At 32.9% G+C, this 144,179-nt stretch overlaps 9 protein-coding genes across 14 annotated transcripts; 6 read left to right on the plus strand and 3 right to left on the minus strand.

Moving 5' to 3' along the window:
- Window positions 1-263: 263 nt before the first annotated feature.
- Window positions 264-16,186, plus strand: LOC148616177 (uncharacterized). Of its 3 annotated transcripts, XM_088582943.1 has the most exons (11): window positions 391-407; window positions 1,667-1,737; window positions 2,352-2,397; window positions 5,755-5,800; window positions 10,101-10,222; window positions 10,654-10,737; window positions 11,008-11,941; window positions 13,071-13,239; window positions 13,684-13,822; window positions 14,782-14,951; window positions 15,261-16,186. In XM_088582943.1, the coding sequence occupies exons 4-11, from the start codon at window positions 5,767-5,769 to the stop codon at window positions 16,021-16,023; spliced, it is 2,415 nt and encodes an 804-aa protein (XP_088439069.1). In that variant the 5' UTR covers window positions 391-407; window positions 1,667-1,737; window positions 2,352-2,397; window positions 5,755-5,766; the 3' UTR covers window positions 16,024-16,186. The 3 variants fall into 3 exon arrangements, with proteins under 3 accessions (XP_088439068.1, XP_088439070.1, XP_088439069.1); XM_088582942.1 differs by lacking the exons at window positions 391-407; window positions 1,667-1,737 and adding an exon at window positions 264-376; XM_088582944.1 differs by lacking the exon at window positions 1,667-1,737 and having other exon boundaries at window positions 376-407.
- Window positions 16,187-16,729: 543 nt separating this feature from the next.
- Window positions 16,730-33,230, plus strand: LOC148616178 (uncharacterized). Its single transcript, XM_088582949.1, has 3 exons — window positions 16,730-16,886; window positions 31,592-31,812; window positions 33,027-33,230. Exons 1-3 carry the CDS (start codon window positions 16,798-16,800, stop codon window positions 33,167-33,169), a joined length of 453 nt encoding a protein of 150 aa, XP_088439075.1. The 5' UTR covers window positions 16,730-16,797; the 3' UTR covers window positions 33,170-33,230.
- Window positions 33,231-34,186: 956 nt separating this feature from the next.
- LOC148616179 (heterochromatin-stabilizing protein CFDP1-like) lies at window positions 34,187-38,922 on the minus strand. Its single transcript, XM_088582948.1, has 8 exons — window positions 38,776-38,922; window positions 37,803-37,935; window positions 36,825-37,068; window positions 36,387-36,490; window positions 35,890-35,976; window positions 35,361-35,436; window positions 34,971-35,056; window positions 34,187-34,672 (listed from the first exon to the last, which is right to left on the minus strand). The coding sequence occupies exons 1-8, from the start codon at window positions 38,828-38,830 to the stop codon at window positions 34,579-34,581; spliced, it is 879 nt and encodes a 292-aa protein (XP_088439074.1). The 5' UTR covers window positions 38,831-38,922; the 3' UTR covers window positions 34,187-34,578.
- Window positions 38,923-38,996: 74 nt separating this feature from the next.
- On the plus strand, window positions 38,997-46,134 carry LOC148616180 (transmembrane protein 170B-like). Of its 3 annotated transcripts, XM_088582952.1 has the most exons (5): window positions 38,997-39,143; window positions 43,056-43,156; window positions 43,600-43,770; window positions 44,472-44,607; window positions 44,941-45,080. In XM_088582952.1, exons 2-4 carry the CDS (start codon window positions 43,063-43,065, stop codon window positions 44,573-44,575), a joined length of 369 nt encoding a protein of 122 aa, XP_088439078.1. In that variant the 5' UTR covers window positions 38,997-39,143; window positions 43,056-43,062; the 3' UTR covers window positions 44,576-44,607; window positions 44,941-45,080. The 3 variants fall into 3 exon arrangements, with proteins under 3 accessions (XP_088439078.1, XP_088439076.1, XP_088439077.1); XM_088582950.1 differs by lacking the exon at window positions 44,472-44,607 and having other exon boundaries at window positions 38,998-39,143; window positions 44,941-46,134; XM_088582951.1 differs by lacking the exons at window positions 38,997-39,143; window positions 44,472-44,607 and adding an exon at window positions 39,982-40,264 and having other exon boundaries at window positions 44,941-46,134.
- A 1,733-nt stretch (window positions 46,135-47,867) lies between these two features.
- On the minus strand, window positions 47,868-61,281 carry LOC148616181 (uncharacterized). Of its 2 annotated transcripts, none has more exons than XM_088582946.1 (7): window positions 61,263-61,281; window positions 59,715-59,789; window positions 55,813-55,956; window positions 55,304-55,414; window positions 53,474-53,524; window positions 51,719-53,015; window positions 47,868-51,255 (listed from the first exon to the last, which is right to left on the minus strand). In XM_088582946.1, the coding sequence occupies exons 1-7, from the start codon at window positions 61,276-61,278 to the stop codon at window positions 51,222-51,224; spliced, it is 1,728 nt and encodes a 575-aa protein (XP_088439072.1). In that variant the 5' UTR covers window positions 61,279-61,281; the 3' UTR covers window positions 47,868-51,221. The 2 variants fall into 2 exon arrangements, with proteins under 2 accessions (XP_088439072.1, XP_088439071.1); XM_088582945.1 differs by having other exon boundaries at window positions 53,447-53,524.
- Window positions 61,282-66,747: 5,466 nt separating this feature from the next.
- On the plus strand, window positions 66,748-79,124 carry LOC148616182 (uncharacterized). The gene is made up of 6 exons (XM_088581577.1): window positions 66,748-66,792; window positions 73,357-73,614; window positions 74,802-74,928; window positions 78,239-78,360; window positions 78,669-78,787; window positions 79,036-79,124. The coding sequence occupies exons 2-6, from the start codon at window positions 73,420-73,422 to the stop codon at window positions 79,106-79,108; spliced, it is 636 nt and encodes a 211-aa protein (XP_088437703.1). The 5' UTR covers window positions 66,748-66,792; window positions 73,357-73,419; the 3' UTR covers window positions 79,109-79,124.
- An 8,858-nt stretch (window positions 79,125-87,982) lies between these two features.
- On the plus strand, window positions 87,983-96,134 carry LOC148616183 (peptidase inhibitor 16-like). Its single transcript, XM_088581578.1, has 6 exons — window positions 87,983-88,158; window positions 88,888-89,086; window positions 89,529-89,652; window positions 93,695-93,813; window positions 95,568-95,686; window positions 95,888-96,134. The coding sequence occupies exons 2-6, from the start codon at window positions 88,895-88,897 to the stop codon at window positions 95,955-95,957; spliced, it is 624 nt and encodes a 207-aa protein (XP_088437704.1). The 5' UTR covers window positions 87,983-88,158; window positions 88,888-88,894; the 3' UTR covers window positions 95,958-96,134.
- A 25,875-nt stretch (window positions 96,135-122,009) lies between these two features.
- On the plus strand, window positions 122,010-122,876 carry LOC148616184 (uncharacterized). The gene is made up of 3 exons (XM_088581722.1): window positions 122,010-122,172; window positions 122,365-122,578; window positions 122,830-122,876. Exons 1-3 carry the CDS (start codon window positions 122,038-122,040, stop codon window positions 122,874-122,876), a joined length of 396 nt encoding a protein of 131 aa, XP_088437848.1. The 5' UTR covers window positions 122,010-122,037.
- Window positions 122,877-128,774: 5,898 nt separating this feature from the next.
- LOC148616185 (uncharacterized) lies at window positions 128,775-136,856 on the minus strand. The gene is made up of 4 exons (XM_088582953.1): window positions 136,428-136,856; window positions 133,481-133,586; window positions 132,724-133,008; window positions 128,775-132,347 (listed from the first exon to the last, which is right to left on the minus strand). Exons 1-4 carry the CDS (start codon window positions 136,452-136,454, stop codon window positions 131,095-131,097), a joined length of 1,671 nt encoding a protein of 556 aa, XP_088439079.1. The 5' UTR covers window positions 136,455-136,856; the 3' UTR covers window positions 128,775-131,094.
- Window positions 136,857-144,179: the final 7,323 nt, after the last annotated feature.

A 144,179-nucleotide genomic window follows, 5' to 3' on the forward strand; every position in this document is an offset into this window, starting at 1 on the left:
GTTATTTGTCGACCAGAAACTCCAACATTTTTAGAACATTAGCCTCGTAAGACTTCTTGTTAGATCAGTGTGTTTTTTTTTCAGTTCCCCGTTTTATATAAAAGATCACAAAGTGTTGGATATAATGTCAATTAACGAACAAAACTGTGCAACTATATCTCATTTCTCTTACTTCCCCTTTTTAATCACAATAAGAAACTCATCAGACAATCCCTGTCTGGGAAGACTTATGCCGCGACACGGAAGTGTCAATTAACGATCCAGACAATATATAGGTCAATTTTGGCAGCTAGCTTATAATTACAGAAATGTACAATGTCACCGAACACAGGTGGTGGTGGGGCCGACATGATGAAAATATGTTAAATTCAAAAAGGTAAGAGAAACTGAAGTGTCATATTTCAACGGTAAGTTTCTTGTAAATGGATCATATCATTCAAAATTAGTTATTACTATAACAAACTCCGGAGCATCGGTCTTACGTCTGTCATAAACTATCTAGAAAATGAGAACTTCTTTTAGAATGTCAACAGTTTAATGGATCTACAGAGTAGTCGATTTCTTCATAATTGCTTCCATAATTTGTATTCGTAGAGCTTTATTCACAGGGCGACCCCGGATTATTCGGATGACAATCAGTGACTTTTTATTAAATTGGTAATGGTCGGAAAAGAATTTGTTTTAAATGGGCAATTTCCAGCATTTTCTAATTAGTATTTGAGATTTAATGGCATTTTTTTTTATGACATTCTATATAAAATTCTGTACATAAATTCAATGACTTATGGCCGATGGCCTCTCTTCCCAACCCATGAGTGCCAATGATCACATTCCAACCATCTTGTTGTAAGAGTTCAAATTATCTGTTTTTTACAGAACTGTATTTATAACCCAGAATAAATCATATTTGATAATCAACATTAAAAGGGACTAAAAGAACCTTCAGTTGTCAGAGTCTTTTCTTGTACACATGCATAACCATGTGCCTGCCATGTACATATTCGGTTAGGGACCGGTCAAAATTTATCACCAAATAGGACCGGTGCAATAAAAAAGAGCCCAAATAAAAGTTGCAACGCTATGGCTATCTGACTTAAAAAAAATGATGTCTTATGCAATCCTATGGCTATCTGACTTGAAAAAAAAAATGATGTCTTGTGTCAACTTGGTAAGAAAAAAGTTGGTGTCCTATCATGGTTTTCTTATAAAGTGTAATTAAAAACAAGTATATACACCATTTTTTATAGTGACAATGAAAATATGTGATCAAAAGCATCAGATATAAATAAAAATAGTATAATAAGACAAATGGAAGTATCACTTTGGGACATTCCTGGAATATTGCCCCGTGGAGGTCCGGGTGACAAAAGAATTGGCCTGCAGCAGCGCTAAGCTTGTCGTAAAAGGCGACTAAATAGTGCTCAGAAACCTAGCCGGGGGCTTAATCCATCTTAATCCAATTATAAGCATAATAATCTTTTGCTGTTTCGTTTTGTCTTTTCTGAGTAGTTGCTATGGAACGTTTTTCTTTCAAGTTCAATGTTTCCATATGAGATATGTATTTTCTTGTTAATTCTTCAAAATTAATGAATTTATTACTAAAAGCAGTTATGGCATCATGATTATCACTTTCAATTTAACCTTGATTAAATAGTTTTTTTTTCAGAGTGGCTCTCGGCTGAAAATCTCCAGGTTCTCTAACCTTTTGGTCTACTACTATAGGAGTTTCAGCATGTGGTAAATAGTGTAACTTTGGTAATTTTGTATAGTCTGGATAAGGCCTGGGAACTTGACTGACTATGTTAGAGCCATACTGATCACAGACTTTTGAATTTGAACAAAAATCACAAGATTCTGAATTTTCTGTATTCAAGGGACAGTTCTCCAGTTTCGGTGTGTGTTTCGATGAAATCTGTGATGCATATAGTTGTGCCAGTTACAATGAATTATGTTAAATAGTTGCATTTTCTACTGCATTTACATGTTGTAGACTATTTTTCTTATAATAGTTTTTTTAAAGTTAATAAAAAAATTAGTTCAAAGTATTTGTTCGTAAAAAAATGTAACCTGAGGGTATTATAAGTAAAAAAGTGGTGTCCAAACAAAAGCATTACATCAAAAAAGTATCTGTCCTACTGCTATTTGCGCCGGTCCTATGTGACGATAAATTTTGACCGGTCCCTTATTGTAATATTTTCGAGTTGAGTAGATTCAACGAGCTTAAACCCTAACGATCGTGATGCCTGTATCATATTTTGTTTCATCGCCTGAATATAGCTGAAATATTGCTGCTGTTGAACCCCAACAACCAATCAATCAGTCAGTCAATATTTTGTTTTAATTTTGAACAGAGAAACAGAACTACCTACTTTTACGGAGTTGTACAAATCCATAAGGGTAAGTCATTTTAAAATTTTGCATACCTAGCATATTAGGCCTATATGTTTCAAATATTAAAAAAAGAGAAAAACAGTACGGATATCTCAAAAAAGTTGTTCTAAGTTTTTTCATGTGGCAAGATCTTGCTTAGCGTAATAGGACATAAATATCAACAAAAGCAGGGTCTGATGTTAAGATTGTTCCGGGACAAATGAAAAAATGACAACCAAATTTTATCAATTTTCAAAATGACAACCTAGTTTTCATTTTGGGCAAATTGAAAATCCGACGTTGAAAAGGCCGCTAGACTGACCGACTTGTAAGGTATTTCCTTTTCATCCGAAGGGTCATCGATTGTTATTTGTGACAGGTTATTCGTGCCAATAAGAAGTAAAATCGCCTAGACAGTTTTAAAATTCGTTTGTACATATATGTACATACAAGATACATGCATGGTATATAATACTTGAACCCAGAGATAACTTCTGAATTTTCTCAGATTTTGGTCAATGATCCATTCTTGTGACATGATATGGGTGATTTCAAGGGTTGCCCTTGGCTCCAAAAATTCTGTCGCCAGAAAAATCGCCAACTGCCAATTTTTGTCGCCAATTTTCAGAAAGCGGAGCCAACTTAGGTGTCAGAAAAAAAAACCTGTCCTGTCTTAAAGTGGATGTTCGAGTTACTATTATCAATATGTACACCCTAGAATATGTTTCTTTGGTTGTATGATATCTATTTTACATGTATGTAAAGTGTCAATAAAAACAAAAGTTTTCAATTATATAATTTATTACAATAAAATAAATCTATTTTATTTCATAACAACATAGTATAACATTTAGGTAGAACATTATAACATATATCAGCACCATAATATGAAACGATTACTATACAACATATATACACATGAGATTTAACACATATCATATTAATGTTCTTTTCACTTGAGAATTCTTCGACTCTTTGCTGATGCCCACTTGCTAAATGCTGCATCAAAGTTTAAGTCTTCTTAGTGCAAGCTGAGTCTAATGAGGTTCTGAAGAGATGTTATAGAAAGTTTATTTCTAAGGTCTGTCTTTATGATATTCATCTTAGAGAAACCTCTCTCGTCTACTGTGCTGACAGGTGAAACAAGGAGTCTTTCAGCAGCAATGGCAACAGCAGGGTAGGTTGACTTTAACCTCAATGCCAACTGAACCAAGTCCTTAGCACCTGAATACACATTGAGACTCCTACTGACCTGAACCATAGCAAATGCCTGAAAACTGACTAACTCAGAACCTCATTTGAAAAACACAATGGGTCTATAAGAGTAATCAAGAGAACAAAGTTTCAAGCGGAAATAAAATGAATTTAATCCAGAGACAAAGACCAAACATGGAAACAGACACACGCAACAAAGAACATAAAATAACGAAAAAAGTACATACAAAGTAACAAAGGTAAATAAGCAACTCGGACTCCACTGAAAACTGGAAAAAAATCGTCCTCTGCTTTTCTAGAAAAACCCACAGAGTTGCTAAAAAAAGTCAAGTCCAGGATAGACGAAAGAGGAAAAGATAATTTTGACACATTGAACATAACAGTTTTCATGGTGCAGATGGATTAGATACACCGTAACGCACCGGGACTACTCGACCATTTCCGCACTTTGGATGCAGAAAGCAGAATTTCTTCCTAAAAAATTGCCGGAATTGTAGTCTTACGCGACTTACAGTAGTTCTATCCACAGGTGGCGCTAAAAATTTTGGTTGGATAGCACTAGAAATGAAGAACAACAACTCATCCAAGAATTTTGGCGCGAAGCGAGGAGTTAAGAAAAAAGTAATAGTAAAACATTCAGCCAGTTTAAGTATAATTTTAGAAGATCCATCCGCCTGGTGCCTCCGAGGTTTTCCATTCATGTAACTAGAAAGGATGAGATAATCGGATTGCACCGTGACGATCCACGAGTTCATGATGACGACCATAAAACTTCGGTAGTTATGACTTCAACCTTTTAGAAACATATTAATCCTGTTTTCAGAAGGTTAATTGTGAGAAGTCTAGCGCGATACAAAAAGTCCACGTAGTTTCGGTAAACTCTGGCATAACGTATGGGTTGTGATATGAAAACTCCATACGCAGGTGCTGAAGGGATGTTGCCACAAATGAAAGGAAAGTTGACAATACAGAATGAAAAGTCATCGCATTTGTCGTATAGTTTGGTCAATAGTTTTTTTTACCATCGATCTCTTAGTGTAGACGTGAGGCTGACTTCACAGTGTCTGTAACATTTATCTCAAGTTCTTTGGGGGTAGGTGCGATGTATAAAATTCACGGAACTGGGATTGTTTCACGATAATACGTCATCTATATGGCGGAAACTGGCATTAATGGATTTAGCCAAACGATGTCCTTTCTTTTGATTAGATCAGCCATAAAGTCAGCCTCAAAAGAGTGAAAGAATAGGTCAATTAGTAGAGAAGCACAATTTGTTCCCACTGGAATGCCGACCGTTTGTTGAAAAATGAGTCCACCACACTGGGCAAATATGTTGTCCATAAAAAATTTCAGCATTCTGAAAATATCTTCGGTATACTAGTATTTGGAAGATGATTTGGTATTGTTTTAAGGAAGTATTAATAATCTCTACCAGGAACTATTTATTTGCATCTAGGTACCGTCTGAGTAACAACGAAGTATATTGACTTTGAGTCTGAATTTTAAAATATGGGAATAGAAGTATAAAGACTTGCCAAATATTCGGTTTTAATGCTATTGTATTTGAAAAATAATTTTGAATTGAGATTTTCCAGACAATTTTTCGAATTTTTCACGATCCAAATTGAATTAATACCATTGAATAACAAGTGTCGTGGTAGGTGTGGAGACCCTCTTTGACAGCTGCGGGTATAGAAGTTGAAAGTTTTGAAAGAGATTTAATCGCTGATATATTTTGCAGATCCAGCTATGTAGCGTTGTTTGTATGGATTCTTGTGGAATTTAGGAATCCAGTAGATCGTAATCATCGTCTTTGACAGACCAAAAGAGGATAGCATAGATTATGGTTTTTAACTATCTCTTCTGTAATCTAATTAACGCATTATTTTTACACGAAAAAAAGGGCTTTTTTGTGCATGCCTCCCTATTTTTTTTAGCAAGCATAAGATGTCTAGTTTACACAGATTTTCGTGTTCCGGGTTAGCTTTAAAATTATTGAAGAATGGAAGGTACTTCAGTTCAGAATCAGTTGTCATGTGATGTTGGTTTACGTGCCTTGAGAGTTTGATACTACGACCGATATTTGTGTACATTCGGCAAATCGATAATCGAGACAAAGTTCTATTCATTTTTTAATTGGGAAAAAGTATATATCTGCCTTCATTTCAGGCCAATAAAGACATGGATATGTCCTTGGATAGAACTTTTAGCTGTGGTAAGTGACATTAATTTTATCGGTTTTAAACCGTCTACCACGAGAAAGATTAGTATTTGCTGAATCTTCCAAGGTTATGTATTTGGGTGTTTGCATTCATGCAACTAGCCATTCAAATTCATATATTTATACTTTTTATTTACTAGTTTTCATTTTTTTCTAAATTTTTGTCCGTCGTGTTCAGAAGTTGTAAGCATTCTCGGGCTCACTGGAGATCAGGCTAGTATTTCCAAATCTGGATATAAATTGATAACTTTTGCAGATTCACATATATTCATAACCTTGCATTTTATATAGAACATTAGTCATGGGTTTGTGAATGGCCTATTACATTGACAAACCCACGACTTATATATTGTTTAAAGGTCCTTGTCCTAATATAAATACAACGTAGAAGGTTGGAATTCCGTTCCTCCATACCCCAACGATAGGATGGCACCAAGTAAGAAAATAGCTTGTCAGACAACCTCTAGCACTGCTGGAATACCTGTCCTAAGTGCTAATGATTGTGTAGGATAGGATACCACACCATACCATACCATATTATTTCTCATCTTCAATTAAGGTAGATTATACCTAATATTTCTAGTAGATAGATTTTTCTATTTTTTTTTCTCAAAGATGAGATCGAATGAACATATTATAAAATTTTAATGTATAAAACACAGGACATGTAGGGAACATTCTATATTTCGCCAACTACTAAAATTTGGTAGATACAATTTTTGTAAACATATATAAAGAACACAAAACTGACATTTTTTCATATTTCAAAAAAGAAACTTTTTTCTTATAACATAAATAAAACTAGAATTCCTTTAACATTTCTATAAAACAATTTCCTGCCAATTATCTCTCCTTTGAAAGAATTTTTCCGCCAGTTATTTGCCTTGTACAAATAATATTGGTAATTTTAATGACAAAATTCTTTTAAATTGAGTAGAATATATGATTTTCACATCATTTCAAGCACTGTTAGTAAATTGAAAAAATATATATCTTATGATTTTGCAAGATGACAGAAAAGAATGCTCTGTGAAAAAGTAATCATAAATTACAGTTTGAACATAAACGGTTTTCTCTCAGAATTTTTTAATTTTTAAATCTCCTATTTTCTTTAAGAATGGGATGGTTGCTTTTTTTGTTAAATTAGCAATTTAAAGCATTTTTATTTCATGTAAAATTCGTGATTATTGATCTAAATAAAAACAGTTTACAGTTTAAATCTATATCTATATTTTCTTTTGTTATATACCTATGTTGAAATTTGATTTTAGTGCTATTCTATGTAAGAATCAGGCAGTAGATGAATCATCGTGGGTAAAAAGGACAAATTTTTCCATATAATCTTGTTCAAACTGTTATCTGAAATGAAGAAACTGGTTAAGTGTCAGTAATTCAGGGTCTGCAAATTGCAATTTCCTCATCAAAGGGACATAAATCACTTTCCCCATGGTCTCACTTACCCCTCCCCCTAGGTTTATGCATTGTATGTGCATTATTTGTGTATATTCTGATCAAAAAGTCAAAATAAAGCTAAGATTGTGTACTTTTCATATCTTATTTGTAATTTACTACAAAGTTGCATGAATATTGTTTACAATTGTGAGTAATTTGCCTCCATGCATGTTGTTAGCAGAAAGGCAAAAATGTGGATATTCAGTAATATTTATTCAAGTAAGTTTTGTGAAGAATTTCTAAAATCATCATACCATTAGCATAATGATTTTGAAAGCCTTACTTTCCAATCTTGGCAATGGTATGCCACTTAAGATGTCATATGACCTGGAAATTCACAGTGAAACTTCGAAAATTATTTTTTTAACATGTAAAGTAATGGAAACGTTTGAAGAGATTAGTGAGACCAGAAGCTAAATTATGACACATTTCAGAGAAATACATAATTTGATGAAAATTGCCTTTCCTGGTTGTAATTTCCATTTCCCCATAAATTCAGTGTAGTGATATTGGTAATCTGGCTATATTTTAAGAGGTGCATCATGCAAAATATTGTGAAAAACAACATAGCAACAAAATTTTTATCAGTAAACTGACCCATGACTTGACGTCATCCCTGAAATACTTAATGTCACTGATTAGGAAAAGTACTCAAATGGTCATACAGCACAGACTTAGAATCACACAGTGATGAAATATATATGCTTTTAATTGTTGAAAATATTTTTTTTTCAAAATGATCAATGATATTAACTACTACAACTTCTTGAATTATCATAGATATCAAATTAGTCTGACAAATTAGCTAAAATTGTCATTTTAAATAATTTAGGGAAAACATCAATGAGGGGCATGACATAAAAATGACTATTTATTTTATTTGTAGTCCCATGTCTGATTATGCTAGTTTTGGTCTTATTAGACTTACAATACGGCAAGCTTTCATCAAATGTAAATAAAAGAAAAAAACATAAGACATCATAAATGTTTTTACCACATCAGGGTCAAGTGGCCACACCCATGTAATACCAAAATCACACTGAACTTAGATAAATGCATCGAAAGTGAAATGGATATCAGTCAAGCTGTTTAGGCGGTTTTTTTCTTAGAGATTAAAAGATTTAACTCAGTCTTGGTAAGACTACTATTAGGAGATGCAATTGTAAGATGAAAAATAGTAAGTTACACGGTTTTTAAACGACCGCAAATTATTTTTGTCCTATAATAGTATGGCCATGTGGTCTGCGTTGATGTCGTCCGTTAACGTTTATTTACGATGTTTTGAGTAAACATATCCGATCTCTTTGAAATTTCAATACATTGTTCCTAGGGACACGGTGGAAAGCCATATAGTTTTCGAGGTTTTTGTCCCACCCCATTTGAAAATAAGGTTAAAAGGGGAAAATGGATGTTCTCATCTTAATTGATAGAAAAGTTAATTTTGAATCCGATTTTGATGATTCGGATGTCAATGTCAATGAAATTCTGTTTTATAATCAGCTTTTTGTCTCCTTTCGGCAAATGCGGAAAGGAACTTAGATTTACACTCCGTCTGTCCGTCAGTTTGTCAGTCAGTCTGTCAGTCCGTCAGTCACACTTGGTTTTCCGGACTTTTTTTGTAATGCCTCATCCAATTGATTTCATATTTTGTATATAGTCTTATCATGACAAATTACAAGTTAAGTTCGAATGACATTATGGTTGAACGATTTTTACAGAAGTTATGGCCCTTGGACATAGAAAAATTCATAAAATTTTGTTTTTTTTTTGTTTTAGATTTTTCTTTGTAATGAATTGATTTCATATTTGTTAGCTAATCTTATCATGACAAGTTACAAATTAAATTTAAATATTATTGCGGCAAAATGGTTTATATGGAACTTATGGCCCTTTGACAGAGAAAATTACATAAAATTTTGTTTCATCATTTTGATGCAAATTGCTGCTGTCATTCTAGAGTTATTTGCCCTTTAATTCATAATAACGAAGTTTTTTTCAACTTTCCAGGCGATAGAAAGAGAATGTCTTTATGCAGCTTTCTGTAATGTATAAATGTTATTATCTACTGTAAAATGAAGATCAGGTTTGATTTTGGTGGAATTTGCTTTTGCTGTTCAAGAGTTATTTTCTCTTGAATGTTAAAAAATAACACCATCCTATATAAAAAAAAAAATCTCATAAAGGCAACGAGTTCAAAGGCCGAAAGGGGACACTGTATTGCATCAGCAATACTGTCAGAATGCTTGTTAATTTTTTGTCCGATTTTGTTAAATAAAAAATATTGGATTCCGTATGAAAATCCCTGTCAGCTGTAATGAATCAGATTTCAAATATATCTTATGGTTTGAGTTTTAAGGGCGCAAAGAGGTCTACGCCTAAAATGTACTTTTTTTAAATTTTTTGGTCCGATTTTTATATTAGATTCCGCATGAAAAGTCCTGTATGCGTTTTCAATCAGATTTCAGATACCTCTGGAACGGTTTTCGAGTTACAAATGTGTAAAGATCGAAAGAGGCCACGCCCCCAAAAAATCGACTTTCTAATTATTAGTCCGATTAATCCGACTTTTTTTATTTGATTCCTTATGAAAAATACTACCTGCGTTTTTCCATCAGATTTACATCTCTTACCATGCTGCGCTTCTCGAAGCTCTACATTGGCATATTTTTTAACCTTAGCAGGAAAGGACACGAATTGAGGTTTCAGTTGGTGGAATATGTTTTATGCTTGACATCAAATATTTATAAGGTGATATGAGTTTAGGCCCTTTAGAGCATCTGGTACTTTGTTGGACTAAGTTTAGTGAATTTTTCCATAAGTTTTTTTTTTCAATTTATTTCAGAATCTACTGATACAGCTTCGGAGATGATGTATGATTCATTTGACCAGGATAACTATCTATCAGAGTTAGAGGATGCCTGTTTCCTAGATGATATTACAGAGGATAATGACACAGCTAATCAGGTATGATTATGTGTTAAATGATTTTATCTTTGATAACAAGCTATAGATCGACTGTGCTATACGCCCTTTGGTAGTGTGAATGTCTGTTTGTGTATCTAAAAAGAAGATGCACTTCAAACACTTTTCAAATATAAACACTTAATCAAGAAACTCGATGGGAGACCGGTTTTTAAGATAGGCATATGCAATAATATATCTGAACCAAAATATAAAATTTAAAACTCGAAAAGACAGCTTCATTCCTTCAAGAAAAAACATTTTACTTTAAAATCACTTGAAGTTCGTATGGACGAACGTACAGACAGTGATTGACCTTAACGCGTCCGTCTTAACAGACGCCACTTCAAAATATCAATCAACAGATGAGGGCAGTACAGAAATACATAAATTTTTAAAGATGAACACCAAATACATGTTTATTACTTTTGCAGATGGGAGACTTCGAATATATCTTCTGGTTGAAGAAACTGGCTGATGTCATAGGATCTTGTTATGAGGGCGGTCTTCAAAGTGAGGTACATATGTATTATACTAATAATTGTTTTTTAAACTCATCTTGGAACATACAATGTTACATAATCAGTTATCAGCAGCTGCTAAACTCTCTATAGACAAAGTACCGATATCCATAATTCGGTTGGTGTATTTGAAAAACGTTTTAATGGTATAGAATTAAACCTTTCCTTATGTATTAGTGATATTTCAAAAGAATATAGCATCTGTATTTGGTCCAAAAATGTGCTCTTACAAATTGAACTAACTTGACATTTATAATTTTTATTTAGCTGTCAACTGTGACAGGAGCCATTGATTACATGAAGTACCTAATTTGGTATTTAGAAGAACGGACCAACACCAAAGCTTCTCCACAGAGTATCTGCAGTTTCTCCAGTATTGACCCAGATTTCTCTCCAGAATGCATTACTAACGGAGACTTAAATGCTTCATTCAGGAGGAAACTTAGTTTTGGGGATGATGATCATAACCTATACCATGATACCAAACAGGAGCTCGACTTAAAAGTTTTCAGCAAAGTATTTGATCCTCATGATGTACTGAGTCAACAGAACTGGAGATATGACGAAGACAGCAAAGATACTATAGTTCCCAATGAATTGAAAGAGTTTAAAGATGACAGAGGTGGTATTAGTGACATGAGTTTTGCAGAAGATGATAACGGGGCACATGAATGGGAAACAGAACATTCCATATTTCTTAAGGGGGAAGATGCCAACTGGGGTTTTGTTCAACAGGAAACACCGACCATGAATAATGAAATATACTCATCCTTACAACAAATGTGTCTGTCCTTTGAAAATGATAGTAATGATTCGTTTACTAAACATACCTTTGAATTGCCTGAAAGCGACGAACCTACAGATGAAGACATTTACCGTTACTATGTCAACCAGTTCCCAACACTGTCCGACATTCTGATGAATTACTGTAGTTCAGAAGAAAGTCCAAAGTCTGAGAAGAAAAAGACTCAGAGAAAACCAAAGTTAAAGAAAAAACTGAAAGCCAAACGGAAGCTTATTAGAAAAGCAAGTGATGGGTCTTCTATTAAAGTGTCGTGGTCATCCAAAAAGACCCCTGCAGAACCAGACACTTCAAAGACAAATTTCAAGTCTTCAAATCTAGATAACACACAAGTAGCTGAAGTAGATTCCACAACAATTTCACCAGAAAACAATAAGAAGACTATAAGAAAGTTGAAAAGTAGGTTAAAACATTAATCCTGATAGTTCATCACATTTTAATCAAATCTTTTAAGAATTTGACATGAAATGAAAATTACGATTGAATGCCAAAAAGAAGGATATATTAAGTTGAGTTTCATAATCTATATTATTGGTAAGTAACTCATTGAATTGGAAGGCACTAGTTATATGATTGAAACTAGTTTAGACTGACACTAAGTACCAGTCCATATAAAATTCAGACATTGTCAATGGTAAATTGATTCATGGTGTGGAAAAATCCGCAGATCAAACGATGGTTTTTCAGTCTACCTATGATATATGTTTACATAATAATCATTTCTGTATTCAGATCTGCACTTTTGAGAAAATCATACTTTCATCTCATTCTAAAATCATCAAAATGGAACAAACGAAGAACGGTAACTCTTGCAAAGTACAAATTTCAAGTACAATCTAAATAAATTTTTTTCTCAAAAGCGCAACAACCAAACGAAAATGTGATCAGTAACTGTTTCTGAACAAGAAATGAAACGAAAAAAAAAGAATTAGGTCGTTTTTTTTACATGCTTGAATCACCTTCTGTCTGATATAATTTATAAAGACTGCTACTTAGTAAAAATAATCTTCCTGGTTTATCAACCAAATCAAGAACGATAAATCTTGCGCAGTGCCAATTTCATATACGATTTACATATTTTTTATTATATCGAAGTGCAACAGTCGAATGTAACGAACTAAGAACCCACTACACCTCTCCATCCTCATATATCAGTATTTCTAGTAGGGATCTCTCTTTCGCCCCATCATTCTGGACTGTTACCTTCCCAGTAACAGCAACAAACCACACAACTGCAAATCCTCTGGCTAAGCATTATCTATGAACAATTTGTTTTATGAAAAATTTGATGCAGGATAATTTGCATGCAAATAAAATAATCTAATATGATAAATTAATATAATTTTTCATAGTTCTAGATAGTTTGAGAACAAAAAACTGAAATCTACGAATTGGTTAGGTTTTGGAACATACTTGATTTGAACCACCCACATTTTTATTGGTACAAACAACTACAAAATTCTTTTAATTTTGATGCTGTAAAAAAGAGAATAAATGACACATCATCGATTTTAATCGCTATTGTCAGTTAAGAAACCACCCGGCCCAAGGCGTCCGAAGAATGGTTTTATCAGATTTACCATCGACTACAGGAAAGTCATAGCAGAGAAACACCCAAGTCTAGACAACAGGGATGTATCTAAAATGTTAGGACAAAAATGGCGGAAGATGACAGCGGAGGAACGGAAACCATACGAGTTAGTATTAGATTGATAACTCGTATTAGATTGATTATTGATGTATGTGGTTAGATATTAAAGTTTTTCAAATCATAATTTCTTAGCAATCTTCTGCATTATTTGTTAACTGATTGACACACAACAGCATTATCATATATTGGGAAACTCCAATTTCTAAGTCCCATTCGATCAAGTTGATACAAATATCTGTAACAAGTACATATTAGAAATAAAATTTCATTTAGAAAGGCTCATTTTCTTCATATTTGATTCGTGTATCGCAGTAAAATTCTACAAGCAGAAAATTATTACTATAACACGTTTAGCTAAAGATTGAACCAATAATGAATACCCCTACCTTTATGCATTGAAAGCACTGTTGTTTGCATGTGACACTGGTGTAACACCATTTTTCTTACTACTGTATGTGCATTTTGCTGTTATTTGAAGTTCGTTTTACAGAGAACAATTTGCTCACGACCTTGAAGAAATGAAAAAGGAGAATCCTAACTGGAAATATGCAGCAGATAAAAAGTCCTCTCTGGATGAGGTCGAACCTCTACCTAGTCGGTTGAGACCACGTGATAAACTCAAGCGGAAGGTTTCAAGCAAAACTATTCATGATTTGATTCTTTTTATTTCAGTAATTCATTGAGTTGTAATGTTATTTAGATCTCCATTCCAATTTATGGGAAATAATGAACTACATTTTTTCCGGCAATATTTAACAAATAGAGCATGACGAGGAAATTTGACAATATACTAGTTTTTGGTTTGGAGTCCATTCATCCACATTCTGGTGGCATCAAATCATAAAATAATTTGTCAGTCAACCTCTAACATTCCTGGTGTGGATTCGTACCAATTAATTGAAAGGTCGATTTAAGAACCTTTCAAGGGCAAATATGTTCCTATACTCGAATGAAATTGTCCTGAATGTTTTTCAAAGTGAACTGTATGAAAAATTGTAAAATAACTGAAGGTAAGGTTGATCTGAAAGGTTTCCAATCAAATATATTTTTGACTTTAATATAAGGCAGCCTTGAAATCACTTGACTTGAGAAGTATTTATACGGAGATTTATTTTACTTACTGTGTTGTTCTGCATGCTTGTTTTGGTTACAATTGCATCAGTTGTATTGCATGCTTTAATTTTCCAGTTTATGTACCTAAATACATTCAGGTTGGACAAATTTCATGGTATGTTTGTACACTCGTGTTTTGCGAAAATTCGATCACTAAATTAATTATTTGCTGTTATAACTTATTTGGTGTCTCTGATTATCTGCTGGTATTATTTTGCAAATAAAGATGATGTCACCAATGTATTCATCAGCATGTTGCACCTATTAGTATTGTATCTAAATGTACATATTGAATTGCAAAGGATTTGAAATCCATCAGGCAAGTATCTTTTATTTTCAAGGATTATGCACTGAACACTAGGCTTGAAAATTATTTTGTTTTTCGTAGATCTTTTGATCAATGTGCAGCAGGTCATTAACATATTTGAAATATTCATATTTTAAGGGAATGACAGACCATTTTGTTTCTTTTCAGTTTTCGCCATATCTAATAAAAACATCATCAGCCAAGAAAAAACGCATTGACACGAAGGAGAAGTGTAGAACTAGGCGGAAGGGAGCCATCATGAAGTGTACAATCTGTTCGAGGTATCATCAGATATATGGTGTACCTAACAAGAATCTACAATCCTTACAGTCAATCTGGTATGTTCAGCACTTGTACTTGGAAAGTGTAATTACTAATTACGTTAAAGCGATTTTAGTCCTGATTTTATACAGAACCTGGCTAAGTACAATAGGACGCACTGTGGTAACAAATGTCTGTGTGTCCTGAGTAATCATGTTGAATCCTGTATTGAAAATACTTGGTGTGTTTGATTTTTTTTCTTCAATTCTGTGTGATATACTTCAATATTTAATGCAATTTTTATTTTTTTAGTAAAATATAGTTAAGTTTTCTAAGTCCATTAGAACTGATGGCAATCATTTGCTCTATTTTGTATGTTTAACTAGGTTTTGTGGGCTAAATCCGGACCCTAAATACAGCACGTGTATCCCTAAGAACGAACCGGAACCAGAAAAGAAAATGGTGACTCTATCACAAGCTGTTACCATAACAACAAGTGGACCCTTTACCTCAGTTGTATCTAGATCCTCCAACAGTACATCTAACAAATTGTCTGACAGACAATCAAACAGGCAATCAATGGTTCTTGGAACAAACACTAATAGTCACGTGTCTCGCACTAGTTTGTCGTCTCTTAGGACACAGATGACAATTTCTCACAGAATAGCTCCATTGAAAATGAATCACGTGGTTACATCTGGTTCAGAGAATTGTCCACGTACAACTTGTACAACAACTGTTTCTGCCAATAATGCTCTACAAGCCAATAACAGATCACTTATTACTTCAACTGCTAGCAGCGTCGCCGTGTCTCCTACCAAACTCTTGCTGCAAGCATCGTCGAAAATTCCGTTATCGGTGCCGGCAAGTTACCAACCTCCACCGTCGACTGTTGGTAACTTGATGGGGAATTGTCAAACACTGATATCTCTCTTCCCCGTTGCAACTCAGCTACCACATAATTATAATCTAGCAGAAATTACGGTTCAGAATAATACTGGTGTTACTAGTACCAGCTCAGCACGTACTTCAGCTGTTTCTCCGCACATTGCAACTACAGGATCAAATATACCTGTTACTACCGGTCAGGCATATATTACCGTCATCCCTAAAGCCATCTTTTATTCCTTGTCATTGAAGAAGTTGTAAAGACCTAAATGCATTATTGTTTCATGTAAATGACGTGTAGTGGGTTCATACTTGAAGGAAATTTGAGTGAAGCAATTATGTGCAAGAAATCGCTTATGTTACTTTTCATAGATAAAATATTTTGTAGAATTGAATTTTGGCTTAATAATAAAATTTGATTGATCATCGTATATTTTTTATACCCCAGCTCACCGAGGTGGTGGTATATTGGAATTACCTTAGCCGTAATTCCGTCCGTCCGTCTGAATTTCATAACAATTTTCACCGCTCCCAATGAATGGATTGATTTCTTCGGCGTGTGGCTTCATACAGATGGGGTGGTTATATGTTGTAAGAAATTTTGGTTGTTTTACGAGATCAACTTGCTGTACAAGTGGGGACATAAAGCACGACAACGAGTACAACCTCGTGTTTCTGCTAGACGAAGTAGTTGGTTTATGTATTTTACTCGATTATGAGCAGAAACCAATTATTCAAAAAAAGAAATAAGATATTGAAACAAAATGCACAAATATTTCATCAATTCATGGATTTCCGGAGATCAATTAAAAATTTGAGATATATATGTACTGCGATACACAAACTTTTACATCATTCTCCAACAAGACAACAAAGTTGTATGTCCTCTATTGTGATAACGAAACGTGCAAAGCAATTAAACTCTATGAGAAACAACCAAATGGTGCACACATGCAGGTCAAATATACAGGTTTATCTGCAAATATACGACCAAAGTGACTTGTACATTTTGGACTTCACTTACAATACATAGTAATGTTTGGTGTATATGTTTTTCTCTACTGCGTCGGGTTTCTAGGAACAGTGTACTCAGAAGTAGACCATTGTCAATCTTGGAGTAATGGGTACGTTGATCGAATATTGATAAATTGGTGTCACTTAACCGTAAATGTTTATTTAAAAAAAAAGTTTTCTAAACGAAATTCCAATCGATGGAGAATTCTGTTTTCATTTGCTGAAAAAAATACAAAAAGATCAAAATTAATTTGCGTCAAAAAGGTCATAAACTGAAGTCTTCTAAGTAGCTAATCGTCAAATATTCACCGTCACTGATTTTGGCATATTTTTAACATCCGAAATGGTACAAATTTCTAAATTTTCAAGTTGAAATTCAATTTAAAGATCTCCAGGTCGAAACTATCTGTGAAATCAATCAAACTTCAGCCTCAATCATTGAAATAAAGCATGCCCTTTGATACACGTCCATCTCAACTAGCTACATTTCTCAGTTGAAAAGCTATATAGCTCAAGTCCTACTAGTTATTGCATAAGACACCCGTGTGTCATGTAAAATTGCTTAGTTTCAGGGCACCTAGTTCCAGAGATACGTACATTTATATAAACGCCTAAGTCTTAGAATAAAATTTCTACAATTATATCTGGTGTAGTGAACACTGGCCATGCATTTTAAGGCCTTGAAACATCTCTACAACTCTATCATTAAAACACATAATTATAATAATATAATTATCATTACAAAAAGCAATATTACAAGATCCCAGACTGAAAAATCCATTTTCGAAATTCCTATCGTCTATAAACAAAGTTTCATTTTTATTTGTTATCTCCTGGCTTCCGATGTCACGAGGTGGTAACCGTAATAAAAATACACGATACAATGGGTGATAGATCGGGGTGGTTTCGGGGTTATGCTACCCTTTTGTTACAAGTTTAGCAAAAAGTGAGGGACAAATATTAGCCTGGAACAGGGAGTGTAGTCAATGCCTGGAACCTCTTTATGGTTTATTATGCGTCTAAGAATATTGCATTTGTAGGCAACTTAAATATATTGACATATTGAATATAATATAATGAACGATTGGTTTTTTCGAGTAAATGCATAGAAATAAACAGGTACCGGTAAGAGTTGAGAGGTCAACTATTTTTAATTGGATAGTTGTTAATACAAACCAAATTAATTAGCATGTTTAGTTCGCAGTAAAAGTTGTTTAATGGATTAGCATAGAATTAAATATGATACATTAAAAACACATATGAAGTAGACCTAATTATCTGCATTTAATGGGGTATGCCAGTGGGACTATTTTCCTGCGGTAGTGTAAGATAATTTCAGACGCTAACAGGTTTTACAAATCTGAAGGTTCTGGCGACTGCTACATCAATTCTGATCTTCGGTCTAAATTGATAAAAAGGTACGTTGTAGTGATCTTTGGGTCGCTTATTATATTGACCAGGGAACCAGTTTAGGAACCAGAAAAAGCAGCATATCAATATTCATAAATATCGGGGCATGCTAATGTATATGACCTATATAATCTTGTAACGAGTCTCAGTGCTTGAATTGGAAACTTGGTAATGTTCAAAGCTAACAGATCATTTCATATAAACTTCCCGTTCTCGTACATGCAAGATACACACGTAGAACACACGTGTATAATACTTAAGAGGTACATTTTTATCTCGTATGAAGATAGAACTATGACGCTATGGCGGTAAACACGGCGAGGATCTGCGGCATATAAGGGTGCACTATACAGTTACATTAAGGCTCACTGTTTCGCACACCAAGTTGACCTGGTCAAATTTTGTAAAACTTAAAATTAAAAGTTGAAATTTGGTGGATATATTGTTTAAATGTAGATAAGCATTCATACATAGACAGATGTAATATATGTTATGGTAAACAGGTGTAATTTAAATGAAGAATGGTATCCGGAACGTTTCAGTCCCCTGCCGTATTAGGTTCACGCCTCAGCATCAGATGGCTCATTTTCAAAATACCTTATTTCGCACGAACTTTTGGGATTAAAATTGTGAGAGAATGAATCGAAACGTGTCTTATTATTTTTACCCTTTTTCCACCTACTCCATGCATTCTTTCATCCTGTGGTAGTGTCTAAGTGTCTGATATTTTATAAAACAGTATTTGGCTGTTAGTTGTGGAAAAGCACCCATGAGTTGTACTAAAACTCAGTAATATTTTTTCAGTATGTTACCATGTCTACTGGATTTTATAAGAATAATCACTAAATTATTTATAAATGACTTGTACCTCCACACACCAAGGATTTAAAAAATATGCACTTTTTAATGACAAAACACTAGAAATTTCTGTGCGGACTGCCCAAAACAGCTTTATTTCATCAAAATGAGACCAAATTTTCAGAAATGACGTCACTGTATTGTACTACCTAACTACATATTTATGCAAATCATATGCGAATATTACGTACCGGAATTAAGAGTGCAAGAAGTCGCTAACAATATTAACGACTTAAAAACTACTGTCTTCCATAGCGTACATGTATGTGATTAAGGACTTGTTATAGACCAGTGATTTTCCAAGTAAATTCTCATTTTTAATGCACCCACCTAACATACTCCTATAAACGTGCTCCTATATCATAGGTCAGTCGAAAGCAAACGGATGTGTCGGTCGTATACAAAACACAATTTGGGTAGAATAAGTTTGGGTCAAAGGTCAAATTTACTGAACGGAAATTTTGCTGACTTTAAACTAATTTGATTTATTTCATCGACAGATCACAGAGCATTAAAATTTTCCTCACCATTTGGCATTTTTAAAATTCTTGCTATTCTTGTCACTGAAATTTGCAATTTTTACAAGTAAAAGCGAAATTTCATTATTGTACTTCAAATGCCTCAGCGCTTCGTATCATTGTTGATCTCATTTTTTGGTCATGTGGAATTAAAGAACAATTTATAAGGAAACTTTTGGTACCATACAATAGTAGAGACGAGATATAATTAAAATTGTGACCAGGCTCATAAAAGAGTAACTCTGCCACCTTTTCAGCTTAGAACGTATTAATCTCTATATTAGATTATTCCCGTTACAGGGCTCCGAGAATAACTATCTATCTTCCACCCAGAAAAAAATATGATGCCTATAATTTATGAATTATTCTGTAATGTTTTCTTTAAAATACATTGAGTGTTTTAAAGAGAGATGCGCTTGTTAGTTGTTGCACGTGAAAACCCTCAACTTAGATTTTTCTCCCATTCACAAAGCCGGTGATTAAAAATGCACGCAACTTCTAACTAAGTTTCTGCGAGAGTTTCCCCGCCATTTTACATTTCCCAGTGTTCTTGCAAGTTTCATGGGATACTTTTGGGGATTACAAGATTTCTTCACTCTCGATAGTTAAATTTTAGATTTAACCACTGAAGCTTGTGAATTTAACTTTCCAGAGTAGAGAAATCTTGTAACCCCCTAGATACTGAAGGAGAATCTATTTATCTCCACATGCATGCACTAACAATTTGTATTTCCTTTTGCACAACACAAAATCAGAAAAAAAAACACATTCAACGGAAAGCCTTTTTTTGAAAGAAATATGTCTTTCTCAGTTCTCATTATTGAGCTCTTAAATTCACCTCAATAGAAAAAGAAGCATGTATGGTGACACATAACAAATGATCCATCGTATAACCTTTCTAAGAATAGTAAAATAAAAATTAATTACAGATATCACCAACAAGTTTTCAATAAGTGTAAACACACCTTCAAGTAAGCACTGAAAGGCCCCGACAACAAAAGTAATAAACCTACGGTAACAGAACGATGACACCTCTTAAAATAAACTAAAAAGTCTAATAATGACATAAAAACATTGTCAAGCACTATTGACTTTAGTGCAAAATCAATCATTTCTAACCAAGTATAATGCTGCAAGCGCAACAAACAAATTGGAAACAGTGGACAAATATCTGAAATTGATAAAATTAAGGCAGCGAAAAATCACCATACAACATGCGCCATTCATCAATTATTTAAGGCCGTTTATAATTATGCATAAAATTTCGTGTAATATGCATACACTCACAATTAAAAAAAAAGAAAACAGCAAATATTCTTGTGATGTTAATAAATCAAAATAACTTATAGCCTTGTAGTACAATAAAATCCTTCAGAATATTGGGGGAAGCGTAAAAGAGGGGGACACAAGAAGAAATTAAGTGAAATAATCTATGCCGATGCTCTGAGAGTCCATCCTTTCCAAGTCATGGTTTTGAGTACATCTTCGCTCCGTTTGAGGGAGCGAAGGTGAACTCAAAACTCTGACTTGGGAGGATGTGAGAGTTAGGCACTTAGTCTATTAGATACGCATCGAACAGTGCACGTATGCTCACTTATCACACATTTACCTTAATTAGATAAAATAAAAGCTAATAAAATGTGGATTTTCATTAAAAACAAATATAAGGCGCCAGTTTCGACTTGAAACCAAGGAGAAACTCTGGCCTAAAAGGCATCATGAGCGATTTCTTTCTTAGTATCGATGGAATATGTGATCTAAGGGTTATGATAACAACAAAGATTTTGCAATAGTTACGCACGTAGATGAATAAAATTCATGATAAAAACCAAGCTTATTCGACAGTACTGTCATTTAAAAAAAACACTCATGATCCTCATGAAATGTCGATTTTACAAACTGACGGTTAATTATCATAGATTACATATACAAAAAAAAATCAACTGTATGTCAGGTGGGCGCAATAAAGTACAATCAAAGCACCGAAGGTGCTGAAACTCGGAAGTCGCTTGGCGTGTAACCTGCAAGATAGGTTCCTGAGGTTTATTTTTAAGCAATGTGCTAGAGTGTCATGACATGGACTAAGGTTTGAGAATGTTTTGGTGATGAACCCGTATTTACCTTGCAACCTGCACCAAAACAAACAAACAAACAAACAAACAAACAAACAAAGATGTACATAAATATCGTGAAATAAGATTATTGCATTTGTTTACGTTCTTGAGACCTTAAACATGAAAAAAGGCAGCTGATGATGTTGATTGTGACGCTTCTTGATAAAGTGATTTTGATTATAATACCATTCACGGGGCATAGTTAAAATCCAATATCCCCAAAGAGAGATAACTACAATTAAATTGTATTGGCTTTTAACTATCTTCTTTAAAATTACTACGCGGCCAAGCGCTAAAAATAGTTTAGCGTCTCTATTTACCAGTTCGACAATCTTTAGCTGAAAAATTAACACTTAAAATATTTGAAATATCATTCATTATGGATATCGGTGAAATATTTAAAGTTTAAAAGAGAATCGTGCATTAATTTGAAGAACGCATTTCCGTCCGTGAAGTTATCTGCCGGAAGCCTTTTGTCATTCTTATACTTACAATACAATAGTTTTCATTCCTATTGCAATACATGGAAACTTGAGGTCAGTGTCAAGAAACAAGTCATCCTATTTAGTATAAAAAAATCAAGAGAATGCAGTACTTACTTTATATGGAATATTTTTGAATATTGTAGTAACATGGTCATATTTTGGTGTGCATTTCAAGTAAAATGGTAATTATTTTTTACATGAAAAAGAGTTAATCGATCAATCTAAATGGTTCTTATTATATTGCGATAAGAACCATTCTAATAAAATTTTATTTGAACAAGTTTAGTGAAGTTTTTAACTTAGTCAGTTTTATGGTTTATATGAAAAATGATTTGGACTTGATAAATAGCAGAGTATGGATAACATATCAGAACATCAAATATTTTTTTTCAATAGAGACAGCAATATGGACAAATATTAATAGACTCGACAGAAAGTGTTCCTTTTGTTCAAACTATGTAGGATTATAAACAATTAAACTTTTTCTATGATCACAACAATGACTCCCTTTATGACGGTAACAATTAAACTTCTTCTATGACCACAGCAATGACACCTTTTATGACGGTAACAATAAAATTTCTTCTGTGATAACAACAATGACATCCTTTATGACGGTAACAATTAAACTTCTTCTATGATCACAACAATGACTCCCTTTATGACGGTAACAATTAAACTCCTTCTATGATCACAACAATGACATCCTTTATGACGGTAACAATTAAACTTCTTCTATGACCACAGCAATGACACCTTTTATGACGGTAACAATAAAATTTCTTCTGTGATAACAACAATGACATCCTTTATGACGGTAACAATTAAACTTCTTCTATGATCACAACAATGACTCCCTTTATGACGGTAACAATTAAACTCCTTCTATGATCACAACAATGACATCCTTTATGACGGTAACAATTAAACTTCTTCTATGACCACAGCAATGACACCTTTTATGACGGTAACAATAAAATTTCTTCTGTGATAACAACAATGACATCCTTTATGACGGTAACAATTTAACTTCTTCTATGACCACAGCAATGACACCTTTTATGACGGTAACAATAAAATTTCTTCTGTGATAACAACAATGACATCCTTTATGACGGTAACAATTAAACTTCTTCTATGATCACAACAATGACTCCCTTTATGACGGTAACAATTAAACTCCTTCTATGATCACAACAATGACATCCTTTATGACGGTAACAATTAAACTTCTTCTATGATCACAACAATGACTCCCTTTATGACGGTAACAATTAAACTCCTTCTATGATCACCACAATGACATCCTTTATGACGGTAACAATTATACTTCTTTTATGATCACAACAATGACTCCCTTTATGACGGTAACAATTAAACTTCTATGAACACACCAATGACATACTTTATGACGGTAACAATTAAACTCCTTCTATGATCACAACAATGACTCCCTTTATGACGGTAACAATTAAACTTCTTCTATGATCACAACAATGACATCCTTTATGACGGTAACAATTAAACGTCCTCTATACACACAATAATGACTCCCTTTATGACGGTAACGATTAAACTTCCTCTATGATCACAAGAAGAAACAAATCATCCTATTTAGTTAAATAACACTATAACAACAAAGTTGAAAATGATAGCACTTTCCGTACATCCGTTACATCCTTCATTCAGTGCATTATAAAGATAGAACATCGTTGCTTCTAGGGGGTAATTCGACTGTCTTTGTGGATATAAACCACTAAAATCCCCAAAGATCTTTCGTAACACAGTGTAGCCAATCATTTACACGATATGAGTGACGCTGACAATCATCTGAATGTTCCTATACTTGGTTTAATTTTCGTTTTCGTGGTAACATATATACTCAATACTGATAGACCCGGTCTGCACTCATATGAGTAATACATGACGGACTGAGGTGTTTCTTAACGTTCTTGGCTATCGTATTGGGTCTCTCACGGACGATGTAATGTATCGAAGCGTTTACACAGTCCCCGGGCATGGTCAAACCCGTGAATGTGGGTCATTGTGCATTCATGGAAATTAGTTGTCATGTGACCACGTTCATTCATTTAATTCATTACATTCATGCATTATCACGTGCATGATTTAATGTCGATCGGTGACCTTGTGATTCAATTTGATTGATTGATTGATTAATTGTTGGGGTTTAACGCCCGGGCAGTAATATTTCAGCTATATTCAGGCGATGAACATGAAATGGATGATAAAATGAACATGAACGATGATGAAATGAAACAAAGGATGGGACACAAGGACAATTGGGTCGACAAATTTTGGTTGTCACTAGAAAAAGGGAGGGTTGGGTAGGGTCGGGCAATTTAGTCTCCTGTGGCAGAGCACAAAGGTCCCTACTTCTATCAAATACAACAGCAGGATTATTTAACGTGCGAGGAACGTGGCGTCTTTCCCAACACGGTGCACCACTATGGTTTGCGGTCAGGTTTTCTGTATTATAGCCTGACAATCCCAGCATGTAACACGCCAGGAGTACCCCATTCCACCACCTGGGGCACACATCTCAGTTGCTCTTTGGGCAGAGCGCCTAGCCCCTGGCTAGGTTTCTGAGCACTATTTAGTCGCCTTTTACGACAAGCTTAGCGCTGCTGCAGGCCTATTGTATTGACACCGGACCTGCACGGGGCTGATTCAATTTGTAATATGCACGCTTTATACAGCGGTGTATAGCCTAAAGCAGCATTTGCTAAATCTTTGACCTAGCAAAATACGTTTTTGGATAAAATTAACACTTTCCAGTGCCTGTAAGACAGGTATTGGTGCATGCCAGTCAGCTGATGAGAAATTTCCAAGGCCGAAAAAAATACTGGTTTTTTTTTCGAGCACTATTCTAAAATTTTGTAGGGTCGGTAGACCTGTAGGGATTTTTATTTCCATTTGATATATCTCAAGTGCCGAATTCCAAAAAGGGATTATCCACGACCAAGAGCACACTCATGGCATGTGTGTTTTCAATTATCTTCTTTTTTTCTGAAAGACAATCGGCTGAAGTTTTATAACGGTACCAATTAAATTCCGTCTATGGTCACAACAATGACACCCTTTATGACGGTAACAATTAAACTTCCTCTATGAACACAGCAATGAATCCATTATAACGGTAACAATTAAACTTCCTCTATGAACACAACAATGACATCCTTTTTGACGGTAACAATTAAACTCCTTCTATGATCACAACAAAGACACCCTTTTTGACGGTAACAATTAAACTTTCTCTATGAACACAACAATGACACCCTTTATGACAGAAGCTGAGATAGGAAAGGTTTTAAACACTTACACAACAATAAAGCCAGTGGGTATGACAACTTAATATAATTAAGTGATAATTGAAGCCCTAACTTATTCAAAATTTTTATTAATGATTTACCAGAAATTTTTGATAATAAATGTATCCCTATGATATTGAATACAACAGAGTTGAACTGTCTCATGTATGCAGATGATGTAATCCTTCTGTCTGAATCTGCTGAAGAACTTCAAAACTGTTTGTCTAGCTTGAATATATATTGTGATACATGGGGTTCGAGGTTAATACTAAAAAATCTAAATCCATGATTTTTAATAACACTGGTAGATTGGAACCCAATGTTTTTACATATAGTAATAAAAACTTGGAAAATGTAAAAAAAAGTACAACTATCTTGGTATTACTTTTAATAATAATGGTAGCTTCAGTGGACAAACAGAAATTTTACCAAAAGGGTCTCAAAGCATATGATATTTTAAATTTCGAAAATGCTTTGAAAATCATAAACCAACGATTAAAACTTGGATTCATGTTTATGACCATCCTATAAAACCTATTTTACTGTATGGTAGTGAAGTATGGGGTCTTCCTTCACCAAATATACTATCGAACAATTTTCTTAATAAACTGTGTAATGAATTGCCAGCAGAGAAAATACATGTTAAATTTTGTAATTCATTCTTTAAATGAGTCGTCGAGCCACTAATATAGCTGTCAGAGGAGAGTTGGGTAGACATCCACTATTTTTAGAAATAATTTTTGACATGATAAAATATTTAAGCTATCTGTCAAGTTCTGACTGACATTATATATGAGGCCTTCATTGAATCATAAAAACTTCCCTCTGAAAACAAGCCATGTTGGTACAGATGTGTGAGTGAAATTTTGCAGTTTTTCAATATTGATATGAACGACATAATATATAAATCTAAATATGTATTAAAGAAACGTGTATATCCATTAATTATTCAAAAATATAAGTATATCTGGGAGAATGACCTTTTCAGTGACAGCAGATCAGGAAATTCGGGTAATAAGTTAAGAACGTATAGGTTATTTAAGGATAAATTTGTTTATGAATTATATTTAAATTGGGTAACTTTAGGCAGAGGAGATTCATTACAAGATTTCGAATAAGCTGTCACAACCTAGAAATAGAAACTGGTAGATATAAAAATATTCCGGCTGATCAGAGGATATGTAAACTGTGTAATCAAAATGTAGAAGATGAAATTCATTTTCTGTTAGAATGCAACTCTTTGAGTCAAGTCAGAAAGCAAATACTTGATGACATCATTCCTAAGTACCCAAATCTGAACCAATTAAATAATAAACAGAAATTTGCATGGCTTTTATCTGCAGAGTAAAAAGTGTACATATATTGCTGCCTACTGTTAGACCTCTATATCCTGATTTCATATAAGAAGTATGTAATAAGGATATAATATGTTTATTAGAAACACACTCTTCATTAAGAGACTCCCTGAACATACCCAACTTCAGAAGCGTTTATTTAAATAGACAAAAACAAAAACAAAAAAGACAAAAAACAAACAAACAAACAAACAAAAACAAAAACAAAAACAAACAAAAAAACAAACAAACAAAAAAAAATAAATAAAAAAACAAAAAACATGAAAACAAACAAAATTTCTGAAGGAATATCTGTTACAGTATTAGTTCGATCTGAAATTCGACAAGGTATTGAGTTTCTTGGGCATTCTAGTAACGATTATATTTGGCTTCCACTTTGTAGTAAGTTCTTTGGTTGTGTTAAAGACATTTTAGATGTTTTTTTTTATAGAAAACTCGTCATATACTAAATCTTTGGATCTTGAACTGTTTGACCTTATAGAACAAGACATTCTCAAATTTTCCCTATCTGGACTAATTATAATTATGGGAGACATGAATGCAAGGACTGGTAACGACAATGATTTTATTATCAATGAAAGTTATGATAGGTATGTGCCCTTATTTAACAATTATTGTCCTGATGTAGATATTATTATTCGGCTTAGTAGAGACGATACAATTTTACCTAGGTGTAGAGAACTAAACGACGTGTGTATAAACAGGATTAAGAATATTAAATGGTAGATGCTGTGGCGATTACTGCGGCAATCTGACCAGTCACAATTATAACGGTAGTAGTGTAGTTGATTACGAGATCGTATCAGAATCTTTATTCAATCAAGTAGTTTTCTCTTCGGTACATAAATTTTTACCACTATACTCTAATCATTACCAATTTCAATTATGATTAAAGTGCATTGTAAATTAAATATAATAAATGAAAAGCTACAACCCACTCCAAAGCGATATAAATGGGAGACAATTATACCAAGAGGCCTTGTCCTCAAATAACTTACAGCAAAAGATCAAATATATTATTAATAATAAATATGAAAATTATGACAGTCTGGTAGATGACCTAAATTCTATACTATGTGAAGCTGCAGATATTGCACTTATTAAGTAGCTGTCTTTGTAAGAATCATGCAAAATCTGAAAAATGTAATACACCAAAAAAAAAGGCTACATATTTTTGTTTTTGTAATTAAGTTTTTTTATGGGTCTATACTATGAAATGTGTAATTATTCATTCAAATCTGCCTGCTCTTAGGAGATAATTGATATTGAAAATACAGTAGATTCTATTGCATTTGAGCGCCATTTACAGAGTTACCTCCCTTAATTTTGAAATCTATAGTGCATTCTATATAATTTTTTTCTCCTAAGAGCACGGGTTATATGAAAAACCACGTTTATTTCTGTTTACTATGACATTGCAAACAAAATATCAAAAATAAAAATATGTAGGATGTAAGCATGCATCACATTTTGCATGATCCTTAGCTGGAGTGTTACTTAAATCTTCAAAATCTAAGAAAATTAAAACTATTAAACATAAGCCAAAATGGCAGGTTCAACATCTCTTTTATATGAAAAGAGATTTAGAACAAAAGCAAAAGTTATTTCATAAAGATGATAAAGATCCTCATGTTAGAGGCTCTTTTTTCAGTGCATTGAAAAATTAAAGAAAAATTCGCCAGAAAAAAAAATTAGGCAGTATCACGGGTCGATTGTAGACCAGTTAGATACACTTCTAGAGGATAATCCTAAAAAATATTGTGACTTACTTGATAATTTGATTCAGAATAAATCTGAAAATACATGTGATATATCAGCAGCTCTTGGCTAGAGTATTTTGAAGATTTGAATTAAAAGCAAGTCAGAACTTTACAAGATATATATAACAGTGTGAAGAATCTTGAGGACACTAAAATATTCTCAGAACTTGATAATCTGATTTCTAAAAAAAGAAATTAATGATAATATAAGCTCCTTATTAATAACAAAGCAAGTAGTTACGATACAATATTAAATGAAATGCTTAAATATGGTCAAAATTTTATTATTGATATCTTGCATAAACTTTTTTTACTCTATCTTAAGTAGTGATAAATTTCCAAAAGCCTGGGTTAGAGGGATAGTAGTTCTAATATTTAAAAGTGGGATCCGTGATGATCCTGCGAAAAAGAAAGACGAATGACGGTAACAATGTTGAAAACAACAAAGACATCCTTTATGACGGTAACAATGAGACTTCTTTAATGAACACAACAATGACTTCCTTTCTTTCTGGTGTTAACTGATAAATTGTTCAAAGCTCGGTAATTCTTTATGTCAGTTAATGTTGAAACTAAAATGTTACTTCTATGAACACAACAATGACATCCTTTATGACAGTAACAATTAAACCTCTTCTATGAACACAACAATGACGGTTACAATTATAATCCTCCTATGAACACAACAATGACATCTTTTATGACGGTAACAATTAAACCCTTTCTCGAACACAGCAAGGACATCCTTTATGACGATAACAATTACACTCCTTCTATGAACACAACAGTGACATCTTTTATGACGGTAACAATTAAACCTATTCTATGAACACAACAATGACATCCTTTATGACGGTAACAATTAAACCCTTTCTCGAACACAGCAAAGACATCCTTTATGACGGTAACAATGAAACTCCTTCTACGAATACAACAATGAGATCCTTTATGACGGTAACAAACTTCTATGAACACAACAATGACATCTTTTATGACGGTGCCAAACTCCTTCTATGAACACAACAATGACATCCTTTATGACGGTGCCAAACTCCTTCTATGAACACAACAGTGACATCCTTTATGACGGCAACAAACTCCTATGAAGACAACAATGAGATCCTTTATGACGGTAACAAACTCCTATGAACACAACAATGACATCCTTTATGACGGTAACAAACTCCTTCTACGAACACAACAATGACATCCTTTATGACGGTGACAAACTCCTTCTATGAACACAACAATGACATCCTTTATGACGGTGACAAACTCCTTCTATGAACACAACAATGACATCCTTTATGACATATGACTATAAAATTTGAATTCTCAACTGAAATTTACTTGTACAACAATAATTATTCTATGACGAAACGAAAACATCCCTTATCAATTTTCTTGTCATATGTAGAATACATGTACAAGCAAAATACGCTAGTTAGTACCAGCAACACGATGGAAGGTGGTCCTTTTGAAACGCGAAAGATCCATGGATTTGGACGTGTCTAGAAAAGCAATATACACAACCAGTTCGGTATTTTATACGTTGTCTTTCGTTTTATGTGTTTACTTTGCCTATTTATGTAACTTTTTTTTTGTCAATTAAAATTCAAGAACACGATAGTAGATCTTTTGGAGACAATCAGTTCAAGACTATTATCAGAATATAATAGCATTAAAACCTATGCTTTTTCAACACTGTATACTTCTATTCCACACACTCAGTTAAAGTCACGACTTAAAAGCATTATATATCGTTGTTTTTCCAAAAAAAGATGGTACACCTAGATACAAATATATAGTTCTTGGTAGAGATTCCTCATACTTTGTGAGAAATAAGTCCCAATCATCTTCCAAATATACAAAAGAAGGTGTTTACAAAATGCTGGAATTTTTAATCAACAACATATTTGTCCAGTGTGGTGGACGTGTTTTTCAACAAACGGTCGGCATTCCAAATGGGAACAAATTGTGCTCCTCTACTTGCTGACCTATTCCTTCACTCTTATGAGGCTGACTTTATAGCTGATCCGATCCGAAAGAAAGAATATCGTTTAGCTAGATCCTTTAATCTCAGTTTCCGCGATATAGATGACGTTTTATCTTTAAACAATCCTAATTTTGGGGATTTTATACATCGCATCTATCCCAAAGAAGATAAACGATACTACAGCAACTGTAAAGTCAGCCTCATATCTTGACCTACACTTAGAAATCGATGGTAAAGGAAAACTATTGACCAAACTTTACGAAAAACGTGATGACTTTTCATTCAAAATTGTCAACTTTCCTTTGATCTGTGGCAACATCCCTTCAGCACCTGCGTATGGAATGTTCATATCACAACTCATACGTTATGCCAGAGCTTGCCGAAACTACACAGACTTTTAGTATCGAGCTAGAATTCTAACAAATAGGCTTCTGGGGCAGGGTTATGTTGCTATTAGATTGAAGTCATCGCTACAAAAGTTTTATGGCCGTCATTATGAACTCGTGGATCGTTACGGTGTATGAATCTGCGCCATGAAAACTGATTTGTTCAACGTGTCATAATTTTCCTTTTCTCTTTCGTCTACCTCAGACTTGACTTTTTATGAGCAATTCGGTGGGTGTTTCTAGAAAAGCAGAGGACGCTTACCCAACTGGTGCGCCTGGTCCATCCTCCCAGTTTTTAGTGGAGTTCTAGTTGCTCATTTGCTTTTGTTACTTTGTATGTATGATTTTAGTTACTCTGTGTTCTTTGTTGTGTATGTCGGTTTTCCATGTCTGGTCTTTATCCCTGGATTACATTCTTTTGATTACCGCTATACCCTTGGTTCCCTTGATTACTCTGTCAATTCAAACATAACTTGAAAATTAACTCAAATGAGATAAGATTTTCCTTTAAAATGGCCGAATAGCGTTTTATCCCCTTAAATACATTCAAAACAGGCGATAAATTTCAATACTCAGACTAATGAAAATTTATCCTACGTTGAAGGTTAACAAAAGACAAAGTTGGTAACACTGTGAACATTCACCCATGGAGGACGTGTGTTGATGGTACCATTCACTGGAAACATCCAAAAGATCTACTCAAAATTCACTTCACCGACAGTCATGTCAACTTTGAACTGTGTCTTACCAACAATAACAACAGTCATATCATGACCTTCACTGACGAAACTCGTCCTCATGTAAAACAACTCAATACACTGTCAGGTGATCATTGATATCTTTGAACAATTAAGTTTCTAACATACTTCCTGAATGAAAAAGACATATGTACATATGTATATCTAAAATAACATATACGGAAATTACTGCCACTTTCCCTGATGACTCAATAATAAGACACAGACAATTTTCTTCTAGGGAGGAGGGGCTGGGATTTTGTGTTTTGAGTTTGAAAATTTCGCGAAAATAATTTATTTATTTCAGCAGCAGCCGGAGTTCTAAAAATTGAAAATCTACATTGTTAAGTAATAGGGAAAAATTGGATCTTAACTTTTTTTCTGTACATGGCCCGAGTAAAAAAATAAATTCAATCCCCCAAAATTTGCTTGCTTTGTTCGGCTTTTAACATTGTTTAAAGCTCCCTCACCTCAAATCCTGTATCGGCACCTGATATTATTTTCATGTTTAACTTTGGTTAAACATTTATTCACTTACTAAGCCAAAGGAAATATAATTGTGCATGTACATAAAAATAATAATGTAAATTAATGCTCCACTTGGTGCAGCTTGATAAAACTGTAGATGTCAGACAGATGGGACCAGTATTGACACTATATTTAAGCTTGATACAACTCTGCAAGTTAATTGTAATCAAAGTTCAGGCACAGCTTAGATTTCTGACTCAAATTGAATGTGGTCATAGAACTTTAAATTTTGAAATTACACATTTACCTAATTTACCAAATATGGTCAAAAAGTTAAAATCTAACTACAAGGTTAGATTCAACCACTCAAAATTTGTTGAAATTTAACTAAGCTTAGTTTTAGACATTATGGATGTACCAAATTAGAAACTGTACACTGAATTAAGAAATGATTCAACAATATAAAAAATCACAGCAAATGATTTTAAACGAAATACGGTATTTTTTAAATGGACCAAAGTTGAACGAACTTGAAAGCTGCCCCCCTCCCACACACACACACACACACAAAAATAGAATCAGCATAATATATAAATCCAACCCCATTGAAATCGGGTGATGAAATAAGCAAGTAATGGTAAAGTCTTGCATTTGGCCTTACTTCCAATAGTATAAGTGTGGGTTGTTTAAAAAAAATAACGCTGCAAATGTTAAAATTATATTTATAAAAAGGGAAATAACCAAAAGAAGATAAGAGGTCTCAACCTGTTTATATAGGCTCTTGTGTAAAAATGAATGTCATTTACTAATAAATCTGTATCCATCCTATTTCAGATACTCCTCAATGTGTCCTGTCTAAGAATCACACAGTGGTGATAGTAGCTGAGGCCCCAGACTTTCTACATCCAATAGCCGAGTTTGATTATCATAAAAAGTATCTTGGTGATGGCACAACCATGACTCCAGTCGTTGGTTAATACATGATCCTTTTATCATAATAGTTGGTGTTACTTTCATTAAAAAGGCAAAAGTACTGTTTTAATGTATTGATTTTATGCTAAAACTAAAATATACATTTTAGAGACTTAACTTGAATAGTCTTATCAGACACTTTTCTAAAACAAAAAAATATAAAATCATGCCTGATCTCTTCCCTATCAATACATAACCATATATTTTGGTTGTATAATGATAAAATGCCTCCTGGAAAACAGCAGATATGCCCACAGCGGTTGAACCTTGAACAGATGGGACAAATATGGACACACAATTCAACCTTGATACAGCTCTGAATTTGATTGTAATTAAATATAATAAATACATAAAAATCAAAAAGGTTACATTATTAAAACTTAATTTGACTGAGTTTCATAAAAATTGCTTGGAGTACTTTGAAGTTGCTGTGCAATTATGCAAAATAATCCCTTTTTAATGAATGATGTCTAAAAACTCAGAAATTCGTAACCATTTTCCAAAGATTCATGAAAATGGGTGCAACAACCACTGAACTGTGTTTATGAAAAAAGTCTAATAAGGAAATTTATAAAAACCGAAAGGGAGCACACATCAATAGATAAAATCAATCAATAAAGTTTCACAATAATAAATTGCAGCATTTTCGAGTTATTGTGTGAAGTGTAAAAACAGACAGTATAATACCATAATATGTCCTGTGTAGACAGACTGGCATACTTAAACCTAACACAGTTCTAAACTGATGGACAGTGTAATACCATAATACGTCCCGTGTAGACAAACTGGCATACTTAAACCGTTCTAAACTGAATGTTTTTTATCTATCTATAATGATTTTCAAAATACCTTAGACTTTCAAATTTGGTTACAATTCACTCAATGATTTCAGGAGATTTTTTGAAAATTTGTATGGTAATGACAATTGCTAGCATGGAACTGAAGTGTTGGTAAAGAATAAAATGAAATTCTGAAGTAGCAGTTAAAGAACAAGCAGACCTTCATCACAACCAAGAAAAAAGTAATTTTGCCCATTCAAGTTTTTATTATCAATCATAACATGATCCTATTATACCTTACATATTTTTCTAAAAGTGATAAAATTCAGTCTAGTATAATATCTCTCACAAAATTCACCATGGACATGATAGTCAATCACATCTGCCATGATACAACATTAGCAACTACAACATTCATTCAGAATAAAAAATCTTGACAAAATGGTCATCCATCTTCAGCTAAAGCTACTCTTCCATTCCAATTGAGACTCCTGAAGAAACACTAATAATGAGATACTTTTTGTCAACAAATGATAAGTATGAAACCTTGGACAAAAACAAATATGAAAGACTTTGGTCTAGTTCTGATGACAGGAAATGACGAAGAATTCAAATGCATTATGGGTATGCTGACATCATCTTTTACTGCTCTGGCTCAACCTCATATCTCTTTCTTTCTCAAATTGTCTTTGTTCTGTTCTGTTTAAAAATGCAACTCTGTCCAAATATCTGAAATATATTAAATAATAAAAATATTCATATTTAGATGTAATCAAAACTATTGAGAACTTCAAAAATACATAAATATGTTGTTACTTTCAGATTATTACACGCAATTAGAGAACTAACCTTACTATACAATCAATGATTCATTGTCCTATATATCTATAAATATTCTTCACAAATAATAAAGTCTATCAACTTTTTATGAAACTAAAAATTGGCAATGAAAATATGGTTTAATTGAAAGAATCTTATGTGAGCAGCTACAAATCTACCTACCTCTCCAAATTTCTAACAAACTTACCCTGCTTTTCCTTTATTATGTGATTTTAGATCATCTTCTAACTTATATTCTTTCTTAAAGTTATCCCAATCTAATTTTGATTTACCCTATAACAAAATATACTGACTTCAGATACACAGTAATTTTTTAATCAGGAATTTGACGTGTAAATGTTAAATTCGAGTTCATTCTTAAGATAGGTTTTGAAAGTTAAGGCTTACAAAAATTTAAGGAACATATTTGTCTTAGCTGTACATAAAGCAAATAAGGTTTTATTTTTAAAATACAAGAGCACTCATTTTATAATTCTATGTATAAAGACACAATATCACAGTAATGCATATAAAAATGTATTCTCATTTTTTTAGAATGGAAAGAAATAAAAAAAAATAAGTTCCTAATACAACATACTAAAGTACTAATTTTCTGTTTTTTGTTGATTTTGTCTAACACACTACCTAATCCACCAACTGGTCGCTTTATACCACTGTAAAAAATAGATGTTATACATGTACAATGTATAAGTCATTACTTCATCATACAATACTATGAAGCCTTGTTTAGCTAGCTTATTTGCATATTGAAAATATCTGACTTACTATGAAAAAATTATATTGATTGAATGTTCAGTTGTGGAAAAATGTATTGCCTTTCAGGACAAGAAAATTTGACCAATTGAACAGACCCGGGTTTGTACTGGTCTGACATGCCGAGTAAAACTATTATTGTGCTAGCAAACAGGTAGGCATGACACCCCACTCAAACACATTTTACTGACTCCAAGCCAGCAAGTCATCAACTCCTACTAGAGAGACTAATTATTTTTAGAGTTACTCAGACAGGAAGGGAACCCACAACCTCCCACATCTAAGGCAAGCATAATACTACGAGACCACAATGGAATTCTGAATCTAAGAATTTATTTCATTGATGAACTTACACTCCAGGTAAACTAGAAGCCTGTTTACTGTCTTCTTTCTTTAATTGCTGAGCTTCTTTAGAGTTCTCATCTACTTCCTTAGTCACTCTAAAGAAAAGATAAAATGGTAGTCAGTACATTTGAGTGACTGGTATCAGTTATCACCTAAGAAATGAACCTTATATTACTGATATTTTAACATTTTTTGAGCCTTATATTACTGATATTTTTATTTTTTTAGCCTTATATTACCAATATTTTAACATTTTTTGTAATTTGTGCAACAAATTTAGCTTTTTTTTTTTGGACAAAGTTATGATTTTCACAACTTAAGTACCAGTATGTTTTTAATGAATAAACTCTTAATCTCAAATAAATCTTATTCAACTGATATGCATGATGTAGAAACAAAAGTCACAACATATTTAAACTTATTTATAAAATTGAACTTAAAAAATGGAAATGCATTTATCAATATTCAGTAACAGGTTAAAATGTTATATCTAGTTGTTACTAACTTGACAGTTTCTCCAGCGAAATCATACTCTTTAGTGATGGTAATCTTTTTACTGATAGTGGTACTGTCTGAAGGCTTCACCTGAGTAGACACAGGTGTCTGGGGCTGAAATAAAATAGGAGTTTTTTTTATAACATCAAATCTTGTAAAAATTTCAAAAGATGTAGATAAAATAAATTTTAAGAAAGTTTATCTTTATTGAAAAGTAATAACAGTAAACTCAGTATAGTTATGTAAACATACCTCACAGTGGAGATAATCCTCAATTTATATAAAGTACATGTATTATAAAAAGTCTTGTTTTTTGGTCCTGGTCTGCCCCTAATTCCTATACAATTAGGACCATATACTTGTAACTTCCAAAAACCATCCTTTTTATCATTTATCAATAAGTAAAGTTTTATATTTATGTTTAACAGTAGGATTCAATGTAACAAACCTTTGTAACTGTTGATGAGGTGTTCGATGTTACATTTAGTGATGCTTTGGGTTTTGGTTTGTGCCCAACATCAGCCATAAAACTAGACCACAAATCATCAGCTTTTTTCTTCTCTTGTTCTGCTTTTCTCTGATGCTGCTCTAATCTGATCTTTTCTTCTAGTTCTTTTCTGGCCTTTATTTCTTCTTCTGTTTCCTCTTTGTTGACTTCTTCTCCTTCAAGTTTGATTCCTCCTTTTCTCTTCCTGGACAAGTAATGATTATGAGATGTATATATACATTAACATTTGTTAGTGATGGAAATCAGATTTTTAGGATCTAAATATTTGGTGGATCAACATAACTGATATATGAATTCACATTTGTCATTTTGCTCCAAATGACCACAGATTTGTCAATGAAACAAATTAATTTTAAATTGTGACGTCATTAATCTTGAAATTGGAGGAAAATTCAGGACGAAAACAACTGGGAAATGTATTATTTTTGTCAATGGCTTCCACAATAGTAAATACATCTATTATCAAAGGTTGGTTAAGACTTGCATTTTTTTTTCAGATTGTCAAGTTCTAGTTTTCTTGTATGTAGACAAGGGAAATACCATTCGAATACAAAAAATGCTAATTCTAGTGTACTAAATTATCATTTTTCAAACAAATTATTTTTTTATTAGCTGAAGTTTTCTATGAAAAATGATGAATGGATTGAAAACCAGTCTATGTAAACTACACATTAGTGGTATAGATGAACCACCATCATTATGAAGAAAAGCTCAGATAAAAAAAATATGGTTGAAAAACACAGAATTCCTTATCAAATTAAAATTGTATTCAAAATGTGTTTGTCTAAATAAGTAGATTAATCATAATGCAAACACAATTACAAGCATAACTCAAGATATTTCAAATGGCACATTTTGGGTAAACATGAATATGCATTGAGGTGAATCAACATTAAAAAAACTTAATCAGACAAGTACCGCTGGGCAATGCTAGGCTTCTTTTGTCTTTTCCGTTTACCAATTGCTTTAATGTCATCTCCTCCTTCTTTCTTTAATAATTCTATATCCTCTTCATCTCCAGAACATTCTTCTTCACTCACTGCTTCACCATCTAATACAAATAGATGTACATTATTCAAATAAAGAAATGTAGACAGTTAAAGTTCAAGTAAACTTGAAAGGAAGCAAAAAACTGAAAGGTACATGTATCAAAATCTCATGTACATCTAGATCATGTTTTGAAAAATGCACAAGAAGAATGGAAAAAATAAATAATAACCTGTTAACATAAAGGAGTTTTGTGCATTTTATAGTTCCCAAAAACCAGGGGCCTAAGACTGCAAATGCTGAGAAAGATTTTAATTGACACAGTAACAACAATTTGATTGCAAAGCAACAGGAAGTCCGTTTTAATTGTCAATAAGGTTACTTATTCTTGAGGCTATTATGGCATGTACAGGTTAGTAATGTACATGCATATAAATGTAGTACATATATGTAGCAATGTATGTACCAGCCCTACACTGTACTTTTTATTTTTTGTATGGGTGTAGATTAATCCAGAGTATATGTGACTAGCATATTCCACTAATGGTCTTACAAGTGACCAATATGGAGTTTTTTTTAAAATTTTTGTTGAACTATGTTATTTTTTCTGTGAAATCATAATGTCTCATTTGCATAAAATACAGCCTGTAACTGTCTTTCCAGCTGTGATATTGGTAGTGGAGGTTGATATAAGTTTGTCTTTAAATAATTAAAAATGCTACAATAAACAACTGATTAACCAATCACGTCCCTACTAGACTAGAGTCATTCTCATTGTGTAAATGATTGAGAATGCAATGAGAGCAAAACCACAAAGGCAAAAAGCACTGGGAAGGGCCAGTACAAATACTGTCATAGTAATTGGCGTCTAATAAATAGTAACGATTTTGTACACAAAAGCTACCTGATGGAACATAATCTTCATCGCTGCCCTCGCTGTAATCCTCTTCATCAGACATGGTATGATAAAAAAATAACTAATTTGTGTTACCTGACCGGAAGTAATCGTGTTTCTACTTTGAAGTATCCATTTGACTCTATGGTATTTCTGCTCTAAAGACTCTAGTATGACATGTAGTCTCAGAATTCTTTTTATGGCAAAACTACATCGAACTTTGTTGTAAAATCTTCTGTTTTTTTTTAAGAAAAAGCAAGGCAATCGCAAAATCAATGATAATTACATTGTGTTTATTTTTGTTTATAATCAACACTATATACGAATTCACCAACTTGAGATGATTAAGATTTACTGGACTTTAAATGCATTAATGGGTAATTTTATATGATAGATGGCGTGAACAATGTTATAAATTTTAGATTAAAGTTTGTTCGAAATTAGGTATGAACAACCTAGAATTAGGAACTTCGGGGTTGCATATAATTTTTATAAACACAGAAATCAACTGTACAGTACATGTAAATACTATATACTCGGCGTCACATAAATAACATACTGTTAAAATTTGAATAAAAATATTTTCTACGACTTTATTGACACCAACCGTTGTTTAAATTGTCTTAAATGACTTGCTCATTCGTTTAGCCAAACAGCTTCTCAAAAACAAGTCGCTTATAAGCTTAAATCATGCGTAACAAATCCTTACGGGAAAATCCCATACTAATATCCGCCATGTTGGTTTTTACGGGACGATTTGTTTACAAACGAAGTTCGTAAGTTCCTGTCGAACTCCGGTGACAATCGTCTGCTTGATCAACTTCTCGGTATTGTACGTTGTTCGCGTAAAATAAATCCGAGATATCCGAAATAACGCCGAAGTGCATTCTGGGTTCTTTGGTTTTTGGACAAACCATTTAAACGTAAACAACATCTCCTAGCAACCCGATCACTGTAAACATGGCCGACTTTTTACAATGTAAATATTGGCACCCAGAATTAAAATCTGACCGGAATTTAACGATTCAATGTTTAGGGAGAAGCCGTTTGGCTAAACGAATGAGCAAGTCATTTAAGACAATTTAAACGACGGTAGGTGTCAATAAAGTCATAGAAAATATTTTTATTCAAATTTTAACAGTATGTTATTTATGTGACGCCGACTATAGTATACTCAAGCAACCTAATACATTGTACATTGCATGCATAATTCTGTGGTATTTTTTTTTTACAGATAGGATATTTTGTGGCTTAGTCCTTTGATACCATTACTACTGGTGTCAGGAGATAGATTTCTGTCAGCTGCATACGAAAAGTGAAAGTATTGCAGCCATGTTTGCATTTATGCAATTATGGAAAATTTCTGCCCTTTCATCTTTAAATAAACTACATTTATTGAGGAAAACAATGACAGAGCAAAAACCAAAGCTAGTACCAAAGACAGACCCATAGCAAAAATTAATAACAAAGACATCTAACAGTACTAATGTATATCAAGGTTAAATTTATATTTCTAATCTTTGTTGAATAAAGCTATGAAGGAAAATAAGGTTTGCAATACATTAAATTAACATAACTCTGCATTGTACTTGACCCTGAGATCAGTCATCAAGACAAATAAGTTCAAACTGACGAACTGTGCTGCACTTTCACCTTCAAACTCTGTACAGTCTTCTTTTATGTGTCAATTTCATCTTTCCAGTTGTGCTGGGAATTAAATCTAGTGTGTACATGTAACTTCAGTTCTATAACCATCAATCTTATAATACATTCATTCATGCCTGAAATTACAAATTACACAGCAGCAGAAATATGCAAATATGTTAACATACTCAATGTACATATAGACAAGAAATTTGTGGGGAAGAAAGAATGGGTTTTATCATTTTTGCAACTTTTATTGTAAAAGAAAATTGATTGCATACTTGTCTGATGGCAGGAAAAAAAGGGACCAGAAATTCTTTGACACATCCTTTATATACTGGAAAAGGGAGATAACTTGCATAGCCTTAAAGTTTTGTTTCATATGAATCATGAATGAGCAAATGCAGTAACAATAATGTTGTTTCATGATAAAACCGTCTACCCATTATTTGAATAGCAAAAAGATGTGAGTACTGTTAATTTCTGGTCAAATCTGCAAATAAGTCTTTAAAAACCCATAAGCTGCCGTTCTCAGATTAAATAAACTACATGTACATGTATTGTTAATTTCTGGCCAAATCTTTGCATACATGTATGTGTTATAAAATAAGTCTCTAAAAACCTATAAGCTGGCATTCTAAGATTGCATATTTCCACAACTGAAAGTACAAATGTAGTTTAAATGACCTACATGTACAATGTACATGTGTGTGTGTGCTGTCAGCAGTTTGTACAGTACGGTTTGTGACGATTATGTCCTATTCAAAATCTTTCGTCAGTGTTCCAGCTTGACTGTTTTCACAGGGTGGTCTTCCCACTTTTTTCCAAGTGACATTCTGTGCCCTTCCCTTTTTCAAAGTTAAAGGTTTTTTTTTTAAGGGAAACAAATCATTTATTCACTGTTCATAATGATTTGCCATTTTTGTAAACAACATGCATGCATCCTAATTAAATATTCTATTAAAACTCAATATAAGAACCATAAATCTTACCAGAAAAGGTGTTAATTGCTGTTTAAATAGATAAGGGAAAGTTTTATGATGACAGGTAAATAATCGCCAGGGAGCAATCAGCTGATCAGGATAATCAGAAACGATGTACAAGTGATGGATCCCAATTGGATCTACCACCATTTTATGGACAGGCAATCATTTGTTCATGACATATTTCTACTGAGAAATACTGTATCTAATGTTTATAGAAACAAGTTTTATAGAAAGGAGTTTAAATAAGTTTTACCGGTTTTTGATGGCCATCCATTATAAATCTTTGAAAGTCATTTATTCCTTGTTCATAATTTATTAAAGATCTTCACTGCAAAGCAGTTTCTCCTCTTTTCAATTAATGTGTCCTCAAAACAATAAAGTTGAAGAATTTAAACTTAAGTATTTCAATTAGGTTGGGAGGAAACCACTAGAAAAAGGGATTTACAAAACTCCATTGTTTTACATTCTGATATTGTCATGAAACACTACATGGCCAATTATCATTACCCTCCCTTTCCTTTTCTTCTGACCAACTAATTAAAAATAAAAGGCATATTGAAAGTACCATTATACATTAATTGAGTACAGCTACTATGTTGCTTCTTAGTTTAACAGATGTAGAGGTCTTTCCTCGGGTCAGAATGGTGAAATATGACTATATAATATATCATTGTAAACCTTATTCCACTCAATATGCCCTTTTTGAAAATCCAACAACGCACCGAAGTGCCCCTTTTCAGGTCATGCATCCTGCCGTTTTGAAATCCTAGCTGGAACAAAAGGTGTAGGAGATATAAGATATGAATATGGCCTAAAAATATCAACTTTGTTGTAATAACATAAAAGTTGTTTTTAATATTGTAAAATATATAAATATAAGGAAAAATGATATTTTGTGGCATTGGTTCATTGCAATGACCTCATGAAGGTACCACAATTTTACATCATTTAGCGAAACCTGCTGAAAATTGTAATTTTTATATATGTCCACACACAAGAAACAACTTTATATTTTCACATGTGATAAACTAAGTAATAATGAAGATATTCACTAAATATGAAGCTTCTTGGGTGTGGACACTATTTCGTTGCCAAACATTTGACCAGAAAGTTACCAAAAAGTACTAAATTTGGCAGAATATTAGAATATTGGTAAACTTCAAGCAGTTTTTCTGTTCTTTCAATGCAAGAATTATCGGTAGTGTATTATACTAGAAAACCTCTAGGACTTCCAGTATAGGAATGCAGACAAGATACTTTTTGTGGACACTGAATAGGAAAGTCTTTTTATAATGTTAAGGAGAATGACACAAGTGGGTACAATTTCCCCAAAATTGACTGAGTGGAGCAATCTGTTGGATCTTTAAATCAAGATTCAACAAAGACAATATATGAACAAAAACAAATTCATTGCATCTACATTACATCAAAATACTTCAAAATTTGATTCATTATATCAATTGTATTAAAATAATTATAAATTCATTGCTTTAGCTGCTGCTACTGCAGTGTATTTTTATGCTATTCTTCTACTACATGTACTTATAATTTAACTTGATTTTTAACAAGCTTTCTGAGTGATTGGTTGACATTAACTATATTTCTCTTAATAACAGCATTTCTCCACCTCAATCATAACAAATTTTTTGTTTATTGTAGAAAGAAAATGTCTTCAGGACCACAAGATGAGTTCACTCCACCATTTAATATTTTTGACATGCTGGGACTAACACCTGGAGAGTCTGCTAAGACCTTCGCTGGTAATATTATTTTGGAGGAACTTGTCAATGTGACTTTCCTACATGTACATCAACTTAAACATATCCATTTGTGTACATGTTTGTTTAAACATTTAGTTCCCTATCAATACCCATGTTTGAGAAAAATAATACATGTACATAAAAGAACTAAAGAAGACAGTTCAGTGATCCAGTTGAAGCTAGAACTGTTAGAACAGATGGACACAACCTTGGAAAGAGTAGAGATGTTCAAAAGTCATCTTTTGTTTGCCATAATTGATAAAAATGAAGAAAGGAAAATTTAGAATAATTGGAAGTAAGCATTCAGCTTAAAAACACAGTTATATTGGCCTACTAAGTTTTTTCAAACTCATATATGAAAATTGTGAAACCCATTTGTCAAAAAAAAAATCCTAGATGAAAAGAATGACTTCATGAATACCTGATATTTTTTTTTGTTTCAGAAATTTGGTACCAGGTATTTTTATGGGCTTTGTTTACATCTATCTTTGTCCATGCAATAGCAGCTGTGTTAGCATTTGTCAGACTTAGAAAACATAAAATTGGAAGATGGATGTCACTTATTATTATAGGAATGGGTTTATTATCTCCCCTTACCGGAGGTGTAATAACAAGTAAGTATACTAGGATTTCAGGCAGAAAAGTTGCTTTTTAGTATTTTTTTTGATCAAAAAAATTGTTTTGAAAGTATAAGGTATAAATTTGATAGAAATTTCAATGCTTATGTTTAACTTTGTTAATTTGGCTTAGGTCAAATGTGGAAAAAGTTTTAAAAAAAAATAGAAAGGCTTGTAACATATCGTATAAAAGGTTCTGTAGTATTGCCATCAGATTTTGTTTAATTGTAACAACAAGCAATTATTGTGTATTTTTGCACTAACCAAATAAAATCTTTAAAAAATTCAGGAAGATAATGTATAATTTTCTGCTATGAACATCCACAGTCTGTAATTATACACATATTGCCTGCAGTAGAGAGTGATATGCCAAAAAAAAAACACCCGAGGTAGATATGTCACCCAAGACGTATACAAGCGTGATATATATTTTCTGAGTGTATTACTTGGTGTATCACCTTCTGCTGCAGGCAATATGTGTTATATTATACTAAATACCCTTTTTAATACATCACACTTTATGTGCATGTGCGTAAACTTAAAGAAACTCAAGTGCAATTGTTGCAGTATCTGAGATACAGTAGATATCAAATATCTAATCAGAATGAAATTTACAAGTATTTTAACATTTTAATAAATCAACAATAGCCAAAGAACAAAAATGAACACTTTTTCACTTTTCATTTTTTTAATTAAAGTTATCTTAAATGAAAACGATAAGGATGCACATATGGACAAGAAAAGGCATTTGTGGTCAAGAGGAAGAGATATCGGGATGATATATCGTGGTGATATATCGTAACTACCAATCATTTTTTGGGAGGAAGCAAGAAAGTATTACACCAAAATAACACATAATGCTTATCCAATAGAAGTTTGTGATTTTTGTATGAAGTATAATACAACAAATTAGTTAATAATTTGTATAAGTAGATAACTTTTCAGTATAAGAAGAAAAATATATTTTAAATGGTCAAATTGGTGGTGTTGATGAATGATATTAATAAATCTTAAACAATCATTTGAATTGTTTGAAAACTCAAGGGAGGTAATTTTAAGTTTCTGTTGGGAACATTATGATGTGGTAAAGAATTCATATTAAAAAATGCTAATCAGCTAATGCAGCAGGAAAGGATATTCTAAATGTATAAATTGTTTACTTTTCAGGTGCAGCTATTGCTGGGTTCTACAGAGGTTCAGATTTTGAAATGAAGCCGTTTTATGCTTTACTCTGGGGACTTGGACAAACTGTGATAGTTATACTGGTGTCATTCAGTAGACTTCTGGCAACGTTGTAATACAAAACACATGGTGTCTGTAATATTGCCATTATCCTAACACCAAGAAGTTGATCAAAATTGAGTACATGTAAATGTATTCATATTTTTCAATTGAAGTGATCATTTTCCATCATTTAACATAGCTGTTGGACATTTTGGAGCCTCATTGTATATTATTACCATCCAAAGGTGAAGTCTGAAAACTATAACTGCATAGAAATCTGAATTCAGATCAAAACCACATTGCATGAACATAAATTAGTGAAAAGATATCCTACTGGTTCTCAACCATTGTTGTCCAGACCAACTTGAGATCATAAACAAATCCTGACTTTTACAATTCTGTAGGAATCTTACCATGTAGAATTTAAAGAAAGGGCCACTACATGACATGGTGTACTGCAGATGTTATATATGAGCAGAATTTGTTGTTAAATTTTAACGAAGACAATTGATTTCACTGTATTAACACTGCATCGTGTGAATATATGATTAATGATCAAATCCGAGTTCACATTCAACTGGTATATTTTATGAAGAGGACATGAAGGCTAAGTGTTTTTCAGACATGTAGTCTTTATTTTGCATTCTAAGTTTGCAATGATTAAATGCGGTGATGTGGAAAGTACTTAAGAATGTTACTGAGTCATTTGAGTAACATGTTGTACTCATCTACATTTTATGTAACTTGTGAGGCAGATTAAGTTAAATATAAGACAAGAGAGACAATATGGCATTTACTATTCCTTACCTTCTCATAATTATGTATTGATTGAAAGGACAGTCTAATTTAAATTAGACCATTCATATTTGTTACTTTTTCTGTTCGCAAACCCTGCAAAACAAATAGAATTTGAAAGGGCTATTTTTAATTAGACTGACTGAAAAATATAACATGAAATCTAGGTTCCTTTAAAAATGCCATATAGGGACATCAAAGTTGATTTTAGTAAAATATGTTTCATGTTAAGTTATACCAGGGAACTGTGCAATATTATTTAAAAAATAGTAATGGCAGTATAGATTGTTATATAAAATGATATCATGGTTTGATACAACTAATAAATTATATTTTTTCTTATTTCTATTTTGTATTGAGCCTGATCCAACTACTTTTGTTACTAATGATGAAAGACTGTAATCACACATACAGTGAAACCTGTCTAAATGATGGAAGGCACTGACAGTAATCACACTTACAGTGAAACCTGTCTAAATGATGGAAGACACTGACAGTAATCACACTTGCAGTGAAACCTGTCTAAATGATGGAAGACAGTAATCACACTTACAGTGAACCATGTCTAAATGATGGAATACAGTAATCACACTAACAGTGAAACCTGTCTAAATGATGGAAGACAGTAATCACACTTACAGTGAAACATGTCTAAATGATGGAAGACAGTAATCACACATACAGTGAAACCTGTCTTAACCTAAACTTAAATTTGAATAAACTGAAAAACTTTCAAGTCCTTTCATATCATTTTAAATGTATTTTTATACTGGGTATTGGGTAAACCAAACACCTGTCTTAAGCAAACAATTTCTACTGTCCAAAATGGATTTAGTTTAGACCTGTTTCCCTGTACAAGACTAAGTGATAATTCTTTATACACATGAAGTATTTTGTGTGTATTTTTTTAATATGGAAAAGTCTGGCTTTTTTCCAGATGCTAGAGTAATTGAGGGAACCAAGATTCTAGTGGAAATCAAAAGAATGTAATCCAGGGACAAAGACCAGGCATAGAAAAAAGACAAACACAACAAAGAACATAAAGTAAATAAAATAATAAATACAAAGAAACAAAAGTAAATGAGCAACTTGGACTCCAAAACAGTGCATGCAGAAATGCAGGGTGTTTGTGCATTTGTCTGTAAGGCAGTCCCACATCTTCATATGTTAATGGTCAGTGATTAAATGTGTGATGAAAGCCTCTCAAAGAAGTTGGAATACATATTGCTGATATTACATAAGAGATATCATGCCTTCCTTTACTGAACTTATAATTTAAATATGTTTTCATTGCTCCTTGATCAGATCTTACTACAAAGGGGTTTTTTTAAGTCCTTGACTACCAGATCTTATCTAAGTTGTCATTTATATATGGCCATATAAAATTGTGGTCATGTAATGGTAAGACCCAGTCCTCATCTACAGACACTTTGTTTTTGTTCCATTACTTAAATATAAGTTTGTGGATCTTGATAAAATTTAAAAATAGGGTTTGAAAGCAGTGAAGAAATGTTGGTATTGATTTTGAGGGTTATGGTCGTACTGGTTTTGGAACTGGGGACCAAAAAGAGCAAAAATCAAGCATTCCTTAAAATTTAACTACACAGCTTAAGTAGAGCATACAAACTATAAAATTGTACAATAAGATACGAAACCTTAAAAAAGAAAGCAGAGTTGTGACTTGAACAGTTTAGGAATTCGGGGGCCTGAAATACGCATCAGCCTTAGGATGTAAGAACAATAACTTAAAATTTCATTTTGAGTTGTTTTTTTTTGTCTTTTTGCTGCCATTTTATTTTTAAATGATAAATTAGGGTTATGAATAGATGAAATTTTTTCTATTGCAATTAATTGGAGTTACCTTTCTTGAAATGCTAAAATCAGGAAACAGATTTTTTTTGTTGAGATTATGAAGTCTAAATAAAGTTTGAATTTGAGTTTGATCGGTTGTTCTTAAATGTATGTATTGATTTATAATATAGCCTGTGTCCAGCGATATTTTGAAAATACCAATATATTATTACCAACACAACCTGGACTTAAAAGTGGATTTCTAGGCCTCACAAACTGCAACCTATAGATAAAAGATTTATTTATTTTTAAATTTACATCATATCTTTGGTAAAACAAATAGCACTATTATCTTGTAATGTAACAGATCTTACTGTATTAAAATAAAGTTACCGGGAGTCATTATAGTTGCATATTCAATTGAGAATGCAGACTAAACTAGATTTATAACAACTAAAGAGGCATCTTTGTTAAAGAGTATATATTGGTACCTTGTTTTGTCTACAGAAAAAGACAATCCTTTAAACAAATAAATGATTAACCCAGAAATACATTTCAGTCTAAGAATTACATGTGAATAATAAAAAGCTTCCTGGAGTGCAGCATGATATGACTGCAGCCAGCTGAACCCTGTTCAAACACTATTAATTTTTGACACACTGAAACAAACTTTTAGTTATTATAGACACAACAACTCATTTGGATACAATGATTTGATATTCAATTCAGGAACGAAGTTCGGCTTCAAAACATTTATGGATCACTTTGTATCTCCTTACCTTAAAAACAATAAATTTCCTAAGCATACTTCTAAGCCCCCGTTAGCGTTTTAATTCGAAAACTGTAAGATATATTTGAAATTTGACTGAAAAATGCAGGTAGGAATTTTCATGAGCAATCCAATTTCTTTTCTTTTCAAAATCAGACCAGCAATAAAAAAATTATCATTTAAGGTGTGGTCCCACTTTCTGCCCCAATAGACTGACAATTCTTAATGCTATTTAAAATCTGTTAATTATTTTTAAAACTGAATTTAATAATACACAAATTAAAAAAATGTTGGAATTAATTGAGAAGTAAACCTTCTACATCAACTTTAAATAAATACCTATTTACCTGTTTTGCCCCTTTTTTGCAGAATGTTAAGGGCCAGTGACCTTATTCTATATAGCAAGCTTTCTCATTTAAAAAATTAACAATATATCAAAATTTTGTGACATTTGGTTCATTACAACTAAAGTTATTGCAAAGTAATCTAAATATTATGAAAGCCAACAACAACGCCATAACATAACCACATTTTTTTTTTGTCCTAAAAAGAAAAGATTTCATTCACATTACGAGAATAAAAATCAGTCTGGTATTTCAGACCACTGAAGTTTTTTTTTCTAAAATACTAAGCCCCACTCTTTTAGTATCATTAATGGTGTTTTTTTTTATTATCAATTTTGAGTTCATGGTTCAAGATAACTGTATAATTTATTTATTTGGTCCAAATATTATTTAAGTAGCTACTCTATGTTTATTATGTCACATTTTTTCCAAAAAATAAAAATAAACTTATATGAGAAAAAAAAAGACAAAAATTGCAGTACTTGTGACAATGTCATCAAAATGTACTTGATATTTCATCTGTGCAAATTGCACCAAAAATACACTAAATTAACAAATCTATTGAAAACTAAATGACCTCTGGTTAGATCTGTAGGCCTTGTAACTGTCCATAAATAAAAATTATTTACAAAATATAGACTATGTACAAAGTAATAATTATTGCATATAAAATTTGTTATAAAACAGGTCAACATTAAAACATATATGCTGTATGAATAGATAAATATAGCTTCATTATATACATGTATTTAAAATAAACTATATACAACAATTTATAAAAGAAGAACCAGACTAAATAGAAGAAAATATAAAACCTTTTAAAATTGATAAAAAATTGTGAAGAGTAAGAGTTGTTAAACAATAACATCTAAAATGTTGCAAAATTGCTTCTACCAAATACTTATTAAATGAAAAAAAAAAAACAAACTTGACCTTATGAATGCAAGAAAAGAAGTCATTTTATCAATTAGCGGAAATCCTCCCACATTCAACCTAAACTACATAGGAATATCAGTATGAAAAACCTGGTCCCTGCATGTCAAAATTGAATTTTTTTCTTTTAGATAATTTTTTTTTAACTCATGGAAATCATTAAATTTATAAATTTGGTTCTTACAGAAATTTATTGTTAAATTTATGAATTTTGTTCTTACAGAAATTTATTGCTAAATTTATGAATTTTGTTCTTAAATATATGTAAATTCATTTTGAATTTAGAATTGATCGAGATTAAAGGCGGTTTCCCTTTAAAGATAAATTAATTTTTGATCTTTGAATTCAGCTAACAGTGTTCTGGAAATTCAATTTCATCAGAAATTTACATATGTTTATTTTAATATTGAGAACATTAATTATCTTTGCATCAGCTAGTGCTTTGTCTGTTAACTAGATAAGGCATATTAAAACTAAACACTGGGAGAGTTATGGTGATGTATGGCTGTCTTTTTGTGTAAGTCATAGACAGGCCTTTAATCAAGGTTTCATTTTACATGTTGATCTCAAGTTATAACGTAGTTAAACAAAATGAGTGTTTGAGTAGACATAATTTGTTTGCTTTAGTACTATTTTGATTTTACATGGTCTTTACAGTCATTATTTGATGTTACATATTAATACATACTAAATTATTAAAAACGTTACAAAAACGACTTGCAATACTTTAATCAAAGAATTGTTCCGTACACCAAAACATATTTTCTTCGTATTTTGATGTATTTGTAATGCTTTATTGATATTTAACAATAAGTTTTATAACCATTATTGTGTGTGTGTGTCAATTTTCCTCCCATTCTTACTAATCACCTGCACTGCATCTGTTTCAATAGTTTTACCTCGTTAAACTTCACAAGCTATAACCAAATTTACCTCACATTACTTTTCAAATGTTACAGAGTAATTAGAATTTGAAGTGTTTGAAAACTGACAAATCAACATCATATGGGAAATATATTTAGCAGTCAGTTGTTTTTAATGTTAATTCAAAACAAATATGACAGTTTAATGATAGAGTTCTAAGGGCTATTCTAGAAATAAATGTATGAAGGTCAGAGGGCACTTTTTATTTGACCCCACCATGCATACAAAATATTAAAAATAAAAATATGTCGGCTTTCCTACCATGAATCACATTTTGCAAGATTCTTATTTGGAGTGCTAACTTAATGAACTAATATGACTGTACAGTATCTAACAAAATATAACAATTAAACTGACCATATGTATGTATATCATAACAAAAACAAATAACAAGTCATGATTAACAAGTAGAAGTAAAGATCTTTTAAAGATGTGTTTGAATGGTGTAAAGATACAGTTGTACCAAACATTCATCCGATCTCTCTATACTTAAACAACAAAGATAAAGTACATGTCAAAGATAGTTTGATATCATTCATAAAATGCAAATGGTAATTACTAGTACATGTTTCATAACATGATTTCATTTTATACAAAATAAAGCACTTAATTTATGAACTGATCATATGAAAATCAGCACTGTGAAAAGTATTGGTAATGTGTAGATTCTAATTTTCTGCTGCCTCCAACTGCTGTAACACTCTGAAATTATAAATGATTAATTTAACATGTCATTTTACCACACATTTACAAATTATTGCATTGGTTTTTATAATTGTAAAAATTGTGACATTAAAGTAATTTTTAATTACAACCATTTAAGCTCTCAAATTTCAGAATATTGAAGAAATTTTTAACTTACTTTTAATTAATCATTTAAATGAATCATAAGATGACAAAACTGCAATTATAATTGAATATGTCTGTTTCTTAGTAGCTTATCTACCCTAATTTTTTTACCTACCATTAAACAGTATATGGTCAGACTGAAGTACCATTAAAGTATAGATTTTTATCTCTATTAACTCAATGTAGAATGTTTTTGAAAAATAGAATAGTTTCCCTATTTACCTACCAACCAACCTGATTTTTTCTTGCTGGTGGCAGGAAACAAGACTAAAATTATTTGCCTAATGCAACCATAAATATAATTAAAAGCACTTACAGCTGCCTAAGTTCATTAATCTGTGAGTAGAGATCTTTATTGATATCTTCCTGTTCCTGTAACCTTGTACTGAGATCAGATATTGTTTTCTCCTGAGCATTGATGTGTTCAGCTTGATGCATATTCTTTCTAAAATAGTCCTGGTTATCTTTCTCTAACACTGAAATTCTATCACTGGCTACACTGATCTGATGCTGAAGTTCATCTACTTTTATTTCCTGTTTTCTAATTTTTCTATTTTTATGTTCACATAAGTCTATTGTCTCTTGTAACCTCTGTCGTAACAGAACATTGTCTTTCTTCAAGTTACTGTTCTTCTTTTCTTTGTATTTGTTTTCTGTCTGTAATGTACTGATGGTGTCATCTTTCTGTGTGTTTTCTGTGTGGAGTTGTGTGTTTTCTGTCTGTAATGTACTGATGGTGTCATCTTTCTGTGTGTTTTCTGTGTGGAGTTGTGTGTTTTCTGTCTGTAATGTACTGATGGTGTCATCTTTCTGTGTGTTTTCTGTCTGTAATGTACTGATGGTGTCATCTTTCTGTGTGTTTTCTGTGTGGAGTTGTGTGTTTTCTGTCTGTAATGTACTGATGGTGTCATCTTTCTGTGTGTTTTCTGTCTGTAATGTACTGATGGTGTCATCTTTCTGTGTGTTTTCTGTGTGGAGTTGTGTGTTTTCTGTCTGTAATGTACTGATGGTGTCATCTTTCTGTGTGTTTTCTGTGTGGAGTTGTGTGTTTTCTGTCTGTAATGTACTGATGGTGTCATCTTTCTGTGTGTTTTCTGAGTGGAGTTGTGTGTTTTCTGTCTGTAATGTACTGATGGTGTCATCTTTCTGTGTGTTTTCTGTCTGTAATGTACTGATGGTGTCATCTTTCTGTGTGTTCTCTGCCATTAAATTTACATTTTCAGTCTTCAAATCATTGTTATTCTTACACAATTGCTTGTTCTTAGTTTTCAATTCACTACATACAGTCTTCTGCTGTTCCACATCTCTCCTCAAATGTGAATTGACCCTCTTCTGCTGAGCTAAAAACCTTTCCACATAGTTTTTATCATCACTTAGCTGCCTGTTTTCCTGCACTAATTGTCTATTGCTTTGACATAATTGGTCTTTAGCTGTAGTGACTTGATCAACCTCCTCCTGTAATACGCCATTTTCCCTGACTAGAGTATCTATTTGTTCTTGTTGGCTTACACTGTTGTTTACAGCAAAGTCTAAAGCTATCTTAAGGTTGTTCTCCCTGTTAGCAAGCTGCTCTATGTTGGTATCCTTCACTTCTAAGTCTGCCTTCATTTGGGCTAAAACATGAACACAATTATTATATCATTTCACATCAATTTGTATTATATAAAGTAAATTCATCTGTTAACCATTAACATTAATTTTAATTGATTTAGTATCTCTCAACATTTCCTTTATTATATGTATTTGTTTTATTAATTTGTCATAGCATTATCAGAAACTAAAACCAGTTTTATTTGCTATCTTAATACTATCTTAAGTTCATTAGGGTCAAATCTAAGGAGGAGTTTTAGTAAATAATGTGACAAAAATAAAAATATTGACATTTTTATCAATGTTATCGATTACAAAATCTTCTCCCTGTCAAATACAAATGGGAGAAGTGAGCACAAACAGGTTTTTGTTAATTTCTCCCTCTAGATATACATCAAATGGTAGTTACTTGAAAGAGCATAAAACTAATATTAGTCAAGTGAGTTTGAAGTACCTAAAGAACATTTCTTTTGTCGCCTACCTTCCCAATTCAGGATGAACACTCTAAAATCATGAACAGATGGAAGTTGTCCTAAAAAATAAATGTCAGTTATAATAAAATATTTCCATGCAGTTCCAGTATATCAGAAAATGAACTGACCACAAGTTTTAAAAAGTTTATATTATAATACACATACATGTATTTGTTATACATGGAACTTTCTTCTGAAAATTAGCAAGTCCAACATCTTTCCATATTCACAGTGAAAATACCACAGACAACATAAGTAAATGATCGAGATACACAGTGACAGATACTTGTTGTACATTTAATTTTCTACAGTAAATTAGCGGTTCATGACATCTTTTAAAATTAGTGAAAATAATTGTAATATTTATGAGATACGAACTCATTCCCTTACATCAAAGCCTTGATTCACTATGTTAACTAATCATCCCTTTGGGAATGACTGGTGGTGTAATGGTAAGCACACTGAACTTTAGGGGTGAGGCGGGTGGTGCCCTAAGGGAACGAGTTGGTATCTCATAAATAATATAGTTAATCAGCCTCTTGGTTATAGGACCTTTGCTAATCCATCATTCATAGTAAGTCTTTGCTAATCCATCATTCATAGTAATTAACTAAATGAAAGTGCCTTATTCATCCCTTCCCTCGATAAAAAAACAATTAATGCACAGCATGATGCATATGTGTCTGTAGGGGTCACCCTGAACATTTGGAGAAAGTATAGTCACTAGTTCAAGCTGATATTCCTTTAAACATGCATTGTAAGTAAATGGTTGATACTGCTTTAAAGTCTGACATAGAATAAGTTAAGTCATTGATATAAAAAATTATAATTATGATACAAAGTAAACTAAAAGAAATGTGACAAAGAAAATACCCTCTGCTTACATATCAAAACCTGAAGTCACAGTTTATTTCCCTCAGGAGAATCCAAATAACATTTCTTGTTCATATAACGGTACCAGTCTTGCATTTCATATCCCTGAGCAGGTGTACATCAAAACATAGAGGGTATAAAAATATAGTGCCTTTTCTTTTCGTCTCCTTACAAGCGAATGTTTTGTCCAAAAATATGAACAAGGACTTTTAAAATAGAGCAAACATTACATTATTAAATGACAATTTTTTTGTTAGGAAAATTTAACATTATTATGGCATAAAAATTTTCCTCTCAAAAAGGTTGGTTTGATGAGTACAAAACAAAAGTGAAAGTAAAGAAAATGGCTATTTATAGTTCAAGACTACTTTTCTTTCCAATCTTCATGGATTCACCCTACTTTTTATGCAGAAAATTAATTTTTAACATGTCCTTAGAAATGTAACATAAGTGAAAGTTTTATTGAATCAATTTACAAATTTTAAAAAATCCTAAACATATGAACTTCACTGTAGAAGTCTATGGGATAATTAATGCAAGACTGATACCTAAAATTTCATTCTAATCTTAAGCTGGATTATCACCCTTTGCAGAAACTCGACAATTATTATATTTCTTCATGCATATTTGCATATGTTGCCAAAACTTCCTAAAATAAAAATCATTGAAATCCCTGGAGTTATTTTGGAGAATGTGTGGTTATCAAATTTTATTTTAACATGTAAATGAGAAGTGTATGAGTTGGACTTACTAATATGAGACAAATGGGCAGACAGAGAGACAAGGAGATTCTTTATCTCCATTTCAAAGTGCTAAATGATGTAAATTTTACTGTTTGTGACATCTGACATCAATTGGGATCCATTGAAGATGAATTCAAACATTTTAAAGCAATTTATACTAATTGCCTACACATAGGAAAGACAAAGTGCATATTCTTTTCAATGAAAGGCATTCATACTCACCAAATCTTGGGTAGTATTCATTATAAGCCAATTCTAAGTCATCAACTGAAAATCTTTCAGTTAAAAAATTTCTAGTTGACCTCTGCTCTGCAGTTGTCAATTGATACCAATCTGTTGATTATAAAAATAGTAACATGTGAAAATGAATATGACCATATTGTTTAGTGGTACACATAATGTTTTTGCCTCATATATTAGAAAAGATGGATTTAACCCCTTAGCTTGTAAGTTACTTTCTCAATCACCATTCCCATCTGGAATTATGAGATACTGTTGACTGACAGATTTTATCTAATGGAAGGACAAGTTTTTCAGTGTAAGATTACTTTCATTCACTAGCACATTACAAATAATACCGACCTATGTGTCAGTGTACATTAGAAGTTTAAATCATTCAACAGTTTCCATTTACTGATAGCCTTACCATCTAGTTAGCTATCAGTAGATCATTAACCAACGGTCATGTTATACTGCATCTCCATGCAACAATTTATGTAAGACCTAGTTACCTGTCAACTTCTGCCAGACATCCCCACATCCTACAGGTGTTGCACTATGTATTTGGGATGATGTTGTACTACCATTTGGATGGGGAAACTGTTCTATCAAAGTCTGCACATCATAGATATGCTCATAATCTCTAGGAGGGTTTCCTGAAATAACATATCAAATTATTTTAATTTGAAATGTACAAAATAAAGAAGCCCATTCTATTGTTTTGTATGCAGTTACATGTAGATGTTTAAGTTAAAATGTTCCACAGAGTGCAGCTTGATACAACCAGGGTGACCAATTCCTGAACATTTGGGACAATTATGGCCCCTTCACTGAAGCTTAATAAGTCTGGACTGTGATTAAATATTTTACATAACATAGGTTCTGGCACAGAACCCATGTGGTCTAAGAGCATTAAATACTGAAACTTACCTACATACATTTTTCAATCTATCATATTTCCAAAATCAAAATATATTGTTAGCTTTGTTTGTTTGTTTGTTGGGGTTTAACGTCCGAGCAGCAATATTTCAGCTATATTCAGACGATGAACATGAAAAGGATGATAAAATGAACATGAAATGATGATGAAATGAAAAAAAGGATGGGACACAAGGATAATAGGTCGACAAATTTTGATTGCCACTAGAAAAAGGAGGGGATGGGTAAGGTAGGGCAATTTAGCCTCCCATGGTGGAGCGCAAAGGTTCCTACTCCTATCGAATGCCACAGCAGGGTTCTATATTGTTAGCTAATAATAGGATAATTCATTTGAATGAGTGAATAACCAAAGTATTATCACAAGTGTGGAAGAACACCTAGATTTAACAAGTGAATGGAACTTGATCTACGCAAATATTAAATCTTCAAGGGTTTTTGGCACGAGTGATCATATTTTGGTCATTCATGATAACCAAGTGGTTATCATATTTATTTTATAGATATTCTTCATAATTTATAGATATTTTCAACATGAATTTTAAATTCTGTGATTGGCTGACTGATATGAGAATTGTGACATTTTGGCGGAAGAAAGTACAAGAGTGATATTACCTAATTTATTTTAGAGTGTCAATTACTGCATCAAAATATATTACACTGGGAACATTTGATAAAACACTGCTACATGTATCTATAGAATAACAAAGGGGAAAACCCCACTACATGGAGTTAAATGTTTAAGGTAAAAACTCATATAATTGGATTATTTCCCTAAGAAGTCTTCCAAAAATAATTACATTCCTTCATGCATGTCCCCATGTGATGCCCAACCTACATTTTTACTTATTAAGTATCATCAAAATCTCTTGAGCACTTTAGGAGGAGTTGCGCTTAGCATGTAAAACCCTTCCTTTGGATTATCTCCCCCTAAAGTCCTCCAATATCTATTTTATTTCTTCATGCATATCTACAAATTGATGCCCAATCTTCCTGTAAAATGTCATTATAATCACTTCGGTAATTTAGGAGTTTTGCAAAACTTGTTAACCTTTGGAACAGTTCACATGGGAGATTCTCCCCATTGACACTGTCTTATGTGGTTGATTTTTAAGTAAAAGCAAATTCTTGATGTAATAAAGAGCTCCATTAGCACAGCATGATATTACCACAGTGGGCGAACACTGAACAGTTGGGGCAAGTGTAGATACAATATTAGTTTTTGACACACTTAAGCAAAACATGCATTTGGTTTATTATGGACACAACAACTGGTTTATCCACAATACAAAATTGGACTACCGATACTACTTTACTATTGTCACAAGAATTGTTTTATCAACAAAGAGCATCTTAGTTACCCAACCAGTTTTCATATTATAAAATAAATCTGGCATAGTCATTTTTTTTCTCTTCAAGAGTAATAACTCCAACATCAATCACAGTTTCACTAACCACTTCCGAAATGGCCACCCCCTATACATTACCAAAAACACACTGCACCTAGATCTATGCATTGTAAGAGCATTATCTGTGCATATGTTGATCAAAAGTAGTCAAGAAAAGCTGAGAAAGTGCACTTTAAAATCATATTTGTAATTTAATACAAAAGTGTATGCTGTCAGCAGAAAAGGTAAAAATGTGGATTTTTAGTATAATTTATTTAAGTCAATTTTGCGAAGAAAAATCAACAATCATCATACCATTAGCATAATGATTTTGAAAGCCTAATTTTTCAACCTTAACAAACAATGGTATGTAACATTAAGATGTCATTTGTCTCGGGAATTCACAGTGAAAGTTTGAAAATTACTTTTTTAGCATGTAAAGTAAAGGGAACATTAGACGTGGCAAGACCCAACAGATCTTTAGGACAATTTTGGCAATGGTCGGTCTCACCATGCTGATCAATTTAACCCTGCAGAAATCTGGCAAAACCCATTTGAGTTATTTACATAAATCCTCAATTTTTAGGAATGGTGGCCATGTTATAGGAAAATAAAAAAATCTCCACACAGATATGGTTATGGACATCCTAACAAACATTCATGTTTTGTTACAATCCATCCAACAGTTTTAAAGGAGAAGATTTTCTAAGTTGGAAATGTAAACTTAAGAAAAAAATCCATTTTTTTAGTTACTTGCAAAATTCTGCAATTTGACCCCTACAGTCTATTTTTAGTAACAGGGACTATGTTTTTTTTTGCAAGACAGAAACTCCAAACACATAGAATGTTAAAGATATTTTAAAAATCATTCAGGATAAGTTTTGTTTTAATCTATCCAAAATTTTAGAGGTGAAGATTTTCAAAGTTGGAAATGTTAAACTTGAGGACAAAAATCATTTCAGGACCCATAATTCAAATTACCATCATCTAATCTTTCTGAAACTTTTGGCATAGGTCCATCACATCATGCTAAACAATTTTACTCCCTGCCATTTTAGCTTAACCTAACTGTTTTGGGTTATTTGAAAAATTCTGCAATATGACCGCTATGGTCTATTTTAAGTAACAGCAGCCATGTATTTTGCCAGATCAACAATGCCCACACACTGATTGTTAAGGATATTGGAAGGAACATTCATGTCTTGTATGGTAACAATCCATCCAGTAGTCTTAGAGGAGAAGATTTTCAAATTTGGAAATGTAACATTTGGGAAAAAATCCATTTTAGGACCTAGAGCTCAAACATCCGTTATCGGATCTTTTTGAAAATTTTAGCATCCCATCATACTGAACAATTTCACTCCCTACCAGATTTTAGCTAAACTCAACAGTTTTTGAGTTTTTTTTTTACAAATTTCTGCGATTTGACACCTACGGTGAATCTTTAGTAACAGCAGCCATGTTTTTTTTGCCAGATCAAAAATCCTGACAAAAGGATACCCTTAAGATACATTCAAGCAAAGTTTGGTCACAATCTATCTTGTAGTTTCAGAAGAGAAGATGTGAGAAGACGTTTGAAAAAAATTCACAGACAATGACCACAGATGCAAAAGGATGTTACTTTTAGGCCTTTATTTCCCAAAAACGGTGGGGGAAGAACCTCCATAACTATAGGGCCCTAAGAGCAATATGTTAAAATTTCAATGTCACTGAAGTTTTTGTCTTTAAATAAAAATTAACAAATGCTGACGACAGCAACACCTAAAGGGTGATACCATTATACGACCAAAAAATTATTTGCGGTTGTATAAAAAAATCAATTTAAAAGTATTTTTCATAGAAAATATAGTAATTTTAACCAAAAACCTGCAACAAATCTCATATTTATATGTGGGAGATTCAAATTTTCATTGATTTTGTAGGGGTCTCCCCTTGAATGTGGGAGGGTTAACATGTTTAGTTTTCTAACAAGTGTGGACAATCAATCAACAGACAGGGTGATTCCTATATACCCCAAATTTTGTTTGCAAGGGGTATGAAATAATGGCTGTTTCAGTGATTTATTAAGCCTTAACCAAAGAGGGAATTACCTGTAATAACTTCAATAACGTTCTTTGTTGCTCTAGTTTTTTCCAAAGTTCTGTCTGAACTGTCCTGCACTATACCTATCAATTCAATTAATATTAAATACATATAGTAATTAAGTCGTCAACATGATATACAGCATTGTACATGTATGATATCATGGCAGAACATGTAAATATTTACAAGGTACTGTATTTACTTTGAGAGCGTGATTTTTGTAAAAAACTACTAATGCTATAAATCATTATACAGATATTAAAAAAGTGTAAAGCACAATATACCGTATAAATGGTTTGTTTTAGGTTTGTAAATGTTTTATTGTAATAATGAATGATTTTATCTTGGCATAATGTAATTTTCAGAACTCGGAATATACACATACATATACAGTATACCTACAACTTTCTAACTTTTTAAAGTTTTTGTATGGGGTGGGGGGAAATAAATATCATGTGTTTATTTTCGTATCCCAAAATGTCTACCACTAATTCAGCAGGAAAAAAATGTTTACAACATGAATAGAACCATTTACATACTCACATCCGCCTTTTGTGTGAGTGTTCATCTTTAGATATAATGCAAAGTCTTTAACTGTGATGTGATTGGTAATGACTAATGATACATGTATGACCACTTGACCAGCACGGGCAAAATGTATAGGGTACATGTATATTTAGTTCTAAGAAAGATCCATATTTGCAACTAAATCAATACATACATTTAGAAACTAAGGGAGGAAAAGCATTATAACATCAATATTATCAATTTTTGAGGAATTGCACATTTTATTTAATTTTCTATGCAATTAAAACAGCACTAAAATAACATAATCAAATACATCTACAATGTGATTACTTAATTAAGTGTAAATTTAGCATTTCCAGATTAAATGTAGAGCTAAACTGGAACTAGTGTTATAAACTCACTTGCTTGAAAACTTAATATATACTTTCTCACATGTGCTGACATTTTGGGTGTCATATGCATTTGTATATATGGGTATTTGCATATTCTATTAGGATTGATTACATGTACATCAAATTCAATCATGCAAGCCTACAGTGGAACTGCCTTTAGAGAGGCAGAGAAAAATGTAGTCCAAAAAATAATATGCTGTCTTGGGAGTCTAATATTTATTCAATGGTCGCCTCCGTGCAAGTGAGGCATAACATCAGTTTATCAAAAAAGACTCGTGAAAAGTAATGATTGAAATAATTGTGATGAAAAGGACAATGTCAGATACATCGTGACGTTCCCCGAGATATTTTGTTAATCAGATATTGGGGACCAAGCAAAATAAACAAAGAGCCTCCTAAGACGGGATAATTATTTAGACTAAGTGTGTCCATGTAGCTACACTACACATAAGTTACACTGCAACAAGTTTTACCAACTACCATACACTAATACACTCCCTGTGCTCACTAAGAAGAAAAAAAATTAAATGGTATCATGTACGGTGATTCAATAAGTTTGAATTTTCATTAGGAAGTACAAGCCAAACTGAAATTATCCTGTTATTTTAGCGTGTCAAATGAATATTTGTAAACAAACCTCGTGTTCGGCCATTTTGTACACCACATAAATATTGAATTATCTCCCCTTTTCCCGCAGAATATATATATATATATATATATATATATATATATATATATATATATATATATATAGAAGGGTCTGAAAATTTCCCAAAAGATGTTAGAACTGTCAAATTTGCAAAGCAAAGTTTTTGTCGTTCATTCTGCGGCACTCGAACTCGTACCGCTATGACATCTATGACAACAACGCCTGCATTAAGTCCAGCTTCGCAAATTTGACAGTTCTAACGTTGTTGGGAATTTTTCAGACCTTTCTATCCTCCTGAGTACGTTGGCGAAACAGAACAACCTTTCAACAGGCGTATGAATGGTCATCGCAGTGACTACAAATGCAACCCAGACCTCCCTCTAAGTCGCCATCTTAGATCTGCCGGACACATCCAGGAGGATCTCCACAACATAGTTGTGACGATCATAGAACATAATAAGAACTGGTCAAAATGTAAAAGAGTATCTCGGGAAAGCTTTTGGATGTAGAAATTGCAAACAACTTCTCCAGATGGAATTAACGAGAAAAAAATAATTCATTTTTAGGTCTTGGATCTAAGGCTGGTACAGCACTACTTGCTATACATCCATACGTCGTACTTCTTATTTGGACTTTTTATTTTTGTAAATTGTTTTCCACAGTTAATTGTAACCTTGATAAAAAGACCCTCTTTGTTATTTTCATTCAGGCTCCTCTTCAGTTGCTTATGTGAGCCTTGATAAAGGTACAATCACCCACAGCGTACGCGATTTAGCTTCTGAATCTGTGTTGATCTTGAACTTTGTGAGTTTTATGCTGAGGAAGGATATCTGTTATTCGAAATATTCAATTTAAATTTTACCATCTTCTGGTGATGTTAAACATATTTAGACGTTTATATATATATATATACATACGAATCTTTGACTGAAATATTTATTTAATATTTATATTTGATATGGAACCTTGATATGTATTAAAACAGCGTATTTTTTGTAAGAAACAGGCAAAATGGAAAAACCAACCAAACAAACCACAAAAGAAAAAAAAACAACAAAAAAAAACCCCAAAAAACCCCAAAAAACAAAAAACAAACAAACAAACAAAAAAAAAAAAAACAAACCAAAACCCCCCCCCCCCAAAAAAAAACCCCCAAGAAACAAAAAAACAAAACAAAAAAAAAAAGGAGAGAGAATAAGTTGCTCGTAGATTGTATTTCGCCGCATTGACATAATGGGGATGGAATCATGTTTTTGTCGAATAGATCTTTATTTAGCTCGCTACACTGAAGACGAAGTCTGGCATGTAAATAGGTTCTTGCTTGTCGTCGATTCAAAATGGCTTTCACTTTCAAGGAGAAGTTTATTCATGACCATCATGGCAGCGAGGGAACTCGCGGCTTTGTATATTTCAACTAAATAATAGACATTTGAAAAAAAAATAAAATTTCGGTCTCCATATGCGCGTTTTCATAATATGTATAAAATATTTCGCTTTATTACGCGTAAGGTGTACGCGTTATTTCGCGTTATTACGCATTAGTTTCGCGTTATAACGCAAAAAAAAAAAAATCTTCGGCTTTTCAAAAATCAATGGGCTTTCGTAATATTTAACTCATTCCTTGAGCCAAAGAAATTTTGAAATAAAATTCAATAGGAGACTGGGTACACTATAAGTCATATGAGGTAATCGATTTAACACCATTTGCCTTTTTGAACAATTCGAATCGTTCGAATTTCGCATGGTATACGCGTGAATAATAAAATATATAGATATTGTAATATTTTGGTTAGACACAGACATAAGGCTAGGTCAAGATACATATTCAACCAATTACTATTATATCTAGAATATTCAATCTGTCACATATTTACACTAAAAATGCCAAATTTTATAGTTATTGGTTCACCCAACACTTAGAAAAATAGCTTTTGAATTTGACCGGGTAGCACGCAACATGTAGAAAACGTCAGGAAAAAGACATCACACCATACCTCAGTATTTATCTACTATTAAACAAAAACAAAATAAATAAACAACAATAATTTATAAAAATAGATGTGAAATTCTGAATATTTTTATAGTTAAGACGTGAACATAATTTGGTAAAATACTCTTCGTTATTATATTTTTTAAGCCGTAAGCAATAAAATAGCCAATACGTAGAGACAATTAGATCTGTAACATATTAATTGAAATTAGGACAAAAAGACTTTAAATAAGAAGACTGATTGAACATTTTAAATAAAATTTTATTGCGGATATGTAATAAATTGTCAATATATATAGTTAATAGAAGTCCCGATTAAAAAACGCGCGCACACACAAATATATATATATATATATATTGAGACAAGATTTTTTTACCTTGAGCGAGAAGCCAATCAAAAACAAATAACTTTTCTCACCATCTATTGAAAGAGTAATCAAGGGAACCAAGGTTATATCGGTAATCAAAAGAATGTAATCCAGGGACTAAGACCAGACATGGACAACAGACATCCACAACAAAGAACATAAAGTAACTATAATCATACATACAAAATAACAGAAGCAAATGAGCAACTCGGACGCCACTAAAAATTGGGAGCATGGACCAGGTGCACCGGTAGTGTAAGCGTCCTCTGCTTTTCTAGAAACACCCGCCGAGTTGCTCATAAAAAGTCAAATCCAGGGTAGACTAAAGAGGAAAGGAAAACTATGACACGTTGAACAGATCAGTTTTCATGGCGCCGATGGATACACCGTAACGATCCACGAGTTGGAAAAAAAATCTTTTTGTCATCTAACTCCTGCATAGCATCATTTCTTCCACTACCGTTTGCCAACAAAGATATAGATGCAATTAATTTGGCTAACATCCTCCATCACAAAAACGTTACCAACAAAATCCCCCCATATTTCAAAGACAAATCCGTACCAATTATTTCATATTCCTATACTTCACCCATCGCATCCAAAATTTTCAATTATAAAAGGCTATTGCAGAACCTCGAGATTGAGAACTTCAAGGCTAAACCACCTGACTGTTCTTGCAAAACCTCTCCATTCAAATATGGTCCTTCTGGTCACGTCGTTACGGGAAATTTAACTATTATCGAAAAAGAATCTCTGCGTAATGTCATTTCTAAAGGTCCCAAGTACCGTGAACCGCGCTCCATAAATTGGAATTATAACTTTAAAGTTCTTATGATGCCGCCGAGGACTATGCAAGAAAATGGATAAAACGAGAACAAGAAGACATTGATTCTCTGTCAGAGTGGTTGAAGGCCGTGAGGTCTTTAATTTTGAAAGGAATGAAAGTTTTACGTAGTCAATGACTGCCAAGGCTACATCAGTTTTCAAAGACCCCGATGTAGCTAAAACATTGTCTACTATACATGACAAATATGTTGTCGTACCAGCAGACAAAGCCCAAAACAACATTGTTTTTGTCTGCAAAACGTTTTATATCCAGTGTTCATTATCAGAGGTAGACGTAGAAAATAGTAGCAGTGATAAGACCTACACTGGTACCACTCTCTCCAAAGAAGAGATTGTGGAAAACCATAAATCTGTGCTATCCTCTTTTGGTCTCTCTACCAAGGACGATGATTTTGATTTACCGTCTATGTACTGGATTCCTAAACTTTTAACTTCTATACTCACAACTGTCAAAGAGGGTCTACAGTCCTACCACAACACTTGTTACTCCCGTAGTGGTATTAATTCAATGTGGATCCTGAAAAATTCGAAAGATTTTTTGGAAACAATCAGTCCAAGACTATTATCTGAATATAATAGTATTAAAACCTATGATTTTTCAACACTGTATACTTCTATTCCCCATACTCAGTTAAAATTCCGACTTCAAAACATTATACAGCGTTGTTTTTCCAAAAAAGATGGTACATCTAGATACAAATATATAGTTCTTGGTAGAGATTCCTCATACTTTGTAAAAAATAATTCCAAATCATCTTCCAAATATACAGAGGAAGATGTTTACAAAATGCTGGAATTTTCAATCGACAACATATTTGTCCAGTGTGGTGGACGTGTTTTTCAACAAACGGTCGGCATTCCAATGGGAACAAATTGTGCTCCTTTACTTGCTGACCTATTCCTTTACTCTTATGAGGCTGACTTTATAGCTGATCTGATCAGAAAGAAAGAATATCGTTTGGCTAGATCCTTCAATCTCAGTTTCCGCTATATAGATGACGTTTTATCTTTAAACAATCCTAATTTCGGGTATTTGATACATCGCATCTACCCAAAAGAACTTGAGATAAAGGATACTACAGACACTGTGAAGTTAGCCTCATATCTTGACCTACACTTAGAAATCGATGGTAAAGGAAAGCTATTGACCAAACTTTACGACAAACGTGATGACTTTTCATTCAGAATTGTCAACTTTCCTTTCATCTGTGGCAACATCCCTTCGGCTCCTGCGTATGGAGTGTTCATATCACAACTCATACGTTATGCCTGAGCTTGCCGAAACTACACAGACTTTTCGTATCGCGCTAGAACTCTAACAAATAGACTTCTGGAACAGGGTTATGTTGCTACAAGATTGAAGTCATCACTACAAAAGTTTTATGGTCGTCATCATGAACTCATGGATCGTTATAGTGTATCCATCAGTACCATGAAAACTGATTTATTCAATTCATTTATTTTTCATTTCCTCGTTTGTCTACCCCGGACTTGACTTTCTATGAGCAACTCGGCGGGTGTTTCTAGAAAAGCAGAGGACGCTTACACTACCGGTGCACCTGGTCCTTGCTCCCAGTTTTTAGTGGAGTCCGAGTTGTTCATTTACTTTTGTTACTTTGTATGTATGATTATAGTTACTTTATGTTCTTTGTTGTGTATGTCTGTTTTCCATGTCTGGTCTTTGTCCCTGGATTACATTCTTTTGATTACCACTATAACCTTGTTCCCTTGATTACTCGTTCACAAAGACAACATGATTTTTTGGTAATTTTTTTTTAAAAATAGACTTATTTTCTCTCCAGTAATATGTCGAATAATCCCCCCCTTTTCCAGAAAAAAACCCTTTTTTCCAAGAATCCATACCCCCAGAAAATCAAATGGTTGCTGCTTTAATAGAGGAATATATAAGAATTAATTTTCTCTATAAATGTTTAAACTTAGATTTGAACAGATGACCAATAAAATATTGTATTATCATACTTCTTGAATATTGTTAAATCAAAGGACACTTTTCTTGGTAATCCCAGGAACTTATTTTGCATACAGCATTATAAGTTATGCATTTCATTCTCAGAGATAACATATAGAATGATAGGTAATAGAAGATAATTGACATACACGATGTTCAACTGCACTATTAAAAAGGATCCTTTGATCTATCTCTCTAGTAATGTTTTTGCAATTACTTCTGTCCAAGCTGTTGTTATCTTTTAATTGGCAAAACCTTTTATTTTACCTTTTTTATTTGAAGTTTTTCCATTTTGTAGTCAACAGCTTAATGTACCGTTTGCTAACTCAAAGTAACGAAAACTGGTAAGTTGTTTTTGAAATGTTTTTTTTTTCTAAACTTGTTAGCAATAACTATGTTCCAAACCATTTGGACCATACTCATAGTCTGGACTACATTGTTGTCAACGAACTTGACCGAACTAGCATGACTAGTGTCTAGATCGCGTGGGTACATTTCGACACGGTCTGTTTGCTTCTTATTTAAAAAGAACACACTTCTAGTATATAAAACACAGACATAAAAAAGCTAACGTCAGTACATTTATCAATAGATTTTCGAAGCATTGATAGAAAATAGCATACATTTTACGCACATTGACGGCATATTTTGTGACGTGCTTTTTTTATAATAACAAATAAAAGGTAAAAATATTTTTTTTGTAAAAACTATATAATGAAGGAATTAATATCCACAAATTGGGCATACCTAACGGTATTTTACGAGTATGGCAACGAAATGTTTAGATACCTATGTCCTTTTAACCTTGTAAATTTATTCAATGAATGTAGAAACATTCCATTAAATTAGTTGTTTCCTTAACTTTAGATTAGCAACCACCAATTTAGGACCTAAAATCACAAAATATTACAATTTGAATGTTTTTTTTTATATCTAATGGTGGAAATTTGTCAAACTACATAATTATATTAATGAAATATGTCTTAAGTACAGTATTTTACAATGAAGTACAAAACAATCTGATTGGTTTAAATATGGTTACCATAGCAACCTACATTTTTATTTTTTTGTCATTTTGAAATATATGAAAATAGGCTATGTTCAGACCCGCTTTGCCAAGACAAGATAGAAGATAATATCCAATTATATGATCGGATGTGTAGCAGGACCTCTCCACTGAAACATTTCAAAAATGAAAATATATGACATATCTTTGTTTTTTTCCTCATCTGGAACCGTAATGACCCCCATAAAGACGACTTCTTCCAAATGTCATACAAAATTTTAGCTTAAGGTTGATGAGGACAGTCATGTAACTTGATACTAAAATCTTAATTTTCTATATAGTGAGAGAAATTCAAGAAGTCACAAGAGAAAAATTTCGTGGGTTGGTTTTATTTTCTGAGGTCATGTCATCTTCTAGTCAAGATGTTTTATTAACATGTGCATGCAGATTCTTGTTTTAATTTCAAAATGTTCTATAATTAAGTTGTTTCAACATAATAATACCACATTGTGATTTACTCGACATGAAGTCTAGTGCCAGATATGGTAAGTAAGAACAATTGGAAAATCAATATTTATATCCGAAAGAAAGAATATCGTTTAGCTAGATAACCTCAGTTTCCGCTATATAGATGACGTATTTTCTTTAAACAATCCTAATTTTGGGGATTTGATACATCGCATCAACCCCAAAGAACTTGAGTTAAAGGATACTACAGACACTGTGAAGTCAGCCTCATATCTTGACCTACACTTAGAAATCGATTGTAAAATCTTTACGACAAAAGTGATGACTTTTCATTCAAAATTGTCAATTTCCTTTCATCTGTGGCAACATCCCTTCAGCACCTGCGTATGGAGTGGTCATATTACAACTCATACGTTATGCCAGAGCTTGCCGAAACTACGCAGACTTTTGTATCGCGCTAGAATTCTAACAAATAGGCATCTGGAGCAGGGTTATGTTGCTACAAGATTGAAATCATCACTACAAAAGTTTTATGGCCGTCATCATAACTCGTGGATCGTTACGGTGTATCCATCGGCGCCATGGAAACGGATTTGTTCAACGTGTCATAGTTTTCCTTTCCTTTTTTGTCTACCCTACCCCGGACTTGACTTTTTATGAGCAACTCGGCGGGCGGGTGTTTCTAGAAAAGCAGAGGACGCTTACCCTACCGGTGCACCTGGTCCATGCTCCCAGTTTTTAGTGGAGTCCGAGTTGCTCATTTACTTTTGTTACTTTGTATGTATGATTTTAGATACTTTATGTTCTTTGTTGTGGATGTCTGTTTTCCATGTCTGGTCAAGGAAAAAAAGTTAAACAAATCAGTATAAATATAAATATAAATATGTCAATATATATTCCCCCTTTTCCACAAGATATTACAATCCAAAAATATTACTAAAGTGAAAAAAATAGGTCAAACTAATAGGGAACCCCGCTTTGAAACCTAAGATATATTTACTGATCAGATATCAGTTGTATTATTTTAATAACTTCATGCTCTTTGTTGTGTTTGTCTGTTTTCCATGTCGGGTCTTTGTCCCTAGATTACATTCTTGGCAATAGTTAATTTTGTTATTCACAGCTTGCAATTGATAAAAACTACAAAGTTGGAAAGTTGGTACCGGCAGTGCCAAAATTAAAGCCGGGTTATACCAGGTTTTGTAGCACACTAACATTCCGCTTCCATTACAGATAATTATTTCCGGCATATTTCAACACAAATGGGAAGCATAAAATAATCGGTATACACCATTTCCGGAAAACGTCACTTCCATCAAAACGATTTTAAGCCTTTCATGTGCCAGAGCATGTACATCATATAGCTGACGCTCCCTAGGTTCCCGTTACACAGAAATCATTCAATAGCTAGCTACTTTCTTTCAGTCTTATAGCCGCAACACATTTCCTAAGTTTTCCTTTTAAAGACATGATAAAACATATCTAAACTGGGTCTCAATGTCGAACTGTTTTCGTACTATTCTACCGTTTTTTGGTGGTAAATTACGAAGACCTGTATACACCATCTCCATTTGAATTGGAGAGTGGATGAGAAATAAAGCACCTGCTTGAATGTAAGAGTAATCAAGGGACCAGGTACACCGGTAGGGTAAGCGTCCTCTGCTTTTCTAGAAACACCTGCCGAGTTGCTCATAAAAAGTCAAGTCCGGAGTGGACAAACGAGGAAAGGAAAACTATGATCCGTTGAAAAAATCAGTTTCCATGGTGCAGATGGATACACCATAACGATCCACGAGTTCATGATGACAACCATAAAAGTTCTGTAGTGATGACGTCAATCTTGTAGCAACATAACCCTGGTCCAGAAGCCTATTTGTTAGAGTTCTAGCGCAATACAAAACGTCTGCGTATTTTAGGCAAGCACAGGCATAACGTATGAGTTGTGATATGAACACTCCATACGCAGGTGCTGAAGGGATGTTGCCACAGACAAAAGGAAAGTTGACAATTCTGAATGAAAAGTCATCACGTTTGTCGTAAAGTTTGGTCAATAGTTTTCGTTTACCATCGATTTCTAAGTGTAGGTCAAGATATGAGGCTGACTTCACAGTGTCTGTAGTATCATTTATTTCAAGTTCTTTTGGGTAGATGCGATGTATCAAATACCCGAAATTAGGATTGTTTAAAGATAAAACGTCATCTATATAGCGGAAACTGAGATTGAAGGATCTAGCCAAACGATATTCTTTCTTTCTGATCAGATCAGCTATAACGTCAGCCTCATAAGAGTGAAGGAATAGGTCAGCAAGTGAAGGAGCACAATTTATTTCCATTGGAATGCCGACCGTTTGTTGAAAAACACGTCCACCATACTGAACAAATATATTGTCGATTAAAAATTCCAACATTTTGTAAACATCTTCTTTCGTAAGTTTGGAAGATGATTTTGAATTATTTCTTGCAAAGTATGAGGAATCTCTACCAAGAACTATATATTTGTATCTAGGTGTACCATCTTTTTTTGGAAAAACAACGATGTATAATGTTTTTAAGTCGGGATTTTAACTGAGTATGGGGAATAGAAGTATACAGTGTTGAAAAATCATAGGTTTTAATGTTATTATATTCAGATAATAGTCTTAAACTGATTGTCTCCAGAAGATCTTTCGAATTTTTCAGGATCCACATTGAATTAACACCACTACGGGAGTAACAAGTGTTGTGGTAGGACTGCAGACCCTCTTTGACAGTTGTGAGTATAGAAGTTATAAATTTTGAAAGAGGTTTGGTGGTACATTTTGCAGATCCAGCTATGAAACTTATCACTGCTATTATTTTCTACGTCAATGTTGTTTTGGGCTTTGTCTGCTGGTACGACAACATACTTGTCATGTATAGTAGACAATGTTTTTGCTATATCGGGGTCTTTGAAAACTGATGTAGCCTTGGCAGTCATTGACCTACTTAAAACTTTCATTCCTTTCAAAATTAAAGACCTCACGGCCTTCAACCACTCTGACAGAGAATCAATGTCTTCTTGTTCTCGTTTTATCCATTTTCTTGCATAGTCCTCGACGGCATCCATAAGAACTTTAAAGTTATAATTCCAATTTATGGAGCGTGGTTCACGGTACTTGGGACCTTTAGAAAGGATATTACATAGAGATTTGTTTTCGATAATGGTTAAATCTCCCGTAACGACGTGACCAGAAGGACCATATTTGAATGGAGAGGTTTTGCAAGAACAGTCAGGTGGTTTAGCCTTGAAGTCCTCAATCTCGAGGTTCTGCAATAGCCTTTTATAATTGAAAATTTTGGATGCGATGGGTGAAGTATAGGAATATGAAATAATTGGTATGGATTTGTCTTTGAAATATGGGGGAATTTTGTTGGTAACGTTTTTGTGATGGAAGATGTTAGCCAAATTAATTGCATCTATACCTTTGTTAACAAAGGTAGTGGAAGAAATGATCATTTTTCGTCATCTTGACTTTTCACACAAACTGGTTTAAAGATTCTGTGGAAACCAATATCCAAAATGATGGCAACAAGTCTGTATAATGATGAGGTGAGGTCGGAAACTGCAGTGTCAAGACTTGTTTTGTAAAGGGAGTGTAGTAGAGTGAGCTGTATAGAATAAAGTTTTTTTCTAATGTGATGAAGTCCAAGAGGTTTTTGTATGAAGGGAAGGAGGCCATCTATGGAGACATCATGTAACTTAGGTGACGTATAGTGGCGATGGCCATGACTCCTTTCCCGTCTTGGATTTTTGTCAAATAAATTCATTACATTTATGCTATTGTCATATTGGCTCGAAAGCTTTCCTATACTTTTGATGTTGTCATTGCATCCGTAAGGTATTGCAGTACCTAGTCTGCATATCCAGTACTCCTCTCTTTCCCTACGATAGTTTTTACTTAGAACGGGACTGTTCGTAGGATGGTGATTTTTTTCTAAAATACGAACTTTCATGGAGAGGATTAAATGATCTTGTTGATTAAAGTGTTGATAAACTGTCGGGAATTTGGTGGTGTTAATTCCCGAACGATGACCGCACATTCTTTCATTTAATCGTTCTTGCGTTTCTCCGACATATATTAAACCACATACGTTGCATTCTAATCCATATATCAAGTTTGTTGATTTACAACTTAAGTCATCGTGACTTCTTGTATGGAAGGTTTTGTGTGTAAGGGTAACTGGAGAAGTAAGGGTCGGTTATAAGAATGTTGCATGTTTAGCAATTTTTAATACCACATTTTTATATGGTACAATGTCGTTCGTCATCGTTGTAGTCAAATATATCGTTTAACATGGTTTTATAATTTTAAAATAGTCAGAATTTTTGTACTAGAATAGATGGTCTGCAGACTGAACATGTGATTGGGTACTTTTAGTTGAATTAGTCGGGGCATTTTCCATACCAGATGTGAATTTGCTAAGATTCCCATCTGGGGACACCACATACTTACAAGACAACAGAGTGTCCGATCTACTGTCAGGTTCGGACCTTTTTATACTGGGCGACGTCCGAGCCAGTTTTTCTTTCATTCCTCTTGTTAAAACCATTAATTTTAAAACAAAATTGTATTACTGGGTTGATGATACCCTGGGGGACAAAATCCACCAGCAGAGGTATCGACTCAGTGGTGTGAAAGAGTAATCACGGTTATAGCGGTAATCAAAAGAATGTAATCCAGGGACCAAGACCAGATATGGAAAACAGACATCCACAACAAAGAATATAAAGTAACTAAAATCATACATACAAAGTAACAGAAGCATATGAGCAACTCGGACTCCATTAAAAACTGGGAGCATGGACCAGGTGCATCGGTAGGGTAAGCGTCCTCTGCTTTTCTAGAAACATCCGCCGAGTTGCTCATAGAAAGTCAAGTCCGGGGTAGATAAACGAGTAAAGGAAAACTATGACCCGTTGAATAAATCAGTTTTCATGGTGCAGATGGATACACCATAATGATCCATGAGTTCATGATGACGACCGTAAAACTCCTGTAGTGACGACTTCAATCTTGTAGCAACATAACCCTGCCCAAGAAGCCTATTTGTTAGAATTCTAGCGCGATACGAAAAGTCTGTTTCGACAAGCTCTGGCATAACTTATGAGTTGTGATATGAACACTCCATACGCAGGTGCTGAAGGGATGTTGCCACAGATGAAAGGAAAGTTGACAATTTTGAATGATAAGTCATCACGTTTGTCGTACAGTTTTCGTTTACCATCGATTTCTAAGTGTAGGTCAAGATATGAGGCTAACTTCACAGTGTCTGTAGTATCCTTTATTTCAAGTTCTTTTGGGTAGATGCGATGTATCAAATATCCCGAATTAGGATTGTTTAAAGATAATACGTCATCTATATAGATATAGAGATTGAAGGATCTAGCCAAACGATATTTTTTCTTTCTGATCAGATCAGCTATACAGTCAGCCTAATAAGAGTGACGAAATAAGTCAGCAAGTAAAGGAGCACAAAAATGGAAACCGTACGTCTGGCTATTAGCCTGAGTATGATTATTCTGTTTATGGCACCCATCAACTGCGGAAGTCTGTTTCAGAAAGTTGATATATCATCTAGTGCACTCACTCAGGAAGACAGGGATGCAATATTACACGCACACAATGACGCTCGGAGATGTGTCGAACCTCCAGCCAGCAATATGAATAGCTTGGTATGGTTAATATTAAGTCACATTTTCCAACATGGACGATAAAAAAGTTGGCATTGGTAGCGGAATATAATAAATAAAAACCCTATTTTGCGATGGCATTAATCACAAAAGATTTGTCTCTGCCATTGGAATGTCTGAGTTCAATTATACTCAATAGTTTTACACTTTTCCCGTTTTGTTTTTCTATTACACATTTAAAAAAATAGATAAAAAATAATTACTCCAATTGGTGTACCTTTCTCTCTTTTTCCGACGCAGTCGGTATAACTTCGCTTTTTACACTTTGACCTTAAGGACGTTCTTCTATGGAAATGCAAATCACCTGATCGCCATTATGTTTTACGATTGGCCAACTACTGCTAACTTAGTGGCGTTCGAACAAACTGTATCGAAAATTTGAAATTGCGTTCGAAAAAAAAAAAACAAAACAAAACAAAAAACAACAAAACAAAACAAAAACAATAAAAAAATTGACATTACGTGACGTGTTATTTTCTTCAAAGAAATGTAGAAACTTAGAAAAAGAACAAAATTTTAGTGCGTCGGCTATCTTTTTTTCAAAGATAGTACTTGTTAGAAGGTAAAGTCTAGTTTTTTTGTATGTTTTCATGTTTCATAACAGAATGTAAGAACTAAATCCGCTGGATATTAATTCAATGCTAAACGACGTAGGCTGATATAAATTAAATAAAAAAATAAAAAAAATAGGTCGACAAAATAGGGACAAACAAGAACAACATTAAATAGGACCTAGTATTGAAACTTGGCTTTAAATATCTAATCCAGTTGAATTTTATTATATATTGATAACCGGATCCGGAAAATGTTCATGTTTTGGGAACACCAAAGACAAAACAGAAGACATGAACAATGAATAAGTAAAAATAAAAAGGAATTAAAACAAAAAGAATTAAGAAAATCAAAGAAGACACACTTTGTATTGAAGACGCGTCAAGTTGGAAACAATAATAATGTGCCAGTAAAAACTACAGAAAATTATTTGATTGACATCATTAAAGTCCATCATCTATAATCTGTTTGTCAGAAACATAACATTTCTGAATATTATCTCGATATCGGTATAAAACTTTCAGTTTAGGCAAGGTATGATACGCATTTTTTTATAACCTTGATCGGAAAGCCTGTCTATTACGAAGTAATGGTGTTTTAACTCTCTACTTTTTCAGGTATGGAGCAACGAATTGGAAACAATTGCACAAGAACATGCCACAGAATGTATATTGGTCCTTAACAAAAACAGTTCATCTAATTCTACATATTCTCATGTTGGAGAAAATAACTTTGTCATCTGGGGTAAAACCTAACATTACTATAATCCTTAAAAGACATGTATATTGACTGTAAAAATTGGAATGATTTTAAGTAAATAAATCATGACATAACAATAATTTAGAAAGAGACACGATTTACTTAATCTATGACAATAATCTTTGTAGAGTGGTTATATATAAACAAAAAATCAAAACAATATTTTCAGATAACTAATAACTATTGTCATCGCTATTGTTCATTAAGTCGGATATCATTTTGAACATGGGGATTGGTTTAAAAGTACAAGATGCGTATACAGCAAAAATCAAGGAAACCAGGATTCGAACTGTAAGAAAATAAAATCCAAAGATAACAAATAGATATGGAAAATAGACGCACAAAAGACAGAACGTGAAATAATAATAATAAAACAAAAAACAAAAAACAAAGCAAATGTACAACTCGTACTCCAAATAAAAATGGGAGAATGGACCAGATGTACCTTGTAGATATACACATTTAGCTAGACTTGCACGGGCTATACATATTTATACTTTTTACTATTGTCGTACTCTAAGAAGATGGTTTTGAGAAAAGCTCAACCGAGCTTATTACCATATCCTAGTCATTTTACAAATATGAATGCAATTGATATGTTGTACCTATTGTTCGCCTAATACATATGTTTTAACTAAGCGTCCTCTGTTTTCTAGAAACAGCCGCCGAAAAGGAAACTATGACATTAGTGAACAAATCGGTTCTCAAGATTGATACACCACAGCGATCCTTAAAACTATTGTAGTTATGATTTTATTCTTATAGCAACATAAAACGTTCGCAAACTATTCTTGTAGCAACATAAAACGTTCCAAAACTATTCTTGTAGCAACATAAAACGTTCCTAAACTATTCTTGTAGCAACATAAAACGTTCCAAAACTATTCTTGTAGCAACAAAAAACGTTCCCAAACTATTCTTGTAGCAACAAAAACGTTCCAAAACTATTCTTGTAGCAACATAAAACGTTCCCAAACTATTCTTGTAGCAACATAAAACGTTCCAAAACTATTCTTGTAGCAACATAAAACGTCCTGAAACTATTTTTGTAGCAACATAAAACGTTCCTAAGCTATTCTTGTAGCAACATAAAACGTTCCCAAACTATTCTTGTAGCAACAAAAAACGTTCCCAAACTATTTTTGTAGCAACATAAAACGTTCCTAAGCTATTCTTGTAGCAACATAAAACGTTCTGAAACTATTCTTTTAGCAACAAAAAACGTTCCCAAACTATTCTTGTAGCAACATAAAACGTTCCCAAACTATTCTTGTAGCAACATAAAACGTTCTGAAACTATTCTTGTAGCAACAAAAAACGTTCCTAAGCTATTCTTGTAGCAACATAAAACGTTCCAAAACTATTCTTGTAGCAACAAAAAACGTTCCCAAACTATTCTTGTAGCAACATAAAACGTTCCCAAACTCATCTAATGAACAGTTTGTTTTCTATTAAGCTATATCAATTAAACATTTACTGATTTTTTTTTCATACAAGGTTCAAAACTGACATATTAATTAAATAGAATTAAATAAATGGAAAAGGAAACCCGTAATCAATTTGTGGCTGAAACGATCCAAACATTATGCTTAAAAAAGAATTGAAACAAGTTCAACCTTGAATATTGCATCAGACATACATTAGATAAAGTTAGAACATAAAAAGACTTTGCCTAAGTCAAATTTTAAAAAGTTACTATCAATTTTTTTAACAAATTAAAAAAAAAAGAAAAGGGGATTCGATTCATAGATTGACTCATAGATATCGCCAATAGTTTTAGTAATGAATTTATTATTATGCCTTTCTGTTCCTATCTACAACATCATGTATTAACATCTAGAAAAGGGAAACCTTATCTTTCTACTAAAATGTCGGTTCAAGCATATAAGAGTAATTTCATACTTGTCAAATGGAAATTATAAACTTTTTCATCTGCAAGTAGTTAACGATTAACTTAAAGTTTTTGCATCGTTATACCAAAAAAAAATAAGTAGGGGAGAGAGACTAAAAAAATAGTTTCAAAAAGCCGATTGCAGTTTTTGTAGGAATCATGCAAATTCTGTAGTATGTGAAACTCTCCAAAAAGTCTGCACTTTTTTTTTATTATTGTTATTAAGATGTTTTATGATGAAATGTATAATTATTCATTCAAATCTGTCTGTTCTAGGAGATAATTCACATAAAAAATCCAATGTCTATCCTATTTCAGTGTAATTCATGGACTTATTTCCCATAGTTTTTAATTCTACTGTACAGTCTATATAATTTTTTTCTCCTAAGAACAAGGGTAATTTCAAAAGCTACGTGCTATATACTGTTAACTATATCATTGTAGATAAATATTAAACATAGAAAAATGTAGACTTTCTAACCAGGTATAATATTGTTAGCTGGAGTGCTACTTCATCTGTCCATAACGTATGTTGAAGAAAAAAAGAGACAGTTAATTTATTTGTGTTATTTTTAGTTTCTTTATGGAATTGACTTCTTTTTTTTTTAAAGCTGCATTAGCTGTCAATTTCGTATCATTTGATATCTACACATAAAATGCATTAAATACATGAAATATGTGTCTGTATATTTATTGTCTTGCAAGACAAAAAATCGACCTAGATAAATTCGTATTCATGTGACGTCTGGTGACCTTAATCCGCGCATGTGCTGTAAGGGTCCCTTCTAAAATAACAAATCTGATTGCAAAGCGAAAGTGGTTATTCAATGACAAGGCAGACCGGCGGAATCAAGCCGTAAAAGAAAACAAGTTTGAATATAACGCAAGGATGCTTTTGAAATTAACGTATTGTGATATAATGTGGCTCAAATATTGTCATTATTCATTTGAAAACTAATCAAGAAATAGATAAATCGAAATTGAAAACAAAATGCTAACCTGTGTGTCCGTTATTGTTATTTTATTATGTCCTGTAGGTAATCTTCAGAAGTAATGACGAAAATAGTTAGATCAGAGCTATCGATCTTCTCTGATAAAAAAACCCGTTATTTTTCACAATATTCCTTAGGTATTATCGACATTGATTGCTACAATTGCAAGGCTACAAAATTATTTCATTGAATCAGCAAAATTCAGCAGAATCAAAACTGAACAAATTTGACAGCTATTGCAGCTTTAAACAACGGAATTCATCGAAATTCTCGGGTTTAAAATTTCATTCGTATTTTTCTATTACTGACCTAATATGAAAAGTTTTATGTGTTTACATGATTGCAGGAATATACATAACAACTATTTTTACATGTGACACTCTAACTAGAAATTAACATGTATTGCTTTCAGGAAGCATTAAAAGTAGTCAAATTATAAAACTAGCGATGGACTATTGGTTAGTTAAGGAAAAGCCAAACTATGATTACGAGTCAAACAACTGTCAAAGCAGAAGATGTGATCATTATACACAGGTATGTAATAGTTTACTATTTTTCTTATTTTAAGACAATTGATCATTTCACTTTAAGAGAATGTTAGCCTCTCTCATAGAGCTACCCATTACAGTTTTTGTTTCAGTTTTCATGCTAATCCTTTCGCATGATACATTATATCACGTAAAAATTTAAGGAACTGTAGCGTGATAGCATTTACCCCTATACCTTAGATATAAATATTTCAGAACAGTACAGTTAAATCTGTATTATTTGCATTCGTAACCCGAGTCAAATATCTTTGTCATGTATTGTAGATTGACTTTACGTGTGTTTTTTCATGACAGGGAATATGGGCAAATAGTACTGACATCGGTTGTAGTCTTGTTTTCTGTTCGACATTAGAAGAACCTTATGGGGAAGATACGCACAATGCTAATTTCTTAGTCTGTAATTATGGACCAGGGTAAGATTTAGAAGCAAAAGATATTACTTCATATTTTTTTTAAGGATAAGACTGAGAAACAGTATAGTTTGTTTATTTCTGGGCATGTTTGATTAGCTTTATCATAATTAAAAAGATATTTTTGCATATATTGCCAAAATTAAACTTTGTTCCATGCCAATAAGTATTTACTTTGAAATAACACTGCATAAATTTATCTTATCATGTCGTATATTTTTTTATTTGGCTATAACCTGTCCCTTTTCTAGAGGTAATATCGTTGGACAGAAACCATATGAAGAGGGATCTACAGCAAGACGTAAGAACTGTGGACAAAAATAAAACCCAAATTTTGAAATATGTTTTTATTTGCACCCATCTTTCAAATAAGGCATCAAATTGTTACATTACTATTTACATTTCTCCCCTAACTCACAAGGAATTAAATATTTTGGTAGGAAATTTGATTGTTTTTTAACAGGGTTAACATTTTCTGGCATTTAAGAAGGTATAAATGATCGTGTTAGTCGTCATCTTATCACTAAAAAAATCATGTAACATCAAAGCGAGATAGAAAACGATGTGATCCAAAACTGATGTACAGTGATAACTGTCAAAACCTTTGAACTTTAAATTTGGTACAGGTGTTCTATTCACCAGGTGTTCTATTTGCCAGGTGTTCTATTCACCAGGTGTTCTATTAACCAAGGTTCCAAATACATTAAAATTTATAAAAAGGAACTAAAAAGTGTCTGGTTGAGACAAGTTTTCGAATTCTTCAAGGGTCAAACGTACGTAAGATTAATCAAGGGAACCAAGTTTGGATATAAAAATAACATATACCAAAGATAAAAACTAAACCGTGAAAAAAGGCAAACATGTCAAAAAAAAACAAAACAAAAAAAAACAAAACAAACAAACAAACAAAAAACAAAAAAAACCCAAAAATAAAAAAAAAACAAAAAAAACCCCAAAAAAACAAAAAAACAAAAAACCAAAAAAAAACATGAAATAACCAAAATATAACGTTCAAAGAAACAACGCGTCAACTTTTTATCTAAGGGCAGCACAGTTTTGCCAATGATCCTTGTGTGCTAACGTCTTGTTCGTATATCCAGAAAGTCGGCAAGATGTCCAAGAAATGCGTTGGGAGACGAAAACTTCATACACTAGAGCAGTATAATTTTTACTTTATGGGGAATGAGGCTGGCAATAAATATATAAATAAAGGAAATAAAATAGATAAATAGATAAATGTTAATGTCCTTAATTTCACGCTCTTTAGGAAGATGGCATGAAGGTCGACACCAATTTGAGTATAATCAAGCAACTTCATATCATTTAGGGAATCTGAATGAATGAAGTTTGAGCCATTAGGTTTATCTATTTCTGGAGTACAATTAGATGAACATGTCTAAAAAAGAAAAAAAGTAAAGATCAGCAAATAGTATTTTGTTAAATAGTGGTTAAAATAGTGAATACTTCATCTTGTAAACTTATTTTGTTGTCTTGCATTTGGTTCTATGCATGAATTTCTATGTTCATTTTTACATTTGGAAGCGACATGAGTCAAAATCATTAGAAATTTTCATTAAGCTGCAAATGTGATGTTTCTTATATAGAGTAGAAGAATCCAAGATTTTTATGCCAACACAGTGAATCTATGTTCATGAGTAACATTTTAATTACATTCTTTTCCATATATTTCCCTTTCAGCCGAAATATATCCGAGTATGTTAGTTACAGTAATTTAAGATTATTTTGTAGAAAAATGCAAAGGTAAAGTAGATGAAAACGATGAAAACTTTGTGGCAAAATCTAGATTCTCCGTCAGTGAAACAGATTCTCCCCAATGCACTCGAGAGCATTGATGCAGAATCTTTTTCTCCCATAAAATCTGTAGAAAACATAGGAATGTAAAATGGTGGTCCTTCCTTAACATCGTGTAGAGGTCCTCCCAAATTTGGATTGATAAAACTAAAAAAAAATCATGTGCGTGTATTTCACTTTGGCAAAAACAGTTAAAATGTATTAATTTCTTTAAATCTTTAATTACCCATTAAGGTATGAACACGAATATATATGGTTAGAAAATAAAGAAATGCATTATAATTTATGCAAAGTGTTAACTTTCAAGAAGATCTTAATGTATTGAAATAATTGATATTCGTATGTGTGTATTATATATACATAATAAATTTTAAGAGCTTGAAAGAGCAATCAAGGGAACCAAGGTTATAGCGGTAATTAAAAGAATGTAATCCAGGGACAAAGACCAGACATGGAAAAAAGTCAAGTCCGGAGTAGGCAAACGATGAAAGGAAAACTATGACCCGTTGAATAAATCAGTTTTCATGGTGCAGATGGATACACCATAACGATCCACGAGTTCATGATGACGACCATAAAACTTCTGTAGTGATGACTTCAATCTTGTAGCAACATAACTCTGTTCCAGAAGCCTATTAGAGTTCTAGCGCGATACAAAAAGTCTGCGTAGTTTCGGCAAGCTCTGGCATAACGTATGAGTTGTGATATGAACACTCCATACGCAAGTGCTGAAGGGATGTTGCCACAGATGAAAGGAAAGTTGACAATTCTGAATGGAAAGTCATCACGTTTGTCGTAAAGTTTGGTCAATAGTTTTCCTTTACCATCGATTTCTAAGTTTAGGTCAAGATATGAGGCTGACTTCACGTTAAAAACGTTAACGTTAAAAAATTCAAAAAATTGTATCGGAAAATATATTCTCTGTTTTTTTTTAAGTTTTGATATAATTATGGAAACTGGTAAATATGCTACACGAGCTATAACAAAGTAAAAAGGTTTTTTTGTGATTGAGTTTAAAACTTACCTAACAGGCTACAAGACTAACTTAAACGATCGGTTGAAAAAGCTGCTAAAATGATCCATTCATGTAAATTTTCATGGAAAGAAGATTGTGACAAGATCTTATTTTACTCATTACCACTTTTGCATAAGTTGTATAAATGCAGGTAAAACGAGGTATTTATTTAAGAAATTGTCCTTGTAAAATTTAGGCAGATCCTATGATATGGAAGGCACAGAGTAAATTTCATCCCACAGAATTGTTTGTTCCAATGTTATTTATATATCATCTATAAGTCAAATGGTATAAAAGTTACCGCCCTTTTTCAATGAATTTCAATGCTTTCTATGTAATTTATTTCTTTTTTAACTTTAGGAAATCATGCAATTGTGACATGAAATGGCTGAAGTTTTTTTTTAAAACAAATTTTGTGATGTGTCACTCACTGCTTGTTTTTTTTTCATGAACAGCCTCTTAATAATTTCCTTTTAATTTAAAGTTTGTTGGTACGATAATAATGAACAGGATCGAAATGCAGAATTTTTATGAAGTGCAATACATGGTACAAATGGAGTTACCCTACCTTAGAATGGCAAAAATGTATCAAAGAATTGCAACAAACCCAGGTTTGATAAGAGCTGTTGGGAACACAGAAAACTGTATTGTACAGCAAGGAGGAAACATGTTTATCACAAAAGTGATCCCCATCGATAAGCAGAAAGCTGAACGTGATTTAAGCCAGCACTCCACAGTTTAGTTTAGTTTCGCACTTTTGGCTAGGGATGAAAAATGACATAAATGGAAACCGGTGGTTGCTATAGTGATTAAAAATGAAGAATCTATTGTTGATAAAACATTTTCTGAAAAAAGGGGACTTTTAAAAGTATTTTGCAATGCTTTATATATTTTCAATGTTGAAGGGACTTTTTTTCAATGACAATTTGACTTCATTGTGAAAGTGAAAGTAAGTCAATTTTTTACCATGCTAAATTTAATAAGTGGATTACAAAGTGAAGTAGCTCAAAATCTAACGGGCGATGCCCATATGAGGAAGGAGTTTTTGAAGGGAAAAGTTTGAACAGTTTCAGGGATTGGAATAAAAATTTCAGATATTTTGCGGGAAATTTGATATTTTTAAACCTGATTTTATGAACTTTTTTGCAAATTTTCGCATATTTGTGCATGGTTTCAATGGTAACCCTATATGCTGTGGGTAATTTTTTTCCAGAAAATTTTTACTGCATCCTGATGGCCTTGGCTTGAGCTATTTCTAGATATATATAGATTTACAGATGCTTGACAATTTTTAAAGTGATAAATGTTACAAAGCATCAGATTACAAGACCAAAATTAGGCAGTTCTACAATACTGTGGAGTGCTGGCTTAAAGGGAGCTGCCTATACCCCTACACATTTAAAACATTGCTTTACATCTTAGAAACTAGTGTTTTTATGCTATGCTTTGATACAAGGGTTAAAACAATGTAACTTATGGTATGGACCTATGTTGTTGTTAGCTAATAAGTCCCTAGCAACCAAATATGCACATTTTTTGCAAAGTTAACAAAACAATCATTGAACTGATTCATGTGTGAATATGGCTCTTGCCATCACAAAGAATGAAATATATTTTTAAAAGCTAAATATTTGCGCAGGTTACATGTAAAATAGTTAACCGGGCAACTTTTAAGTGAACAATAAGCAAAGGTTTAATAACCTTAGACCTGGAGTGGACTTTTTAGTATTTGGTTTTCAGTTCATTCAGATTTCTGTGATTTTTCATGTGATGAGCTTCAAATGCACTATTTTGGCATAAAACCTGTGTTAAAAGCTTACAAAACCCCAAATTTAGGGTTTATAAGTACATATGGATTGTGATTTTTATGTTTTAAGTGGAAATTTTCATTTAAAAGATGATTATAGCAAAACAGTGAAATGCATATCTGCACTTAAGTGTAAGGAAAGTTCTCCACTAATTACGAGGAGATAGCCTAGTATGAGAATGCCTCTAAAATTGTTATCAATTGTCCAATTATGATAAATTTGGTATCATTTTACTCGTAAGAAGGTAGGCTTTCAAGAAATAACTAGAAAATTACAATATTTAATATTGCATTCTGTTTAAGCCAGCACTCCACAGTTTAGTTTAGTTTCGCACTTTTGGCTAGGGATGAAAAATGACATAAATGGAAACCGGTGGTTGCTATAGTGATTAAAAATGAAGAATCTATTGTTGATAAAACATTTTCTGAAAAAAGGGGACTTTTAAAAGTATTTTGCAATGCTTTATATATTTTCAATGTTGAAGGGGCTTTTTTTCAATGACAATTTGACTTCATTGTGAAAGTGAAAGTAAGTCAATTTTTTACCATGCTAAATTTAATAAGTGGATTACAAAGTGAAATAGCTCAAAATCTAACGGGCGATGCCCATATGAGGAAGGGGTTTTTGAAGGGAAAAGTTTGAACAGTTTCAGGGATTGAAATAAAAATTTCAGATATTTTGCGGGAAATTTGATATTTCTCAACCTGATTTTATGAACTTTTTGCAAATTTTCGCATATTTGTGCATGGTTTCAATGGTAACCCTATATGCTGTGGGTAATTTTTTTCCAGAAAATTTTTGCTGCATCCTGATGGCCTTGGCTTGAGCTATTTCTAGATATATAGATTTACAGATGCTTGACAATTTTTTAAAGTGATAAATGTTACAAAGCATCAGATTACAAGACCAAAATTAGGCAGTTCTACAATACTGTGGAGTGCTGGCTATAATCATCAAATGAATATCGCTAAACGAGAATATAGAAAAAAAGATGGATAATTTGAGAAAATGTAACTCTGAAAAATATTGGAATATTTTGAGTTCCAGAGATGATAGATGGAAACATAAACCAAATATCCTTATCGATATTTTTTTTACTAATTTTTATAAGAATCTTAACTCTACTACTGTAGATGACAGGGTACCCCTTTGCCAGATGGCAACCATTTTGATATTCCAAATGAAAGTCTAAATGCTGCTATTACTGAAACAGAAATGTAATGTATTTGAAATGTAATAAGGTTCTGAAGAATGGTAAAACTAGTGGTGATGAAATGGTAATAAATGAATATATTAAAATCACAAGTAATGTATGTATGCCTCTATATGTTAAGCTTTTTTATACTGGAATTATTTCATATCACTGGGTAGTTGGAAATATTACTCCTTTCTACAAGAACAAGGATGACACTAAATATCCCAATAATAATAGGCACACCACTATACTCAGTAGCATGGGAAAGTTGTTTATCCGTATTCTTAAGCATAGACTCAATATTTTTTTGGAGAATTTTATGATGGTAAACGAAAATCAGTTCGGTTTTCGAAAGAGTTATTGGAAATTTGATGATGTGTTATCCTTCGTTTTTTTTAACTGTTAAAACTAAGAAAAAAAGGAGCTGTTTGTGCCTTCATAGATTTTGCTAAGGCCTTTGATACAGTATGGAGATCGGACTGTCGGTCAAAATTACTTATTAGCGCCATGAAAAATTAAATGTATAACATTATTGTAAATACTATACTAGCATTAAACCAAGGGGTTTTAATGGTGATTGATATACTCAAATGTTTTCTTTCTAAATTTGGTGTTTGATAAGGTGAAAATCTGTCATCCTTACTTTTTGCAATGTATCTAAATGATTTGGAATCTTTTTTTACAAAACAAAAAATGATGGTGTACAGACACTATAAAATGACAATGAATTAGATACGGATATGTTTTTAAAAAATCTATTTGTTATTTTACATGCGGACGATACGGTTCTTATGTCTGAATCTGAAAAAGATAAACAAAAACATTTGGATTCATTACTGGAACGTTGTAAAAAAATGGAAATTGATAGTCAATGTTGGAAAAAGTAAAGTTGTTATTTTTTTAAGAGGAAAATGTCAAAATGTAAATTTAATATGATGAGTTACAGTAAGAAATTGTAAAGGATCTAGGGCTAAATCGATACAAACAGAGGCTACGGCAGCCATTTACGATATCATTCGAAAAGGAAAGCGGCATAATTTTTCTATCGAGTGTTTGATAGAGTAATTCAGGGACCAAGGTTATGGCGTTAATCAAAGAATGTAATCCAGGGCCATAGACCAGACATGGAAAACAGACATACACATCAAAGAACATAAAGTAACTAAAATCATACATACAAAGTAACAAAACAAATGAGCAACTCGGACTCCACTAAAAACTGGGAGCATGGACCAGGTGCACCGGTAGGGTAATCGTCCTCTGCTTTTCTAGAAACACCCGCCGAGTTGCTCATAAAAAGTCGAGTCCGGGATAGACAAACGAGGAAAGGAAAACTATGACCCGTTGATAGATTTATTTGATAAAGTTAAAAAAAACCTATCCTCCTATATGACTGTGGAGTGTTGGGAATTGGTGATGATACTGTCATTGAACGAGTATATTTAAATTTTTTGTAAATTGATATTGAATTTGAAAATAATCTACACAAAATTTAATGGTGTATGGTGAGCTTGGCAGATATTCGCTTGATACATCCATAAAATGAAGAATGGTAATTTTTTGGGGAAAAACTGCCTGCTCTTTTATTGTTTTTCAGTGTATTTAAACACAATATTAATATTCCTTGGGTAAACACTGTCAAAAAGATTTTCGATAATTGTACGTTGTCATATAAGGATGGGTTTCATACACCATTTACCTTGAATAAGATGATTAAGGAAAGCTTAATTCACCATTGGAAGATGGCAAAATATTAATAGGGAGGACAGAATGTGTGCTATGTGAAACTCTAAGGATATTGGGGATGAATTTTATTATATCAAGACTGCTTGTGTATTTTCAGAATATAGAAAACAATACTTTAACCGTATTATACAAATAAACCTAATATTTTAAAATTCAAAGAACTGATGAATAGTGAGTAAACTTCAGAACTGAAACGCTATCGTACTTTCTCGAAAAATGTATGTTGTTAGATAAACTCTCCCTATTAACTATTGTAAATTGATATTTAGGGGCATACATAGTGGATATATATTTCTATGCATTAATATGATACTTTAGTTTGTTATATACAATGTAAAATATTATGTTTTTCTGGTTATTTATTTCAATTTCTCTTGGTATTTAATGTTTCTCTGCACCATGCATTTATTGTTACGACGACTCTATTCGCTACACTGCTCCGTATATATATATATTCTAGCCCTAGAATAATCCTACGAGGAGGAATGACCCGGCCAGCGGAAGCTATATTTTTATATATTTTTATAGCCTAGTCATGACGATGCAGCACAAACAAAAATAATTATAGAAGTCTAAAGGATTGTACAACGATACCGATAAAGATGTTGAAACACTATAATAAAGTATATAATGGGCAAAATTTTCAGTCAACAAATGACCTTCTTTAGTGCCTTAAATAAACTGAGTGTGTATGAAGGTAAATGGTCTGCGAACACAACTCACTACCTGGTGAATCTAAACAGCCTTTTCACAAGCGCTTGAACGGACACAGGAGCGACCTAACAAAAAAGCCTTTACTCCCAGTGAGTCAACACTTTAGATTACCTAACCACTGCCTCGATTATTTCAACAAAATGAAAATCTTCATCGTGGAACAAAACACGATCTGGAGCGATCTACAGAGAGTGAAGCGGGAGGGATTTTGGATAAAAGAACTCCGTGTTTTACACCCACACGGAATTAACAAAAAACATTCTTCCTATTTTGTATAGTTTCTTATAACAGTATTTGTACATATTTCTTATTTTTATAGTTCAGTATTCAAGATCAACACACAACGTGTGTCTATAGCACAATGTTCAAGATCTTTGTTACTGTCGGTAAAAAAAAAAAATTATACGTCAGAGGTATTCACCTGATTAGGTAGTGAGTTGTGTTCACAGACCATTTACTTTCATACACACTCAGTTTATTTAAGGCACTGAAGAAGGTTATTTGTTGACTGAAATTTTTGCCCATTATATACTTTATTATAGTGTTTTAACATCTTTATCGGTATCGTTGTACAATTCTTTAGACTTATATATATATATAGATGCTCACGTTCTTCTGAAGGGTAATTTGTGGTACTTTAAATTCAGTGGGTGTTTTAGTTTTGAATTCTAGCATAAAGCCAAAGTTTACATACTTTAAAATACTTTAAACAATATGCTGTTAAAATAAGACTTTCATTAAAACTAAAATGTTAAACGATGAACATGTTTGTATTGCATCAAACAGACAATTATAGCCCGAAAAGATATCATTGTATGATAAAAAAAAATAAAAAAAGAAGAAAATTGACAAATACGATGTTCAACTGCATTTATTATTTTGAACTATTTAATGTGATCTTATCTTATCTATAAATTATAATTTAACCCGAAATTGTTGCATTTATTTCTGTTCAAGCTGTTATTATCTTTTAAATTGTCACATTAATTTTTTTCTTTGTTGTAGTATATAACACTTCTTACTTTACTTACTATTGCGAAGTCCAAGTTGAAAGGATCTGATTATATTCCTCTGCTGAAAAGTGGTAACTTAGCTTTTTTAGTGTTTTCTAAAAATAACAATATTAGATACATGTTCGAAGAAATATTCCTATGTATCAATTATTTTCGTTTTCATTTTCCTTTCATCTTTCATCTATCCGGACTTGACTTTTATGAGCAGCTCAGCAGGTGTTTCTAGAAAATCAGAGGTTTACTTTACCGGCGCACCTGGTCCATGTTTACAGTTTTAGTAGAGTCCGAATTCTAATTTACTTTTTTTTATTTTTACGTATTAATTTGGCTATTTTATGTTCTTTTTTGTGTTTGTTTGTTTTACCTGTTAAGTCTTTATCCCTAAATCGCATTCTTTTCCGCCAGAACCTTGGTTACCTTGATTACTCTTTAAAGTAAATCTGTACTGGGCACAGGATAATTTACGGTAAAAAATATGACAAGTAAGATTTAAAACTGATTTATTGAATTAATGATGCAAGGAATAGTCGTAAATCATTATTCACAGGAAACTTGATTTTAAGGTAACTGATACCAGTGCTAGAGTTAAATAAGTGATATCTACAAAAATATTCATACTGCCAATATAAGTGGGCGATGACGTACTATGTTGGTTCCCCAAGACTTTCCCCAATCGTCCCAATGAAGCATGTCCACATTTGAAAGTTTTCATATTGGTGTATTCTTACAATGCTTCTTCACATATCATCACTTAACAACTGCTAATTTGGTACGTCAAGTATCACAAGTATTGTTTGTAGATAGAAAATGGAAACTGTACGTTTAGTCTTCAATCTGAGTGTTGCCTTTTTGAGTCTGGTATCTATCAATGGGAGTTTGTTACATAGAGTTAGTAGATCAACAGTTAGATTTAGTCTAGAGGACAAAGACAGGATTTTGCAACGCCATAACGACGCTCGTAAATGTGTCCAGCCTCCAGCCAGCAATATGCCTAACTTGGTAGGTTGAGATTATATATATCAGAGGTCTAAGATTTAGATGAAGAACAAAGTTTACATAATATCATAGATCAATATCTTTTTTTATTTCGTTTACTGTAATCGCCTTTCGTTGATAGACGTTATGCAGGTGCTTTTGACAGGTAGTGATAAAATAAACATTCCTTTGTAGAACTAATCGGTTTCTTTATTTAGCTTACTATGTCGACATTTAGGTTTTGAGTACATTCTTAGTATATACTTTGTTTTATATTTAATTTCCTAAGTATTGAATATAATACTGCTGATAATAAGTTACTCCGTAAAACATGTTTTCAGCACACTGAAATTTATAATATCTATCTGACCATGTTTGTACTTGTAAAAACTAAAGTGATTCGAATAAAAAACATGACATGTATGGTATTTTGATTTCACTTAAATCTAATCCCGTTTCTTTGCAGAAATGGAACAATGAATTAGAGAAAATGGCCCAAGAGTATGCTGAAAAATGTAAATTTGGACATAACCCAAACAGCGTTACGGAGAGCTTTAATTACGTTGGAGAAAACATTTATGCAAACTCGGGTATAAACTAAAATACATTTTGTAGTTAAAGAGGTCTAGAGATGTTTAAGACTTAAAGACTAAAATAGACTAAAGGGCACATATTTTACTCAATCCATGTTAATATAGTTTGTACAATTTTTACTTTATTTATGTCTACCTGGTGTTCTAACGCATCTGGTGTCGTCCTGTTTCTACGTTTTTTTACTGCCCTGTAAATTTTAATATATTTAGAATATTCTGTTATTCAAAGTAAATACACTTAAATAATGTTTTATTTTAGATTCATATAGAGTTTCCTTAACATGCTTACTTACTTTACTTTCGCCTGTTACCCCTACGGAGGCATAGGCCACCAACAAGTCTCCTCCAGTCATCTCTGTCCTGGGCTGCTCTTTCTATTTCTGTCCAGTTCTTCCCCATCTCTTTCATATCTGCCTCTAAGTCCCTTTTCCGGGTGTTTCTGGGTCTACCCCTTTTTCGTTTTCCTTGGGGATTCAAGGTCAGGGCTGGTCTTGTCATACTGATTGGTGGTTTCCGCAGTGTGTGACCTATCCATCTCCAGCGTCTTTGCATAAGTTCTTGGTCTGCAGGTAGCTGATATATCGTCTCCCACAGGTCTGAGTTGCTATTAGTTTCTGGCCAGTGTATATGGAGGATACGTCTTAGACAGGTGTTAATAAATGTCTGTATCTTCGCCAATTGCTCTAATTTTTATTCGCCATGTTTCTGCCCCATACAACAAAACCGCCTTGACATTGTTGTTGAAGAGCTTAATCTTTGTCCTTTACTCTATTTCTTTTGTGTTCCAGATGTTTCGCATTTGGATAAGGACTGCCCTTGCTTTGCCTATTCTTGCTTTTACATCCGCATCTGTACCACCATTCTCATCGACTATGCTCCCAAGGTAGGTAAAGGACTTTACATCTTCTATTGGCTCTCTGTTTATTCTGATGGCGTCTTCATTTGTTATGTTTGTTCGGAGGAGCTTGGTTTTCTTTCTGTTGATGTTAAATCCAACCTTTGATGAAATGCATACTACTTTGTTGGTTTTGGTCTGAATCTGAATTTGTGAGTGGGAAAGTAATGCCAAGTCGACGGCAAAGTCGAGATCATCTAATTTCTTCAAGAGCGTCCACTGGATACCAGTTTGTGTTTGATCAGTGGCTGTTTGCATGATCCAGTCGATGGTAAGTATAAAAAAGGGAGGTGATAGTAAACATCCTTGTCTCACTTCGGTTTTGACTTCAAAGGCTTCTGTTAGTTGTCCGTTGTGGATGACTCTACAGTTCAAGTCGTCATAAGATTTTCTAATAATGTCCACGATCTTCACTGGAACACCGTAATATCTTAGCATCTTCCATATGGTATCCCTATTTACACTGTCAAAGGCTTTGGCATAATCTATAAAGTAGATATAGAGAGGAAAGTTTCACTCATTTGACTTCTCTAAGATGATATGCAGTGTTGCGATCTGGTCCGTACATGATCTATTTTTTTTGGAATCCAGCTTGTTCACCTCTTAGCTTTGCGTCGACTTCATCCCTCATCCTGTTAAGTAGAACTCTGTTGAAAACCTTTCCGGGAACTGATAGTAGCATGATTCCCCTGTAGTTGTTACAGTCGCTAAGGTCTCTTTTCTTGGGTAGCTTGATGAGGTAACTTTCTTTCCCGTCATCAGGTGTATCTTCCTCTTTCCAGATCTGTTCAAAGAGAAGGTGGAACATATCTACAGTTGTTTCTATATCAGCCTTTAATGCCTCTGCATGTATGGCATCGGGACCTGGAGCTTTGTTATTTTTCAACTGCTTGATGGCTCGTCTGATTCTTCGTGGCTTGGTGGATTGCAGTTTATTTCAAGGTCTTCAACTGCCGGTTATGTGTCTGGCTGATTTTCTGGTGATGGTTGGTTTAGTAGCTCTTCAAAATGTTCATCCACCTGTGACGGTGATTTTCTTCGCCAATTATTTGGTTTCCTGATTTGTCCTTTACTGGTTGTTCTGGTTTAGTGTTTCGCTGAGACATGTTCTTTGTGGTGTCATATAGTTATTTCATGTTTACATTTCTACTTGCTGTTTCAGCCTCCTCCGCAAGATTGTTGATGTACTTCCTTCTATCATCTCTTATAGATTTCTTGGTCGATTTGTTTGCCTCGCTGTTTTCTACTCGGGCATTTGCCTTTTCAGTTCTTGTTCTGCTATTGCTAACATCTGCCTTTTTCTTCTTTCTGTCTTTGATCTTTTCTATTGATTCTGTTGATATTCAGTCCTTATGGTCTTATGGTGGTATTTTCTAGGCCCAAGGACTTCTTGGCATGTTGCTACTAATGCTTCCTTTGCTATCTGCCATTTGTTATCTTTCGTCCGATAATTGTCTAACTGCTCTGACAGAACCTGATACTTGTTCTTCACTTCTATACTAAAACTGTCTAGTACCTTAGGATCTCTCAAACTAGTGGTATTAAAAGGTGACCTTTTTTGTGGTGGTTTCTGTCTTGTGTTGTTTCATCTTTAGTTGTAGTTTAGTGTAGTTTAGTTACTAGTAAGTGGTGGTATAAGCCTACGTCTGCCCCTCTTTTTACTCTAACATCTAGCATAGACCTTCTGAATTTCCTGTTGATGCATATATTCATGATCGACCTGATTTTCTGTTATGTGGTCTGGTGATACCTAAGTTGCTTTGTGGATACGCTTGTGCTGGAATATTGTGCCTCCAATTACAAGTTTGTTCAATGCACAAAAAGACTTCTTGCCATTTTCATTCATGTTTCCTAGTCCATGTTTTCCTATCATCTCTTCATATCCGGTGTTATCGTCGCCAATCTTGGCGTTGAGATCATCCATCAAGATGTTGATATATTTTTCTTTAATGTTGTCCATCAGTGTTTAAAGTTTTCCATTAAACTGTATCCTGTATCTTATGTTCTTCTTCACTGTCATTTGTTGTGGCATAGCACTGTATGATGTTCATATTGATCATTTTCTCTTTCGTTTTGAAAACTGCCTTTATTATCCGTAGTCCATGCGGTTCCCATCCTATTAGAGCCCTCTGTGCTTCTTTTGTCAACAAAAAGGCCACACCTTGTGTATGTGGGCTGTTCTCCTCTTCATGACCAGAGTAAAGTAACATCTCCCCTGTATTTAAACGTTTCTGTCCAGATTGTTTCACATATTCCAAGCAGGGTTAGGTTGTTAGCATATATCTTTGCTGCTACTTGGGAACACTTCCACACTTCATTCATGGTTCTTACATTCCATGTTCCCAAGTTTGTTGCTCTGGTTGTAGTAAGAATAATCGGCTTTTTAGGCGTCATAGGTCTTCTACAGGAAGGTCTTTTACTTCCAAGGGCTGAGTTTACTTGTAAATTTCTTGTCGGTGTTTCTGTAGCTGCCTCTTTTTTACAGGGTAGGTGACCCCACGCCCAACCCACCTCATTTCTCATCCAGACTTGCGACCGGCAATGGTAGAGTTTTCCTTAACATAACTAAGTAATAATTTTAATGAACAAAATGGGTTTCAAGTTAGCATAAAACCTCGCTAAAGAAAATAAATAAAAAAAAATGGACATGAATCTTCAATTTTTTAATATAAGATATACACAGGGTTATCTTATACAATGCAATGAATATGGTTATACATAAACCATGAGACCATGAACATAAGAGTAATGAATGATAAATGTGACACCGAGTGCATCAGGAGGGTCAACGTTCTCTGTTTTTTTCTAAAGACACCCGCCTAGTCAATTACAATTAGGTTTCAGTGATGTGCATGTGTATATAACAGGACACAAGCTTAATAATCCAGCAGTTTTTGTCTAAAACGGGAGAGTCACAATATCTGTTCCTAACGCCTTATAAATATCGAATAGTTTAAAATGTCCGTGTGGTCGATTTTATTGTGTCGTGAAAATGAATTGTTCTCCTAATTTCAAAAATTTCTTGATTTCCACGTATTTATCTTGATTCGCCGTTATCGATCTAATTTGTTTTGTAGGTTTCAAGATGTTATTTCTTTTAATTGCAAAGTATGACGTAAAGTAATTGTCATAAAATTCTTACAGGATACAGAGACCCTTTAAAGCCGGCCATGGATTCGACTTTTATTGAGGAAAAGAACAACTATGACTTCGAGTCAAACGAGTGCATCGATAAGAACAAAATGTGTGGTCACTATACACAGGTATGCGGTACTTTATTTTTAAGTGTCAGTCTCTGTGAGAACCAGGCCGTTTTAAAACATGGTATTAAAAAAAACGACAAATTTGGAAGTTTTTTCACTCTTACTTGGGTAAACTGAGTTGTAATTTCATTAAAATGTACTGAAAACGAACGTTTCAAGGACAGATAAATCTCAAGAACCTGATTTTTCCAATATACTATTGTCTAATTTCAGAGCAGTGATGCAAAGGTTATATAACGATTTTTCTAATGGAGAATGCACCCTTGAACATATTGTCAGATCAGTGGGTTTTTCCATTTTGCCGGATTATTCCAAAAACTTACACTACATTACTTTTAATTCATTAGTTTAAAATGAAAACATATAAGAAGTTATAATAAGCTAAAGATTCTTCTTTTTTAATAGAAAGTTCTCGCTTTCATCTTTAACACACACTACACAACGTAAGACAAAAGAAGCAATTAATTTCCTTATCAGATAATATAAGTTGAAATATGATATTTTATGACAAAACATTAATATGTTTAAAGCTTGTTGAAAATGATATGAGGGACCAATAACGTATAATTTAATAGGTATTATTTACTTTGTAATGTCAAGGTATGCTATCAAAATATAAATATTTTGTACAAGAGTAATCAAGGGAACCAAGGTTATAGCGGTAATCAAAAGAATGTAATCCTGGGACAAAGACCAGACATGGAAAACAGACATACACAACAAAGAACATAAAGTAACTTAAATCATACATACAAAGTAACAAAAGTAAATGAGCAACTCGGACTCCACTAAAAACTAGGAGCATGGATCAGGTGCACCAGTAGGGTAAGCGTCCTCTGCTTTTCTAGAAACTCCCGCCGAGTTGCTCATAAAAAGTCAAGTCCGGGGTAGACAAACGGGGGAAGGAAAACTATGACCCGTTGAATAAATCAGTTTTCATGGTGCTGACGGATACACTATAACGATCCACGAGTTCATGATAACGGCCATAAAACTTCTGTAGAGATGACTTCAATCTTGTAGCAACATAACCCTGTTCCAGAAGCCTATTTGTTAGAGTTCTAGCGCGATACAAAAAGTCTGCGTAGTTTCGGCAAGCTCTGGCATAACGTATGAGTTGTGATATGAACACTCCATACGTAGGAGCCGAAGGGATGTTGCCACAGATGAAAGGAAAGTTGACAATTCTGAATGGAAAGTCATCACGTTTGTTGTAAAGTTTGGTCAATAGTTTTCCTTTACCATCGATTTCTAAGTGTAGGTCAAGATATGAGTCTGACTTCACAGTGTCTACAAAAATGTCTCTAATTAAGAGGTAGACCTAGGGTAAGGAACATAACTCCTGTAATCAGTGATATGCATGTATCATAGTCGATTTCACCAAAGCCTTTCAAGCTTTCCTTTGAAACAGAATGAAATCATTCCAAGTTACTTTGATGCTTACGCGTGATGTAAACCAGTGAATACAAAGGTTCCAATGATTTGTAAGAGTTGTCTCCCTTACCCTAGGTCTACCTCCTTAAAGGCTAATACCTTCACACGATCAATGTGCAGCAAACTAATTGTCATCGTAGTAAGCACTTTCATATTTTCGCCACTTACTGTGTAGATATTTAGAAGATCACATTGCTTTGGCATACCAAAATAGAGAATCTACAATTATATGTTAATTTCCAAAGTATGTGAACTTTAATATGTCAGATTTAATTAATAAAAAACTTATTTGTATAATTTTCTTTCTCGTAAACTTGCAGGGTATATGGGCTGGTAGTACTGACATTGGGTGTGGTATTGCTTTCTGTCCGACGTTAGAGAATAATTATGGGGAAGATATGACAAATGCAAATTTCATTGTCTGTAATTATGGACCAGGGTAAGTTACAGAATGAATATGTCTAAGATCTTAAATGGATAAGCATATTTTTTGGGGGGTGGAAGCATTTGACGAGCATTTATAAATCACATCTTTGACGCAGATATATAGATATATACATAGATAGATAAATATATGGATTCATGTAGATGTATAGATATTGGATTCGTGCTTGTTTATTCATGTCTTTTTCCTTTTCAGGGGTAATTATAGAGGACAGAAACCGTACAAAGAAGGCATTGAAGAAAATAGTAACCAGTGTAATCAATAATAAAAAAAATCGGAAGTGAATTAGATTTTTATTATTTTGTTTGAAAACACTGTTATAAAATGATTATTGTTTTCGCTCTTTAATCTGTCCAGTATAGTTTTATTTTAAAGAGTAATCAAGGAAACCAAGATTCTGGCAGAAATCAACAGAATGCGCAAAAAAAAAAAGAAAAAAGAACATGACATAGCCATATTAATACCTAAAAATAAACGAAAGTAAATTAGCAACTCGGCCTCAACTAAAACTGTAACCGGGTGCGCCGGTAAAGTAAACGTCCTCTGCTTTTCTAGAAACACCTGCTAAGCTGTTCATAAAAGTCAAGTCCGGATAGATGAAAATGAAAACGAAAATAATTGATACATAGGAATATTCCCTCGAACATGTATCTAATATTGTTATTTTTAGAAAACCTTAAAAAAACTAACTAACCACTTTTCAGCAGAGGAATAAGATCCTTTCAACTTGGACTTCGGAATACTAAGAAAAGTAAGGAACGTTATATACTACAACAAAGAAAAAAAATAATGTGACAATTTGAAAGATAATAACAGCTTGAACAGAAATAAATGCTACAATTTCGGGTTAAGTCATAATTTTAATATAGATAAGATCACATTGATAAATGCAGTTGAACATCATATTTGTCAATTTTCTTTTTTTATTTATTTTATCATACAATGATATCTTTTCGGGCAATAGTTGTCTGTTTGCTGCAATACAAACATGTACATCTCTTAACATTTTAGTTTTAAGGAAAATCTTGTTTTAACAGAATATTGTTTAAAGTATTTTAAAGTATCTAAACTTTGGCTATATGTTACAATTCAAAACTAAAACACCCACTGAATTTAAAGTACCATAAATTGTCCTTCAGAAGAACGTGAGCATCTATAGATATATAACGTCTCAGAATGTGACGACTATATTCGCTACACTGCTCCATCGGATCAAATTGATACATGGAATATAATGTAAACTTATAGAAAGGTCTGAAAAATTCCCATCAATGTTAGGACTGTCAAATTTACGATACAAATTTTTGGTCGTTCCCTCTGCGGGACTCGAACTCGTACCGCTGTGACATCTATGGCAATACCGCATGCACAAAGTCCAACGCACAAGACCACTCGGCCAACTACGTTTTCGCTGGCTGTGTCATTACTCCGCGTAGGATTAATCTAGGGCTGTAACTTCGTACACGATGTATGGTTGTACGGGACAGTTATGTAGGTGTTATTATGTAGGATAGAAGATCAAATTAATGATGCATGTCACAACAAATCAATATTATACAATGTCTCGGAATATGACGACTCTATTCGCTACACTGCTCCATATATATATATATATATATATATATATATATATATATATATATATATATATATATATATATATATATATATATATATATATATATATATATATATATATATATATATATATATCGTTATCCTCGTAACAATAAATGCACGGTGCAGAGAAACATTAAATACCAAGAGCAATTGAAATAAATAGCAAAACAAAAAACCATTATATTTTACATTGTATATAACAAACTAAAGTATCATAGAAATGCATAGAAATATATATTCCCTATGTATCCCCCTAAATATCAATTTACAATAGTTAATAGGGAGAGTTTATTAAACAACATACATTTTTCGAGAAAGTGCAATGGCATTTCAGTTCTGAAGTTTACTCACTATTCATCAGTTCTTTGAATTTTAAAATATTAAGTTTATTTGTATAATAAGGTTAAAATATTGTTTTCTATATTCCTGAAAATACATAAGCAGTCATGACATAATGAAATCAATCCCCAATATCCCCAGAGTTTCACATGGCACACTTTCGGTCCTCCCTATTATCATCTTTTTCAAGGTAAATGGTGTATGAAACCCATATTTTTATAACAACCTAAATTATCGAAAATCTTTTTGACAGTTTTTACCCAAGGAATATTAATATTGTGTTTGAGTACACTGAAAAACAATAAAAGTACAGGAAGTTTTTTTGGCTTTTCAGTGATAAATTTTCCCCAAAAATAACCATTCCTGGTTCTATAGATATATCAAGCGAATATATGCCAAGCTCACCATACACCATAAAATGTTGTGTACACTTTTTTCATATTCAATATCAATTTACAAAAATTTAAATGTACTCGTTCAATGACAGTGTCATCACCAATTCCGAACACTCCACATTCATATAGGAGGATAGGTTTTACAACTCTATCAAATAAATCTATCAACGGGTCATAGTTTTCCTTTTCTCGTTTGTCTACCCCGGACTCGACTTTTTAAGAGCAACTCGGCGGGTGTTTCTAGAAAAGCAGAGGACGCTTATTATAACGGTGCACCTGGTCCATGCTCCCAGTTTTTAGTGGAGTCCGAGTTGTTCATTTGCTTTTGTTACTTTGTATGCATGATTTTAGTTACTATATGTTCTTTGTTGTGTATGTCTGTTTTCCATGTCTGGTCTTTGTCCCTGGTTTACATTACTTTGATTAACGCTATAACATTGGTTCCCTTGATTAGTCTCAAACAACCGATAGAAAAAAGATGCCGCCTTCCTTTTCGAATGGCTTCAGTGGCCTCTGCTTGTACCGATTGAGCCCTTACTGTAACTCATCATATTAAAATTTACGTTTTGACAGTTTCCTCTTCAGAAAATAACAACTTTACTTTTTCCAACATTGACTTTCTATTTCCATTTTTTACAATGTTCCGGTAATGAATCCAACTGTTTTTGTTTATCCTTTTCAGATTCAGACATGAGAACTGTATCGTCTGCATATAAAATAACAAATAGATTTTTTAAAAACATATCCATATCTAATTCAATATCATTATATAGTGTCTAATTTTCGTTTACCATCATAAAATTCTCCAGAACCATGTTGAGTCTATGATTAAGAATACGGGTAAACGACTTTCCCATGCTACTGAGTATAGTGATGTGTCTATTATTATTGGGATATTTATTGTCATCCTTGTTCTTGTAGAAAGGAGTAATAGTTCCAACTACCCAGTGATATGTTATAATCCCAGTATTGAGAACAATATAAAAAAGCTTAACATATAGAGGCATACATACATTACTTGTGGTGTATTCATTTATTACCATTTCATCACCACTAGTTTTACCATTCTTCAGTACCCTATTACATTTCAAATACATTACATTTCTGTTTCAGTAATAGCAGCATTTAGACTTTCATTTGGAATATCAAAATTGTTGCCATCTGGCAATGGGGATATTCTGTCATCTACAGTAGTAGAGTTAAGATTCTAATAAAAATTAGTAAAAAATATCGATAGGGATATTTGGTTTATGTTTTCATCTATCACCTCTGGAATTCAAAATATTCCAATATTTTCAGAGTTTCTCAAATTATCCATCTTTTTTCTATAATCATGTTCAGTTTTTTGCTTATCGTAGAAGATAAGCATGTTTCCTCTTTGCTGTACGATACAGTTTTCTGTGTTCCCAACAGCTCTTATCAAACCCACGGTTTGTTGCCATTCTTAGGTAGCGTATCTGCATTTGTACCTTGTATTGCACTTCATAGTGATTCTGCATTTCGATGCTGTTCATTACCATCGTACCAACAAGGATTAGATTTAAAGGGAATTATTAAGAGGCTGTCCATGAAAAAAAAAAACAAAAAAAACAAGCAGTGGGTGGCACATCACAACATTTGTTTTCAAAAAATCTTCAGTCATTTCATGATTTCCAGCGATTAAAAAGAAATAAATTACATAGAAAGCATTGAAATTCATTGAAAAAGAGCGGTAACTCTTAATTTGAGTAAAATTTTGTTGCTTAAAATCATTTTCTGAGCCATCCATTGTTGATTTAAAACTAACTTTTATACCATTTGACTTATAGATGATATATACATAACATTGGAACAAAGCAATCAGTGGGATAAAATTTACACTGTGCCTTCCATATCATAGGATCTGCCTAAATTTTACAAGGACAATTTCTTAAATAAATACCTCGTTTTATCTGGATTTATACATGTTGAGCTTTAACAGTGGTAATGAGTAATATAATTTCTTGTCACAACCTTCTTTCCATGAAAATTTACACTCAATAACAAAAACCTTTTTACTTTTTTATGGCTCGTATAGTTTATTCAACAGTTTCCATAATTATATCAAAACATAAAAACCAGAGTATATATTTTCCTAAACAATTTTTGAAATTTTTAACGTTATGAGGACAATCCCAAAAAGTTTGTGGTCTATTTAAGAAAAGCGTGAACAAATCTTAAAATTTTGTCTGTGGAATTATTTTAGGGGCTTGTTGACGATTTTCAAAAGCTATACACAAGCAATATGTCTTTACAAAACAATGTATGGTTCCATATAATACACATCTTTTTCCATTTCTCTGTAATTTACGTCTTTTGATTTCTACTTCCTTGTTCTACTCCAAAATACATTAAACCTAGATCGTACTGTAGTTGCTAGTTCATTATAGATGTCATTTTGTATATTATACCAATTTTAGATATTTACTACCGATTAAGTTTTGACATACATATGTCAGTTTAATCCAATTTAAATATAGAAACATAATAATAGAATACAGAATTTCACATTTTTTGCTAAAAATAAGTCACATGTACAGTAGTGTCATGTCGTTCAAGGGTTCGTTTAGCGACATTTTTTAAAGATTTCAACTTCTTAAAATTGATGATGCATATATATACACATATGAATATCAATTATTTTAATATATTATAGATTGAAACGTTCTTGGAAGTTAGCACTTTTATAAATTATAATGCATTTCTTTACTTTCTAACCATAGATATTCGTGCTCATACCTTAATGGGTAATTTAAGATTTAAAGAAATTAATACATTTTTAACTGTTTTTTATTTGACAAAGTGAAATACACGAACATGATTTTTTTCTTGTAAAATATGTCTTTGACCACGCAGTACATAGAAAAAATGATAATATTGTCTATTTATGCAATAGTTTTATCAATTGAACTTTGGGAGAACCTCTGCTCGATGTTAAGGAAGAACCACCATTTTACATTCCCGAGTTTTCTGCAGATTTTATGGGAGAAAAAGATTCTGCACCAATGCTCTCGAGTGCATTGGGGAGAATCTGTTTCACTGAAGGAGAATCTACATTTTGCCACAAAATTTTCATTTACTTTACCTTTGCATTTTTCGACAAAAAGTCATAAATTACTTTAACAAACATACTCGGATATATTTCGGTTGAAAGGGAAAATATGTGGAGAAGAATGTAATTAAAATGTTAAACATGAACATAGATTCACTGTGTTGCCATAAAAATCTTGGATTCTTCTTCTCTACATAAAAAACATCATATTTGCAGCTTAAAGAAAAATTCTAATGATTTTGACTCATGTCTCTTCTAAATGTAAAAGTAAACATAGCTCAAACATGGCTCAAACTTCACTCATTCAGATTCCCTAAATGATATGAAGTTGCTTGATTATACTCAAATTGGTGTCGACCTTCATGTCATCTTCCTAAGGACATTAACATTTATCTATTGATCTATTTTATTTCTTTTATTTATATATTTATTGCCAGCCTCATTCCCCATAAAGTACAATTTATACTGCTCTAGTGTATTAAGTTTTCGTCTCACAACGCATTTCTTGGACATCTTGCCGACTTTCTGGATATACGAACAAGACGTTAGCACACAAGAGTCATTGGCAAAACTGTGCTGTCCGTAGATAAAAAGTTGACGCGTTCTCTCTTTGTACGTGATATTTTGGTTATTTCGTGTTTTTTTGTTTTTGTTTTTTGTTTTGTTTTGTTTTTTTGTTTTTGTCATGTTTGTCTTTTTTCACTGTTTATTCTTAAAGAGAGAAGTAGTGAATACGCAGACTAGGTACTGCAATACCTTACGGATGCAATGACAACATCAAAAGTATAGGAAACCTTTCAAGCCAATATAACAATAGCATAAATGTGATGAATTTATTTGACAAAAATTAAGACGGAAAAGGAGTCATGGCCATCGCCACTATACGTCACCTTAGTTACACGATGTCTCCACAGATGGTCTCCTTCCTTTCATACAAAAAACTCTTGGACTTCATCACATTAGAACCAAACTTTATTCTATACCTCTCACTCTACTACACTCCCTTTACAAAACAAGTCTTGACACTCCTGTTTCTGACCCCACCTCATCATTATACAGACTTGTTGCCATCATTTTGGATATTGGTTTCCACAGACTCTTTAAACCAGTTTGTGTGAAAAGTCAAGATGACGAAAAACGATCATTTCCTCCACTACCGTTTGTCAACAAAGGTATAGATGCAATTAATTTGGCTAACATCCTCCATCACAAAAACGTTACCAACAAAATTCCCCCATATTTCAAAGACAAATCCATACCAATTATTTCATATTCCTATATTTCACCCATCGCATCCAAAATTTTCTATTATAAAAGGCTATTGCAGAACCTCGAGGTTGAGGACTTCAAGGCAAAACCACCTGATTGTTCTTGCAAAACCTCTCCATTCAAATATGGTCCTACTGGTCACGTCGTTACGGGGGATTTAACCATTATCGAAAAAGAATCTCTGCGCAATATCCTCTCTAAAGGTCCCAAGTACCGTGAACCGCGCTCCATAAATTGGAATTATAAATTTAAAGTTCTAATGGATGCCGTCGAGGACTATGCAAGAAAATGGATAAAACGAGAACAAGAAGACATTGATTCTCTGTCAGAGTGGTTAAAGGCCGTGAGGTCTTTAATTTTGAAACGAATGAAAGTTTTAAGTAGGTCAATGAGTGCCAAGCCTACATCAGTTTTCAAAGACCCCGATTTAGCAAAAATATTGTCTACTCTACATGACAAATATGTTGTCGTACCTGCAGACAAAGCCCAAAACAACATTGTTTTTGTCTGCAAAACGTTTTATATCCAATGTTTATTATCAGAGGTAGACGTAGAAAATAATAGCAGTGATAAGACCTATACTGCTACCACTCTCTCCAAAGAAGAGATTGTGGAAAACCATAAATCTGTGCTATCATCTTTTGGTCTCTCTACCAAGGACGATGATTGTGATTTACCTTCTATTTACTGGATTCCTAAACTTCACAAGAATCCATACAAAGAACGTTTCATAGCTGGATCTGCAAAATGTACCACTTAACCTCTTTCAAAACTTTTAACTTCTATACTCACAACTGTCAAAGAGGGTCTGCAGTCCTACCACAACACTTGTTACTCCCGTAGTGGTATTAATTCAATGTGGGTCCTGAAAAATTCGAAAGATCTTTTGGAGACAATCAGTTCAAGACTATTATCAGAATATAATAGTATTAAAACCTATGATTTTTCAACAGTGTATACTTCTATTCCCCATACTCAGTTAAAATCCCGACTTAAAAACATTATACATCATTGTTTTTCCAAAAAAAGATGGTACACCTAGATACAAATATATAGTTCTTGGCAGAGATTCCTATACTTTGTCAGAAATAATCCCAAATCATCTTCCAAATATACAGAGGAAAATGTTTACAAAATGCTGGAATTTTTAATCAATAACATATTTGTCCAGTGTGGTGGACGTGTTTTCAACAAACGGTCGGCATTCCAATGGGAACAAATTGTACTACTTTACTTGCTGACCTATTCTTTCACTCTCATGAGGCTGACTTTATAGCTGATCTGATCAGAAAGAAATAATATTGTTTGGCTAGATTCTTTAATCTCAGTTTCCGCTATATAGATGACGTATTATCTTTAAACAATCCTAATTTAGGGGATTTGATACAACGCATCTACCCCCAAAGAACTTGAGATAAAGGATACTAAAGACACTGCGAAGTCGGCCTCATATCTTGACCTACAATTAGAAATCGATGGTAATGGAAAACTAATGACCAAACTTTACGACATACGTGATGGCATTTCATTCAGAATTGTCAACTTTCCTTTCATTTGTGGCAACATCCTTTCGGCTCCTGCGTATGGAGATAACGAATAAAGTTTATGCCAGAGCTTGCCAAAACTTCGCAGACTTTTTGTATCGCGGTAGAACTCTAACAAATAGGCTTCTGGAACCGGGTTATGTTGACACAAGATTGAAGTCATCACACAGAAATTTTATGGTCGTCATCATGAACTCATGGATCGTTATGGTGTATCCATCTGCACCATGACAACTGATTTATTCAACGGGTTATAGTTCTCCTTTCCTCGTTTGTCTACCCCGGACTTGACTTTTTATGAGCAACTCTAGAAAAGCAGAGGACGCTTACCATACCGGTGCACCTGGTCCATGCTCTTAGTTTTTAGTGGAGTCCGATTTGCTCATTTGCTTTGTTGCTTAGTATGTATGGTTTTGCTTACTTTGTGTCCTTTGTTGTATATGTCTGTTTTCCATGTGTGGTCTTTATCCCTGGTTTACATTACTTTGATTACCGCTATAACCTTGGTTCCCTTGATTACTCTTAAATTCAAGCAGGTGCTTTTTTTCTCATCCACTGTCCAATTCAAATGGAGATGATGTATACAGGTCTTAGTAATTTACCACCAAAAACGGTAGAATAGTACGAAAGCAGTTCGACATTAAGACCCAGTTTAGATATGTATTATCATGTCTTTAAAAGGAAAACTTAGGAAACGTGTTGAGGCTATAAGACATAAAGGTAGTGACTGACTATTGAATGCTTTCTGTGTAACGGGAACTTAGGGAGCTATATAATGTAGATGCTCTGACACATGAATGGCTTAAAATCGTTTTGATGGATGTGACGTTTACCGATTATTTTATGCTTCCCATTTGTGTTGAAATATGCCGGAAATAATTAACCATAATGGCAGTGGAATGTTAGTGTGCTATAAACCTGTTATAAACTGGCTTTAATTTTTGAACTGCCGGTACCAAATTCCCAACTTTATAGTTTTTAACCATGATATTGTCATTTGTTATACGGACTTTCCTTCTGACTATTCCTTTTGACAATTGCCTAGATTTTATTACGCAAACTTCTTGAAATAATAAATAAAGATTTTGTTTAAAAAATCTGTATGGTACAACAAGATTATCAATTGCAAGTTTTGAATTACAAAATGAACTAGTGCCAAGTATGTTTGTTTGCATGTCTGGTCTTAGTCCGTGGATTACATTCTTTTGATTAGAATAACCTTGGTTTTTTATTGAAATTTTAAAGCACATTAATTTATAAACAAAGTCCAAATGATTTATCAACTGCCCTTAATAGATTTTTTCGTAAATAATACGATTTTCAAATCACTGTCTATTCTTTAATATTTGTTTTCACAAATACAGAAAATGGACTGAAACAACAAATAAACACACCATAAGATTCATTCATATATCGAATTCTCCTTCATGGAATATCATAACATACAAGATGTAGACAAAATGTTACATCAAATTAAAGAATGCTCACAGTTACTGAAAGCTAGCTCAGAACATATTAAAGAACGCTCACACTTACTAATGCTAGCTCAGAACATATTAAAGAACGCTCACAGTTACTGAAAGCTAGCTCAGAACATATTAAAGAACGCTCACAGTTACTGTAAGCCAGCTCAGAACATATCAAAGAATGACAATACCATCAAAACTACCAGCATTAGAACTAATCGGCCACTACAGTTCAAGTGGACTGTATTTGGAATAGTAAAGTCAGGTACTAATTAGATAAGATTTAATGTAATGCAATACTAAAAAATGCATGACTGTTTTTACGTAGGGTTGCAATAAGGGGTCAAATATCTGCATTTGTGAAAACAAGGTTCAAAGAATAGACTTGAATAAATGGAAAATTATATCCTTTAAGTATAAATCTATTAAAGCTAATTGATAAATTCATCGGATTAAGTTTAAAAGAAAGTGCTTTATAGACTATATTTCCATAAAAAAAACTGGGTGAGCAACATCATTTTTAATTAAGAACCTGCATGTGCCATTAAATCTATGTATCAAATTTTTGTAACGGTAAAAAGTTTCGTAAACGTTTATAGAAGTATGTGAAATCGGTAGCCCTTGGTGCTAAAATTTTTCAGTGAACTGTTGTGTTTAATAAAATACGAGACTTTATTACAAATACTAGCAAAACAGACTAGTTGTAAATGTAAATACCGCGGGAATGTGCTTCGGGAATATCACCATTTAGGAATGGAAAATTAACAAAAGGAAAATAGAAATTGTCTCTTTTGTCTTTTTATATATATAAGACATTAGGGTAGTACTCGTACCCTTATCATATTGAAATCAATTTGAATAGCATTCAAAAGTTATTTTGTGTGTGATCATTAATTTCCCATTATAGTATCTGCAACCTATTTTTTACATTGCATTGACTGTTAAAATTTACTTATGACCTCAAAGTATGGGCAATACCAAGTAGAAGGATCATGTAACATTTTATACTATCTTGTATTTTGCAATTGATTCTAATGTGCCACTACGAGATGAAATATGTAATTGCAGATTTCCGTTCCCTTGATTACTTTTTCCCATGTTTGGTTTATTAATAGTTTCAAAAGTACTACAATTGATAGATGTATGGAACCAGGTCAGTAAATAGAGTTATCAAGGAAACAAGGTTGTAGCTGTAATAAAAAGAATGTAATCCAGGCACAAAAACCAGACATGGAAAACAGACATACACAACAAAGAACATAAAGTAACTAAAATCATACATACAAGGTAACAAAAGCAAATGAGCAAATCGGACTCCACTAAAAACTGGGAGCATGGACCAGGTGCACCAGTAGGGTAAGCGTCCTCTGCTTTTCGTTTCACAAGGGAGAATTTAGTAACATTTTTGTTTCTACAATATACCTGTCATTATGATTGTTTCAGATGTACTCTTTGTAATTTTACAAGAGGCCCATCTGTGCAGATATAATCTCGAGACTCCATTTTGATAAACCCTTATCAATTATTTCAATGTAGGTAAAACAGAATAATTATATATAGATAAAACAGAATGATTATACCTTAATTATTGATATCACATACGCAATAATTTTTGAAACATATGTTTTATATGTTTAAAACATATAGAATAATACTTAAGTTTATGACCAATATGAATGTATACCCCCGTATATATAATTTATGCACATAAAAGTAATGGAAAACACTTGTTTCAGAAATCCTACAAAATCCAAACTATTTTTTACATTTGAAGTCGTGAGCAAAACAATATGTTCATTATGATACATTCAATAGAATTTTCTTTTTTTAAATATTTAATCTTTGCTGAAAAATAACTTTCCTGACGTAAATGCTTATTTTAAATATGTGACATTAAATGTAAAGCATTATTATTATTATTATTATTGTTATTACTCAAAGCGCTGTACATTGTACATATTCAACAACCAATATAAAGAGAAATAAATAAATAAAAAGTAGAAATACAAAAACATAAATACATAACAAAAGAGAAAAAGGTTTGACTGAATGACAATTATGTCACAGATACCAATTTGGGTGATTAAAAGACAAATTTAGATATATTAGTCAAATAAAAGAGGAAATTATAATCATATACACATTTGATATAGTGATTTGAAGAAATTAAATAAAAAATGATAAAATTTTCCTAATCAGAATCAAAATAGTATAAATCTAATTCAAAATTTAGAAAATACATAATAAAAACAAGGAAAGAGACACGAAAAACACAATTAAATATCAAACTGTCAATTAAAAGTCACATGCTTTAAAAATATGGTAACTATATATATATTTGCGTGTGTGTGCGCGCGTTTTTAATCGGGACTTCTATTAACTATAATGACAATTTATTACATATCCGCAATAAAATTTTATTTAAAATGTTCAATCAGTCTTCTTATTTAAAGTCTTTTTATCCTAATTTCGATTAATATGTTACAGATCTAATTTTCTCTACGTATTGGCTATTTTATTGCTTACGGTTAAACAAAATATAATAACAAAGAGTATTTTACCAAATTATGTTCACGTCCTAACTGTCAAAATATTCAGAATTTCAGATCTACTTTTAAAAATTATTTATTCCTTTTTTTATTTATTTTGTTTTGTTTAATAGTAGATACATACTGAGGTATGGTGTGATGTCACATTGTCTCTTTTCCGACGTTTTCTACATGTTGCGTGCTACCCGGTCAAATCCAAAAGCTCTTTTTCTAAGTGTTGAATGAACCAATAACTATAAAATTTGGCATTTTTATGTAAAACTGTGACATACTGAATATTCTAGAAATAATAGTAATTGGTTGAATATGTATCTTGACCTAGCCTCATGTCTGTGTCTAACCAAAATATTACATTATCTATATATTTTATTCACGCGTATACCATGCGAAATTCGAACGATTCGAATTTTGTTCAAAAAGACAAATGGTGTTAAATCGGTTACATCATATGACATATATTGTTCCCAGTCTCCTCTTAAATTTTATCATTTCAAAATCTTTTTGAAGATTTTTTGCGTTATAACGCGAAACTTATGCGTAATAACGCGAAACTAACGCGTACATCTTACGCGTAATAACGGGAAATATTATATATATATTATGAAAACGCGCAGATGTAGACCGAGATTTTATTTTCTTTCAAATGTCTATTATTTAGTTGAAATATACGCAGCCGCGAGTTCCCTCGCTGCCATGATGACCATGAATAAACTTCTCCTTGAAAGTGAAAGCATTTTGAATCGACGACAAGCAAGAACCTATTTACATGCCAGACTCCGTCTTCAGTGTAGCGAGCTAAATAAAGATCTATTCGACAAAAACATGATTCCATTCCCATTATGTCAATGCGGCGAAATAGAATCTGCGAGTTACTTCTTACTCTCTTTTGTTTTGTTTTGTTTTGATTTTTTTTGTTCTTCTTTTTGTTTTGTTTTTGTTTTTTTTTGTTTTTTTTGTTTTATTTGTTTGTTTGTTTGTTTATTTTATTTTGTTTGTTTTGTTTTTTTTCCATTTTGCCTGTTTCTTTAAAAAAATACGCTGTCTTAATAAATATCAAGGTTCCATATCAAATTAAATTAAATAAATATTTCGGTAAAAAAGGGGAGATAATTTAATATTTATGTTCACGAGGGTTTGATTACAAATATTCATTTGACTAACGCTAAAATAACAGGCTACTTTCAATTTGGCTTGTACTTCCTAATGAAAATTCAAACTTATTGAATCACCGTACATGAAGCCATTTATTTTTTTCTTCTGAGTGAGCACTGGAAGTGTATTAGTGTATGGTAGTGTGTAAAACATGTTGCAGTGTAATGTGAAGTAGCTACATGGACACACTTAGTCTAAATAATTATCCCGTCTTAGGTGGCTCTTTGTTTATTTTGCTTGGTCCCCAACATCAGATTAACGAAATATCTCGGGCAACGTCACGATGTATCTGACAGTGTCCTTTCCATCACGATTATTTCAATCATTACTTTTAACGAGTCTTTTTTGATAAACTGATGTTATGCCTCACTTGCACGGAGACGACCAAGTGGAATAAATATTAGACTCCCAAGACAGCATATTATTGTTTGGACTACATTTTTCCCTGCCTCTCTAAAGGCACTCTTGAAACATAGGCTTGCATGATTGAATTTGATGTACATGTAATCAATCCTAATAGAATATGCAAATACCCATATATACAAATGTGTATGACACCCAAAATGTCAGCACATGTGCGAAAGTATATATTAAGTTTTCAAGTAAGTGAGTTTATAACACAAGTTCCAGTTTAGCTCTACATTTAATCTGGAAATCCTTAAGTTACACTTAATGTAATTACATTGTGGATGTATTTGATTATGTTATTTTAGTGCTGTTTTAATTGAATAGAAAATTAAATAAAATGTGCAATTCCTCTAAAATTAATAATGTTTTTCCTCCCTTTCTAAATGTATATATTGATTTAGTTGCAAATACAGATCTTTCTTAGAACAAGATATACATGTACCCTATACATTTTTCAAGTGGTCATACATATATTTTTTATACAACCGCAAATAATTGTTTGGTCGTATAGTAGTATCACCCTTTAGGTGTTGTTGTCGTTTGGAGTTTCTATCTTAGTCCCTGTTGCTAAAAATAGATCGTAGGGGTCGAATTGCAGAATTTTGCAAGTAACTAAAAAATGGATTTTTTTCTTAAGTTTACATTTCCAACATAGAAAATCTTCTCCTTTAAAACTGCTGGAATGATTGTAACACAACATGAATGTTTGTTAGGATATTCATAACCATATCTGTGTGGAGATTTATTATTTGTCCTAAAACATGGTCACCATTACTAAAAATTGAGGATTTGTGGAAATAACTCAAATGGGTTTTGCCAAATTTCTACAGGGTTAAATTGATCAGTATGGTGAGACAGACCATTGCCAAAATTGTCCTAAAGATTGTTGGGTCTCACTTGTCACTTCTAACGTTCCCTTTACTTTACATTCTAAAAAAGTTATTTTCAAACTTTCACTGTGAATTCCCAAGACTAATGACATCTTAATGTTGCATACCATTGTTAAGGTTGAAAAATTAGGCTTTCAAAATCATTTTGCTAATGGTATGATGATTGTTGATTTTTTTCGCAAAATTGACTAAAACAAATTATACTAAAAATCCACATTTTTACCTTTTCTGCTAACTGACAGCATACACTTTTGTATTAAATTACAAATATCATTCTCAGCTTATTTTTTGACTACTTCTGATCAACATATGCATATGCTCTTACAATGCAAAGATGTAGGTGCAGTGTGTTTGTGGTAATGTATAGGGGTGGTCATTTGACGGAAGTGGTTAGTGAAACCTTGATTGATGTTGGAGTTATTACTCTTGAAGAGAAAAAGAATAAAACTAGTTGGATAACTAAGATGCTCTCTGTAGATAAAATAATTCTTGTGACAATAGTAAAGTAATATCAGTAATCCAATTTTGTGTTTTGTATAAACCAGTTGTTGTGTCCATAATGAACGACATGTATGTTTTGCTTAAGTGTGTCAAAAACTAATATTGTATCTACACTTGCCCCAACTGTTCATTGTTCGACCACTGTGCTTAAATGTGTCAAAAACTAATATTGTATCTACACTTGCCCCAACTGTTCAGTGTTCGACCACTGTGGTCGTATCATGCTGTGCTCATGAAGATCTTTATTACATCAAGAATTTGCTTTCACTTAAAAATCAACCACATAAGACAGGGTCAATGGGGAGAATCTCCCATGTGAACAGTTCCAAAGGTTAACATGTTTGGCAAAACTCCTAAATTATCCAAGTGATTATAATGACATTTTACAGGAAGATTGGGCATCAATTTGTAGATGTGCATGAAGAAATAAAATAGATATTGGAGGACTTTAGCGGGCGATAATCCAACTAAAGGGTTTTACATGCTAAGCGCAACTCCTCCAAAAGTGCTTAAGAGATTTTAATGAAACTTAACAGGTCAAAAATGTAGGTTGGGCATCACCTGTGGACATGCATGAAGGAATGTAATTATCTTTGAAAGACTTCTAAGGGAAGTAATCCAATTATAGGAGTTTTTACCTTAAACATTTAACTCCACATGGAGGGTTTTTTCCCTTTGTTATTCTATAGATACATGTAGCAGTGTTTTATCAAATGTTCCCAGTGTAATAAATTTTGATGCAGCAATTGACACTCTGAAATAAATTAGGTAATATCACTCTTGAACTTTCTTCCGCCAAAAGGTCACAATTCTGATATCAGTCAGCCAATCACAGAATTTAAAATTCATGTTGAAAATATCTATAAATTATGAAGAATATCTATATAATAAATAGGATAACCACTTGGTTATCATGAATGACCAAAATATGATCACCCGTGCCAAAAACCTTTGAAGATTTAATACATGCGTACATCAAGTTCCGCTCACTTGTTAAATCTAGGTGTTCTTCGACACCTGTGATAATACTTAATAATAGTTATTCATTCTTTCAAATGAATTATCCTATTATTAGCTAACAATATATTTTGATTTTGGAAATATGATAGATTGAAAAATGTATGTAGGTAAGTTTCAATATTAAATGCTCTTAGACCACATGGGTTCTGTGCCAGAACCTATGTTATGTAAAATATTTAATCACAGTCCAGACTTATTAAGCTTCAGTGAACGTCCATAATTGTCCCAATTGTTCAGGGATTGGTCACCTTGGTGGTATCAAGCTGCACTCTGTGGAATATTTTAACTAAAACATCTACATGTAACTGTATACGAAACAACAGAATGGGCTTATTTATTTTGTACATTTCAAATAAAAATAATTTGATATATTATTTCAGGAAACCCTCCTAGAGATTATGAGCATATCTATGATGTACAGACTTTGATAGAACAGTTTCCCCATCCAAATGGTAGTACAACATCATCCCAAATACATAGTACAACACCTGTAGGACATGGGAATGTCTGGAAGAAGTTGACAGGTAACTAGGTCTTACATAAATTGTTGCATGGAGATGCAGTATAACATGACCATTGGTTAATGATCTACTGATAACTAACTAGATGGTAAGGCCATCATTAAATTGAAACAGTTAAATAACCTAAACTTCTAATGTCATAGAAACATTCAAATATTGGTAAATGTATTCATTTATTTTAATTAGTTGATATTTAATGTAATTCAGACCCCTGCCTGTGTTACATGTACACTGACACATAGGTCGGTATTATGTTTAATGTTCTAGTGAATAAAAGCAATCTTCCACAGAAAAACTTATCCTTCCACTTAGATAAAATCTATCTCAGTCAACAGTATCTCATAATTCCAGATGGGAATGGTGATTGAGAAAATAACTTACAAACTAACGGGTTAAATCCATCTTTTCTAATATGTGAGGCAAAAACATTATGTGTACCACTAAACAACATGTTCATTTTCATTTTTACATGTAATTATTTTTATAATCAACAGATTGGTATCAATTGACAACTGCAGAACAGAGGTGAACTAGAAATTTTTTAACTGAAAGATTTTCAAAAGACTTAGAAGTGGCTTATAATGAATACTACCCAAGATTTGGTGAGTATGAATGCCTTTCATTGAAAAACATATGCATTTTTCTTTACTTTCACTTTTGTTTTGTACTTATCAAACCAACCTTTCTTATAAAAAAATAAAAATTTATGTCATAATAATGTTAAATTTTCTGAACAAAAAAAATGTCATTTAATAATGTAATGTTTGCTCTATTTTAAAAGTCCTTGTTCATATTTTTGGACAAAACATTCGCTTGTAAGGAGACGAAAAGGAAAGGCACTATATTTTTATACCCTCTATGTTTTGATGTACACCTGCTCAGGGATATGAAATACAAGACTGGTACCGTTATATGAACACGAAATGTTATTTGGATTCTCCTGAGGGAAATAATCTAAACTGTAACTTCAGATTTTGACATGTAAGCAGAGGGTATTTTCTTTGTAACATTTCTTCTAGTTTACTTTGTATCATAATTATAATTTTTTTTATATCAATGACTTAACTTATTCTATGTCAGACTTTAAAGTAGTATCAACCATTTACTTACAATGCATGTTTAAAGGAATATCAGCTTGAACTAGTGACTATACTTTCCCCAACTGTTCAGGGTTAGACCTCTACAGACACATATGCATCATACTGTGCATTAATTGTTTTTTTTTATTGAGGGAAGGGATGAATAAGGCACTTTCATTTAGTTAATTACTATGAATGATGGATTAGCAAAGGTCCTATAACCAAGAGGTGGATTAACTATGTTTATTATTTATGAGATACCAACTCGTTCCCTAAGGGCACCACCCGCCTCACCCCTAAAGTTCAGTGTGTTTACCATTACACCACCAGTCATTCCCAAAAAGGGATGATTAGTTTATATAGTGATTTAAGGCTTTGCTGTAAGGGAATGAGTTCGTATCTCATAAATATTACAATTATTTTTCACTAATTTTAAAAGATGTCATAAACCGATAATTTACTGTGGAAAATTAAATATACAACAAGTGTCTGTCACTGTGTATCTCGATCATTTACTTATGTTGTCTGTGGTATTTTCACTGTGAATATGGAAAGATGTTGGACTTGCTAATTTTTAGAAGAAAGTTTCATGTATAACAAATACATGTATGTGTATTATAATATAAACTTTTTAAAACTTGTGGTCAGTTCATTTTCTGATATACTGGAACTGCATGAAAATATTTTATCATAACTGAAATTTATCTTTTAGGACAACTTCCATCTGTTCATGATTTTAGAGTGTTCATCCTGAATTGGGAAGGTAGGCGACAAAAGAAACGTTCTTTAGGTACTTTAAACTCACTTGACTAGTATTAGTTTTATGCTCTTTCAAGTAACTACCATTTGATGTATATCTAGAGGGAGAAATTAACAAAAACCTGTTTGTTTGTGCTCACTTCTCCCATTTGTTTTTGACAGGGAGAAGATTTTGAATAGATAACATAGATAAAAATGTCAATATTTTTATTTTTCTCACAGAATTTACTAAAACTTCTCCTTAGATTTGAGCCTGATGAACTTAAATAGTATTAACATAGCAAATAAAACTGGTTTTAGTTTCTGATAATGCTATAACAAATTAATGAAACAAATATATGTAGTAAAGGAAATGTTGAGAGATACTAAATCAACTCTGTTTAGATACAATGGTATAAGAAATTTAAATGTAGGAATGATGAAATTAAATTAATGGTTGAATTCACTTTGTATATACTGTAAATACAAATTGATGTGAAATGATATAATAATTGTGTTCAGGTTTTAGCCCAAATGAAGGCAGACTTAGAATTGAAGGATACCAACATAGAGCAGCTTGCTAACAGAGAGAACAATCTTAAGATAGCTTTAGACTTAGCTGTAAACAACAGCCAGCGTAAGGCAACAAGAACAAATAGATACTTTAGTCATGGAAAATGGAGTATTACAGGAGGAGGTTGATCAAGTCGCTACAGCTAAAGACCACATATGTCAAAGCAATAGACAAATAGTGCAGGAAAACAGGCAGCTTAGAGATGACTTTTCTCACCATCTATTGAAAGAGTAATCAAGGGAACCAAGGTTATAGCGGTAATCAAAAGAATGTAATCCACGGACAAAGACCAGACATGGAATATAGACATACACAATAAAGAACATAAAGTAACAAATTCATACATACAAACTAACAAAGGCAAATGAGCAAATCGGACTCCACTAAAAACTGAGAACATGGACCAGGTGCACCGCTAGGGTGAGCGTCCTCTGCTTTTCTAGAAACACCGCCGAGTTCCTCATAAAAAGTGAAGTTCAGGGTAGACTAAAGAGGAAAGGAAAACTATGACACGTTGAACAAATCCGTTTTCATGGCGCCGATGGATACACCGTAACGATACACGAGTTGAAAACAATCTTTTTGTTATAGCATAGCATCTGTCACAAAGACAACATTATTTTTTGGTATTTTTTTTAAACAGACTTATTTTCTTTCCAGTAATAAGTCAAATAATCCCCCCATTTTCAAAAAAAAACCAACTTTTTTTCCAAGAATCCATTCCCCCAGAGAATCAAATGGTTGCTGCTTTAATAGGGGAATATATAAGAATTAATTTTCTCTTTAAATGTTTAAACTTAGATTTGAACAGATGACCCATAAAATATTGTATTACCATACTTCTTGAACATTGTTAAAATCAAAGGACAACTTTCTCGGTAATCCCAAGAACTCGTTTATCATACAGCATTATAAGTTATGCATTTCATTCCCTGTCATGGATACTCAGAGATAACATATGGAATGATAGGTAATACAAGATAATTGACATGCACGATGTTCAACTGCACTATTAAAAAGGATCCTTTGATCTATCTCTCTAGTAATGTTTTTGCAATTACTTCTGTTCAAGCCGTTGTTATCTTTTAATTGGTCAAAACCTCTTATTTTGCCCTTTTTATTTGAAGTTTTTCCATTTTGTAGTCACAGCTTAATGTACCATTTGCTAACTCAACAAAAACTGGAAAGTTGTTTTAGAAATGTTTTTTTCTAAACTTGTCATCAATAACTCATTTCCAAACCATTTGAACAATACTCATAGAGTCTGGACTACATTGTCAACGAATTTGACCGAACTAGCATTGACTGCATTTTTTGTGACGTGCTGTTTAACAAATAACAAATAAAAGGTAAACATACTTTTTTGGTAAAAAACTATATAATCAAGGAATTAATATCTACAAAGTGGGCATAACTAAGGGGTATTTTACGAGTATGGCGATGAAATGTTTAGATACCTATACCCTTTTAAACCTTGTAAATTTATTCAATGAATGTAGAAACATTCCATTAAATAAATTGTTTAAGTAGGTCAATGAGTGCCAAGGCTACATCAGTTTTCAAAGACCCTGATGTAGCAAAAATATTGTCTACTATACATGACAAAGATGTTGTCGTACCAGCAGACAAAGCCCAAAACAACATTGTTTTTGTCTGTAAAACGTTTTATATCCAATGTTTATTATCAGAGGTAGAGTTAGAATATAATAGCAGTGATAAGACCTATACTGCTACCACTCTCTCCAAAGAAGATATTGTGGAAAACCATAAATCTGTGCTATCCTCTTTTGGTCTCTCTACAAAGGACGATGATTGTGATTTACCGTTATTGTACTGGATTCCTAAACTTCACAATAATCCATACAAACAACGTTTCATAGCTGGATCTGCAAAATGTACCACTAAACCTCTTTCAAAACTTTTAACTTCTATACTCACAGCTGTCAAAGAGGATTTGAAGTCCTACCACAACACTTGTTACTCCCGTAGCGGTATTAATTCAATATGGGTCCTGAAAAATTCGAAAGATCTTTTGGAGACAATCAGTTCAAGACTATTATCAGAATATAATAACATTAAAACCTATGATTTTTCAACACTGTATACTTCTATTCCCCATACACAGTTAAAATCTCAACTTAAAAGCATTATACATCGTTGCTTTTCCAAAAAAGATGGTACACCTAGATACAAATATATAGTTCTTGGTTGGGATTCCTCATACTTTGTAAGAAATAATTCCAAATCATCTTCCAAATATACAGAGGATGATGTTTACAAAATGCTGGAATTTTTAATTGACAACATATTTGTCCAGTGTGGTGGACGTGTTTTTCATCAATTGGTCTGTATTCCAATGGGAACAATTTGTGCTCCTTTACTTGCTGACCTACTCCTTCACTCTTATGAGGCTGACTTTATAGCTGATCTGACCAGAAAGAAAGAATATCGTCTGGCTAAATCCTTCAATCTCAGTTTCCGCTACATAGATGACGTATTATCTTTAAAAAATCCTAATTTCGGGGATTTGATAATTCGCATCTACCCAAAAAAACTTGAGATAAAGGATACTACAGACACTGTGAAGTCAGCCTCATATCTTGACCTACACTTAGAAATCGATGGTAAAGGAAAACTATTGACCTTTACGACAAACGTGATGACTTTTTATTCAAAATTGTCAATTTTTTTTTCAAAATAGTTAATATTCTACTTTCACAATTTTGATTCAGTTATGACATTACATTATTACATTGTCATTCAATCATGTATCAGGAAAAACAGTTTCTCAGTATGATATCATAGAAAACTCAAGTTAAACTTGTTAAGAACAATAATAATTGAAATCGAAAAATGTGTCAGATACTTCATAGGGATCTTTTGTCACAGCAGCAATTTTTGTATCCTACTAATAACATTCACTCATTGTTACAGAATGTAAAAGCAATATTATAATGTAAATGTGTTTTGTTTTAATCATTTCTAAGCACAAGTCACAAGTATACAAACTTACATGTATCAATGCATGAAATGTACTTCTAGTTGGGTTATACTATTGACAAAAAACAATAAGAAATACTCATTATCTGATCTCTTTTAATACAATTTCCAAAACAGAACAAAACAAGAATGATTATATGTACGCCTGTGTTTTTGTTTTTTTTTCAGAGAGAACCAATTATGTATAAAGTGTGTTTACTGGTTGCCATGGTGGTTTGTTCAAGTTGGGCAATGCCAAGAAATAGACGGTCAATGTGGGCAGCTACAAGAAAACGGGTATGTAGTATTTTCGATTATAGTTTTTGTATACGAACTGTGATATGGATAGCAATGTCGATTTATATCTTGGCTAAAGAAAAAGAATTTACGCATAATATAATAAAGCACATGCTCACATATATGCAGGGAGATATACATTTTTTTTATCATTGTGTCAATAAAATATTTAACAATTAAATTCACGTACATTGTTCAATATTTTTTTTCTTTGTCATTTTACATTTACAGGAAAATTCTTCACAAGAATTAAGCACTGTATATAATATTTTGGCAAATGAGATGTTCCTTAAAGCAAGGGAAGAATCAAGCTCAGGATTGTCTATGGAACAAATACAGAATTTCTTCTTATTCGTTGGAAAAAGCCAACAAACGGCCGAAAATTTCAGTAGAGATTACATGTTATGGGGAGACAGTGACGGCGATGGTCGACTGGATAGAGACGGTAAGTCAAAGATTCATTTCGGTATTTCGACCTTTCACACAACACCCTTTAAACAACAAAGCACAAGATAAAAATACTACTAGTTAAACAAGACTCCAATGTATTTAACAATTTCCATTCTTATACATTAGTCACTTTGAGGATACTTTCGATATAGATATTTAAGGTGCAAGTGGACTTTGTTTGACCCAGTAATTTGTATTCAACATATAATAACAACTTTCTAATTGAAATCTTTTGTCCACTTACAGAGTTGTTGCGTGCCATGGAAATTCACAAAATTACTGATTACATCTGAACACACCACGTCAACAACTCATTGACGGCTTTGGTTTATACCGTTTGGTTAATTTTGGTATTCCTTCGTCTTCCTTGCTTTTTTCTTCCGCTACGCTGCATTGTCTTATATTAGTGGTGATACCACGTGGTATTAACGAGGGAAAAAATTATCAAGGATTTGAAGTTTAGTTTATGTCGTTTTTGTAAAATCGTTTTTTTGTTCTAAAGATTTTACGTTTTCCATCGACAATCACGTGTTCTTATTAGTGACGTTGTTAGTTTGTTCCGAATGATTTATGCCGTATTAGAATTTACGGATGGAACCCTTTGTTATTAATGTAGCCCTTATTGAAATCTGACATCTGGGAAAGTCGAAAAATCACTTACAAATATTGACGATGACATGGATTCCGAGATCGAATTTTGTCGATGGTTGTAGATACAGCTTTAATACCTTATTCATTTATCTGTCATTTATATCTATCATGTCTTTTTTTTCATGTTTTTGTCCTAAGATTTGTTGCTATTTTCATTAACCATTGTGACCATTTTATCATTTTTTTTATGTTGTTTACATTGTTTACTGTTCTGGGAAGTTGGTTTTGTTGGAGATTTAGTGTAGTTATTTATACATACATTGCTCAATCCAAAGTGCAAATAAATCTGTTCATGAAAAGTGTAATGATTCATTATTTCCCCTGGACGTCGAACCTTATAAAACAAACACACACTTAACGGATCGACAACCTCGTTTACTTTAGATAATCGACATGACTAGAGATTCTATAGGAGTCCAAAATCATTTAAATTCTACCAGAACTCTATTTACATCATACTCCACAACAATCCACCAAACCTTAATCTACAAAACAAAGAAAAGCCGTTGCTATTTCACAAAAATCCACAAAAACCAAAGTATACCACAGTCCACTTGACTAAAAATATACAGCAAGCCAAACACCTTAACATTTATATGAATTGAATACAAGCATTCTCAAAGTTGATGGCGACGTTTGTACCTTTGTATTCAGTAAAGAAATTTAGCATTAAGCTATTTGGAAATTAGTTATAGACTTGTTAAGTAATTCACTTATAAACAATTCTAAATTAAGAGGAACGTCCTGTAGTAACAAATTCATTGATCAATATTGTTTTGAAATAATCTTAAATTGGACAAGTAAAGAAAAAAATGATACACATATGCACAATGGTATGACAAGTCAGACATATTTACATAATAAAGATTCAGGAACCAAGCCGACAATTACAGTTGTGCCACTACCTTATTAAGCTTATTTGACCGAAAAAATAGTCTGATTAAGGATGTAGTTTAATAGGTAAAAAGTTTGATATCGGGAATGTGTTACGAAGATATGGGTCAAACTTTTTTCTCAGATTTTAAAGTAGATGGCAAAAAAGACGCAGATTCCAAAGACAGTCTACATTAAGGAACGACACTATCTCCTCTGTTTCTTATAGAAAAGAAAGTCGTGCATTGAATTGTTTAAGGAAAAAGATTTCAGAAATAATTTTTCATGTTCTAAAACAGTTTTGTCTCGAATTTAATAGCTCTCAAACAACTTCAGGGATTCGGCGAATATTCGGCAGACCAGTCACAATTCGAGCTGGTTCGAATTGCTGTTTTTCGAGTTTTTGTAATTTTCTTATTCAATAATTGTCACGAACTTAACATTTATACTCAAATGTCGATCTGGTAAATGTAAGGTACAATGTCCCAGTCTGAACAAAAATGTTCTCATTCATGATTATCAATGTTTTTCCTATGCATCAGGGCTAAAAATAACACCTAAGTGCTTGTAAAATTGGTCTTTTGAATCTCAATGTTGTTGAAACAACTTGATTTCAATAATTTGAAAATATAATCTTATCGACAGTTGATATAAGTAATAAATAAAATTTCATGTGCAAATATAACCTGCATAAATATAATTCTCTGCAATACCATTGATAAAAAATACATGTAATAGAGGACCAAGTATAGTTACCTAGTAAACACCAGCTTCAACACCCCTCATAGCAGAGATTCCATTATGTTGAATCATTATATGTTGTCGGAAGCTGCGGCATTTTTAAAAAATATTTTGGTACATCGCCATCTCTTATCATTATCATTATCTCTTATCCCCATACACAGTTAAAATCTCAACTTAAAAGCATTATACATCGTTGCTTTTCCAAAAAAGATGGTACACCTAGATACAAATATATAGTTCTTGGTTGGGATTCCTCATACTTTGTAAGAAATAATTCCAAATCATCTTCCAAATATACAGAGGATGATGTTTACAAAATGCTGGAATTTTTAATTGACAACATATTTGTCCAGTGTGGTGGACGTGTTTTTCATCAATTGGTCTGTATTCCAATGGGAACAATTTGTGCTCCTTTACTTGCTGACCTACTCCTTCACTCTTATGAGGCTGACTTTATAGCTGATCTGACCAGAAAGAAAGAATATCGTCTGGCTAAATCCTTCAATCTCAGTTTCCGCTACATAGATGACGTATTATCTTTAAAAAATCCTAATTTCGGGGATTTGATAATTCGCATCTACCCAAAAAAACTTGAGATAAAGGATACTACAGACACTGTGAAGTCAGCCTCATATCTTGACCTACACTTAGAAATCGATGGGAAAGGAAAACTATTGACCTTTACGACAAACGTGATGACTTTTTATTCAAAATTGTCAATTTTTTTTCAAAATAGTTAATATTCTACTTTCACAATTTTGATTCAGTTATGACATTACATTATTACATTGTCATTCAATCATGTATCAGGAAAAACAGTTTCTCAGTATGATATCATAGAAAACTCAAGTTAAACTTGTTAAGAACAATAATAATTGAAATCGAAAAATGTGTCAGATACTTCATAGGGATCTTTTGTCACAGCAGCATTTTTTGTATCCTACTAATAACATTCACTCATTGTTACAGAATGTAAAAGCAATATTATAATGTAAATGTGTTTTGTTTTAATCATTTCTAAGCACAAGTCACAAGTATACAAACTTACATGTATCAATGCATGAAGTGTACTTCTAGTTGGGTTATACTATTGACAAAAAACAATAAGAAATACTCATTATCTGATCTCTTTTAATACAATTTCCAAAACAGAACAAAACAAGAATGATTATATGTACGCCTGTTTTTTTGTTTTTTTTTCCAGAGAGAACCAATTATGTATAAAGTGTGTTTACTGGTTGCCATGGTGGTTTGTTCAAGTTGGGCAATGCCAAGAAATAGACGGTCAATGTGGGCAGCTACAAGAAAACGGGTATGTAGTATTTTCGATTATAGTTTTTGTATACGAACTGTGATATGGATAGCAATGTCGATTTATATCTTGGCTAAAGAAAAAGAATTTACGCATAATATAATAAAGCACATGCTCACATATATGCAGGGAGATATACATTTTTTTTATCATTGTGTCAATAAAATATTTAACAATTAAATTCACGTACATTGTTCAATATTTTTTTTCTTTGTCATTTTACATTTACAGGAAAATTCTTCACAAGAATTAAGCACTGTATATAATATTTTGGCAAATGAGATGTTCCTTAAAGCAAGGGAAGAATCAAGCTCAGGATTGTCTATGGAACAAATACAGAATTTCTTCTTATTCGTTGGAAAAAGCCAACAAACGGCCGAAAATTTCAGTAGAGATTACATGTTTTGGGGAGACAGTGACGGCGATGGTCGACTGGATAGAGACGGTAAGTCAAAGATTCATTTCGGTATTTCGACCTTTCACACAACACCCTTTAAACAACAAAGCACAAGATAAAAATACTACTAGTTAAACAAGACTCCAATGTATTTAACAATTTCCATTCTTATACATTAGTCACTTTGAGGATACTTTCGATATAGATATTTAAGGTGCAAGTGGACTTTGTTTGACCCAGTAATTTGTATTCAACATATAATAACAACTTTCTAATTGAAATCTTTTGTCCACTTACAGAGTTGTTGCGTGCCATGGAGATTCACAAAATTACTGATTACATCTGAACACACCACGTCAACAACTCATTGACGGCTTTGGTTTATACCGTTTGGTTAATTTTGGTATTCCTTCGTCTTCCTTGCTTTTTTCTTCCGCTACGCTGCATTGTCTTATATTAGTGGTGATACCACGTGGTATTAACGAGGGAAAGAATTATCAAGGATTTGAAGTTTAGTTTATGTCGTTTTTGTAAAATCGTTTTTTTTGTTCTAAAGATTTTACGTTTTCCATCGACAATCACGTGTTCTTATTAGTGACGTTGTTAGTTTGTTCCGAATGATTTATGCCGTATTAGAATTTACGGATGGAACCCTTTGTTATTAATGTAGCCCTTATTGAAATCTGACATCTGGGAAAGTCGAAAAATCACTTACAAATATTGACGATGACATGGATTCCGAGATCGAATTTTGTCGATGGTTGTAGATACAGCTTTAATACCTTATTCATTTATCTGTCATTTATATCTATCATGTCTTTTTTTTCATGTTTTTGTCCTAAGATTTGTTGCTATTTTCATTAACCATTGTGACCATTTTATCATTTTTTTTATGTTGTTTACATTGTTTACTGTTCTGGGAAGTTGGTTTTGTTGGAGATTTAGTGTAGTTATTTATACATACATTGCTCAATCCAAAGTGCAAATAAATCTGTTCATGAAAAGTGTAATGATTCATTATTTCCCCTGGACGTCGAACCTTATAAAACAAACACACACTTAACGGATCGACAACCTCGTTTACTTTAGATAATCGACATGACTAGAGATTCTATAGGAGTCCAAAATCATTTAAATTCTACCAGAACTCTATTTACATCATACTCCACAACAATCCACCAAACCTTAATCTACAAAACAAAGAAAAGCCGTTGCTATTTCACAAAAATCCACAAAAACCAAAGTATACCACAGTCCACTTTACTAAAAATATACAGCAAGCCAAACACCTTAACATTTATATGAATTGAATACAAGCATTCTCAAAGTTGATGGCGACGTTTGTACCTTTGTATTCAGTAAAGAAATTTAGCATTAAGCTATTTGGAAATTAGTTATAGACTTGTTAAGTAATTCACTTATAAACAATTCTAAATTAAGAGGAACGTCCTGTAGTAACAAATTCATTGATCAATATTGTTTTGAAATAATCTTAAATTGGACAAGTAAAGAAAAAAATGATACACATATGCACAATGGTATGACAAGTCAGACATATTTACATAATAAAGATTCAGGAACCAAGCCGACAATTACAGTTGTGCCACTACCTTATTAAGCTTATTTGACCGAAAAAATAGTCTGATTAAGGATGTAGTTTAATAGGTAAAAAGTTTGATATCGGGAATGTGTTACGAAGATATGGGTCAAACTTTTTTCTCAGATTTTAAAGTAGATGGCAAAAAAGACGCAGATTCCAAAGACAGTCTACATTAAGGAACGACACTATCTCCTCTGTTTCTTATAGAAAAGAAAGTCGTGCATTGAATTGTTTAAGGAAAAAGATTTCAGAAATAATTTTTCATGTTCTAAAACAGTTTTGTCTCGAATTTAATAGCTCTCAAACAACTTCAGGGATTCGGCGAATATTCGGCAGACCAGTCACAATTCGAGCTGGTTCGAATTGCTGTTTTTCGAGTTTTTGTAATTTTCTTATTCAATAATTGTCACGAACTTAACATTTATACTCAAATGTCGATCTGGTAAATGTAAGGTACAATGTCCCAGTCTGAACAAAAATGTTCTCATTCATGATTATCAATGTTTTTCCTATGCATCAGGGCTAAAAATAACACCTAAGTGCTTGTAAAATTGGTCTTTTGAATCTCAATGTTGTTGAAACAACTTGATTTCAATAATTTGAAAATATAATCTTATCGACAGTTGATATAAGTAATAAATAAAATTTCATGTGCAAATATAACCTGCATAAATATAATTCTCTGCAATACCATTGATAAAAAATACATGTAATAGAGGACCAAGTATAGTTACCTAGTAAACACCAGCTTCAACACCCCTCATAGCAGAGACTCCATTATGTTGAATCATTATATGTTGTCGGAAGCTGCGGCATTTTTAAAAAATATTTTGGTACATCGCCATCTCTTATCATTTTATGTGATAGAGATCTATGCCAACCATTGTCAAATACCTCCGAGAAATCACTAAATACAGAACATTCATTCCTTTGATTTCCTAAAGAGTTAGAAATACAGTTATGTATTTCTTGTAACTGACGCATGGTAGAGTATTTAGATCTAAAGTCAGATAAAAAATCGTATATTAATTTAATTTAATAAAAACGATTACAAATACATGTATAATAATAGAAAAGAAACTGTGCCCACTTTTCGAGTTTAATAATTAAAAGACGGAAAGTTTTTCTTTTAAATACTTTAACACATTTATTTTTCATTTCCATTTTCATTTTCCTCCAATTCGAATTTTTATGATTTGAAATCTGGGAAAAAATCTGAGCAAAAAGAGACAGGTTGTGCAAGAAGTGAATTCACAAATTTATCATGAAAAATATCTCACATTTTTTTCAATATCGGAATTTCATTATGATTTCCGACAAAAACATTTGATTGTCATTGTGTGGAAAGTTTACACTTGGAATTTGGAATACAACTGGCTGCAGTTTTAAGGCTTTTAAGCGCATTTAAAGTTTTGTTACTATTGAATTTAAATTGGAATGCGGGTTCTTCTTTAATTGATTTAACTCTTTCCATTACTTTCTCCACGCACTTGTGACTGTTGTGGGACACGCATTGCGTATTGTAGTTTAGTTTAAACATATTTTATTTGCTCAAAAACAAAATGTTAATCATACTTATTTAGTCCTTCCTAAATACAATATACATATATAGAAAACATACAGAATAAGAGAGCATGCTTTAACAAAATATGAACTATACATTACTGTAAAAGTCAATTGGAGAGAAAAACAGTTTGGGGAAGGGGATGTGATGGTGACGATCTATAACACAGCAAAAACACACACAAAAAAAATCAGCTTGATTTACAAATCAGACAACAAGAAATCTTTTTGACCCTTTTATATACTGAAAAAACCTGCTGAAAAAGATACAAATGTTTTACTTCCAGATAGTAAAATAAAATGTTTGCATTAAGTGGATAAGTATCACAGAGCCAGCTTAAACTATTAAACAAAGCTTTGGACTATATATAAAGGACAATGAAAGAGGTAGTGATCAACATCTTCTATGTTAGTACCACATCTACATTGTGTATTGTATGACTATTGAAGCCAGAATAACAAGTTTTAATAGGTTTCAAAATTCGAAGAACACCAAATATTTTGTCAATGGAGTCTTTAATATTCAATAAGAAATTTTTTCATTGGGATGAGGCTTATATAAAAGCTATTCGGACAGGTATATGAAGACCGCCACTACTTCACTTGCGCAATAATCAACATGTCAAGAATGTCCCATATATAGTCCCATACAAAAAAATGGCTTCCAAATATCAGTGTTCAGATACCTCTTGGACAAATAAAACCTTTGTGCAGCAATGGAGATATTGTGCAAAAAACATAGAACTACTCAGCCTTCCTCGTTGTTTTGTGTTTTTTCCCCTATTTTTCAATCTGTTTATCTTTTTGCCTTCGCACAAAAAAATCTCGGAGCGAAATAAGTCAGTCTATGAGTTTCCATGAAGACAGACTAACCTTATTATGAGACTAGTTTGACTATCGGAAAATTGAAATTATAGAAGAAATTCTTCTTTGCGAATAAGAAGTTATTTGTAGTTTAGCGGAAATGGTCTATTTACTTTTAGTTTGATTTCGGGCAGTTACCTGCTAATTTATTACCTTTGTTGTCGGGGCATCCAGCGCTCACTTAAAAGTTTGTTTATACTTATTGAAGACCTTTTGGTGATCTCTGAACATATTTCCTGTTTGTATTTAGGTTTTTACGCTGGTGCATTTCTTGGGTTCACCATATCCGTTCTTTTTCTACACAAATTATGATCAAAGAAATTGAAACATCTGAGTTCACCTCAGGTTTTAGTGGAGGTCATATTGCACGCGTCTGTACTTTTAAGTTGACATTATGTGTTGTCTACAACTATTTTGTTTGCTGTCTTTTCATTTTCCCAACTGTTCTTTTTTCTCATCTGAATTCTCTTCGTTTTATTCTTGTTCAGAATTTCACCTCTTTTTTACAAAGTTTTAAATATTTACAACAAAAATATAACACATGCTAATTAAGCACAAATAATTCTTTTATTATATATAAGATCGTGTTGAATATATTGTAGATAAGAGAAATTCATACTTATGTCAATGAGTTCAGGTACATTAATTGATGAAAACATACTTTATATAAAATCAAATCCATTGGATAAATAACACTGCACTTTTAATTATGGGAGTCGCGAGTTAAACTGTGTCATAATAATACTGCAACGCATTATTTAGATGGAAGTGGAAGATTCAATATTAGTTTATATAAATCCATTAGTTTACGATATCGGGTTACTGTCATAGAAAAACTACAAATTTCATGACAGATCACAAAAACATGAAAATAGTGTTTCAGCTTTCTTATAAAAATTTTCTTATCGAGATGGTCAATATCTTGACGTAATTGATTTTTGTACACAGAGTGTTGACACTACGAAACTTAACAAGTTTGTTGCTTTGTGTGTATGATTTCAGTTACTTCGTCTTTGTAAGAATCGAGCAAATTCTGTAAAATGGGATACACCCTCAAAAAGACTACATATTTTTATTTTTGTTATTAACTTGCTTTATAGGTCTATATTATTACGATTTGTGACGACAATGGGGCGACTCTTTTCGCCGAGAAGCTCTGGGGCTTGATGCCAATAAATGCGATATTGGGCTTTGAGTTCGACTATCGAGAACTGGGAATTCTAGCTCACTGCGTTCAGTCGGCTAACCTATGCAATGTAAATTAAATTCCAAATGCATTTATTCTCCAAATTATAAGCAGAAATATAAAGTACAAGTAATTTACAAAAACGCGTCTGCTCACGATGGTTCCAACCGGAGTCCCTTAACAAGTAATGATACTAGTTTAAATGGAGATTCTATGTTGCTAAGCAAATGATACTTGTTTTGGTCAATTTGTTATTAGAAACGTATAACGGAACATAACGGAACATCCAGTTACAGGACATATTGACCATTTAAATAGAAAATTTGCATAATGTTTAAAATTCCATATCTTTAGCATATTATGAGAGTATACATAAGACAATTTACTTAGCAAGCTTAACCTTGATAACAGTAATAAATGAAATGACCTTACAGATATAGATTGACTTCGGATTAAAATAACCAAAATCTGTGTCTAACGATTTGATGAAATGAATAATTATTCTATCCAATCTCTCTGCTCTTAGTAGATAATCCACATCGAAAATCCAACGGTTTCTATTGTAATTTACTGTCATTTACAGAGTTATTTCCCTTAAATTTGAATTCTACAGTGCATTCTACGTAATTTTTATCTCCTAAGAGCATGGGTTATACGAAAAACTACATGTTAATTTCTGTTAACTATAACATATCAATTAAAATTTGAAAAATAAAAATATGTAGGCTTTCCAACCATGTATCACATTTTGCATGATTCTTAGCTGGAGTACTATACTCGGCGTCACATAAATAACATACGGTTAAAATTTGAATAAAAATATTTTCTACGACTTTATTGACACCTACCGTCGTTTAAATTGTCTTAAATGACTTGCTCATTCGTTTAGCCAAACGGCTTCTCCCTAAACAAGTCGCTTATTAGCTTAATCATGCGTAACAAATCCTTACGGGGAAATCCTATACTAATATCCGCCATGTTGGTTTCTACGGGACGAATTGTTTACAACGGAAGTTCGTAAGTTCCCGTAGATCTCCGGTGACAATCGTATTAATTCCCGCCATTTTGTATGTAAACAAAAGCTGATATGCTGGACACTTTTACACAATGCTGTTCTGGTTTTAAGTAGTTAGACATGTCAGTTTACATTGTTTCTGTGCATCATTTACGATTTAAGGCAATTTTAAACTGGATTTAAAGTAAGACAGCCAGGACTCCTGGGTTCAGACATTTTTCTTTTGTTACCAACTCACATGCAACGTATTTTTGTCGGATTTAAAACATTGTGATCGAGTTATTACTCGATCATTAAGCACGAGAGCCGGAGAGTTTACAGTTTACAGTGCGGAATTTGTATATGACACATGGCATTCCTTGCAAAAGCTTCCACGATAGAAAAAAAAATATATAAAAACATGTTTACATGTGACAGGGACAATAAATGTATATACAATGTGCATGTACATACATGTACAATACTGATAGCAATATAGAGTCCCTGAATACTTCATAACAATCCTTATCAGGGCACTTTGAATTTGTAGGGACACAGGCACTTTGAGGGATTTTAATCTTAAGGAGACGTTGAGTAATCTCTCGCATTATTGTCATTATCACTGTATTGTATTGTGTAATGAATTGACAACTGAAAATGTCATGAAAATGTAAATTTATTACACAGTAATCTTCCTTGGATTGGACTATATAGAAGTACAAAATGTACACCATCTCGGTACACAGGTGTGTTCCCAACAGCAACTCTATTCAAGTTAGTTAATATGTGTTTGATTCAATATAGAACTGTCGAGATATACCAAAACTCACTGCAACAGTCTGTCCATATTTTCTTTTCACTGGTGTACTTTTTAACCAAGTTTCTAACTATATTGTGATAAATCAGAATGCTTTTAAGTACTTTGATAATTCGGTAAATAGAACTTTTTGTGTTGTAAGAAACCAGATCTTGGACTTGTATGTAATTACTTCTGTCAGTATGAATTCTAAATTCACTACTCTGTGCTGTAGAGAATTGATGTGTATTAAATGGTACATTGTTAATGCATACATGTATAATTTTGCAACTCCATTAAACACAATATTGACAAATATTTGACTCCACATTTTCTACAAGTACATATAATAGTAAAATATGGCCACATTATTCTGTCAGCTTAAGTCTACAAATTAACATTTCTGAATGTTTGATTTAATTATACCAGTCCTTGACAAAGTAATACTTGTTATTCTTGTGCGGTTGTGACTGTCCTTGACTCATTTTGTTGTTGTTATTTAGATAGGAAATATGTATTACACATTTCACAATTTCAAGTTTTCAAATATATGTGTTCAACAGACAAAAACAATTGCAGAAAGATCAGTTTTGTTTTTCTTTGGAGAGGAGGGTAGAGACATTTTGTTGGGTACAAACAAGTAGGTTGAGAAAAAGGGTTTACATGCAATTTTAGTATGAGGCTTACTAAAATTCACCTGAGTTTTGTACACATCTAATTCATTATTTTATTCGCGGACACCTTGCAAATTTTCAATCAAAGAGTCAAGACATGGAGAGAAAAAAATAGTATATTATAAGTTTCACAACATGTAACAACTATAATATAATTTAACAATTCCAATATCAGCATGATAAGGTTCATGTACAAGTTCATTCCAATAACAATATTAAGTAATTGTGCATTGTAAACAAATCAAATTCAATGCTATCATACAAATGTATATATTAATCCTCTAGTAAATATAAAATCTATATCAACTGTAGTACCTTAAACTATCAAGGAATCAAACAACATTGTAAACATTAGGGTTATCAATATATTCAATGAAACATGATAGTATATATAATAAATTTAAATTATAACAAATAACACGATTTCAATTATTAACAGGAAAAGTTATCACAGATGTTGAAATTGTATCACAGATTTTGCTTTTATCACAATTCAATCTTATGTGCAAGATGGGCTAATGTATTCATCAAACCAACTGTCCAAAAATCTTCCCTTTTCAAGCAGTAGCCGAAGATTAGACAAATGTGTGCTGAGGAAAATCATGTTGAGTTGTACACAAATCAAAAGTTGCAAGCATGTCCACTCTACAAGAGCCTTTGAGGTTTAATAACACATATCATACATACATGTACATGTAAAAAAAGTTTTAATTCATGATTATCTTAGTGCCAAATTATTACTGTTATTTTCAAGCAATAAATAGAATAAAAAATTGCTATTTTTAGATTGCTTAAGATATGAAAATAAGTATTTTGATCAATTGATAAATTAAATCTAAATAATCTTGTACATTTACAAAACATGGTTATTGAATTTAAGAAAGATATTATTGTTCCATATCTTCTGGTGGCAAAATCAGTGGTTGACTGAGGTCCCGGTGGTTAAGAATGGAGAAGCACCGAAGACATACATTCCTTGCAAGGGCAGGTTTTGTGCTACATCTGTTATGCACCCACCGATCACACATATCACAATGAAACCAGTCAATGTGTTTGTCCTTCCGAATGGACTTAGGTGGCTCGGCATTGCCACAGGTGTTGCACAAAACCTCACCAGCTGGATCAATGAAATCAGAGATATCGTCTAGGTCATCGTCATTTTCTAAGTCATCGCCCTCCCCCTCTGAAACACAGTAAGGAATAGTCCTCTGGCTGTCATCAGTGTCAGAATCGTCCGTAACAGTAAAAGCCACGCGTGGCACGTCCTCATCTCTGAGTCCATCCATCTGCCAGAGCTTTTCCTCATACTCCCTTATCACGTGACTCTCATATCTGTCCCAGGTCTGACCATCAAAATGGGACTTGGCCTCCTTGAAAAGCTTTATACAATCTGATTTTTTGCAGGTAGTATTTCTACTAGCTACAAAGCCTTTCAAGTTAGACCAAACCATTTCGATTGGATTGAGCTCACAATGATAAGGAGGTAATCTTAAAACCTCATGGCCATGAGCTGATGCAATGCCGTCAATCACATACTTTGGACGAGGCTTGTTTTGACTTACAAGATCACTTAACTCAGCCTTGTTCATTTTCTTATCGTAACGGACATTGTTCTTTTCCAGCCATGCCGAGATGTCTGACTTTTTGGCACTTTTTGTTGGCACCCTAAATTCAGGATCCAAGTGGCTGTGGTACGGAGCATTGTCCATTACGACCACAGACTGAGGGGGCAATCTTGGGAGGAGGGTGTCTTTGAACCACTCTGTAAAGTGCTCCTTATTCATCTCGTCATGATAATCCTGACTATTGGTTTTAGATTCAAAGTTCAGACCACACCCAGGGATGAGGCCTTGACCTTTGTAACCAGCATCAAGTATTATCAATCTGGTACCTTTCCCCGTAGGTATTTTACGAGAACTGCCTTTACAGTGTGGCTCAAAAACTGACATAGAGGTACTGGGAACATCCAGCCAATCTCCCTTGATCACATGATTTGTATTCAGCCAAGACTCATCCAAGTATACGATATTGCGGCCTTGTTGCCTAAACTTACGTATCTTGCGAAGGTATGTATGACGCCACTGCACAATGTCAGGACGCTCTGTAATGAATCTCCGTTCAGATGCATTCTTGTAGAACCCGACAAAGAAAATAAAATTTTGATAAGTACATGTATAACTTGCCATGATTAAACATTGAAAAATTTTTACATCTGTGCAAAACCTTGCCCAAAAAAGAATGAGAAAATAAAAGCCTTGAACCCCCCCTTTTTATTTTTAAAAAAGATCAAGAACTACAAATCTTGCAAAGTACTATTTCATATACAGATTTTATCTTTGGATCATGCATTATGATCAACTAAATGACAAACTTGGTTATATGATTTTTATAAACCTATCAGAATTAAAATCAAATATCTGGTTTGTATTTATAGATGCACTACATGTACTTTTTTACAGCTAATGTGTCAGTATGTTACTGTCTTATTGTAAACATAAGTAGTGTATAAAATTACCGGAAACCCAGTTGTTTCACTGTTCTTGCCACAGTAGATACTGAAACAACAATATCTTTCTCTTTCAAGGCTTGCTGTAGTGCGGGCATGGTCACAGCATGTGACTTCTGGTGCATCTCGTAAACTGTTCTCCTCACCACACCTTTGTCAAAATCATCCAACTTCTGCCTGTCAGGAACAGGTTTTTGGGCAGTGGCCAGATGAATAGACTTCACCACATCTTGCACAGGGTCGCTCCTCGTCTCATTCTTCTTAAGCCATGCAATAATGGTATTCTTATGAATTCCTGAAAAAGAAGAACATTTTACCTTCCTGACTGGTAAATACTATGAATATGTTAATGTATACCTAGCTAAGGAAATGTTTCTGGGAAAAAAAGTAGTCACTTCCAGGTTTGGACTCCCGAAGATAATTTTTCAACCAATTTAATTTCTTCTGTATTTGTTCACTTTTTTGCTGAATTCCTTGATCAACTCAAGTGACAGCTTTCTTCTTATATTTGGTGCTCAATGTTATCATTCATAGAGAAGTGAATAGTGCTTACGAGTTCCTTGTAATTAAAACCCATAATTTTAATTATCTCTCGTTGCAGTCAGGGTGATTTCTTTTATACCCCATAACTATATTTGCAGGGGGTATAATAACTTAAATATTCCTTGCTAGATCGAGGCAATATTGTACTATATAAACATTAATTTCCAACTATGTATGAATCACATAAACTTTCTAAATTTGAAATTGACCTGTGTCGTTATTACCTGTTGCTCTAGAAATACGACTAACAGGGCTTTTAATACACCATGCTCTTTTTAATCTTTCTTCCATTTGAAAAAACTTCAACATATTTTTCACAATATCCAAAACCTGAAAAATATAATTTACGTTAGTTTAAATAACGATTTGCTCCATAAAATACCTGAGTACAGTATTGCACTTCAAAAAAAACTTCTTTCTATATTAAAAAAAATATAAATACATTGTACATGTACATGTACTTCATTTTTGTAGGGATTGAAATGCTTTGCAGGGCACAGCTTGACACAACCACAAAGTTCAAACATTGAATAATTAAGTCAAGTATGAATTCTATATATTCAGGCTTAATATAATTCATAAAAATTGGGTAACCCATCTCAAAATCTAGCAGGTATAGGCGACTGTGCAATTGCAATTTTTTATCCCTTAAGGTACATATTTGACCAGATTCAAAATGACACCTTTCAACCCCATATTCTAAAACTGTTTCATGAGACAGAATACATGAAATCAATCCTTAAGAGAAATACCAATTTATATTTGATTTAACATGTTTTTTCATGTCCATTTGTAAAAAAAAATGTTATTAATGTTTTTATTTCATACATGTATATGTTGTAACTGGGTCATAACCATATTTCTTTTGTGACTGTTACCAATAAAGTATTTGTATTTAATGGGGGTGGGGCTAGGAACAGATTTCAAAGAAAAAGTCAGGATTGAAGTAGCAAGAAAAACAACAGGCTCCCAGGAGCATCAATTGCTCACCTGACCAAATTTTTGCCTGTCCAACCCTTCTGTTCTTTTTTTAGTAATTATGTGAATGTTTTTTAACAATCAAAAATTCAAATAGTAATTTTGTTTAGGATACCCTAAAAAACAAAAATACAAACTTTTTTTGAATTCTGTATTGTATCTTTTAAGGAAAAGATTTTTCAAAAAAAAATATAAAACAACAGCAAAAATGTCTAAAAAAAGTCAATAACTCCAATACGGGTCAACATATTTTCACCAAGATTTTATAACAGATAGTTACAAAAAAAAGTAGAAAAAGTTTTCAAAGTCCACTCCTCCCATAAATTTCAAATTGTTGTTCCCTTAGTGGTGTAGCATCTTCTCTGGCCTTTTATTCCCAATATAGGTCAATTCACCACCCCTATAGGACATGATATAGTAATTAAAGAATAATAATTATAAATCCTGGCCTTCCCTTGGCTTTTCAAAAAGGTATGAATAAGAAGTACATTTTATACATCTTAGTTTATAAAAGAGGGCAGTAAGGATAAAATTTGAAATGAAAAAGCAGAATTTAAGTTTGCAAGAAATAAGGAGGTAGTATCTATCATTGTCTTACTATATCTTGTATATATGTTTGTATTCATATTTTTTAGAGCAAGACATATAGTTTTCTACAAAAAAAAAAAAAAAGACAAGATAGAAAATTCGATCTTGGCCAAATTTGAATTGAATTGTTACTACATGTATGTGGATAAATCAAACTGCACTATGTGAAACCTCTCTTCAAGGATTTATATGGGTTTCTTTGATTAAAATATGAAATGATTGTTTCTATATTCACCACATAGAGTAAAGATTGAAATGTTCATTATAGACCCACAGTTTGAGGTTTTTATTATGTATGTTACACATGTATAATGAAGATATTTAGTGGTGAAATTTGACTGTTAGTGAGAAATTCAAACATGTTTATGACGTTGCAAGAAATTTATATTTAGACTTTTGTATTTCTGTGGATTGTTGCTTTACAAATTAACCATGGTTGATCAAGAAAAATGGTGTATGTTGGCTGACCTGGGGTGGGAGTCGAGTGATTTTCACCATTTTTAGTTAACATGACTTTTCTAGTATAAGGGGTCTGACATTTAAGAATTAGAATTAAAATTGAAACTAGGTACAGTTTATATTAATATCCATTGGAAATTTTATTATGCAAAGAAGAAACATAAAATGAGTGGCTACACTCTATCATTACGGGAGTATGTAAAGTTATAATAACTAATATAAGAACTCATATTCCAAACAAAAAGAAAGTGCCTGGCTCAATATTTGACATGAGCAGCATTTATGATATAGGGCATGCTTATCAGATTCTCTTTTAAACCTATGCTTGCTCTTAATTTATTATCTATCTGATGATTGGACAAAACATAAAGGTTAGTTATTAGAATGATATTTGCAAGCTAAGATTCAATCACTGCATAGCATTATGAGTTACAGGTATGTATCAATACTTACTTAATGGGTTATGGGGTGATCATTTGCTTCTGAGGGCGCTTGCGAATTTTGTGGACACAGAATATTTATTCTTGAAATTTTGCAGGTCATTTTCTGCCATATTGTACAATGAATTATTTAATACCTTTTCTGTATATGAACTAACTTGACTGAGGTCATAAAATATATTTATTTTCAGCATAGGAGGTTTTAGGCCAGAATATTTATTTCCATCTAAGGGCCATAATTTTCATTTCCAAAAACTGCACCCCCCCCCAACTCAGAATAAAATAAAAAACTGCACCCCCCCCCAACTCAGAATAAAATAGTTTTCTCCTTACTGTACTAGAAGTTGTACTTTATAGATTTAGTGACATGATACATACATGATAATGAAATATCATTTTCAGGCTATACAATGTGTTGTAACTTGTTTGAAAAGATTTCATACAGGTCTGTCTTTTAAAATATGACAAGTTCTGCAATGTGTGTACTTGTATTGTCAATATTTAACAGTCTTATTTAAAAAGGGGGGAATTTGCATATTGATTTGATATTAATGCCTGTGATTCTTAAGACCAAGTTGTCTGATAAGGCTCTCTGTTTTGATTCATTGACATTGTTTTGATTTGTGCTTGATTTGGAAACGCTGTATTGCCAGTCACTCTGTTACCGGAATATCATCAATATTGTATTAATTTGGAGATTCTCTACCTCAAAATTTCTCCTCCTATTAACCATTTTCTCACACTATGATATTCTTCTCAGTTTGGATAATAAAAACTGGAGTTCGTCTGCTTGATCAACTTCTCGGCATTGTACGTTGTTTGCGTAGACTAAATCCGAAATTTCCGAACTAACGCCGAAATGTATTCTGGGTTCTTCGGTTTTTGGACAAACCATTTAAACGTAAACAACATCTCCTAGCAATCCGATCACTGTAAACATGGCCGACTTTTTACAATGTAAATATTGGCACCGAAAATTAAAATCGGACATGAATTTAACGATTCAATGTTTAGGGAGAAGCCGTTTGGCTAAACGAATGAGCAAGTCATTTGAGACAATTTAAACGACGGTAGGTGTCAATAAAGTCGTTGAAAATATTTTTATTCAAATTTTAACCGTATGTTATTTATGTGACGCCGAGTATACATAATTGCAGCTATTCAAAGACACGTCAGTGTATATTGATTTAGAAATATCTATTACATGGGCAAGCCAACTTTATAATGTTGGAAAAAAGAATCATAATATCAGACATAAAAACGCCTTGCAATCAATTAATGATTTTCTTATTTTAACCATAAACCCTTATCGATTGATAATATACATTCATGTTCTTTTCCATTCTCACATTTTTGACAAATTTGTACATTACTAGCAAAATAATAATATGATAATTAATTAGATAGAGTGAATAACCAAACTATTATTACGAGTGCCGAAAAAAACGCCTAGATTTGATGAGTGTGCGGAACTTCCTCCGCGCACGAGTTAAATCTTTAAGCGTTCTTGGCACGAATGGTCATATTTTGGTTATTCACGATAAGCAATTGATTATCCTATTTATTATATAGATTTTCTTCATAATATTTCAATGTTTTCAGCATGAATTTTAGATTTTGCGATTCGCGGGTTGATATCAAAGTTGTGACGTCTTGGCGGGAGAAAGTCCAAGAGTGAAATTACCGGATTTATCTCACAGTGTGAATTGTCGAATTTTTATTACACTTAGAACATTTGATAAACACTACTATCTATATAATAAGTGTATTTCTTTTTCGAAAATATACTTGCCATTTTAGCACGTTTTAAAAGCTTATTTCGGTTTTAAGAGCGAGTTCATTGGAGCTTGTGTTGTAATGTTTTATATGTACCGACTTTACTTTTGAACTTTAAACTTTGAACTTTGTTGTGTTTCGCAACAGTTCGTCAATCTTTTAAAATCGATAAACTTCAAGCGAAGTTGCGATATGCTCTATTTAGAATCGGGTGACTTCGTAACCGTGATAACCCGAATGTTTCTCAATCAAGCAACTAGGAAACTAGACGTTTCTCGGTTTATTACAGAAAGTTCAATTCTAACAGATCATTTCATCTCATCGTTTAATGTGAACTTCCCGCTCTCATACAAGTAAAAAAAAAACAGACGTCGGACACATGTACACGTGTGGTATTCAAGACGTACATTTTGATTTCGTATGACGCTAGAATGGACGGTTCTACGGCTCCGATCCGCAGCATAAGATGGTGTAGTAATAAATGGTTATGCAAATCATATTCGAATGTACAGTACTAGAATTACGAGTGCAAGAAGTTTCTAATGCTAAAAGCGACATTAAAAGAGTGTAAAGCAAATGGAATTTGGACATCAAGTGCGTGACTTTAAAAAAATTAAAATTGAAATTAAAATTCAATTTTCGACAAAGAAAGGCTGACTCTCATTTTTTTTATTATTAAAAAGTATTATGTGAATTACTACAATGGTATGCTGAAGTCGTGCATCATTTACGTTTGTACTCTTTATTTCATTTTTAATCTATGACAACTTTAAATTAAAATGTAGATTTTAATTAGCATATAATCAGTGGCATCTTTCTTGACTTTGGTTGACAGCAAAATGGTTCATTGAGTATCCACCTTATTATTGTGCTGCGTTATCTACATCTCTTTAGCTTAATTTCCTTTATATTAAGAGAATGAGATTATGAGAATAGAGCAAACTGTGAAGGCCTTCATTGACTTAGTGCTTCAGTACTTTGATTTGTTTTGACGGAGGTGGTAAAAACATTAAAAAAAATATCTAAAGTGCCGAATTCCGAAAAGGGATTATCCAAGACCAAGAGCACGCTCATGACATGTGTGTTTTCAATTTTCTTCCTTTTTTCTGAAAGAAAATCGGCAGAATTTTTACGTTATTTTTTTTTCTTCAAAATTTTAAATAAAAACTTATGAGTAGGGGGTCTGAAGGAGGGTCAGCAGGGTGACCGGAAACATTTTTTAGGCCTAAACGGATGGTCTATGTATTACTCCAGTGGTGCTAGAGATTGACTGGCAAGCAAGCTTATTTCTGACTTGGCTTGGGGTATGAAAGAACTGAATTCCAACCTCTTACATCAATTGTCTACATATATACAAAATAAAGATTCTAAAGATAAGTTAACGACCGTGTTGTGAAGTGCTGAACGTACATATACATTATGTTGGTTCTGAAACCTGATGATACTTTTGGCAGTGCATCTTGATATATTTTATACAGCTGCAAAACAAGTATACAGTTTTTGTCTTGGTCTTGGTCTAAGGCTGGTACAGCACTACATTCTATACATCAATACGCCGTACTACTATATTTTGACTTTTCTTAATTGTTTTTCACAGTTAATTCACTTCATTTTTTTTTTATAAAAACACCCCCTTTCTTACATTCATTCAGATTCCTTATCATTTGCTTACGTGTGTCTTTGATAAAGGTACTATCACCCACAGCGTACGTAATTCAGCTTCTGAATATATATTTTGATCGATCTTGAACTTTATTAGTTTAATGCTGAAGAAGGATATCGGTTATCCGATTTACTTTTGTTACTTTGTATGTATTACATATATTTTAATTACTTTGTGTTTTTGTTACATGTTTGTCTGTTTTCCATGTCTGGTCTTTGCCCTGGATTACATTCCTTTGATTACCGCTAGAATCGTGGTTCCACTGGTTATTTTTTCAAGACAAAACGTATGTATGTTCAAATTTGCTCTTTTGGCAATAACAGTCTGCGTCCATACTTGCCTCTCAACAAATTCATGAAACACCCAGTCTTAGACTTTGTGTACGAGGAGCTTAATACAGCTATAAACAGTCCTTCTTTCATTGCCTTAATTTATGCCAATATTGCAAGCTTCCACCATCATGTCTACCACATGTGAATGCAAAAGTTATATTTTGTATTACGGAAGACTTTGTTTATTTTTCTTATAACGTGGTTGAAAGCGAGGGTATCACTAGTGAGCCATCGCTTACAGATTTCTTGCTGAAATTTTACTCTGTTAGACACAAAGCTTTTTTTCAAAAGAAGATTATAAACCGAGCGGTCAAGATACCGCAAAAGACAGAACAAATGGTTGAAAAATCACCCACAACTTTTTCAACTTTTCAGACACATAGATTTGATGATACACATTTAGAAATATACATGTTAAATCAATCTCCCATGTTTTTTTTCTGTTTCATCAATTTAACTACAAAGCCGTTGCTTCTACTTATCATAGGATTGAACCAATTTGATTAAACGTATGTCTTAAAGGCTTTAAAATTAGGTTTATCCCAAAGTCATATTAGTGCATTGTAGGCTTTTATAGCTTAACAACTATTGAATCCAGTCAAAGCATGTCAATTTGGCTCTTTGTTGTCTAATTACCATCAATATGAATGAAATGATCATATAATCAGGCAACACAGCAGCCCAACCAGTAGTGTAGATATATTCTGAGTTTTATCCGATTACCTAAAGGCTGGATTCTGTCACCTCTACAGTACTAAACACAGTTACTTTATTACATGTACAATTATTTTCATACTGTTTAACAATATGTAAAAAAGAGTTCGTTGGTATATATGTACGATTTACAATATCTATACTTTATATGTTATTCAAATCTTCTTAGGTTAGTAACATGACTATTATCATGTTGTAAATAGCAAAAAACAAAAACAAAAACAAAAACAAAAACAAAAACAAAAAAAACAAAAACAAAAACCCAAAACAAAAACGAAAACAACAAAAAAACAACAACAAAAAACAACAAAAAAAAAACAACAACAACAAAAAACAAAAAAAGGACAAAGCATCAGAAAAGAGCTATTTATAGTTGCTATCTATTCATCATAAAGTAACTCAGTGCAAAGAAGACTACAATTATTGTACATTGGTGATTTAAAAAATTTCCCATGATTACAATATTTTATAATTAAAATCTGATTTCAAATACAGAAATAATACATGTACCCATAGTATTGCATATGATTTTTAGTTGATGATCTCTTTCAAGGTATTTGAATAAAACGAAATGGCACATTTTCTTCAAAAGTATCAAATACATGTAACATTACTATGCAGTGAACCAGGCATTTTTTTAGAAGTAGATATTTATTCATATGGTATATTATAAAACAAAATCTGTTATATTCATACATGCTGCATCGTATTTCCACAATTTAGTATTACATTTTCGCAGAAATAATGTTCCGTTTCTGCATAAGAACCTTTGTTTATTATTATAAGGTGTTTAACATCTACATCTTGGAATAATCCGGCAAATTAAAAAAAATCAGAACTTGACGTCACATGATGCTTATCTGGTGAAGGGTGACGCAATGGTACTAATTATAATTAACGGCCACAGGTGTAGAAAAAAAAATTAAGATAATCAAAATGTGTGCATTAGGGAGTGCTTTTGTGAAGTTACCCACCTTAAAAAAAAGTAGTAAAACAGTTTTCCGAATGGCGTACCCTTCAGCTTCAGCAACTTTTCTCCTTAACCTGTCAATCCGGTAATATTTTGTTCCCCAAGTTTCTCATAGACATATATATTTAGCGATCCTAGGGTCACTTATGATATTGACCTGCAGGGAACCAGTGAGATTACTTTTCTCCTAAGGTCAAGTAAGAAATTAATACGCATGGGATGGTTGGCGACTGTTGACGTGATCAGACAGTTCAATGAAACAAGTCGTAAAATAGTGCGAAATTGTTATATGGACTTCTAAATGAAATGGAAGATGCTAAATTTCTCTTGCATGCTGGGTTTGATACACATTGTATTTTATGATTATTTTTAATCCTTTTCATTTCAGGTTTAACTCCATTCCATTGACTATGGTCTGTGCCTAGAAACTTGATCGCGGATGCTTGTGAGTGCTACTGTAAAATATGATATCGCTTAACGAAACAAGATTGAACGTGATGCCTATGTCAATTTCATTGACAAAAATTACTCATGCGTCGAATCCCAAAAGGGATTAGGCTGTGGACTAAGTCTATTACATGTTTAGCCTTTGGATATTTGGTTTTCATTGTATCTTTATGACTTATTTATTTCAAAAATATCAGATGAAAATAAAAATCCCTACCTACCGACCCTACACAATTTTAGAATGGTGCTCGGAAACATAACTTTATTTTTTTTCGGCCTAGGAAATTTCTCATCAATTGACTGATATGCACCAATAAGTTGACCTACCTACTTGTCTTACATGCACTGGAAGTGTAGATTTTATCCTAAAAAGTATTTTGCTGGGTAAAGATTCAGCAAATGCTGCTGTAGGCTATATAACGCTGTATATTGTGTGCATATCACAAATTGAATAACTAGGTCACGTATCGACATTAAATCACGTTATAATGCATGAATTTTGATTATTTTAATGAATGAGCGTGGTCACATGACAAATAATTTCCCCGAACACAATGACTCACATTCACGGGTTTGACTATGCCCGGGGACTGTGTGAACGATTTTGATGTTTTACACCGTCCGTGAGAGACCCCAAACGATAGCGAAGGACGTTAAGAAACACCTTGAGCAGTCCGTCATGTATTACATATATATATGAGTTCAAACCGGGTCTAGCACGAAAACGAAAATTAAACCAAGTATAGGAACAGTCAGCTGATTGTCAGCGTCAATCATATCGTGCAAATGATTGGCTAACACTGTGTTACGAAAGATTTTTGGTGATTTTAGTGGGTTATATCCACAAAGACAGTCGAATTACCTCCTTGAAGCAACGATGTTCTAGCTTTATAATGCACGGAATGAAGGGTGTAACGGATATACGGAAAGTGCTATCATTTTCAACTTCATAGTTATAGTGTTATTTAATAACTAAGAAAAGGAAGCTGCCCACGATGTGTCGTGATGTTTTATTGCATTCAAGCAGTTAATCTATCTAACTAAATAGCTTGTAAATAAAGCATATTGATTGACTTTCTTAATAAACGGATTGTAAGAATCCTGAAGCTGTTTTGTTATAAAGAAACTATATCGGAATGACTTATTATGTAACATATCGTACTTTAGATGGTATTCCTAAGTTAACAGTTAAATTAAGACGTATTTGTCAATGATAATGAGAGTTGAGTGAATTTAAAGTGAATAAACGACAAAATATAATTTTTAGCTCTACTGCTAATTGTTCCTCAGGACGAGCAGTGTATCAGGACACAGTATGAACAAAATCCTGTCATATATGTAAAACTTGGGATATCATATTACTGTATGTCATGTCTTCCAGGCTTACTCACCCAGTGGTGCTGAGAGTTTCTTGAATTTAAAATGAAATGAAACGCCAAGATATAAATTTCTGTCAATTAAAGTACATTTGTGATTTTATTTTACTTTAAAACATATAGAAATTGACGACGCTTACCGCCATTAAACGATAACAGAAGTATATTTTTATATTTCTAATTTTTGTTGTTTCTGTTAGTTGAGTACATTTTAACAATTAGAAGAAGTGAACTATTTTATCATTAAAAAAGTATAAGAATGAATATCGTTGAAAGAAAAATCGATCTACATCATCTGACACGATCTACAACAAGATAAAGCCTAAAGTCATCGAATAGAAAAAGATGAGCTACACAGAAGTCAAAACCTGGCCAGGGAAGCAAATAGCAGACAAATTCCAAGTACGAAAAGATACGTGGTGATTCGGCAGTAGATAATGACATCCACCAGTTTGCAGGGAATACTCGGAGACAGAGACATTCTTCAGTAGGTACCAGACAACAGGAACATATGGTCCAAGCCGATGCATTTCCAGCTGCCGCATCAGGTCAACAATGTTACTACGTCGGACAAACTGCCTCAGCATAGGATGCAACAGATGCATCTGGTATTACCTGGCTGGTTTAATAGTTTCGAAAATAGTGCAATTCAATCGGTGGAGGGGGCGTTGTTTAAATCAACAGAAATCTGTTCCACGATTTTCAGCTAGATGGTCATTTTGTTTTAAAAGAGGGATCCTGTAATTAATCAGAAGCCTCGTGATCAATCTGTAAATGACTTTACCAACCCTCAATTATGCTCAGTTAAATATTCGAGGTTTGACGATGCAGTTTGGAAAGAAGCATCATTGGCCCAAGCGGACATTAAATCGGCTTTCCGGCTATTAAGGATTCGGCCAGGTGGTTTTGATCTGTTTCGATTTTCGTTTGAGAACTCGTTTTATTTTGACCATTGCTTACCCATGCGTACATCGAGAAGCTGTTCTTTGTTAGAAAATTTATTCGCTTGTTCGTTTCTGAGTTCAGCAGCAGTTCTAATTTGATTCATTTCTTGGGTGATTTCCACCAGGAAGGGAACGTCGGAATGTATGGAATATTAAAATGCCTTGAAAATATAGGTATACCTTAAGCTCAAGAAAAAAAAAAGCAACAGATTAACCTACTGAAAACATCACGTTTT

The sequence above is a fragment of the Perna viridis genome, chromosome 5 (assembly GCF_037379345.1).
Source record: "Perna viridis isolate PV_CMFRI_1.1 ecotype Kerala chromosome 5, ASM3737934v1, whole genome shotgun sequence".
NCBI classification, from domain to species: Eukaryota; Metazoa; Mollusca; class Bivalvia; order Mytilida; family Mytilidae; genus Perna; species Perna viridis.

Bases quoted from the DNA above. Each gene is read 5' to 3' on its own strand.
- LOC148616182 (XM_088581577.1), top strand. From the start codon at position 73,420: ATGGAAACCGTACGTCTGGCTATTAGCCTGAGTATGATTATTCTGTTT. The intron at 78,361-78,668 runs GTATGTAATAGT...TTTTCATGACAG, and splicing joins GATGTGATCATTATACACAG to GGAATATGGGCAAATAGTAC. The intron at 78,788-79,035 runs GTAAGATTTAGA...TCCCTTTTCTAG, and splicing joins GTCTGTAATTATGGACCAGG to AGGTAATATCGTTGGACAGA.
- LOC148616185 (XM_088582953.1), bottom strand. From the start codon at position 136,454: ATGGTTAATAGGAGGAGAAATTTTGAG. The intron at 133,587-136,427 runs GTAGAGAATCTC...TATATTTTTCAG, and splicing joins ATAGGAGGAGAAATTTTGAG to GTTTTGGATATTGTGAAAAA. The intron at 132,348-132,723 runs GGTAATTTTATA...TTTTCTTTGTCG, and splicing joins AGTGAAACAACTGGGTTTCC to GGTTCTACAAGAATGCATCT.
- LOC148616181 (XM_088582945.1), bottom strand. The intron at 53,016-53,446 runs GTACTTCAAACT...TTCATGTTTTAG, and splicing joins ACAAAAGAAATGTTCTTTAG to CCCAAATGAAGGCAGACTTA. The intron at 51,256-51,718 runs GTAAGTGCTTTT...TTATAATTTCAG, and splicing joins ATTAATGAACTTAGGCAGCT to AGTGTTACAGCAGTTGGAGG.
- LOC148616183 (XM_088581578.1), top strand. From the start codon at position 88,895: ATGGAAACTGTACGTTTAGTCTTCAATCTGAGTGTTGCCTTTTTGAGT. The intron at 89,653-93,694 runs GTATAAACTAAA...AAATTCTTACAG, and splicing joins AAACATTTATGCAAACTCGG to GATACAGAGACCCTTTAAAG. The intron at 93,814-95,567 runs GTATGCGGTACT...GTAAACTTGCAG, and splicing joins TGTGTGGTCACTATACACAG to GGTATATGGGCTGGTAGTAC.
- LOC148616184 (XM_088581722.1), top strand. From the start codon at position 122,038: ATGTATAAAGTGTGTTTACTGGTTGCCATGGTGGTTTGTTCAAGTTGG. The intron at 122,173-122,364 runs GTGATATGGATA...TTACATTTACAG, and splicing joins ATAGTTTTTGTATACGAACT to GAAAATTCTTCACAAGAATT. The intron at 122,579-122,829 runs GTAAGTCAAAGA...GTCCACTTACAG, and splicing joins TGGTCGACTGGATAGAGACG to AGTTGTTGCGTGCCATGGAG.
- LOC148616177 (XM_088582942.1), top strand. From the start codon at position 309: ATGTACAATGTCACCGAACACAGGTGGTGGTGGGGCCGACATGATGAA. The intron at 5,801-10,100 runs GTAAGTGACATT...AATTTATTTCAG, and splicing joins GGATAGAACTTTTAGCTGTG to AATCTACTGATACAGCTTCG. The intron at 13,240-13,683 runs GTTAGTATTAGA...TTCGTTTTACAG, and splicing joins GAGGAACGGAAACCATACGA to AGAACAATTTGCTCACGACC.
- LOC148616180 (XM_088582950.1), top strand. From the start codon at position 43,063: ATGTCTTCAGGACCACAAGATGAGTTCACTCCACCATTTAATATTTTT. The intron at 43,157-43,599 runs GTAATATTATTT...TTTTTGTTTCAG, and splicing joins GTCTGCTAAGACCTTCGCTG to AAATTTGGTACCAGGTATTT. The intron at 43,771-44,940 runs GTAAGTATACTA...TTTACTTTTCAG, and splicing joins TACCGGAGGTGTAATAACAA to GTGCAGCTATTGCTGGGTTC.
- LOC148616179 (XM_088582948.1), bottom strand. From the start codon at position 38,830: ATGTCTGATGAAGAGGATTACAGCGAGGGCAGCGATGAAGATTATGTT. The intron at 37,936-38,775 runs GTAGCTTTTGTG...TATTTGTATTAG, and splicing joins TGAAGATTATGTTCCATCAG to ATGGTGAAGCAGTGAGTGAA. The intron at 35,057-35,360 runs GTATGTTGTATT...ATTTTGTTATAG, and splicing joins AACAGAAAATTAGTACTTTA to GGTAAATCAAAATTAGATTG.
- LOC148616178 (XM_088582949.1), top strand. From the start codon at position 16,798: ATGTTTGGTGTATATGTTTTTCTCTACTGCGTCGGGTTTCTAGGAACA. The intron at 16,887-31,591 runs GTACGTTGATCG...CCTACGTTGAAG, and splicing joins TGTCAATCTTGGAGTAATGG to GTTAACAAAAGACAAAGTTG. The intron at 31,813-33,026 runs GTGATCATTGAT...ATCCTATTTCAG, and splicing joins ACAACTCAATACACTGTCAG to ATACTCCTCAATGTGTCCTG.